Source organism: Alnus glutinosa, chromosome 7 (assembly GCF_958979055.1).
Source record: "Alnus glutinosa chromosome 7, dhAlnGlut1.1, whole genome shotgun sequence".
In the NCBI taxonomy this organism is placed as follows: domain Eukaryota; kingdom Viridiplantae; phylum Streptophyta; class Magnoliopsida; order Fagales; family Betulaceae; genus Alnus; species Alnus glutinosa.
The window spans coordinates 29239264-29383442 of NC_084892.1; the positions used below are offsets into that span (position 1 = coordinate 29239264).

At 35.4% G+C, this 144179-nt stretch overlaps 6 protein-coding genes and 6 long non-coding RNA genes across 15 annotated transcripts; 9 read left to right on the forward strand and 3 right to left on the reverse strand.

Moving 5' to 3' along the window:
• The first annotated feature begins 8444 nt into the window (after positions 1–8444).
• Positions 8445–23234, forward strand: LOC133872239 (uncharacterized). Its single transcript, XR_009900994.1, has 3 exons — positions 8445–8719; positions 16780–16889; positions 22405–23234. It is a non-coding gene; the product is annotated as an uncharacterized LOC133872239 (long non-coding RNA).
• Positions 23235–26190: 2956 nt separating this feature from the next.
• LOC133872414 (uncharacterized) lies at positions 26191–31136 on the forward strand. Its single transcript, XR_009901019.1, has 2 exons — positions 26191–26565; positions 30834–31136. It is a non-coding gene; the product is annotated as an uncharacterized LOC133872414 (long non-coding RNA).
• A 1814-nt stretch (positions 31137–32950) lies between these two features.
• Positions 32951–37903, forward strand: LOC133872440 (uncharacterized). Its single transcript, XR_009901030.1, has 2 exons — positions 32951–33325; positions 37601–37903. It is a non-coding gene; the product is annotated as an uncharacterized LOC133872440 (long non-coding RNA).
• A 1814-nt stretch (positions 37904–39717) lies between these two features.
• LOC133872455 (uncharacterized) lies at positions 39718–44687 on the forward strand. Its single transcript, XR_009901032.1, has 2 exons — positions 39718–40092; positions 44385–44687. It is a non-coding gene; the product is annotated as an uncharacterized LOC133872455 (long non-coding RNA).
• Positions 44688–46498: 1811 nt separating this feature from the next.
• LOC133873969 (uncharacterized) lies at positions 46499–54749 on the forward strand. Its single transcript, XR_009901188.1, has 2 exons — positions 46499–46875; positions 54573–54749. It is a non-coding gene; the product is annotated as an uncharacterized LOC133873969 (long non-coding RNA).
• A 14591-nt stretch (positions 54750–69340) lies between these two features.
• LOC133872459 (uncharacterized) lies at positions 69341–73395 on the reverse strand. 2 transcript variants are annotated; one of them, XR_009901034.1, is made up of 2 exons: positions 73050–73395; positions 69341–69604 (listed from the first exon to the last, which is right to left on the reverse strand). It is a non-coding gene; the product is annotated as an uncharacterized LOC133872459 (long non-coding RNA). The 2 variants fall into 2 exon arrangements; XR_009901035.1 differs by having other exon boundaries at positions 69341–69625.
• Positions 73396–75391: 1996 nt separating this feature from the next.
• On the reverse strand, positions 75392–79775 carry LOC133874011 (alanine--glyoxylate aminotransferase 2 homolog 3, mitochondrial-like). The gene is made up of 9 exons (XM_062311836.1): positions 79427–79775; positions 78982–79212; positions 77976–78146; positions 76772–76915; positions 76500–76679; positions 76168–76393; positions 75896–76009; positions 75735–75821; positions 75392–75571 (listed from the first exon to the last, which is right to left on the reverse strand). Exons 1-9 carry the CDS (start codon positions 79661–79663, stop codon positions 75528–75530), a joined length of 1434 nt encoding a protein of 477 aa, XP_062167820.1. The 5' UTR covers positions 79664–79775; the 3' UTR covers positions 75392–75527.
• A 5957-nt stretch (positions 79776–85732) lies between these two features.
• On the reverse strand, positions 85733–89084 carry LOC133873083 (uncharacterized). Its single transcript, XM_062310802.1, has 4 exons — positions 88534–89084; positions 87392–87709; positions 86842–87186; positions 85733–86173 (listed from the first exon to the last, which is right to left on the reverse strand). The coding sequence occupies exons 1-4, from the start codon at positions 88747–88749 to the stop codon at positions 85898–85900; spliced, it is 1155 nt and encodes a 384-aa protein (XP_062166786.1). The 5' UTR covers positions 88750–89084; the 3' UTR covers positions 85733–85897.
• Positions 89085–95202: 6118 nt separating this feature from the next.
• On the forward strand, positions 95203–97104 carry LOC133873760 (G-type lectin S-receptor-like serine/threonine-protein kinase SD2-5). The gene is made up of 2 exons (XM_062311516.1): positions 95203–95732; positions 95830–97104. Exons 1-2 carry the CDS (start codon positions 95349–95351, stop codon positions 96817–96819), a joined length of 1374 nt encoding a protein of 457 aa, XP_062167500.1. The 5' UTR covers positions 95203–95348; the 3' UTR covers positions 96820–97104.
• Positions 97105–112337: 15233 nt separating this feature from the next.
• On the forward strand, positions 112338–113679 carry LOC133873985 (uncharacterized). Of its 2 annotated transcripts, none has more exons than XM_062311803.1 (4): positions 112338–112570; positions 112712–112822; positions 112933–113103; positions 113315–113679. In XM_062311803.1, the coding sequence occupies exons 1-4, from the start codon at positions 112493–112495 to the stop codon at positions 113405–113407; spliced, it is 453 nt and encodes a 150-aa protein (XP_062167787.1). In that variant the 5' UTR covers positions 112338–112492; the 3' UTR covers positions 113408–113679. The 2 variants fall into 2 exon arrangements, with proteins under 2 accessions (XP_062167787.1, XP_062167786.1); XM_062311802.1 differs by having other exon boundaries at positions 112344–112570; positions 112930–113103.
• Positions 113680–121205: 7526 nt separating this feature from the next.
• LOC133874246 (cationic peroxidase 1-like) lies at positions 121206–124236 on the forward strand. Of its 2 annotated transcripts, XM_062312121.1 has the most exons (5): positions 121206–121225; positions 121259–121535; positions 122827–123009; positions 123105–123270; positions 123686–124236. In XM_062312121.1, exons 2-5 carry the CDS (start codon positions 121305–121307, stop codon positions 124072–124074), a joined length of 969 nt encoding a protein of 322 aa, XP_062168105.1. In that variant the 5' UTR covers positions 121206–121225; positions 121259–121304; the 3' UTR covers positions 124075–124236. The 2 variants fall into 2 exon arrangements, with proteins under 2 accessions (XP_062168105.1, XP_062168104.1); XM_062312120.1 differs by lacking the exon at positions 121206–121225 and having other exon boundaries at positions 121232–121535.
• A 17259-nt stretch (positions 124237–141495) lies between these two features.
• Positions 141496–144067, forward strand: LOC133873959 (cationic peroxidase 1-like). The gene is made up of 4 exons (XM_062311769.1): positions 141496–141811; positions 142554–142736; positions 142832–142997; positions 143426–144067. The coding sequence occupies exons 1-4, from the start codon at positions 141581–141583 to the stop codon at positions 143812–143814; spliced, it is 969 nt and encodes a 322-aa protein (XP_062167753.1). The 5' UTR covers positions 141496–141580; the 3' UTR covers positions 143815–144067.
• The last annotated feature ends 112 nt before the right edge of the window (positions 144068–144179 follow it).

Here is a 144179-nt window from a genome sequence, read left to right on the forward strand (position 1 = left end):
GCTGTTTGGTCTCTTAGGAAGTAAAAACTGGAAATTGTTTTTTTTTATAAGATTTGGTGTTCTCATATCTATTATATTTAGTCTTGTAAGATGATGTGTTAACTCTTTATTGGAAGCTGTAAAATATCACTTTTACAGCCCATCCTTATAGAAGGGCTCTCATAAAACAATATATAAACACGGTAAAACATCATCAGACAACACTGCAACAGGCGTCCTTTGGAATTAAATTACCAAAAAGACGTTGTTTCATTACTTCGTGAATCATAATATTGGGTTTCATTCTTATTTTAGTATTTCAGTATTTCAGTAATCATTATCTCATAAACAGTGCTGTGCCGTTGCCCTCTTTCCTGTCAACCTAGAAAGTTACACTGCATGTATCTCTCACCCTCTCTCGGTTACCATTTTAGGTATTTCTCAGCAAGTCCTCTTTCTTCAATCTTTGCTTTCCATGGATTTCTCAACATCTGATCTCTCAGTCTCTCGTCTCTCTCTCTTGTCTTAGCCAGCAGCCAGCGGCCCAACGGAAGTGTGGGTGTCGAAGCTTGTTAAGTGACAAGGCTTGCTTTGATTATTTCTATTTGCTAATCGATGGCCTTTGATTCTTCTTACTTGTGTAAATATCATTTTCATTTTGGATACTGTAAATGGTAGATGGGAAGGAAGAGAGATCAGAATCTCTATTTTGTGCTTCTCTTTGTACTCTTTTTGGACAAAATAAATATTTTATAACTTTTTGTATAGACTAAGAAGGTTTTCTTAGGGTTGTCAAAGAATTCTTTGAAAAATCACACACTTAGGGTTAGGGTTAGGGTTAGGGTTTATAGCTATATATAGCATATACACTTAGGGTTAGGGTTAGGGTTAGGGTTTATACCTATATATAGTATATATACTTAGGATTATGGTTTATCGATATATATAGTATATACACTTAGGGTTAGGGTTTTAGGGTTTATAGGTATATATAATATATACACTTAGGGCTATGGGTTATAATTTAATTGATTTTACATTTTATGAATAATAATGTCAATATATTTTTCACGTGTCATTATTGTACACTTTTAAATATATATATATTAAATCATGAACAGTTCAAAATTAGATTGTTCCGATATATATAGTATATACACTTTTAAACTTAGGATTTATAGCTATATATAGTATATATACTTAGGGTTAGGGTTTATCGATATATATAGTATATACACTTAGGGTTAGGGTTAGGGTTTATAGCTATATATAGTATATATACTTAAGGTTAGGGTTTATCGCTATATATAGTATATACACTTAGGGTTAGGGTTTTAGGATTTATAGGTATATATAATATATACACTTAAAGCTATGAGTTATAATTTAATTGATTTTACATTTTATGAATAATACTGTCAATATATTTTTCACGTGTCATTATTGTCCACTTTTAAATATATATATTAAATTATGAGCAGTTCAAAATTAGATTGTTCCGATATATATAGTACATATACTTAGGATTATGATTTATAGCTATATATATAGTACATATACTTAGGGTTATGGCTTATCGATATATATAGTATATACACTTAGAGTTAGGGTTTATAGCTATATATAGTATATATACTTAGGGTTAGGGTTTATCGCTATATATAGTATATATACTTAGGGTTAGGGTTTTAGGGTTTATAGGTACATATAATATATACACTTAGGGCTATGGGTTATAATTTAATTGATTTTACATTTTATGAATAATAATGTCGATATATTTTTCACGTGTTATTATTGTACACTTTTAAATATATATATTAAATCATGAGCAGTTCAAAATTAGATTGTTCCGATATATACAGTACATCTACTTAGGATTATGATTTATAGCTATATATATAGTACATATACTTAGGGTTTTGGTTTATAGATATATATATACTTTTGGACAGAGAATTAGGGTTAGGGTTTATGACTATATATAGTACGTACCCTTAGGATTATAGTTTATAGCTATATATAGTCTATGCACTTAGGGTTATGGTTTAATTTTATGGTTAGGTTTTAGTTTTTATTTTTTATTTAGGGTTTAATATAGTATAAATACTAAGTGTTAGAGTTTAATTTTAGGGTTAAGGTTTAGTTTTAAATTATAGTTTACGGTTTAGTTTTAGCGCTTAGGGTTTAGCTATATGTACGGTACATACATTTAGGGCTGCATGGGTTTGTATTTTTTTTTTTTTTTAATGTGGTTAAATTATATAAATATATATATAATTTTTTTTTAATTAAATACAAAAATACAATGCACGTCGCCCATTGGGGACGTGTATTTAAATACACGTCCCGGATTGGACACGTGTACTCAGTACACGTGCCCAATTGTTTGGCCAGGACAGCTGCGCGGGAGTTCTCCCGCGCGCCACCTGGCCAAATGCCGGCTAATATATATATAAAACTTTTAAAATTCAAATAATATAATCATATAATAATAACTTAAAATATATATATATATATATATATATCGGAAATGGGTAGCTTCCAGAGGAAGCTACCCATTTCTGATCACTATTCTCTCTCCCTCTCTCTCTCTCTCTCTCTCTCTCTCTCCCTCTCCGTCACAGCCGCACCGGCCAGCTCCCGGCCACCGCGCATCCGCCCTTCCCGCCGATGAGACGTCCTCTCTCCACCTCTCTCTGCTCGGTTCTCGGTCTCTCTCTCTCTAATATCTCGCTCCATCTCTCTCTCTCTCTCTCTCTCTCTCTCCCTATCTCTCTCTGCCTCTCTCTCTGTATCTCTATGTCTCTCTCTCTCTCTCTCTCTCTCTCTCTCTGTGTAATAATGTTAAGTTTTTTTTTGTATTTTTGTGTTTTTTATTTTTGCTGATAGTATTAATTTGTTCCTCCCAAAAAATGCAGGTACAAAAAATACAAGAATCATATATATTACAGCACAGAGTACAGGATTGTGAGTAATTTTCAAAATTTGATTCCTTCATTTTTTGGCTATAATAAATTTCATATATTTCACTGTATTTGTTTATATATTTTTCTTAATTGTTTATCATTCCAGTATTACCATATATTGTTGTGTCATTTTTTTGGTTTTTCTGTGGTTGGTTATTATGCATGGAAAATATGCATGCGTACAGTTGTATGTTTTTTGGTGATATATTTTACCATTTACAAATTTGTGTTGTTATTATCATTTTCGGCAATGATCATATTTTGGTTTTTGGGAATTCTATAAAACCGAAATATGGCAAAATGACTCAATAAAATGGTCCTCATATACAAAATCACTTTTTACAAATAAAATTATAGAATTGTTTAAAATAAAATTGAAAAAAGTATATCGTACTATTCCTTTTTGGTATTTGCTTAAAAAAACAATTTGAGAAACATAAAATGACCTTAAATAAATAATTTATGAACAAAAACCCTTTAAAAAAAAAAAACCAAGCTCCTTAACCCTAAATTCCTAAAATAAAACAAACACCCTAACCATAAACCCTAAATCCTAAACCCTTTACAAAAAGCAAAACCCTAACCATAAAGCCCAAACCCTATAACAAAACAAAAACTCTAACCCTAACCCTAAACCATTTTTTTTTAAAAAAAAACCCTAACACCCTAACCCTAAACACTAAATTCATAACCGTAAAACCCTAACCCTAAGCCCTAAACCCTAAACACGTAACAATAAACCCTTTTTTTTTTTTTTAAAAAAAAAAACCTAAACCCATATTTGTTTTTGTTTTTTTAAAAAAGAACCTTAAACTCTTAAAACAAAACAAAAACCCTAACCCTAAAAAAAAGACAAAAACACTAAACCCTTAAGAAAAAACTAAAACCCTAACCCTAAAAACAAAACAAAAACTCTAAACCCTTAAGAAAAAAACTAAATCCTAACCCTAAACCTTAAACCGTACACTGTAAACCCTAAAAAAATACGAAAACCCTAAACCTATAACAAAAAAAAAAACCCTTAACCCTAAACCCTAAACTTATAAGGAAAAAAAAAACACCCTAAACCCATATTTGTTTTTGTTTTTTAAAAAAGGAACCTTAAACCCTTAAAACAAAACAAAAACCCTAACCCTAAAAAAAAGACAAAAACTCTAAACCCTTAAGAAAAAAACTAAACCCTAACCCTAAACCTTAAACCGTAAACCCTAAAAAAATACGAAAACCCTAAACCCTAAACGGTTGGTATGTTGTCGCCTGTTGGACGACGGCTGAGCCAGCACTCCACTGTCGCTACACCTTCGCCCGCTACACCATTCCTTGCCCAGCAATCGCCGGTTGGCGAGAACACGCCTGGGACGGTACCTCGTGATTCGCAGGGACGCCCTTCAGATTTGTAGATATTTTGTGTAATTATTGTTTGTTCGTAAATATTTGCGTAGTTAACGAATACGTTATTAACTATTGGTTTGTGTAATATGATTTTGTGCTGTTTTTTGGTAAAATAAATATTGCGTTATTTGTGGTCGGAAATAATAAAACTTGAAAAAAAAAAAATATTTAATTAACCCAAATAATTTTTAAAAAACAATAACAAAATTAAATTGAAAAAAAATTCCAAATTGAATTTTTTATTTAATTATTTAATTGTATTTTTAATTTAATTTAAAAATACAATTAAATAATTAAATTAAAAATTTATTTAAATAAAAAATTCAATTTGGAATTTTTTTTTTAAAAAAATCGGTTTGACACGAATATTGCAAATATACATGTCAAACCGTTTGACACGTGTACCTCAATAGACGTGTCAAAACGGTTTGACACGTGTATGCAAATACACGTGTCAAAATGTACAGTTAATGACTTCCACATCTGACACGAGTCTCACGCGTGTCAAAATGCACGTGGCAAACTGTTTGACACGTGTACAGTGTCGTACACGTGTCAAAATGTACGTGGTAATTTGTAGTGGAATGAGCAGCAGATGGTTGGTTTGATCAATTTGTCTATGATTTGTTTTTAACTTTCTGGTTTTTGTTTGATTTACTTGGATTAATATTAAACTTTGTGAGTTCCCTTCGGTTGGTTAAAAAAGGTCCAAAAGCCCTTATTTTATTTTATTTTTAGAAAAAATAAAAACCAGCCCCAAAATTAACCTAAAAACCAGTCCAAAAGGTCTAAAAAGTAAAAACCCACATATAAAAAGTGGTTTTCAAACCACCGGTTAGAGGTTTTAATAACGGCTAATCGGCGGTTATTAAATAACCGCTAACTACCTAAGTGAAACAGTTGCGGTTGTTAAAATTCAATAACCTTCTTAGACGGTTGCGGTTGGCGGTTTTATCCAATAACAGCTAATCATAACCACTTGTATAAGCTTAATTAGCATAGTTGTGGCGTCTAATAGAATCTTTTAAAATTTTTAACGAAATTTGATTCGAGTGAGGGATTTGTAAATTAGGCAAACCATAAGAATTTATGAATTATTTTTGATACCAAAGGGAGCGATTTGTAATTTAAGCCAACCACATGAACTAATGATGCAATTTTCCCTTAATTTAGTTCTAAGTTTTTAAAAATGGAACGAGATTTAAAATTTAAGTTTGGAACTAAAACCAGAGACATGAATGAAGACATATATTTTACAAAGAGATATGCTATTTAGTATTCTCTTGTCATCCTCCTATTATTTTTCATTGACGGGACATTGTTTTTCTACATTCACTTAAGGGCATAGATATTGACTGAACGACGTACCATGCCTGCTTTCACGTTAAAAATAAATTCAAGTCATTTTGTGTTAATTTTTTCTTTTCCATTCACTTAAAGGGCATGGAGTTAAAAAAACATTTTCCCCTCCTGAAAAAGGAAGAATATATCGTCATCTTGGAACAAAGCAGAACCTTTTTTAGATTACAGAAATTGAACAGCTAAAATCAACTTATGAAGAAAGCTTTCATGATATTAATTACTACTTAATATATAATACAAAGTTAATTCTATATGTGAACATCACTACTGCAGATGATGGTAAATTCATATGAAAAATTGCATAGCAGCAAACTGTTTCAGATAGGCGGAGAAATAAACAAGATGTGATATGGGAATTGAATCAAAAACTATATATAGACTATAGAAACAAACTACAGTCTTTGAATAAAGCTGTCAAACATGAAGCCATGCAGTCCGAGGAGACCTATGATGCAGGTATGCGTGAGGTACGTGTTCAGGTGGCCGATTAAAAACTGCTCTGCATTTATTGATTACAGACGAATTATTAACCCCTAAACTCGGGCGGGCTGATACTATATCCGCTATCTGCACATATGTGAATGGATAGGGGAATGTATATATAATTGTCTTATTGAGACTTTATTTATGTGTGCTTAATTCATGCATTTAATTAGAATTGGCTAATTTGGCTTGGTTGTTTGAAATGTCGCTAAAACACTAAATTAACATTGGGTGTCCATGCCACCATCCGGATATGGAAATTATTACAAAGTAATTGTAGTAAATTCATACAAAGTATTTAGCACCATGTTCATGCCGACATCAACTGGCAGCTCCTCTCTTTTACAAGTTAGATTGCATTGAAAAACTCTAGATGTGCGAATTTCTGTGCACAATTACACCATATCGCTAAATAAGCTGCTTCAAACCATGTTATTCCCATTCTCCCATTCCTTCCTCTTTAAGATTTAGAAGTGGAAAAGACCCCATTAATCCCCCGGCCCTTTTCCTCCTTTGAGTAGGGGAAAAGAAAAAAAGAATGACAAATCTGGCCATTTTAACTACCTTGAAAACCATAAGACAAGAGAGAGATAAAGCTGACTTAGGGTTTAATAAGTTATCAAGGAGACTAATCTAATCGAAACGAAACGACATCGTTTTTGCATAAATGTAATAAAAGAAAAAAAAGGTAGTCTTACCAAGAAAGCTGATGGATGAAAAGACCCTTGTGAATTATTAAGAGGACGATCGCGTAATGGTTTCAATAGTCATATCCATAAATAAATAAAAAGTTTCGAGAAAAGGAGGCCACAACAATTATAATTTAGACACTGAAATGGCCGGTACTTGTAGATAGACATATAGGAATCAAGAAAGATCACCAACCATTGAGATTTTTTTTTTTTTTTTTTTCATTTAACTTGTCCATATTTCTTTTTGTGTTTTGGTTTAGAAGGGAAGGGTGGTTAATTTACTTATGTAGCTAGGGGTCATTAAATCATCAGCTTAAAAAAGGGTTAACCAGGTAGAATTAGGATCCTTTCTAGTTATACTTCAATGGGAGAGGAGCCAATCCTTTATGTTGAGGAGTATTTTGGTAATTTCACTAGAATTTATTGCACACCAAATACCCCTCAACATAAATGACTGGCTCCTCTCCGGTTCCTCTCAACCGGAGAGGATCCAAGTCCAACCAGGTGCCCCATGTTGCTTCTTTGTTTCCAAGAATGTTCTTTCTACTGTTCTACAAAGCAGCCTTCATTGTCTGAAGTGTGCACCAGTACTGTTGTTGGTTTATGCAGCTACTTGAGACAAGCTCTTAGTGACAGTACTACCGAAAGAAAAGCAACAATTCATGCGGTTGGCTGCCCTTTACCCTTAAAACTGTTCTTCATTGCAGGAAAAAGAGTTGCTTATATCATCTATATCACTTCAAAATTATTAGTTAAATTATAATTAAATTTTTTTAAAATTATTTATAAAGTTCAGTCTCATTTAATAATAATAAACTAATGCGAATATCATCTTCTAAATGTAGATGTGATATTCCAACTTGTCTTTTAATTATTCATTTTTTATTTTGGTCCGAGATTTTGAGATCCGCCAACAGACTACAATTAATAATGAGGGCCGAGGTCGAGAGCTAAATGTCGACATTTCTCAACGAAAGTTTTACAAATTTTTGGAGGTACGGATACCAACCATTAGCCGTTTAGCCACATCAGCTGAGGATGAGCCCATAATGTCGTCATTCTTATTCTGCTACCCCACAAGTCTGACATACTTTAACGTGATTACAATAATATCCCTGAGCTTCCATAAAAACAATACAACCCAACCGTCCGTAAATCTATTCAAAATATATGTAATTTTGATAAGCAATATTAAAAATACGTAGTTTATTAAAAAAAAAAAGTAATTTTTAAAAATATATATTAATTAAAATTACATGTATTTTATACATATATGAATTTAATAGATTGAACTAAAAAAAAAATTCAACTTAATTTAAAGGAAAAATTATTTCTTCTTAATTAAAATAACACACAGAGAATTCATGCATAGATGGTCGTGAAATCTAATTTCCATTTTTATAGCAAACAGAAAGAGCCCGATACTCCTTAAAAAAAAAGAAAAAAGAAAAAGAAGAAGCCCGATACGGCTTTTCGTGGACAGAGGGTTTTTAGACACAAAGGGATATTTTAGTAATTTGATATTTACATTTATATTTTCTTTAAGCCCTTGCCTACCGATCAGTTTTCATTTTTCAACGCCAAAAGATCGACAGGCAAAAAATGGCTAGTTTAATGGACCCAATTTCGATACTAATGAGTGTAATTCTAAGAAAGAGCATATATGTGTATCAGGAATCCGCTCTCTTGTTGATGCAATTCTTTCCAGTTTTTGTGTCAACAATCCGATTTTCCCGTTTCATTTTCAGTCGTAACTCCGCTGTTTCAGGCAGGTACTACTACTCTCCCAGGTCATCCATGGTGGCTCGACATGATCGGTAGTCCTACAAAATTCACGGTGAAGTAAGTGTTTGTTTGTCTTTCTGTTTTAGCTGTGCGCGCTGTGAGTTTACCTTGTTTGAATGCTATGATTTTCAAATAAATGTGTAATTAATGAACCCGGAAACAATTCATTTATATGCTGAATCTGGGTGTATACATAGTTTCTCGATCTTTGAGTTCGCTTGAAGTAATTTTTTGAACATTTGAGTACTCGCGTATATGTTATATATGTGCGTTTGCGCTTCATGCATGATTGATACGTTGTTCCTCATCAAATTAATTCCTGTGATGCAATCATACAAATGAAAGAAGATTAATGTTTCAGGCTATAATATTTGACATTTTGATTCTGATCTTCTGATCAAATATATACAGCATTAGCTGATGATTGATTTATTTACTATCAAATCATTGCTTCCGCCCATGAAAACCATTTTTAGTCTTCTAGTGCAAGTGAAAAGATCATGGGATGGATCTCATCTCCGGATATGACTCAACAGTACTCCATTTCTGTCGTGCAGTAGTGATCACGAAATTTCATTCGACTTTAATTCTGTATTTTTTTTTTTTCAAAGATCGATCACGCTTTTACTCTAGTCACATTATTCTACCACATTTCCCTTTTCTAATTGAAATGGATTTTTAGTTCATCCACGACAACATAGTACTGGAAGATGGATGTTTTCGGGTTCCATAGTGACATTTTGGGAGGTGAGGTTGATCCTTGACCTCAGACTTAGCAGCAACGTTCGGATAAGATTTTTTTTTTAAAAAAAACTGAAATTGGACTAGGAATAGTGAGTAGTAGAGTGGGGTAGGGATGTTTGAGGTAAACGTGAGAAACTAGAAGGGGCTTTGAAGGGCTGATTTGAAGGGCCTGAACAATATGAATCAAATATCTTTATGGCATGCATGTTTACCGTAACAAGATGCTATACTCATTGTGAAGAAGATCACTGGAGAGGAAATCAAAAGAAAGATGAAAATTGAGGATGTTAATTTTTCCGATAAATGAAAGAGAGAGATGAGTTACTCTTCATTGCATGTACTAGCAGAAAATGAAGAGATTGCAGTGAAAGTGACAAAATATGGGGTGATTTTTCTTCTTCTTCTTCTTCTTCTTGTGTAGGGTATCCATTCAAATTTTCAATCAAATTGAAGATCGAGGAAGAATTTGATTGTGTGGACCTGACAGTGGTTGGCAAAGAGGAGCTAGGGAGTTGTAGAAAATGGTGGGATAGCCATTGAGAAGAAAACATAATAGGAGATCATAGAAAAACAATAGTGGTGCCTTTAGAAGGCTTTGATACCATGTAAGAACACATAATCTAGAAAAGAGACGAGAACAAGAAAGAGAGAGAATTAAGGTGATTCTGCTTATGACCTACATCCATATATCAAATCTTTTTCTTGATTGTATATAAGACTCTATTTATAGAGAAATTGTCTGAACGTTACACGTCACTTTAACTTCTACATTAACAACAAATTAATTTACACAAACCATCTTATGACTCTTATCTCTTGAGTTCTTGTAACTCTTGTCTCTTGAGTTCTTATAACTCTTGTTTCAATAGAAACTATTTTGCATATCAAAGTTTCAATAAACAATAAGGGGATTAAGTTCATGGAATGCGAATTGTTCATATGTCAACTCTTCTAAAGCTAAGATGGAATTAATTTTTTGGAAGCTCGGGTGAAGCAAAATGTGAAAGAAATAAGGGAGAATGATTTTGGCTAACTTAACCAAAACACAAAGAGAGACATTTTATTTATAGTCATATACAAGAGATTTGCAGAAGTGGAAAATTGTATAATACAAGGGAAGATCTTGTAGCGACCCACCTCAACAACACAATATTATATGCTTTTGGTTCCCTTGAATCAGACTTCCTAGGAGGTCACCCATCCTGGTATTACTCTCATAGAAGCACGCTTAACTGCAGAATTTTGATAGGTTCATGACTATCACGGCTTTAAAACTCGTTGTGTCAAGAATGATGCGTTTATACATATAAGCATTTTCTCATTTCCAGGAGATGTGGGACGTCACAGATCTTCTATACACAAAGTAAATGATATTCAAGAAAGGTAAATTCTATGAAGTCAAGGACAACATAGTTGTCTAATGAGCACACTTGCGTAGCACACATCATTATCTAAGGAAAGTATTTGAGCTTGAGTGGCACGCATCATCATCTAAGGAAAGGATTTGATCTTGAGTAGCATGTATCATCATATACGGCAGGATTTGATTGTTATGCACAACTGGATTATATTGTCCAGCAATCTTCTTTGATTCCAATCCCATAATCACAACAGTATCTTCATTCTTGGTTGTTAATGGGAGATTTTCACAATTTTGCAGCAGAATCTTCATGATCATGGGATGGATCCTCTGTGGTTGTTACCTTAACATCCCCCCGCAAGCGAAGGAGGCCAGGAAGGACCATGAGCTTGGAGCCTAAGAGAGAGAATTGAGCTGATGAGAGACCTTTGGTGAAAATGTCAGCAAGTTGGTCAACAGTAGAGATGAATTTGATCAAAATATCACCATTTAGGACTTTCTCTTGGATGAAGTGGTAGTCAACTTCGATGTGTTTAATTCATGCATGAAAATTGGGATTGGAGGCTAAGATGAGAGCACTCACGTTATCACACCACAGTACAGGGCTAGAGATAGAGAGAGACGCAGTTTGCAGAACAACATCCGTAACCAGAACATTTCAATAGTAGTTATAGCCATGGAACATCATTTAGCTTCAGTGCTAGACTGAGATACCACAGATTGTTTCTTGTCACTCCAAGAAACAAGACAATTACCTAGAAAAATACCATATCCAGAAGTGGAGCGACGATCATCAGGATTCCTAGCCCAATTCATGTCGCAGAAGGCTTGAAGTTGGAGATGTCCCTTGGTATATAGAAGGCCATGAGTATATGTATGCTTTAAGTAGCGAAGGACACACTTAGCTGCAGACTAATGGGAAGAAGTGGGAGAATTCATGTGCTGCCAAAGCTGGTTAGCAAAGAAAGAGATGTCAAGACGAGTGAGAGTGCAATATTGAAGAGCATCTACCACCTGGTGATATTCAGTAGGATCAGCAAGGGATTCTCCATCAAAGTGAGACAGCTTGCACTAGAGAAATAGGGAGAGACCAACGGTTTGGCACCAAGCATGCATGTGTGGTGAAGCAGATCAGCAATGTACTTAGCTTGAGAGAGATACAGGTGAGCAGAGGAGCGAGCGACTTGTATGCCCAAGAAGAAGCCCTAGTCACCCAAGTCCTTCGAGGGAAATTGTTGTTGTAATTTGAGAATAAAAGACTGTACAACAGAGATTGTGTTCTTGGTAACTATAATATCATCAACATATACCAACATGAGGATAATGATTTGACCATGGAAGAAGAGAAGATGGAAGGATTAACCATGGAAACTGTGAAGCCAAATTCCAAAAGGGCAGTAGACAAGCAATGAAACCAGGCTCTTGGAGCCTTCTTAAGACCATAGATAGATTTGTGAAGATTGCATACAAAATTTGGTTGAGCTGCATCCACAAAATCTTGAGGTTGCTCTATGTAAACCTCCTCCAACATGGTACCATGGAAGAAAGCATTAGAGACATCTATTTGCTTAATAGGCTAGTCATAGTGTACAACCAAGGGTAAAATAATGCAAATGGTGGAAGGCTTGATGACTAGACTAAAGGTCTCGGTGTAATCCACTCCACTTTGCTGCTCAAAGCCTTTAGCAACCAAACGAGCTTTGAATTTGTCAATGGAACCATCAACTCGTTGTTCAATCTTATACGCCCAACGATTCTGAATCACATGCTGCTAGGATGGGTGAGGACAAAGTGTCCAAGTCTTGTTAGAGATCAAGGCCTTAAACTCTACTGTCATAGCAGCTCTCTAGCGAGAGTCAGTGGCTGCCTTTGTAAAACAGGTTGGTTCAACTTCAGTGAGCACAAAGTGAAGAGCTGAAAGTCAGGGAAGGATGTAGGTCAAAGAGAGCCAGTCCTAGACCAGGTGGTCATAGGATGCAAAGTAGGGGCAATGGTAGCTACGGGTGTGGCTGGAGATGGCTCAACCATGAGAGAAGCCAAAGAAGGAGAACTAAAGGAAGCATGATGATTAGTAGTGCCTAAGGGTTCAAAAGCAAGGATGGGAGAGGATGAGGCATCTGAGGGACTAGTAGTAGTGTTATGGTCATTGTTAGATTCTGTAGAGGCATGATGTGTGGAGTTAGTAGCCGCATGATGTGTGTGATGTGGTAAGAAAAAAGAGGAAGAAACAAGGATACTTATCGGGACTATGAAGGGAGCATCAAAAGAAGCATTGATCTTGGAAGGCAATTGCAAGAGATTATGACGTTCTTTGGCAGGAAGTGATTGTTCATAAAAAACTAGATGTCTTGACAAATAAACACGGTTGGTGACGGTATCCATACATCGCTAACCAGCATGACTATATCCAAGAAAAATGCAGACTTTATATCGAAATTCTAGTTTACGAGCTGTGTAAGGGCAAAGAGGGAGGAAGCATTTGCATCCAAACACTCTGAGAAGAGAATAATGAGGAGACTTTAGGAACAATTTCTCATAAGGAGAAACATGATTCAGGACATATGTGGACAGCCTATTGATGATGAAAATTGAAGTGAGAAATGCATCTACCCAATATCCGTTGGATAGGCCTGAGTGAGCAAGTAAGGCGAGTCCAATTTCAAGGATATGGCGTAGCTTCCTTTCAGTTAAACCATTTTGTTGTGAAGTATGATGACAACTTTTACGATGTTGAATACCATTATTGGTCAAAAAGGATTGGAAGCGGCATGAGGTGTATTCACCACCACCATTAGACTGCAATTATCTAATCTTGTAGGAGAATTGGGTTTCAACAAGCATTTTAAATTTAACAAGGCAATTGTGGGCATCAGATTTAAGGTGTAGGGGGTAAAACCAAGTGTATCGAGTGAAATAATCTATAAAGATGATGTAATATCTATAGCCACTAATGGAGGGAACTGGAGATGTCCATAGGTTTTTATGAATTAATTCAAGAACTGAAGTAGCACTACGTGTAGAAGCAGTGAAAGGCAATCTTTTACTCTTACCCAACTGATAGTAGTCACAAAAATGCTTTTTATTATAATCATTATTTGAAATAGGCAAAGAGTGTGCCTTTATTGCATGCTTAACCATGGAAAAGAAAGGGTGGCAAAGCCTAGAGTGTTACATTAGGGCAGAGGTTTTTAATCCTAAGAAAGCGGTAAAAACATGAGCATTTTTTAATGAATTTCTTCGCAACCTCAGAGGGTAAGGCTCATTGTCACGCTTGCCTTTTAGGAGCAACCCATGCGTCTGAAGATCCTTCACCAAGATATGAGAAGATGTAAGAATGAAGTAACAATTATTATTTTGGCAAAATTTTTGGATAGATAGTAGATTAGTTGTGGCAATAGGACAAAGTAATACATGCTTAAGGTAAAAGGAATAGAAGAAGAATGAAAAATTGTTGAACTAGTGTGCTCAATTGTCAAGCTTGCTCCATTGCCAACAGCCATAGACTCAGGTCCTTGAAATGGTTCAGGTTGAATAGACAAATTTTCCAGGTCACGTGTGATGTGAGCATTGGGGCCATTGTCTGTAAACCAAGGTTGATCTTCAAGGGTGCTATTTGTTCGGACCACCATAGCAGCTAACTGAGGTGGAGGATGGCGACCTTGATAGGCATAGTCCATCCTGTGGAGGTTGATTGGATTGGAAGTCATGGTCCTCGGTATTGTCCAGACCTTGGAGGAAAATGAAGTAGAGGTGCCTTACCTTTGCGATTGTAGTTTTGGAAACTTTGAAGGTTTGGCTTAGAGGATCCACCACCATGGCACTGCATGAAAATAGCAAAATTCTAAGTGTAAGTGTTGGCTGTCTGCTGCTATTGGTAGAGAAGCATATCATGATTCAAGAGCTTATCCCGAAATTCAAGGAATGAGAGATGATTGTCCCTAGTAGCAATGGAAATAGAGGCCACAAATGAGTTAAATATGAGATTGAGTCCACTGATGATGGAATTAATCAAATCCTTATCATCAGTGGGCTTTCCTATAGCAGCAAGTTGGTTTGCCCATCGTTTGGAAGAGGTTAGGAATTCATAGTAGGATTTGGATCCTTGATTGAGACTTTGAAGTAGGCGTTTCAAGTGGGAAACGCGAGAGCGGGAATGTGAGACAAACCTATTTGTCAAAGCATTCCATAATTCTTTGGAGGTTTGGAGGCCATAAACAGTAGCTAAAATAGGTTCAGCTAGATTGACATTTATCCAGTTTAGAAGGAATTGATCCTTGTTGATCCAGATTACATGGCCAAGATTAGGGACATCCTTATCAGTGTCATCAAGCACAGATTGAGGTCGGCATGGGTCTGAACCATCCACTATGCCCATCAACTCGTGACTTTTTTAGGTAGGAACCACTTGAGACAGCCACAATAGATAATTATTCTCATCAAATTTGAGAGAGGGAAATTGAGTGAAGCTAGGTAGGGTTAATGAAGTTGCCAGGAGAGTAGTTAAGGAGGAAGCCATTGAAAGGAGGATTGTGTTGGGGTTTATGCCTTTAATTCCAATGTACTGTTGATATATAAGTTTATTATGAATAAAGTTGTTATTCACTAATCTATTTTTGAGTATATGACATATAATTTTTTTTTTTTACATGTTTAATATTGATTGTTCTATGTATATTTTGCATGTGAGATGCCATTAGATTACATTGAATTCGTTCTATGGCGTGAGTAAAGAGTTTTCACACAAGATCCTAGTCCATAATCCTTATAGTTTTAAACTTATGGATAGTTTGCAGTCAGTAATGGAATTGAGCATTTCATTTGCAAAGAATATTACATATCGAATCTTTGTGATTTATATTAATCAGGCGAAGTTGAAGGGTTCGGGTTGATGCGTAAGTGTTATGCATTGAACTGACATTGGGAGTTGTTTTTCCATGAAAAATTGTCCAAAGGAAAAATTCATACTCCCAATATTACTTATGATGTTGATTTTAAATCCTGAGAGGAATATGTACTTAGATGTGAATTATAGATCACTTTGATGCATTTATGGGTGAGATCAAAATAATAGTCAAAATACTTGGTGCGTTGGGTGATCACAATTAACATTGTAAGAAAGTTTTTTTTAAGATGGAATCCAAGTCCTTTATTAAAAGGATAAGAAATTTTCCCTTGAGATTGATTTTATAGATTTGATTATTTTAAGTCTCTGGCTAAAGCATTTGGGTATGAGATACTGAAATACAATGTACATGTAATAAGTCTTTCATAAGTACGAGAATAATATATAAAATCAAGGGGCTCAAGGAAAAAGATGTAGAGAATTAAATGGTAGTATTTTAGCTTTAATTCTGCTACGGAAGATTTCATGGAGGAAACAAAAGTAAAAACTAAGCAAATTTAAAAGATTAATTGTTTTAATAAAAAATATAAACTATAGTGCAATTACAATTGTTTAGTGGAATCAATTGTAATTAAATAGTGACTGAAAGAGTCGGAACTATTTTGGCTAGTTTTTTTATTTTTCCTTTAGGTCCCTTACCAAACTGATTTAATTTAACCAGATCAGGCTTCTTATTTATTGGGCTAGTTGTTTTTATTTAAAAAAAAAATATGGGCTAAAGAGAAACTCTGCATATGATGCAAAAGGGAGATTGGACTTCGAGATAAAACCCAAGCCAGCGGGCACATGGGCTAGGGACTTAATCCCTGGCGACATGTGTCACTTACAAGTGGTGGAAGGCTAGGATCATTCCTAGCCCTAGCCATCCACCATTATAGGAGTTTTAGTTTATCTAGAACTTCAATTACAGCTTGTCTCACATTGCTTAAATTTCACAGTTTCCTAGTTTTTTGAGCCTATAAATAGACATGCCTGTAGCTCTTCAATGATAAGCTATTTTGTTACAGTTCTTTAGTTTATATTAAGAACTAATATTCTTGAGTTAACTTTCGAGAATAAGTTAAAATTTTGAAGAGCAAGTTGAGAGCTAACTCTCTTGGTTATCATCAGTCATTGGTGAGAAGATCTGAAGGTTCATCACACGTTCTTCGTCGAAGAGCAATGAGCTTAATCTTGCCCATATAGCCAATGAGTGGCCGTTTAATCTTAAACACGTTCAAGTAAGTGTTTCTAATTTTTAAAATAACATTGTTTTTCACTTGTTCTTCATAAAATTCGTTCCAAAATTTGGAAATTTTATTTCCGTTGCGCAATATTGTTTTTGCAAACCAATTCCCAATAGATTGGGGCGTTTGCCTAGATTGGCTCTGATACCATGAAAGAAATAAGGGAGAATGGTTTTAGCTAACTTAACCAAAACACACATAGAGACATTTTATTTATAGTCATATACAAGAGATTTGCATAATTGGAAAATTGTATTTGTAAGGAAAGTATTTGAGCTTGAGTGGTACACATCATCATCTAAGGAAAGGGTTTGATCTTGAGTAGCACACGTATCATCATATAAGCTATGATTTGATTGTTATGCACATTTGGATTATATTGTCTAGCAGTCTTCTTCGATTCCAATGCCACAATCAAAATAGTATCTTTCTTCTTAACTATCAATGGGATTTTCACAATTCTTGCAGCGGAATCTTCATGAGGTAGAAAAGTTGATGTGTCAGCTAGCCACATAGACTACATGAGATGGAGCTTATGTGGCTGCTACCTTAACAAAATGTTCAAAGCATAAATTACATACCGTTAATATTCTGTTATACTTTTGTCAAATAAGATTTTTTATTCATGTTAAATGTGGGTTTTTTGTTAGCTTGCGCCTTGCATGCATATTATGACAAGTTAGCAGAAATTATGTCAAAAATAGACATTTAACTACTTTTATAACCAACATTTAACCACATGTTCATGTTTCAAGTGGTACGGGAAATTCAATCATAAGAATGTCTACCATTTGGTGGGTTACTTGCCAAGCTTGTATTTCCTAGTTCTAATTATTAGACTCTAAAGTCTAATTTGCTGTAAAACGGCCATATAGTGTTTCTAACATAAATACTAGTGTAGTTTGTTACTTGTTTGGGGTTTTTGATTGGTCAATTATGTGTTAATTGATGTCATTATATATATATGTGGCATCCCATGTTCAACCAGGCTTTGCAGCTAGATTTGGCATTGCTCAAATTCCATGCCCATATTGACATCTTTTTTCTGTCAATTATTTTCAGAGATTGATTCGATCCATGCTTTTTGAAAGTTCATTTGATTCGTCTTTAGAAGTTGTTGTTGAAATTACAAAATTTAGATTGAAAATACGGGTTTTTGTTTATTTTCTAGTGCATACGTACGTTCAAATGTATAGTTTACATGTATTTTGTAGTTAGTAGTTCAAGTGATTTCTTTTTTCTTTTTTGATTGTGGAATAACATATTTTGCGGCATTATTCAGTTTGCACTTCGAATAAATGGTCTTGAAAAATTTAAATAAAAGATGTCATATATCTTTATTAACTTTCGTCTATTTCTGTATAACCAGGGATATATTCAAATAATGAGAAAACATAACAACCACCAAGGGTAGTGGTTCAATGGTCTAAAGAAAACCTCGAGTGGTTAGGTGCATATTAGGGCATAGGTTTGGGTCCTGTAATGAAAATCTTCGAATCTTCATGTTTTATTAGCCTAATTCAGTGGGTATATAGGTGCTACGTACTATGATTATGTCCAGTTAGAATAGCCATAGTTGGTCTCTTTTGCCTCTCTTTGTGAATAATAAAAAATAGAAAACATAACAACCTTCAAGGGTAGTGATTCAATGGCCCAAAGAAAACTCAAAGTGGTGAGGTGCATACTAGGGCATGGGTTTGGATCCCGCAATGGGAATCTTTGAATCTCCATGTCTTATTAGCCTAATTCAGTGGGAATGTAGGTGCTACATACTATGATTATGTCCGGCTAGAATAGTCATAGTTGGTGTCTCTCACCTCTCTTTTGAATAATAAAAAATAGAAAACATAACAAGGCAAGCATATAGGAATTAAGAAAGATCTCCAACGAATGAGGCTTTTTTTTTTTCCTTTTCATTTAACTTTTTATCCATAAAAAAAGAAAAGAAAAGAAAAAAAGAAAGTTGATCATTAGAACCTAATACGATAAATAGAAATACAAAGTTGTGTTTTTCCATTTGTATATAATAATTTATTATGCACTATTGTTGAACACTCCAAAATTACTCAAAGGGTAAGTATTAATCAGAAGCATTAAGCACTCGCATCATATGTTAATTAGTAGTGTTTGATATTAGTAAAGCAAGTTAAAAAGGCACAAGCTAGCAAAACCTTCTCAATACAAAATTGTTATAAACTTAATATTCATATTCATTTTTTTTTAAATATATATTTTTGGGTTTTCAGTTGATTTTTATATCTTTAATGGCGGCTAGCCAATGTAGCTTAATAGATTATAGCATTTACGTAAAAGAAAAAAAAATTAAATAAAACATGAAAGGAAAATAAAAGTCAGTTTTACCGAGGTTATTAAACTACACAAGCATACCTCACATAAGCCTGGCCACTTGCTTGGAGAGAGCTTTTGATATTTCTCCCCATACTGCCATACACTCATGCCAATGTATGCAGTAACATCCTCAGAAGGTAGTTATAATTAGGGGTGGATAGAACCTGCCCGTACCCCAATTCGTGCTATTCGAAGCTTAACGAATTGATCATTCACTATGTGAGTTGCGGCAAAGGCAGAGGGAGGCCAGAGGGGTCGAGAGGGGGCACATGTCCCCTCTGTGTGCCCCCTCTCAACCCCTCAAAATTTATCTAATCCCTAATAATTTTTTGTTTGAAAACTCTAAATGCCTCCTCTCAACTACTTGTCTGGGGCATCGACGTTGCCAGCGGCGGCAAACAATTCTCAAACTCTCAAGCTTTTAGTTTCAGAGTTAGAAATTAGGTCAGACTGCTGGTCAGTCACAAAGAAGACAATCCACAAACGCTTTGGTTTAATCATTTGCCTTTACTATATTACAAAAACACTCCGTTTCCATTAAACCCGCATGTTGCGTTTTTCTTTTTTAATGACAAATGCTCTGCAGAGTGCAGTCTGTACCTGAGAGCTGAGAATTTCATTGCATGAAGTGACAATTCAAGAGTTGAAAAAACACACTCGTTTAGCCCTTTGGTTTTCTTGTGAGTAAACGCTACGCTGCGTTTAGCCTTTACGTTTGGCATGACTTGAGACTTGAGAGAGTTGGAAACCCCAGTGACTAGTGTATATTGCATTGGGATTTGGGAACTAATTCATATGGCCGTCACTGACTCACTGCAGTACTTTAATCCCTTCAAAAGTATTGTTATAGCCAAATTCTTCTTCAAACTCGTTTAAAAATTTAATAGATCAATAAATCACAAAATGCAAGTAACAATTTTTTTTTTTGGCAGGTGTAGGTAAAAAGAAAAAGCGAAAAGTTACATTTTTTTTTTTTTTTAACGATTTCTCTCCCTTGAAAAATTTCGTGTATATTGTCAGATTTTTATACTGATTTGTTTTTAAATAAAAAAAATTGTCACTATAAGTTTTTATATTTAAATTTAAATATTGTTAAATATTTTAATTATGTGAAATATATAATTATAATTACTTAAAGAGAGCAACAATAATTTTATTGAGTTCCAATTAAATTATAAATTAGCTCGTGGCGCGGTTGATTTAGCAAATATGAAATATGAAAACTCGTGGAGAAAAATTGAATAAATTAATGTTAGGTGTGACAAAATAAATAGCAAGTTACACATATACGTTTTAAATAATAATTAAATTTTGTTGAATTATTTATTTATTTCTTTAGCTATATTTTTTAATATTTTTAATTAAATTTTGTTCCATTTTAATTTTTAATCTTGACCCCGGCCGCGAGCAAAAATCTTGACTCCACCATTGAGTTGCGGGTCCTGAATTTCAAACCCGTTCACTGTGGAACAGATTGTGGGAAAACATGTAGGATACCAACCAATATTAGCCACATTAGCTGAGGATGTGCATGTAGGTTAATGATTTTTTACATCATCTTGGTGTACATCAAGTGTACACCAAGACACATTGAATGCTGAACTCATGCATGTGAGTTTATGAAGAGTAATTCTACATATAAATTAAGTGTCCATCAAATGTCCATAAATAAAAGAGGTAGCTTTTAGAATCACCATTAGACGTGTAATTGATCAAATAATAATTTTAAAAATTATTTCATTTTTTAATGGACACTTAATGTACATTTAAAATTATTCGCACGTGAGTCCTCATTCTTAATTTCTAATTCTGCTACAGTACTACCATAAGTCTAGATAGCAGAGATCGAAGATCTGTGTAGAAGTCCTTGGACGACAGGTCCATTTAAACTTCCTCTTTCCGAAGATATTAATACAAAAAAATGCGAAAAAAAAATGTTTGTAAAATAGAGTTGGATTCACATCGCACAACAAGAAGTCAGACCAACCAACTTTTTTTTTTTTTTTTTAACAAAGAAATTCCCGGAAGCAAGAACCGTAAGAACCGCCGTCGGAGACTGCGCGTGTAGAACACGAATCATCTCCGGGAACCTCTCTTGCGCCGGACGACCTTCAGGAGTTCGGATCGTCACTGTCCGAGATCGGAGAAGCAAACGGTGACCCTCACGCGCAAGACCATGGACAAAAAACCTCGGCGCATGCTGGTCATGCGCTAAACAGGAGCGCACCACACGGACTCGCCGAATGACCACCATGATCGGAGAAGGCCGGCGACCGCAATAGAAAGGTCCTTGTCGACGATATTCCAGCCGAGTCTTGTAGATCTAGCTTTGACAACATCTCAGCCGGAACCACTAACACCCACCGTTCGTCACGGACTTGGACCAGAAAATCTTCTATTTGCACCAACTAACAACAACAAAACAAAGAAAAAACAACAACCACTACCGGATCTAACACCGGGGGGACAAAACCACCACTGAAAACTAGCCAGGGAGACAAAAACCACTCTAGCCGAAGGCTAGTGGAAGAACATTGCCAGGAGGGGGAGGTGTGAGGTCTGTTATCTCACCCTAGTAAACTTATTTGTCCAGACCAACCAACTTTGGCTGTAAAAGCTGTCAAAAAATTCATTTATTTTCTTCCCAAAAACAGAGTTTCTTTTGCGTCATCCGCTCTCATTATTAAAACCCAGAAGTTAAATGTAAAGAAAAATAAAAAGAGAAGTGGAAATAAGTAATATAATTGTTGGTTTGTAATAGAATATAATGTTAAAAAAATTGTTGGAATAGAGCCGGTAGATCGTAAATAGATATGCTTTACATGTTTATATTAAACTTTTGGATAAATGTATGATAAATCCCTGAATAAACACATAATTTGAATTCATATTCTTACTTTTTAATTTTGAAAATTAAATATGCTAGCATGAGTTTTTGATTATTCGCAATAGGTCCTCTATTAGTTTGTTATATATTTAATTAAGTTTATTGTAGACCGTTGGTGCCATGTCAACATTTTTACTTAAAAATAATATTTTTGTTATTTTATTAAAAACGAAAATCTAAAAAATATATTTTAAAAATAAAACTGAAAAAAAAATTGTTTCAAAAAAAATCTTTCTTCAACCTCTTCATCTTCTTCTTTAACTGCTGGCTCAGACCCATGGCAGAAAGCGTGAGAGGGCGACGCAGAGACGCACAGAGAGAGACAAACGGAAAGAGACCCTTTCTCAGCATATGATCTCTCGTCCCTCTCTCTCCTGTCTCAGCTAGCAGCCGGCGGCCCAACAGAAGTGTGGGTGTCGAAGCTTGTTAAGTGACAAATCTTGCTTTGATTATTTCTATAATTCTATTTGCTAATCGGTGGCCTTTGATTCTTCTGACCTGTGTAAAAATCATTTTCATTTTGTAAATGGTAGATGAGAAGGAAGAGAGATCAGAATCTCTGTTTTGTGATTCTCTTTATACTCTTTTCGAAAAAAATAAATATTTTGGAACTTTTTGTATAGACTAAGAAGGATTTCTTAGGGCTGCCGAAGAATGGGTAGCGGATGGTTGGTTTGATCAATTTGTCTATGATTTGTTTTTAACTTTCTGGTTTCTGTTTGATTTACTCGGATTAATATTAGTCTTTGTGAGTTTCCTTCAGTTTGTTAAAAGGTCCAAAAGCCCTTATTTTATTTTTTTTTACAAAAAATAAAAACCGGCCCCAAAATTATCCTAAAAACCAGTCCAAAAGGTCTAAAAACCAACATATAAAAAGCGGTTTTCAAACCGCCGATTATAAGTTTTAATAACTGCTAACCACCAAAGCGGAGCAGTTGCGATTGTTAAAATTCAATACCCTCCTTAGGCGGTTGCAGTTAGTGGTTTTAGCTAATAACTGCTAATCGTAACCGCTTGTACAAGTTTAATTAGCGCTGGCGTGACGTCTAACGGAATTTGTCAAAATTTTTAACGAAATTTGATTCGAGAGAGCAATTTGTAAATTAGGCTAACTATAGAAATTTTTGAATTAATTTTGATATAATAGGAAACGATTTGTAATTTAAGCCAACCACAAAGACTAATACTGTAATTTTTCCTTAATTTGGTTTGAAGTTTTTAAAGATGGAACAAGATTTAAAATTTAAGTTTGAAATTAAAACCAGAGACATGGATGAAGACATATATTTTATAAAGAGATATGCTATTTAGTATTCTCTTGTCGTTCTCCTATCATTTTTCACTTGCGTAACATAGTTCTTTTACATTCACTTTAAGGGCATACTATTTACTGAACGACCATGCCTATTTTCACGTTAAAAATAAATTCAAGCCATTTTGTGTTAAATTTTACATGGTATCAGAGCAGGTTTCTTTGACAATGATAGACATTTCCCTCCCGTTGTTGAATACGTGTTTGGCCAAAGATGCCACACGTGAGGGGGCGTGTTAAAGTGTCCCACATTGCTAAGAGATCCTTGTCTTGTAGACTTTATAAGCCATGAACACCCATCTTCTCTCAAAGCGTCTTTTGAAAATGAGTAAGGCCCATGAACTTTTACATAAAGGGCATGGAGTCAAAGAAACATTTTCCCCTCCTGAAAAAGGAAGAATATATCGTCATCTTGGAACAAAGCATAACCTTTTTCCGATTATTGGCTAATTTGACTTGGTTGTTTGAATTGTCGCTCAAACACTAAATTAACATTGTATGTCCACTATCTGGATATGGACATTATTTCAAAGTAATTAAAGTCAATTCATTTCCATTTTTTTTAAAGAATATAATTCAATTCAAATGTTTTTTTTACTATTAAATAATGGGACAAGGGTTACACTTACAGGGAAAAAAAATCTGGCCATATCACTTTGGGAGCTGTTCTCTTATTCTAGAAGGTGACTCGTTACAATCAACTCACCTCATCTTAATTACCTCAGAATGGGCTTCAGCCCCATGTTCATGTCGACATCAACTAGCAGCTCCTCTCTTTTACAACTTAGATTATATTGAAAAATTCTAGATATATATGTGAATTTCTGTGCACAATTACAGTACCATATCGCTAAATAGGCTGCTTCAAACCGTGTTATTCCCTGATGTAATCTTTTCTTAGAAGTTAAGTTAGAGACCAATAAAAACTAAATCTTCATTTATTTTGTAGTCTAGTCTAATAAGGATTAGATCTCTAATTCATAATCTTTTCTTACTAGAGTTGTCCTGCTCTTAGAAGTTAATATTTAATTGGTCTCTTATATAATCAGTAGTTTATTGTTTCTCTATTTAAATGAGAACTATCAATAACAAAGGGAGGAGTTGATCATCGTTTTAGAATATAATTTACTGTGTTTTGGAGGTTAAGACTCTCTCGAAAAATCTATTAAAGATTACAGCTCTCTCGAAGTAATTGATTTATCTTTTACTGTATTTGGTTGTTAGTGGATTCGCATCGTTCCCCATCATTCTCCCATTCCTTTCTCTTTAAGATTTAGAAGTGGAAAAGGCCCATTAATCCCCCTTTCAAATAGGGGAAAAGAAAAAAAAGAAAGACAAATCTGGCCATTCTAATTACCTAGAAAACCATAAGACAAGAGAGAAACAAAGCTGACTTAGGGTTTAATAAGTTAGTGAGACTAATCTATCAAGACGAAACGACATCGTTTTTGCATAAATGTAATAAAAGAAGAAAAAGGTAGCCTTACCAAGAAAACGGACGGATGAAAAGATCCTTGTGAATTATTAAGAGGACGCGAAATGATTTCAATAGTCATATCCATAAATAAATAAAAAAATAAAAAGTTTAGAGAAAAGGAGGCCATAATTATAATTTAGACATTGAAATGGTACTTGCAGATAGACATATAGGAATCAAGAAAGATCACCGACCTTTGAGATTTATTTTTTCTTTCATTTAATTTGTCCATATTTCTTTTTGTGTTTTGGTTTAGTTAAGGGAAGGGTGGTTAATTTACTGATGTAGGGATCATCAACTCATCAGCTTAGAAGAGGTTTAACCAACCCATGTTGCTTCTTTGTTTCCAAGCATGTTCCTTCTACTGTTCTACAAAGCAGCCTTCATTGTTTGAAGTCTGCACCACTACTGTTAGTTTATGCAGCTACTTGAGACCGGCTCTTAGTGACAGTACTACTGAAAGAAAAGCAACAATTCATGTTGTTGCATGTCCAGCATTTATTCCTCAACTTGTTCTTCATTGCCGGAAAAAGAGTTGGTTATTTCATTGTTATCACTTCAAAATTGTAAGCTAAATTGTAATTAAAACTCTCTAAAATCGTTTATAAAATTTGGTCTTATCTAATTATAATAAACTAATGTGATAATCGATCATCTTCTAAATGTAGATGTGATATTCCAACTTGTCTTTTAATTATTCATTTTTTATTTTGGCCCTAGATTTTGACAAAAACTCAGCCAAGCCTAGACTACACCAATTAATAATGAGGGCGAGGGCCGAGGTGGAGAGCTAATATGTCGACATTTCTCAACGAAAGTTTTTCAAATTTTTGGAGGTACGGATACCAACCATTAGCCATTTAGCCACATCAGCTGAGGATGAGCCCATAATGTCCTCATTCTTATTCTGCTACCCACAAGTCTGAGATACTTTAGCGTGATTACAATAATATCCCTGAGCTTCCATAAAAACAATACAAACCAACCGTAAATCTGTTCAAAATACATGTAATTTTGATATGCAATAGTAAAAATACATAATTTATTCAAAATAGATACATGTAATTTTTAAAAATATATATCACTAAAAATTACATTTATTTTAGAATATATCAATTTAATAGATTGAACTAAAAAAAAAATATCAAACTTAATTTAAAGGAAAAATTTCTTCTTATTTAAAATAACACAGAGAGAAATCTCAAGGCATATATGTTTCATGCATACATGATACTCATGATAGTAAAATCTAATTACCATTTTAATTTGTAGCAAACAATTGGTGGACAAGGGTTTTTAGACACAGGGATATTTTAGTAATTTGATATTTACATTTATATTTCTTTAAGCCCGTGCCTGCTGATCAGTTTTCATTTTTCAACGCCAAAAGATCGAGAAGCAAAAAATGGCGAGTTTAATGGACCCAATTTCGATACTGATGAATGTAATTCTAAGAAAGAGCATGTATGTGTATCGGGAATCCGCTCTCTTGTTTATGCAATTCTTTCCAGTTTTGGTGTCAACAATCCGATTTTCCCGTTTCATTTTCAGTCGTAATACCGCCGTTTCAGGCAGGTACTACCACTCTCCCAGGTCATCCATGGTGGCTCGACATGATCGGTAGTCCTACAAAATTCACGGTGAAGTAAGTGTTTGTTTGTCTTTCTGTTTTCGCTGTGCGCGCTGTGAGTTTACCTTGTTTGAATACTATGATTTTCAAATAAATGTGTAATTAATGAACCTGGAAACAATTCATTTATATGCTGAATCTGGGTGTATACATAGTTTCTCGATCTTTGAGTTCGCTTGAAGTAATTTTTTGAAGATTTGGCTACTCGTGTATATGTTATATATGTGCGTTTGCGCTTCATGCATGATTGATACGTGTTCCTCATCAAATTGATTCCTGTGATGCAATCATACAAATGAATGAAGATTAATGTTTCAGGCTATAATATTTGATATTTTGATTCGGATCTTCTGATCAAATATATACAGCATTAGCTGCTGATTGATTTATTTACCATCAAATCATTGCTTCCACCCATGAAAACCATTTTTAGTCTTCTAGTGCAAGTGAAAAGATCATGGGATGGATCTCATCTCCAGATATGACTCAACAGTACTCCATTTCTGTCGTGCAGTAGTGATCATGAAATTTCATTCGACATTAATTCTGTATTTTTTTTTTTCAAAGATCGATCACGCTTTTACTCAAGTCACATTATTCTACCTCATTTCCCTTTTCTAATTGAAATGGATTTTTAGTTCATCCACGACAACATAGTACTGGAAGATGGATGTTTTCGGGTTCCATAGTGACATTTTGGGAGGTGAGGTTGATCCTTGACCTCAGACTTAGCAGCAACGTTCGGATAAGATTTAAAAAAAAAAAAAAAGCCTGAAATTGGACTAGGAATAGTGAGTAGTAGAGTGGGGTAGGGATGTTTGAGGTAAACGTGAGAAACTAGAAGGGGCTTTGAAGGGCTGATTTGAAGGGCCTGAACAATATGAATCAAATATCTTTATGGCATGCATGTTTACCGTAACAAGATGCCATACTCATTGTGAAGAAGATCACTGGAGAGGAAATCAAAAGAAAGATGAAAATTGAGGATGTTAATTTTTCCGATAAATGAAAGAGAGAGATGAGTTACTCTTCATTGCATGTACTAGCAGAAAATGAAGAGATTGCAGTGAAAGTGACAAAATATGGGGTGATTTTGTGTAGGGTATCCATTCAATTTTTCAATCAAATTGAAGAGGAAGAATTTGATTGTGTGGACCTGACAGTGGTTGGCAAAGAGGAGGGAGTTGTAGAAAATGGTGGGATAGCCATTGAGAAGAAAACACAATAGGAGATCATAGAAAAACAACAGTGGTGCCTTTAGAAGGCTTTGATATTCAAGAAAGGTAAATTCTATGAAGTCAAGGACAACATAGTTGTTTGATGAGCACACTTGCGTAGCACACATCATTATCTAAGGAAAGTATTTGAGCTTGAGTGGCACGCATCATCATCTAAGGAAAGGATTTGATCTTGAGTAGCACGTATCATCATATAAGGCTGGATTTGATTGTTATGCACAACTGGATTATATTGTCCAGCAATCTTCTTTGATTCGAATCCCACAATCACAACAGTATCTTCATTCTTGGTTGTTAATGGGAGATTTTCACAATTTTGCAGCAGAATCTTGATGATCATGGGATGGAGCCTCTGTGGCTGTTACCTTAACATCCCCCCGCAAGCGAAGGAGGCCAGGAAGGACCATGAGCTTGGAGCCGGCCTAAGAGAGCAAATTGAGCTGATGAGAGACCTTTGGTGAAAATGTTAGCAAGTTGGTCAACAGTAGAGATGAATTTGATCAAAATATCACAATTTAGGACTTTCTCTCGGATGAAGTGGTAGTCAACTTTGATGTGTTTAATTCATGCATGAAAATTGGGATTGGAGGCTAAGGTGAGAGCACTCACATTATCACACCACAGTACAGGGGCTAGAGACAGAGAGATATGCAGTTTGCAAAACAACATCCGTAACCAGAACATTTCAATGGTAGTTATAGCCATGGAACATCATTCAGCTTCAGTGCTAGACTGAGATACCACAGATTGTTTCTTGTCACTCCAAGAAACAAGACAATTACCTAGAAAAATACCATATCCAGAAGTGGAGCGACGATCATCAGGATTCCTAGCCCAATTCATGTCGCAGAAGGCTTGAAGTTGGAGATGTCCCTTGGTATAGAGAAGGCCATGAGTATATGTATGCTTTAAGTAGCGAAGGACACGCTTAGCTGTAGACTAATGGGAAGAAGTGGGAGAATTCATGTGCTGGCAGAGCTGGTTAACAGAGAAAGAGATGTCAAGACGAGTGAGAGTGCAATATTGAAGAGCATCTACCACCTGGTGATATTCAGTAGGATCAGCAAGGGATTCTCCATCAAAGTGAGACAACTTGCACTAGAGAGATAGGGAGAGACCGACGGTTTGGCACCAAGCATGCATGTGTGGTGAAGCAGATCAGCAATGTACTTAGCTTGAGAGAGATGCAAGTGAGCAGGGGAGCGAGCGACTTGTATGCCCAAGAAGAAGCCCAAGTCACCCAAGTCCTTCAAGGGAAATTGTTGTTGTAATTTGAGAATAAAAGACTGTACAACAGAGATTGTGTTCTTGGTAACTATAATATCATCAACATATACCAACATGATGATAATGATTTGACCATGGAAGAAGAGAAGATGGAAGGATTAACCATGGAAACTGTGAAGCCAAATTCCAAAAGGGCAGTAGACAAGCAATGAAACCAGGCTCTTGGAGCCTTCTTAAGACCATAGATAGATTTGTGAAGATTGCATACAAAATCTGGTTGAGCTGCATCCACAAAACCTTAAGGTTGCTCTATGTAAACCTCCTCCAACATGGTACCATGGAAGAAAGCATTAGAGACATCTATTTGCTTAATAGGCTAGTCATAGTGTACAACCAAGGCTAAAATAATGCAAATGGTGGAAGGCTTGATGACTAGACTAAAGGTCTCAGTGTAATCCACTCCACTTTGCTGCTCAAAGCCTTTAGCAACCAAACGAGCTTTGAATTTGTCAATGGAACCATCAACTCGTTGTTCAATCTTATACGCCCAACGATTCCAAATCACATGCTGCTAGGATGGGTGTGGACAAAGTGTCCAAGTCTTGTTAGAGATCAAGGCCTTAAACTCTACTGTCATAGCAGCTCTCTAGCGAGAGCCAGTGGCTGCCTTTGTAAAATAGGTTCGTTCAACTTCAGTGAGCACAGAGTGAAGAGCTAAAAGTCAGGGAAGGATGTAGGTCAAAGAGACCTAGTCCTAGACCAGGTGGTCATAGGATGCAAAGTAGGGGCAATGGTAGCTACGGGTGTGGCTGGAGATGGCGCAACCATGAGAGAAGCCAAAGAAGGAGAACTAAAGGAAGCATGATGATCAATAGTGCCTAAGGGTTCAAAAGCAAGGATGGGAGATGATGAGGCATCTGAGGGACTAGTAGTAGTGATATGGTCATTGTCAGATTCAGTAGAGGTATGATGCGTGGAGTTAGTAGCCGCATGATGTGTGTGATGTGGTAAGGAAAAAGAGTAAGAAACAAGGATGCTTATCGGGACTATGAAGGGAGCCTCAAAAGAAGCATTGATCTTGAAAGGAAATTGCAAGAGATTATGACGTTCTTTGGCAGGAAGTGATTGTTCATAAAAAACCAGATGTCTTGACAAATAAACACGGTTGGTGACGGTATCCATACAGCGCTAACCAGCATGACTATATCCAAGAAAAATGCAGACTTTATATCGAAATTCTAGTTTACGAGTTGTGTAAGGGTGAAGAGGGGGGAAGCATTTGCATCCAAACACTCTGAGAAGAGAATAATGAGGAGACTTTAGGAACAATTTCTCATAAGGAGAAACATGATTCAGGACATATGTAGGGATCATCAAATCATCAGCTTAAAAATAATTCAAGCCCTTAAAATCATTATTTACTGAACGACCATGCCTATTTTCACGTTAAAAATAAATTCAAGCCATTTTGTGTTAAATTTTTCTTTTCCATTCACTTAAAGGGCATTGAGTTAAAGAAACATTTTCCCCTCTTGAAAAAGGAAGAATATGTCGTCATCTTGGAACAAAGCAGAACCTTTTTCCGAATTCCGATTATTGGCTAATTTGACTTGATTGTTTGAAATGTCGCTAAAACACTAAATTGACATTGTATGTCCACTATCTGGATATGGACATTATTTCAAAGTAATTAAAGTCAATTCATTTCTATTTTTTTAAAAGAATTTAATTCAATTCAAATGTATTTTATAGTTTTTTTTTTTTTTTTTTTTTTTTTCTTTTTTCTATTAAATAATGGGACAAGGGTTACACTTACAGGGAAAAAAATCTGGCCATATCACTTTGGGAGCTGTTCTCTTATTCTAGAAGGTGACTCCTTGCAATCAACTCACCTCATCTTACCTCAGAATGGGCTTCAGCCCCATGTTCATGAACGTGATCATGTCGACATCAACTAGCAGCTCCTCTCTTTTACAACTTAGATTGTATTGAAAAATTCTAGATATGTGAATTTCTGTGCACAATTACATTACCATATCGCTAAATAGGCTGCTTCAAACCGTGTTATTCCCTGATGTAATCTTTTCTTAGAAGTTAAGTTAGAGACCAATAAAGACTAAATCTCCATTTATTTTTTAGTCTAGTCTAATAAGGATTAGATCTCTAATTCAGAATCTTTTCTTACTAGAGTTGTCCTCTCTTAGAAGTCAATGCTTAATTGGTCTCTTATATAATCGGTAGTTTATTGTTTCTCTATTTAAACGAGAACTATCAATAACAAAGGGAGGAGTTGATCATCGTTTTAGAATATAGTTTACTGTGTTTTGGAGGTGAAGACTCTCTCGAAGAAGCTATTAAAGATTACGGCTCTCTCGAAGTAATTGATTTATCCTTTACTGTGTTTGGTTGTTAGTGGATTCGCATCGTTCCCCATCATTTCCCTATTCCTTTCTCTTTAAGATTTAGAAATGGAAAAGACCCTATTAATCCCCCTTTGAATAGGGGAAAAGTAAAAAAAGAATGACAAATCTGGCCATTCTAATTACTGGAAAACCATAAGACAAGAGAGAAACAAAGCTGACTTAGGGTTTAATAAGTTAGTGAGACTAATCTATCAAGACGAAACGACATCGTTTTTGCATAAATGTAATAAAAGAAGAAAAAGGTAGCCTTACCAAGAAAACGGACGGATGAAAAGATCCTTGTGAATTATTAAGAGGACGCGAAATGATTTCAATAGTCATATCCATAAATAAATAAAAAAATAAAAAGTTTAGAGAAAAGGAGGCCATAATTATAATTTAGACATTGAAATGGTACTTGCAGATAGACATATAGGAATCAAGAAAGATCACCGACCTTTGAGATTTATTTTTTCTTTCATTTAATTTGTCCATATTTCTTTTTGTGTTTTGGTTTAGTTAAGGGAAGGGTGGTTAATTTACTGATGTAGGGATCATCAACTCATCAGCTTAGAAGAGGTTTAACCAACCCATGTTGCTTCTTTGTTTCCAAGCATGTTCCTTCTACTGTTCTACAAAGCAGCCTTCATTGTTTGAAGTCTGCACCACTACTGTTAGTTTATGCAGCTACTTGAGACCGGCTCTTAGTGACAGTACTACTGAAAGAAAAGCAACAATTCATGTTGTTGCATGTCCAGCATTTATTCCTCAACTTGTTCTTCATTGCCGGAAAAAGAGTTGGTTATTTCATTGTTATCACTTCAAAATTGTAAGCTAAATTGTAATTAAAACTCTCTAAAATCGTTTATAAAATTTGGTCTTATCTAATTATAATAAACTAATGTGATAATCGATCATCTTCTAAATGTAGATGTGATATTCCAACTTGTCTTTTAATTATTCATTTTTTATTTTGGCCCTAGATTTTGACAAAAACTCAGCCAAGCCTAGACTACACCAATTAATAATGAGGGCGAGGGCCGAGGTGGAGAGCTAATATGTCGACATTTCTCAACGAAAGTTTTTCAAATTTTTGGAGGTACGGATACCAACCATTAGCCATTTAGCCACATCAGCTGAGGATGAGCCCATAATGTCCTCATTCTTATTCTGCTACCCACAAGTCTGAGATACTTTAGCGTGATTACAATAATATCCCTGAGCTTCCATAAAAACAATACAAACCAACCGTAAATCTGTTCAAAATACATGTAATTTTGATATGCAATAGTAAAAATACATAATTTATTCAAAATAGATACATGTAATTTTTAAAAATATATATCACTAAAAATTACATTTATTTTAGAATATATCAATTTAATAGATTGAACTAAAAAAAAAATATCAAACTTAATTTAAAGGAAAAATTTCTTCTTATTTAAAATAACACAGAGAGAAATCTCAAGGCATATATGTTTCATGCATACATGATACTCATGATAGTAAAATCTAATTACCATTTTAATTTGTAGCAAACAATTGGTGGACAAGGGTTTTTAGACACAGGGATATTTTAGTAATTTGATATTTACATTTATATTTCTTTAAGCCCGTGCCTGCTGATCAGTTTTCATTTTTCAACGCCAAAAGATCGAGAAGCAAAAAATGGCGAGTTTAATGGACCCAATTTCGATACTGATGAATGTAATTCTAAGAAAGAGCATGTATGTGTATCGGGAATCCGCTCTCTTGTTTATGCAATTCTTTCCAGTTTTGGTGTCAACAATCCGATTTTCCCGTTTCATTTTCAGTCGTAATACCGCCGTTTCAGGCAGGTACTACCACTCTCCCAGGTCATCCATGGTGGCTCGACATGATCGGTAGTCCTACAAAATTCACGGTGAAGTGTAAGTGTTTGTTTGTCTTTCTGTTTTAGCTGTGCGCGCTGTGAGTTTACCTTGTTTGAATACTATGATTTTCAAATAAATGTGTAATTAATGAACCCGGAAACGTACAATTCATTTATATGCTGAATCTGGGTGTATACATAGTTTCTCGATCTTTGAGTTCGCTTGAAGTAATTTTTTGAAGATTTGGCTACTCGTGTATATGTTATATATGTGCGTTTGAGCTTCATGCATGATTGATACGTGTTCCTCATCAAATTAATCCCTGTGATGCAATCATACAAATGAATGAAGATTAATGTTTCAGGCTATAATATTTGATATTTTGATTCGGATCTTCTGATCAAATATATACAGCATTAGCTGCTGATTGATTTATTTACCATCAAATCATTGCTTCCACCCATGAAAACCATTTTTAGTCTTCTAGTGCAAGTGAAAAGATCATGGGATGGATCTCATCTCCAGATATGACTCAACAGTACTCCATTTCTGTCGTGCAGTAGTGATCATGAAATTTCATTCGACATTAATTCTGTATTTTTTTTTTTCAAAGATCGATCACGCTTTTACTCAAGTCACATTATTCTACCTCATTTCCCTTTTCTAATTGAAATGGATTTTTAGTTCATCCACGACAACATAGTACTGGAAGATGGATGTTTTCGGGTTCCATAGTGACATTTTGGGAGGTGAGGTTGATCCTTGACCTCAGACTTAGCAGCAACGTTCGGATAAGATTTAAAAAAAAAAAAAAAGCCTGAAATTGGACTAGGAATAGTGAGTAGTAGAGTGGGGTAGGGATGTTTGAGGTAAACGTGAGAAACTAGAAGGGGCTTTGAAGGGCTGATTTGAAGGGCCTGAACAATATGAATCAAATATCTTTATGGCATGCATGTTTACCGTAACAAGATGCCATACTCATTGTGAAGAAGATCACTGGAGAGGAAATCAAAAGAAAGATGAAAATTGAGGATGTTAATTTTTCCGATAAATGAAAGAGAGAGATGAGTTACTCTTCATTGCATGTACTAGCAGAAAATGAAGAGATTGCAGTGAAAGTGACAAAATATGGGGTGATTTTGTGTAGGGTATCCATTCAATTTTTCAATCAAATTGAAGAGGAAGAATTTGATTGTGTGGACCTGACAGTGGTTGGCAAAGAGGAGGGAGTTGTAGAAAATGGTGGGATAGCCATTGAGAAGAAAACACAATAGGAGATCATAGAAAAACAACAGTGGTGCCTTTAGAAGGCTTTGATATTCAAGAAAGGTAAATTCTATGAAGTCAAGGACAACATAGTTGTTTGATGAGCACACTTGCGTAGCACACATCATTATCTAAGGAAAGTATTTGAGCTTGAGTGGCACGCATCATCATCTAAGGAAAGGATTTGATCTTGAGTAGCACGTATCATCATATAAGGCTGGATTTGATTGTTATGCACAACTGGATTATATTGTCCAGCAATCTTCTTTGATTCGAATCCCACAATCACAACAGTATCTTCATTCTTGGTTGTTAATGGGAGATTTTCACAATTTTGCAGCAGAATCTTGATGATCATGGGATGGAGCCTCTGTGGCTGTTACCTTAACATCCCCCCGCAAGCGAAGGAGGCCAGGAAGGACCATGAGCTTGGAGCCGGCCTAAGAGAGCAAATTGAGCTGATGAGAGACCTTTGGTGAAAATGTTAGCAAGTTGGTCAACAGTAGAGATGAATTTGATCAAAATATCACAATTTAGGACTTTCTCTCGGATGAAGTGGTAGTCAACTTTGATGTGTTTAATTCATGCATGAAAATTGGGATTGGAGGCTAAGGTGAGAGCACTCACATTATCACACCACAGTACAGGGGCTAGAGACAGAGAGATATGCAGTTTGCAAAACAACATCCGTAACCAGAACATTTCAATGGTAGTTATAGCCATGGAACATCATTCAGCTTCAGTGCTAGACTGAGATACCACAGATTGTTTCTTGTCACTCCAAGAAACAAGACAATTACCTAGAAAAATACCATATCCAGAAGTGGAGCGACGATCATCAGGATTCCTAGCCCAATTCATGTCGCAGAAGGCTTGAAGTTGGAGATGTCCCTTGGTATAGAGAAGGCCATGAGTATATGTATGCTTTAAGTAGCGAAGGACACGCTTAGCTGTAGACTAATGGGAAGAAGTGGGAGAATTCATGTGCTGGCAGAGCTGGTTAACAGAGAAAGAGATGTCAAGACGAGTGAGAGTGCAATATTGAAGAGCATCTACCACCTGGTGATATTCAGTAGGATCAGCAAGGGATTCTCCATCAAAGTGAGACAACTTGCACTAGAGAGATAGGGAGAGACCGACGGTTTGGCACCAAGCATGCATGTGTGGTGAAGCAGATCAGCAATGTACTTAGCTTGAGAGAGATGCAAGTGAGCAGGGGAGCGAGCGACTTGTATGCCCAAGAAGAAGCCCAAGTCACCCAAGTCCTTCAAGGGAAATTGTTGTTGTAATTTGAGAATAAAAGACTGTACAACAGAGATTGTGTTCTTGGTAACTATAATATCATCAACATATACCAACATGATGATAATGATTTGACCATGGAAGAAGAGAAGATGGAAGGATTAACCATGGAAACTGTGAAGCCAAATTCCAAAAGGGCAGTAGACAAGCAATGAAACCAGGCTCTTGGAGCCTTCTTAAGACCATAGATAGATTTGTGAAGATTGCATACAAAATCTGGTTGAGCTGCATCCACAAAACCTTAAGGTTGCTCTATGTAAACCTCCTCCAACATGGTACCATGGAAGAAAGCATTAGAGACATCTATTTGCTTAATAGGCTAGTCATAGTGTACAACCAAGGCTAAAATAATGCAAATGGTGGAAGGCTTGATGACTAGACTAAAGGTCTCAGTGTAATCCACTCCACTTTGCTGCTCAAAGCCTTTAGCAACCAAACGAGCTTTGAATTTGTCAATGGAACCATCAACTCGTTGTTCAATCTTATACGCCCAACGATTCCAAATCACATGCTGCTAGGATGGGTGTGGACAAAGTGTCCAAGTCTTGTTAGAGATCAAGGCCTTAAACTCTACTGTCATAGCAGCTCTCTAGCGAGAGCCAGTGGCTGCCTTTGTAAAATAGGTTCGTTCAACTTCAGTGAGCACAGAGTGAAGAGCTAAAAGTCAGGGAAGGATGTAGGTCAAAGAGACCTAGTCCTAGACCAGGTGGTCATAGGATGCAAAGTAGGGGCAATGGTAGCTACGGGTGTGGCTGGAGATGGCGCAACCATGAGAGAAGCCAAAGAAGGAGAACTAAAGGAAGCATGATGATCAATAGTGCCTAAGGGTTCAAAAGCAAGGATGGGAGATGATGAGGCATCTGAGGGACTAGTAGTAGTGATATGGTCATTGTCAGATTCAGTAGAGGTATGATGCGTGGAGTTAGTAGCCGCATGATGTGTGTGATGTGGTAAGGAAAAAGAGTAAGAAACAAGGATGCTTATCGGGACTATGAAGGGAGCCTCAAAAGAAGCATTGATCTTGAAAGGAAATTGCAAGAGATTATGACGTTCTTTGGCAGGAAGTGATTGTTCATAAAAAACCAGATGTCTTGACAAATAAACACGGTTGGTGACGGTATCCATACAGCGCTAACCAGCATGACTATATCCAAGAAAAATGCAGACTTTATATCGAAATTCTAGTTTACGAGTTGTGTAAGGGTGAAGAGGGGGGAAGCATTTGCATCCAAACACTCTGAGAAGAGAATAATGAGGAGACTTTAGGAACAATTTCTCATAAGGAGAAACATGATTCAGGACATATGTAGGGATCATCAAATCATCAGCTTAAAAATAATTCAAGCCCTTAAAATCATTATTTACTGAACGACCATGCCTATTTTCACGTTAAAAATAAATTCAAGCCATTTTGTGTTAAATTTTTCTTTTCCATTCACTTAAAGGGCATTGAGTTAAAGAAACATTTTCCCCTCTTGAAAAAGGAAGAATATGTCGTCATCTTGGAACAAAGCAGAACCTTTTTCCGAATTCCGATTATTGGCTAATTTGACTTGATTGTTTGAAATGTCGCTAAAACACTAAATTGACATTGTATGTCCACTATCTGGATATGGACATTATTTCAAAGTAATTAAAGTCAATTCATTTCTATTTTTTTAAAAGAATTTAATTCAATTCAAATGTATTTTATAGTTTTTTTTTTTTTTTTTTTTTTTTTTCTTTTTTCTATTAAATAATGGGACAAGGGTTACACTTACAGGGAAAAAAATCTGGCCATATCACTTTGGGAGCTGTTCTCTTATTCTAGAAGGTGACTCCTTGCAATCAACTCACCTCATCTTACCTCAGAATGGGCTTCAGCCCCATGTTCATGAACGTGATCATGTCGACATCAACTAGCAGCTCCTCTCTTTTACAACTTAGATTGTATTGAAAAATTCTAGATATGTGAATTTCTGTGCACAATTACATTACCATATCGCTAAATAGGCTGCTTCAAACCGTGTTATTCCCTGATGTAATCTTTTCTTAGAAGTTAAGTTAGAGACCAATAAAGACTAAATCTCCATTTATTTTTTAGTCTAGTCTAATAAGGATTAGATCTCTAATTCAGAATCTTTTCTTACTAGAGTTGTCCTCTCTTAGAAGTCAATGCTTAATTGGTCTCTTATATAATCGGTAGTTTATTGTTTCTCTATTTAAACGAGAACTATCAATAACAAAGGGAGGAGTTGATCATCGTTTTAGAATATAGTTTACTGTGTTTTGGAGGTGAAGACTCTCTCGAAGAAGCTATTAAAGATTACGGCTCTCTCGAAGTAATTGATTTATCCTTTACTGTGTTTGGTTGTTAGTGGATTCGCATCGTTCCCCATCATTTCCCTATTCCTTTCTCTTTAAGATTTAGAAATGGAAAAGACCCTATTAATCCCCCTTTGAATAGGGGAAAAGTAAAAAAAGAATGACAAATCTGGCCATTCTAATTACTGGAAAACCATAAGACAAGAGAGAAACAAAGCTGACTTAGGGTTTAATAAGTTAGTGAGACTAATCTATCAAGACGAAACGACATCGTTTTTGCATAAATGTAATAAAAGAAGAAAAAGGTAGCCTTACCAAGAAAACGGACGGATGAAAAGATCCTTGTGAATTATTAAGAGGACGCGAAATGATTTCAATAGTCATATCCATAAATAAATAAAAAAATAAAAAGTTTAGAGAAAAGGAGGCCATAATTATAATTTAGACATTGAAATGGTACTTGCAGATAGACATATAGGAATCAAGAAAGATCACCGACCTTTGAGATTTATTTTTTCTTTCATTTAATTTGTCCATATTTCTTTTTGTGTTTTGGTTTAGTTAAGGGAAGGGTGGTTAATTTACTGATGTAGGGATCATCAACTCATCAGCTTAGAAGAGGTTTAACCAACCCATGTTGCTTCTTTGTTTCCAAGCATGTTCCTTCTACTGTTCTACAAAGCAGCCTTCATTGTTTGAAGTCTGCACCACTACTGTTAGTTTATGCAGCTACTTGAGACCGGCTCTTAGTGACAGTACTACTGAAAGAAAAGCAACAATTCATGTTGTTGCATGTCCAGCATTTATTCCTCAACTTGTTCTTCATTGCCGGAAAAAGAGTTGGTTATTTCATTGTTATCACTTCAAAATTGTAAGCTAAATTGTAATTAAAACTCTCTAAAATCGTTTATAAAATTTGGTCTTATCTAATTATAATAAACTAATGTGATAATCGATCATCTTCTAAATGTAGATGTGATATTCCAACTTGTCTTTTAATTATTCATTTTTTATTTTGGCCCTAGATTTTGACAAAAACTCAGCCAAGCCTAGACTACACCAATTAATAATGAGGGCGAGGGCCGAGGTGGAGAGCTAATATGTCGACATTTCTCAACGAAAGTTTTTCAAATTTTTGGAGGTACGGATACCAACCATTAGCCATTTAGCCACATCAGCTGAGGATGAGCCCATAATGTCCTCATTCTTATTCTGCTACCCACAAGTCTGAGATACTTTAGCGTGATTACAATAATATCCCTGAGCTTCCATAAAAACAATACAAACCAACCGTAAATCTGTTCAAAATACATGTAATTTTGATATGCAATAGTAAAAATACATAATTTATTCAAAATAGATACATGTAATTTTTAAAAATATATATCACTAAAAATTACATTTATTTTAGAATATATCAATTTAATAGATTGAACTAAAAAAAAAATATCAAACTTAATTTAAAGGAAAAATTTCTTCTTATTTAAAATAACACAGAGAGAAATCTCAAGGCATATATGTTTCATGCATACATGATACTCATGATAGTAAAATCTAATTACCATTTTAATTTGTAGCAAACAATTGGTGGACAAGGGTTTTTAGACACAGGGATATTTTAGTAATTTGATATTTACATTTATATTTCTTTAAGCCCGTGCCTGCTGATCAGTTTTCATTTTTCAACGCCAAAAGATCGAGAAGCAAAAAATGGCGAGTTTAATGGACCCAATTTCGATACTGATGAATGTAATTCTAAGAAAGAGCATGTATGTGTATCGGGAATCCGCTCTCTTGTTTATGCAATTCTTTCCAGTTTTGGTGTCAACAATCCGATTTTCCCGTTTCATTTTCAGTCGTAATACCGCCGTTTCAGGCAGGTACTACCACTCTCCCAGGTCATCCATGGTGGCTCGACATGATCGGTAGTCCTACAAAATTCACGGTGAAGTGTAAGTGTTTGTTTGTCTTTCTGTTTTCGCTGTGCGCGCTGTGAGTTTACCTTGTTTGAATACTATGATTTTCAAATAAATGTGTAATTAATGAACCCGGAAACAATTCATTTATATGCTGAATCTGGGTGTATACATAGTTTCTCGATCTTTGAGTTCGCTTGAAGTAATTTTTTGAAGATTTGGCTACTCGTGTATATGTTATATATGTGCGTTTGCGCTTCATGCATGATTGATACGTGTTCCTCATCAAATTGAGTCCTGTGATGCAATCATACAAATGAATGAAGATTAATGTTTCAGGCTATAATATTTGATATTTTGATTCGGATCTTCTGATCAAATATATACAGCATTAGCTGCTGATTGATTTATTTACCATCAAATCATTGCTTCCACCCATGAAAACCATTTTTAGTCTTCTAGTGCAAGTGAAAAGATCATGGGATGGATCTCATCTCCAGATATGACTCAACAGTACTCCATTTCTGTCGTGCAGTAGTGATCATGAAATTTCATTCGACATTAATTCTGTATTTTTTTTTTTCAAAGATCGATCACGCTTTTACTCAAGTCACATTATTCTACCTCATTTCCCTTTTCTAATTGAAATGGATTTTTAGTTCATCCACGACAACATAGTACTGGAAGATGGATGTTTTCGGGTTCCATAGTGACATTTTGGGAGGTGAGGTTGATCCTTGACCTCAGACTTAGCAGCAACGTTCGGATAAGATTTAAAAAAAAAAAAAAAAGCCTGAAATTGGACTAGGAATAGTGAGTAGTAGAGTGGGGTAGGGATGTTTGAGGTAAACGTGAGAAACTAGAAGGGGCTTTGAAGGGCTGATTTGAAGGGCCTGAACAATATGAATCAAATATCTTTATGGCATGCATGTTTACCGTAACAAGATGCCATACTCATTGTGAAGAAGATCACTGGAGAGGAAATCAAAAGAAAGATGAAAATTGAGGATGTTAATTTTTCCGATAAATGAAAGAGAGAGATGAGTTACTCTTCATTGCATGTACTAGCAGAAAATGAAGAGATTGCAGTGAAAGTGACAAAATATGGGGTGATTTTGTGTAGGGTATCCATTCAATTTTTCAATCAAATTGAAGAGGAAGAATTTGATTGTGTGGACCTGACAGTGGTTGGCAAAGAGGAGGGAGTTGTAGAAAATGGTGGGATAGCCATTGAGAAGAAAACACAATAGGAGATCATAGAAAAACACAATAGGAGATCATAGAAAAACAACAGTGGTGCCTTTAGAAGGCTTTGATATTCAAGAAAGGTAAATTCTATGAAGTCAAGGACAACATAGTTGTTTGATGAGCACACTTGCGTAGCACACATCATTATCTAAGGAAAGTATTTGAGCTTGAGTGGCACGCATCATCATCTAAGGAAAGGATTTGATCTTGAGTAGCACGTATCATCATATAAGCTGGATTTGATTGTTATGCACAACTGGATTATATTGTCCAGCAATCTTCTTTGATTCGAATCCCACAATCACAACAGTATCTTCATTCTTGGTTGTTAATGGGAGATTTTCACAATTTTGCAGCAGAATCTTGATGATCATGGGATGGAGCCTCTGTGGCTGTTACCTTAACATCCCCCCGCAAGCGAAGGAGGCCAGGAAGGACCATGAGCTTGGAGCCGGCCTAAGAGAGCAAATTGAGCTGATGAGAGACCTTTGGTGAAAATGTTAGCAAGTTGGTCAACAGTAGAGATGAATTTGATCAAAATATCACAATTTAGGACTTTCTCTCGGATGAAGTGGTAGTCAACTTTGATGTGTTTAATTCATGCATGAAAATTGGGATTGGAGGCTAAGGTGAGAGCACTCACATTATCACACCACAGTACAGGGGCTAGAGACAGAGAGAGACGCAGTTTGCAAAACAACATCTGTAACCAGAACATTTCAATGGTAGTTATAGCCATGGAACATCATTCAGCTTCAGTGCTAGACTGAGATACCACAGATTGTTTCTTGTCACTCCAAGAAACAAGACAATTACCTAGAAAAATACCATATCCAGAAGTGGAGCGACGATCATCAGGATTCCTAGCCCAATTCATGTCGCAGAAGGCTTGAAGTTGGAGATGTCCCTTGGTATAGAGAAGGCCATGAGTATATGTATGCTTTAAGTAGCGAAGGACACGCTTAGCTGTAGACTAATGGGAAGAAGTGAGAGAATTCATGTGCTGGCAGAGCTGGTTAACAGAGAAAGAGATGTCAAGACGAGTGAGAGTGCAATATTGAAGAGCATCTACCACCTGGTGATATTCAGTAGGATCAGCAAGGGATTCTCCATCAAAGTGAGACAACTTGCACTAGAGAGATAGGGAGAGACCGACGGTTTGGCACCAAGCATGCATGTGTGGTGAAGCAGATCAGCAATGTACTTAGCTTGAGAGAGATGCAAGTGAGCAGGGGAGCGAGCGACTTGTATGCCCAAGAAGAAGCCCAAGTCACCCAAGTCCTTCAAGGGAAATTGTTGTTGTAATTTGAGAATAAAAGACTGTACAACAGAGATTGTGTTCTTGGTAACTATAATATCATCAACATATACCAACATGATGATAATGATTTGACCATGGAAGAAGAGAAGATGGAAGGATTAACCATGGAAACTGTGAAGCCAAATTCCAAAAGGGCAGTAGACAAGCAATGAAACCAGGCTCTTGGAGCCTTCTTAAGACCATAGATAGATTTGTGAAGATTGCATACAAAATCTGGTTGAGCTGCATCCACAAAACCTTAAGGTTGCTCTATGTAAACCTCCTCCAACATGGTACCATGGAAGAAAGCATTAGAGACATCTATTTGCTTAATAGGCTAGTCATAGTGTACAACCAAGGCTAAAATAATGCAAATGGTGGAAGGCTTGATGACTAGACTAAAGGTCTCAGTGTAATCCACTCCACTTTGCTGCTCAAAGCCTTGAGCAACCAAACGAGCTTTGAATTTGTCAATGGAACCATCAACTCGTTGTTCAATCTTATACGCCCAACGATTCCAAATCACATGCTGCTAGGATGGGTGAGGACAAAGTGTCCAAGTCTTGTTAGAGATCAAGGCCTTAAACTCTACTGTCATAGCAGCTCTCTAGCGAGAGCCAGTGGCTGCCTTTGTAAAACAGGTTCGTTCAACTTCAGTGAGCACAGAGTGAAGAGCTAAAAGTCAGGGAAGGATGTAGGTCAAAGAGACCTAGTCCTAGACCAGGTGGTCATAGGATGCAAAGTAGGGGCAATGGTAGCTACGGGTGTGGCTGGAGATGGCGCAACCATGAGAGAAGCCAAAGAAGGAGAACTAAAGGAAGCATGATGATCAATAGTGCCTAAGGGTTCAAAAGCAAGGATGGGAGAGGATGAGGCATCTGAGGGACTAGTAGTAGTGATATGGTCATTGTCAGATTCAGTAGAGGTATGATGTGTGGAGTTAGTAGCCGCATGATGTGTGTGATGTGGTAAGGAAAAAGAGTAAGAAACAAGGATGCTTATCGGGACTATGAAGGGAGCCTCAAAAGAAGCATTGATCTTGAAAGGAAATTGCAAGAGATTATGACGTTCTTTGGCAGGAAGTGATTGTTCATAAAAAACCAGATGTCTTGACAAATAAACACGGTTGGTGACGGTATCCATACAGCGCTAACCAGCATGACTATATCCAAGAAAAATGCAGATTTTATATCGAAATTCTAGTTTACGAGTTGTGTAAGGGTGAAGAGGGGGGAAGCATTTGCATCCAAACACTCTGAGAAGAGAATAATGAGGAGACTTTAGGAACAATTTCTCATAAGGAGAAACATGATTCAGGACATATGTAGGGATCATCAAATCATCAGCTTAAAAATAATTCAAGCCCTTAAAATCACTATTTACTGAACGACCATGCCTATTTTCACGTTAAAAATAAATTCAAGCCATTTTGTGTTAAATTTTTCTTTTCCATTCACTTAAAGGGCATTGAGTTAAAGAAACATTTTCCCCTCTTGAAAAAGGAAGAATATGTCGTCATCTTGGAACAAAGCAGAACCTTTTTCCGAATTCCGATTATTGGCTAATTTGACTTGATTGTTTGAAATGTCGCTAAAACACTAAATTGACATTGTATGTCCACTATCTGGATATGGACATTATTTCAAAGTAATTAAAGTCAATTCATTTCTATTTTTTTAAAAGAATTTAATTCAATTCAAATGTATTTTATAGTTTTTTTTTTTTTTTTTTTTTTTTCTTTTTTCTATTAAATAATGGGACAAGGGTTACACTTACAGGGAAAAAAATCTGGCCATATCACTTTGGGAGCTGTTCTCTTATTCTAGAAGGTGACTCCTTGCAATCAACTCACCTCATCTTACCTCAGAATGGGCTTCAGCCCCATGTTCATGAACGTGATCATGTCGACATCAACTAGCAGCTCCTCTCTTTTACAACTTAGATTGTATTGAAAAATTCTAGATATGTGAATTTCTGTGCACAATTACATTACCATATCGCTAAATAGGCTGCTTCAAACCGTGTTATTCCCTGATGTAATCTTTTCTTAGAAGTTAAGTTAGAGACCAATAAAGACTAAATCTCCATTTATTTTTTAGTCTAGTCTAATAAGGATTAGATCTCTAATTCAGAATCTTTTCTTACTAGAGTTGTCCTCTCTTAGAAGTCAATGCTTAATTGGTCTCTTATATAATCGGTAGTTTATTGTTTCTCTATTTAAACGAGAACTATCAATAACAAAGGGAGGAGTTGATCATCGTTTTAGAATATAGTTTACTGTGTTTTGGAGGTGAAGACTCTCTCGAAGAAGCTATTAAAGATTACGGCTCTCTCGAAGTAATTGATTTATCCTTTACTGTGTTTGGTTGTTAGTGGATTCGCATCGTTCCCCATCATTTCCCTATTCCTTTCTCTTTAAGATTTAGAAATGGAAAAGACCCTATTAATCCCCCTTTGAATAGGGGAAAAGTAAAAAAAGAATGACAAATCTGGCCATTCTAATTACTGGAAAACCATAAGACAAGAGAGAAACAAAGCTGACTTAGGGTTTAATAAGTTAGTGAGACTAATCTATCGAGACGAAACGACATCATTTTTGCATAAATGTAATAAAAGAAGAAAAAGGTAGTCTTACCAAGAAAACGGACGGATGAAAAGACCTTTGTGAATTATTAAGAGGACGCGAAATGATTTCAATAGTCATATCCATAAATAGATAAATAAAAAGTTTAGAGAAAAGGAGGCCATAATTATAATTTAGACATTGAAATGGTACTTGCAGATAGACATATAGGTATCAAAAAAGATCACCAACCTTTGAGATTTATTTTTTCTTTCATTTAACTTGTCCATATTTCTTTTTGTGTTTTGGTTTAGTTAAGGGAATGGTGGTTAATTTACTGATGTAGGGATCATCAAATCATCAGCTTAGAAGAGGTTTAACCAACCCATGTTGCTTCTTTGTTTCCAAGCATGTTCCTTCTACTGTTCTACATGCAAAGCAGCCTTCATTGTTTGAAGTCTGCACCACTACTGTTAGTTTATGCAGCTAATTGAGACCAGCTCTTAGTGACAGTACTACCGAAAGAAAAGCAACAATTCATGTTGTTGCATGTCTAGCATATATTCCTCAACTTGTTCTTCATTGTCGGAAAAAGAGATGGTTATATCATCGTTATCACTTCAAAATTGTTAGTTAAATTGTAATTAAAACTCCCTAAAATCATTTATAAAATTTGGTTTTATCTTATAATAATAAACTAATGTGATATTCATCTTCTAAATGTAGATGTGATATTCCAACTTGTCTTTTAATTATTCATTTTTTATTTTGGCCCTAGATTTTGACAAAAACTCAGCCAAGCCTAGACTACAACCAACTAATAATGAGGGCGAGGGCCGAGGTAGAGAGCTAATATGTCGACATTTCTCAACGAAAGTTTTCCAAATTTTTGGAGGTACGGATACCAACCATTAGCCATTTAGCCACATCAGCTGAGGATGAGCCCATAATGTCCTCATTCTTATTCTGCTACCCACAAGTCTGAGATACTTTAGCGTGATTACAATAATATCCCTGAGCTTCCATAAAAACAATACAAACCAACCGTAAATCTGTTCAAAATACATGTAATTTTGATATGCAATAGTAAAAATACATAATTTATTCAAAATAGATACATGTAATTTTTAAAAATATATATCACTAAAAATTACATTTATTTTAGAATATATCAATTTAATAGATTGAACTAAAAAAAAAATATCAAACTTAATTTAAAGGAAAAATTTCTTCTTATTTAAAATAACACAGAGAGAAATCTCAAGGCATATATGTTTCATGCATACATGATACTCATGATAGTAAAATCTAATTACCATTTTAATTTGTAGCAAACAATTGGTGGACAAGGGTTTTTAGACACAGGGATATTTTAGTAATTTGATATTTACATTTATATTTCTTTAAGCCCGTGCCTGCTGATCAGTTTTCATTTTTCAACGCCAAAAGATCGAGAAGCAAAAAATGGCTAGTTTAATGGACCCAATTTCGATACTGATGAGTGTAATTCTAAGAAAGAGCATATATGTGTATCAGGAATCCGCTCTCTTGTTTATGCAATTCTTTCCAGTTTTGGTGTCAACAATCCGATTTTCCCGTTTCATTTTCAGTCGTAATACCGCCGTTTCAGGCAGGTACTACCACTCTCCCAGGTCATCCATGGTGGCTCGACATGATCGGTAGTCCTACAAAATTCACGGTGAAGTGTAAGTGTTTGTTTGTCTTTCTGTTTTAGCTGTGCGCGCTGTGAGTTTACCTTGTTTGAATACTATGATTTTCAAATAAATGTGTAATTAATGAACCCGGAAACGTACAATTCATTTATATGCTGAATCTGGGTGTATACATAGTTTCTCGATCTTTGAGTTCGCTTGAAGTAATTTTTTGAAGATTTGGCTACTCGTGTATATGTTATATATGTGCGTTTGAGCTTCATGCATGATTGATACGTGTTCCTCATCAAATTAATCCCTGTGATGCAATCATACAAATGAATGAAGATTAATGTTTCAGGCTATAATATTTGATATTTTGATTCGGATCTTCTGATCAAATATATACAGCATTAGCTGCTGATTGATTTATTTACTATCAAATCAGTGCTTCCACCCATGAAAACCATTTTTAGTCTTCTAGTGCAAGTGAAAAGATCATGGGATCGATCTCATCTCCAGGTATGACTCAACAGTGCACTCCATTTCTGTCGTGCGCGCAGTAGTGATCATGAAATTTCATTCGACTTTAATTCTATATTTTTTTTTCAAAGATTGATCACGCTTTTACTCAAGTCACATTATTCTACCACATTTCCCATTTTCTAATTGAAATGGATTTTTAGTTCATCCACGACAACATAGTACTGGAAGATGGATGTTTTCGGGTTCCATAGTGACATTTTGGGAGGTGAGGTTGACCCTTGACCTCAGACTTAGCAGCAACATTCGGATAAGATTTAGAAAAAAAGAAAGAAAGGGAAATTGGACTAGGAGTATGTGAGTAGTAGAGGGGGGGTAGGGATGTTTGAGGTAAACATGAGAAACTAAAAGGGGCTTTGAAGAGATGTAAAGCTGATTTGAAGGGCCTGAACAATATGAATCAGATATCTTTATGGCATGTTTACCGTAAGAAGATGCTATACTCATTGTGAAGAAGATCACTGGAGAGGAAATCAAAAGAAAGATGAAAATTGAGGATGTTTTTCCGATATATGAAAGAGAGATGAGTTACTCTTCATTGCATGAACTAGAAGAAAATGAAGAGATCGCAGTGAAAGTGACAAAATATGGGGTGATTTTTCTTCTTCTTCTTCTTGTGTAGGGTATCTATTCAATTTTTCAATCAAATTGAAGAGGAAGAATTTGATTGTGTGGACCCGACAGTGGTTGGCAAAGAGAAGAAAGTTGTAGAAGATGGTGGGATAACCATTGAGAAGAAAATATAATAGGAGATCGTAGAAAAACAGCAGTGGTGCCTTTAGACGGCTTTGATATCATGTAAGAACATATAATCTATTTAAGAGATGAGAACAAAAAAGATAAACAGATAATTAAGGTAGTCCAGCATATGTCTTACGTGCACGTGTCAAAGCCTTTTCTTGATTGTATATAAGATTCTATTTATAAAGAAAGAGTCTAAACGTCACACATTACTTTAACTTCTACATTAACAACAATAAATTAATTTATACAAACCATCTTGTAACTCTTATCTCTTGAGTTCTTGTAACTCTTGTATCCTGAGTTCTTATAACTCTTGTTTCAATATAAACTATTTTGCACATCAAAGTTTCAATAAACGATAAGGGGATTAAGTTCATGGAATGCGAATTGTTCATATACCAACTCTTCTAAAGCGAAGATTGAATTAATTTTTTTGAAGCTCGAGTGAAGCAAAATGTGAAAGAAATAAGAGAGAATGATTTTGCTAACTTAACCAAAACAAACACATAGGCATTTTATTTATAGTCATATACAAGGGATTTGCAAAATTGGAAAATTGTACAATCCAAGGGAAGATCTTCTATACACAAAGTAAATGATATTCAAGAAAGATAAATTCTATGAAGTCAAGGACAATATAGTTGTCTGATGAGCACACTTGCATACCATACATCATTACCTAAGGAAAGTATTTGAGCTTGATTGGCATGGATCATCATCTAAGGAAATGGTTTGATTTTGAGTAGCACGTATCATCATATAAGGCAGGATTTGATTGTTATGCACAATTGGATTATATTGTCCAGCAGTCTTATTTCATTCGAATCCCATAATCACAGCAGTATCTTCCTTCTTGGCTGTCAATGGGATTTTCACAATTCTTGCGGCAGAATCTTCATGAGGTGGATTAGGTGATGTGGCAGCCATAGAGACTGCATGGGATGGAGCCTCTATGGCTGCTACCTTAACATCCTCCCGCAAGCTAAGGGGGCCAGGAAGGACTGTGAGCTTGGAGCATAAGAGAGCAAATTGAGCTGAGGAGGTTCCTTTGGTGAAAATGTTAGCAAGTTGGTCAACAGTAGAGATGATTTTGATCAAAATATCACCATTCAGGACTTTCTCTCAAATGAAGTGGTAGTCAACTTCGATGTGTTTAGTTCGTGCATGAAAAATGGGATTAGAGGCCAAGGCGAGAGCACTCCCATTATCACACCACAACACGGGGGCCAAAGACAGAGAGACGAAGTTCGCGGAACAACATCCAAAACCAAAACATTTCAGTAGTAGTCATAGCCATGGAATGGTATTCAGCTTCAGTGCTAGACCGAGACACCACAGATTGTTTCTTGTCACTCCAAGAAACAAGACAATTCCCCAGAAAAATACCATATCAAGAAGTTGAACGACTATCGTTAGGATTCCCAGTCCAATTCGAGTCGCAGAAGGCTTGATGTTGGAGATGTCCCTTGGTATAGAGAAGGCCATGTGTAGATGTATGCTTTAAGTAGTGAATGACACGCTTAGCTGCAGACCAATGGGAAGAAGTGGGAGAATGCATGTGCTGACAGAGCTGGTTAACAGAGAAAGAGATGTCAAGACGAGTGAGAGTGCAATATTGATGAGCACCTACCACCTGGCGATATTCAGTAGGATTAGCAAGGGATTCTCCATCAAAGTGAGACAACTTGGCACTGGAGGAACAGGGAGAGACCGACAGTTTGGCACCAAGCATGCATGTGCCGTGAAACAGATTAGCAATGTACTTGGTTTGAGAGAGATGCGGGCGAGCAACTTGTATACCCAGGAAAAAGCCCAAGTCACTCAAGTCCTTCAAGGGAAATTGTTGTTGTAATTTGAGAATAAGAGATTGTACAACAGAGATTGCGTTCCCGATAACCATGATGTCATCAACATATACTAACATGAAGATAATGATTTGACCATGGAAGAAGAGAAACAAGGAAGGATCAACCATGGAAGCTGTGAAGCCCAATTCCAAGAGGGTAGTAGACAAGCAGTGAAACCAGGCTCTTAGAGCCTGCTTAAGACCATAGATAGATTTGTGAAGCTTGCATACATAATCTGGTTGAGTTGCATCCACAAAACCTTGACGTTGCTCCATGTAAACCTCCTCCAGCAAGGTACCATGCAAGAAAGCATTAGAGACATCTAATTGCTTAATAGGCCAGTCAAAGTGTACAACCAAGGCTAAAATAATGCGAATGGTGGAAGGCTTGATGATTGGACTAAAGCTCTCAGTGTAATCTACTCCACTTTGCTGCTTAAAGCCTTTAGCAACCAAACAAGCTTTGAATCTGCAATGGAACTATTAGCTCGTTGTTTAATCTTATACACCCAACGATTGCGAACGACATACTGCTGGGATGGGCGAGGACAAAGTTTCCAAGTCTTGTTGGAGATCAAGGCCTCAAACTCTACCACCATAATAGCTCTCCAACGTGAGTCAATGGCTGCCTTTTTTAAACAGGTTGGTTAAACCTCAATGAGCACAGAGTGAAGAGCAGTGGGTGGAGTGTGTTTGGTAGCAGAGTAGAGATGGAAGTCAGGGAAGGACGTAGGTCGGAGAGAGCCAGTCCTATACTGAGTGGTCATAGGATATAAAGCAAGGGCAATGGTAGCTACGAGTGCGGCTGGAGGTGGCACAACAATGGGAGAAGCCAGAGAAGGAGAACTAAAGGAAGCATGATGGTCGACAATGTCTAAGGGTTCAAAGGTAAGGATGAGAGAGGATGAAGCATCTGAGGGACTAGTAGTAGTGATATGGTCATGGTTAGATTCAGTAGCAGCATGATGTGTGGAGTTAGTAGCCGCATGATGTGTGTAATGTGGTAAGGAAAAGATGTGCAAACAAGGATGCTTACTGGGAGCATCAAAAGCAGCATTGATCTTGGAAGGCAATTGCAAGAAATCATGTTCTTTGGCAAGAAATGATTGTTCATAAATAACCACATGTCTTGACAAATAAACATGGTTGGTGACAGGATCCAGACGACGATAACCAGCATGACTATATCCAAGAAAAATGCAGACCTTAGATTGAAATTCTAGTTTATGAGTTGTGTAAGGGTGAAGAAGGGGGAAGCATTTGCATCCAAAAACTCTGAGGAGAGAATAATCAAGAGACTTTAGGAATAATTTCTCATGAGGGGAAGCATGATTCATGACAGATGTGGGTAGCCTATTGATGATGAAAACTGAAGTGAGAAATGCATCTACCCAATATCGATTGGATAGGTCCGAGTGAGCAAGTAAAGTGAGTCCAGTTTCAAGGATATGGTGTAGCTTCCTTTTAGCTAAGCCATTTCGTTGTGAAGTGAGGAAAACTCTTGCGATGTTGAATACCATTATTGGTTAAAAAGGATTGGAAGTGTCGTGAGGTGTATTCACTACCACCAGTGAACTGGGATTGCAATTATCTAATCTTGTAGGAGAATTTGTTTTCAACAAACATTTTGAACTTAACAAAGCAATTATAGACATCAGATTTAAGGTGTAGGGGTAAAACCAAGTGTACTGAGTGAAATCATCTATAAAGATGATGTAATATCTACAGCCACTGTGGAGGGGGCTGGAGATGTCCATAGGTATGTATGAATTAATTTAAGGAATGAAGTAGTACTACGTGTAGAAGCAGTGAAATGCAATCTTTTACTCTTACCCAATTGACATTAATAACAAAAATGCTCTTTATTATAATCATTATATTTGAAATAGGAAAAGACTATGCCTTTTTTACATGCTTAACAATGGAAAAGGAAGGGTGGCAAAGCCTAGAGTGCCACATTAGGGTAGAGGTTTTTAATCCTAAGATAGCGTAAAAACATGAGCATTTTTGGATGAATTTCTTCGCAGCCTCAAAGGGTAAAGCGCGTTCTCACTCTTGCCTTCCAGGAGCAACGTATGCGGTCAAAAATCATTCACAAAGAAATGAGAAGATGTAAGAATGAAGTACCAATTATTATCTTGGCAAAATTTTTGGTTAGACAATAGATTAGTTGTGGCAGTAGGACAATGTAATAAATGCTTAAGGCAAAAAGGAATAGAAGAAGGGTGAAAAATTGTTGAACCAGTGTGCTCAATTGTCAAGCCTGCTCCATTGCCAACAACTACAAACTCAAGTCCCTGAAATGGTTGAGGTTGAATAGACAGATTTTTCAGGTCATGTGTGATGTGATCATTGGTGCCACCATCAGCAAACCAAGGCTGATCTTCAAGTGTGCTGTTGGTTTGGGCCACCATAGCAGCTAACTGAGGTGGAGGATGGCGACCTTGATAGGCATAGTCCATCATGTGGAAATAGTCGAGAGCACCATGGTTGGACTTGCCGCAAATCTGGCAGGGAGCACATAGAGGTTGATTGGATGGGAAGTCATCGTTGCTGGATTGAGAACCTTGGCGTTGAAGTTGCAGATTGGTATTTCCAGATGGAGAGAACTAGCGTGCATGGCCATTGGCGCTAGAGTTGGGAGGTCCTCGGTATTGTCCAGACCTGGGAGGAAAATGATGGAATAGAGGTGCCTTACCTTTACGATTGTAGTTTTGGAAACTTTGAAGGTTTGGTTTAGAGGATCCACCACCATGGCGCTGCATGAAAATAGCGAAGTTCTAAGTATCAGTTAGGGGTGTACAAGCGGGGCAGTTATTAACCACTAATAACCGTCAACAGCTGCTAACCAGATAGCTAGAAAACGGAAAAACCAGAAATAACCGCAACTGGATAACCGGGTACCCCGGTTACGGTTGCTGGTTATAGGGTTTTAGAAAACTGGTTAATAACTAGGTAACCGGTAACCAGTAACCGATTTATATATATATATATATATATATATATATATATATATATATATATACATACAAATAATTGTATTTATTGTAGATGTGCCTCAAACTCAACCTTTAATATCAAGAAATGAATCATCTTTAGTTTTCTAATATGAAGGTTTGGTATTTTTTTGAATTGTCATCATAGTTTAATTACAATACAATTGTCATTATATTTTATAATATTTGTTTGTTTGATTTTCTTTGCAATCATTTTATTTAATATATGGACTTGATTGTGAGCTCATTGAGATGAATGAATGGTGACTGATAAATGAAATTATGCACGTCCAATAGTATTGACTATTTATCATTGAATATTGAATAATTGGATATTGAATTTAAAAAAAAAAAAAAAAACTGAAAAAATCAACAATGTTTGAAAACCGGTTACTCGGTTAATAACCCGATAACCGGAGGTTGCGGTTGCGGTTGCGATTATTTCCTCATAACTGCAACTGCAACCAATTGTACACCCCTAATATCAGTGTTGGCTGCCTGCTGCTGTTAGTTCAAAAGCATCTCATGATTCAAGAGCTCATCCCGAAATTCAAGGAATGAGAGAGGATTGTCCCTGGTAGCAATGGAAATAGAGGTCACAAATGAGTTAAACATGGGATTGAGTCCACTAATGATGGAATTAATCAAATCCTAATCATCAGTGGACTTTCCTATAGCATCAAGTTGGTCTGCCTATCGGAGGAGGTAAGGAATTTATAGCAGGATTTGGATTCTTGATTGAGACTAAAGTTGGCGTTTCAGGTGGGAAACACGAGAGCGTGCGGGAGTGTGAGGCAAACCTATTTGCCAGAGCATCCCATACTTCCTTGGAGGTTTGGAGTCCATAAACAGTAGCCAACATAAGTTCAGCCAGATTGAGATTTATCCAGGTTAGTAGGAATTGACCATTCTTGATCCAGATTGCATAGCCCAGATTAGGGACAACCTTATTAGTGTCATCGAGCACAGATTGAGGTGGGTATGGGTCTGATTCTGAACCATCCACTATGCCCATCAACTCATGACTTTTCAAGGTAGGAACCACTTGAGATAGCCACAACAGATAATTATTCTCATCAAGTTTGAGAGGAAAATTGAGTGAAGCTAGGTAGGGTGAATGAAGTTGCCAAGGGAGTAGTTGAGGAGGAAGCCATTAAAAGGAGGATTGGGGTGTTTACATAGATTGGCTCTGATACTATGAAAGAAATAAGGGAGAATGGTTTTAGCTAACGTAACCAAAACACACACATTTTATTTATAGTCATATGCAAGAGATTTGCAGAATTGGAAAATTGTACAATACAAGGGAAGATCTTCTATACACAAAGTAAATGATATTCAAGAAAGGTAAATTCTATGAAGTCAATGACAATCTAGTTGTCTGATGAGCACACTTGCATAGCATACATCATTATCTAAAGAAAGTATTTGAGCTTGAGTGGCACGCATCATCATCTAAAGAAAGGGTTTGATCTTGAGTAGCATGTATCATCATGTAAGGCAGGATTTGATTGTTATGCACAACTGGATATATTGTCCTGTAGTCTTCTTTGATTCCAATCCCACAATCACATCAATATCTTCCTCCTTGACTGTTAATGGGATTTCCACAATTCTTGCAGCAGAATCTTCATGAGGTGGAACAAGTGATGTGTCAGCCACAGAGACTGCATGAGATGGAGCCTATGTGGCTACTACCTTAACAAAATGTTCAAAGCTTAAATTACATACCATTAATATTCTGTTATACTTTTGTCAAATAAGATTTTTTATTCATGTTAAATGTGGGTTTTTTGTTAGCTTGCGCCTTGCAGACATATTATGACAGGTTGACAGAAATTATGTCAAAAATCGACATTCAACTACTTTTATAACCAACATTTAACCAGATGTTCATGCATGTTTCAAGTGGTACGGAAGTTCAATCATATTTAAGAATGTCTATCATTTGGTGGGTTACTTGCCAAGCTTGTATTTCCTAGTTCTAATTATTAGACTCTAAAGTCTAATTTGCTGTAAAAGGCCCATATAGTGTTTCTAACATAAATACTAGTGTAGTTGGTTACTTGTTTGGGGTTTTTGATTGGTCAATTATGTGTTAATTGATGTCGTTATATATATATATGTGGTATCCCATGTTCAACCAGGCTTTGCAGCTAGATTTGGGCCATTTGGCATTGCTCAAATTCCATGCCCATATATATTGACATCTTTTTTCTGTCAGTTATTTTCAGCTAGAGATTGATTTGATCCATGCTTTTTGAAAGTTCATTTGATTCGTCTTTAGGAGTTGTTGAAATTACAAAATTTAGATTGAAAATATGGGTTTTTGTTTATTTTCTAGTGCATACATACGTTCAAATGTATAGTTCAAATGTATTTTGTAGTTAGTAGTTCAAGTGATTTTTTTTTTCTTTTCTTTTTTAGATTGTGGAATAACATATTTTGCAGCATTATTCAGTTTGCACTTCGAATACATGTTTTTGAAAAATTTAAATAAAAGATCTCACACACACACACATATATATGACATCTTTAATTATCTTTCGTCTATTTCTGTATAACCATGGATATATTCAAATAATGAGGAAACATAACAACCATCGAGAGTAGTGGTTCAATGGTCCAAAGATAATTCAAAGTGGCCGGTTAGGTGCATAGTAGGACATAGGTTTGAATCCTACAATAGGAATCTTTGAATCTCCATGCTTGATTAGCCTAATCCAACGAGTAGCTAAGTACTACTATAATCATGTCCAGTCAAAATAGTTACGTTACATAGTTGGTCTCTCTTGCCTGTCTTTTTGAATAATAATAATAATAAATATAGGAAACATATCAAGGCAAGTCTATGTGAAAGAACGTTTAATGATGGCCGTCATCAACGACTATAATCAAACTAGTACTTGTAGGTATATAGGAATTAATTAAGAAAGATCTTCAACCAATGAGATTTTTTTTTATTCATAAAAAAAAAAAGGTTGTGTTCATTAATTAGAACCTAATACGTACGATAAATAGAATTACAAAGTTGTGTTTTTCCATTTGTAGTAATTTATTATGCACTATTATTGAACACTCCAAAATTACTCAAAGGGTAAGCATTAATCAGAAGCATTAAGCACTCGCATCATATGTTAATTAGTAGTGTTTGATAGTAAAGCAAGTTATATAGGCACAAGCTAGCAAAACCTTCTCAATACAAAATTATTATAAACATAATATTCATATTCAATTTTTTTTTTTTTTTTTTTTTTTTTACTTTATATTTTTGGGGTTTCAGTCGATTTTTATATCTTTAATGGCGGCTAGCCAATGTAGCTTAATAGCTTATAGCATTTACGTATAAAAAAAGAAAAAAGAAAAAAAGAAAAAAGAAAAGTCAGTTTTACCGAGGCTGTTAAACTAAGTACACAAGCCTGCCATTTGCTTTGAGAGAGCTTTTGATATTTCTCCCCATGCACTCAGGCGAATGCATGCAGTAACATCCTCGATCAGAAGGTAGTCATAATTGAGACCGGAGATGTGATGGACGCCTAGCTGTGTCAAGGTTCTCGCCATTAAGGCCGGAGATGTGATGGAATTGTAGTGGAAGGCCAATGTGAAGTTGATGAAAAGCCTAACTATTAACTATTTAACATCCCCTCGAGTAGGCTTTCTCGGATGATTAATACGTATATAATATTAACAATTTATTTTATTTTTAATCTAAAAGTTTTTTTGTTGTTTTCAGGTTATATTAGTGTTAAAACCACGTCTTAGGTACTATTAATATCCAAATTCCAACTACTAGACTCTTAAAGTCTAATTTGTTCTTAAAGGGCCTTAAAGTGTTTAAAGTGTTAATTTGTTCGACAACACACATAAATCTTAATCTGTTGAAAATATGAACCATGAAATAATTCTCTAATCCATCAAACTAGTACCTTGCAGACAGAAATTAAGGAATAAAGATTCCTTACAATTGACTACCCATGCAATTTGGGTAGCCTTCTTAGAGGGGATTGCGCAGCTCACTTGCCCTAGGCAACTCAAGGTTTGGGGTCCACCTATGCCAAACATGTAGGCCCTACAACCATCATTATTGTGGAATTTTCCAAATTAATCAATTGTAAGAGATTCTAATTCAAATAAAGAAACGTCTCTGACCTTTCTTTATACACTACTTGATGCCGGTTCCCAAATATGTTTCAAATTGTATTAGTGTAGCTTCAACGTTTTTCCATGATAGGTGGAGCAATCCAAAGATAAAATTATATATGCATTTTTATCTTCAAGGATCCGATCCGAATCCTTACTCTTGCATGAACATAATTCAAGCGATGATTATCATTGTTATAAACAATATAGAATAATAGTAAGATAAAAGTGTGGTTTCTAACATTAATTTAAAATATAGATTCAAGGTAATTATCGATACAGTACTCCAGGATTATAAATTGTACCAATTAACAATGAAGGTCGAGGATGGATAAACCAATTTATATTGAATGAGAGCTAATGTTGGCATTTTTGAAGTAAAGTTTTAGAATTTGGAGGTGCGGATACCAACCATTAGCCACATCAGTTGAGGATGTTCCCGTAGGCTAATGATTTTTTTACATCATCTTGATGTACATCAAGTGTACACCAAGATGCATTGGGTGTTGGATCGATACATATAAGTCCTCATTCTAAATTTCTAATTCTGCTACAGGACTACCCATAAGTCTGATTAATGCTTACCCTTTGAGTAATTATTAGTAATTTACATTTACAAAATTTACCCTTTGGGATTTGGGGGGGCAAAATTGAAAAAAAAAAATTTGGGAGGGCAAAACTAAAAAAATAAAATAAAATTTAGAGGTAATTTTTTTTTTTTTTTTTTTGGAAAACCTAGGGGCTCCGCCACCCCCCCCACCCCCCCAAAGCTTGGCCAAGCTTGGGGCTAGCTCCGCCCCTGCTTAAAAAGCTTAGGTGATTGTTTCTCCCAAGCCTCCCCTCTCTCTGAAAAGCCTCACAGCTCAAAATCCATGGGAGCAGGGAAGCTTTGAGCTTCCCTCCCCCTCCTCACCCTCTTCTTCCTCTTCTCCTCCCCTCTTCCTCCATTCCCCCTCTGCTATTGCCTCTTTTGAGGCCTCTATTTTGCTAGAGTTTTCTCTTGCCCTAACTACCTCTATGAAGGCATTTTATCTGCTTTTTCTACCAACATCATAGCTCACACTGGCCACCATCTTCATCCATCGTGTCTTTCGCTAAGTTTGGATAGGATCTCGGGTCGAGTTTTTCGAAGCTAGATTTACGCTTCTCAGCCAGATTCGGCATGACACACGCCTCTCCATCATGCTCCCTGTTGTATTCCGCCTCCGTCGACACCAGCCACAATCCTTTCGAACCTCCACGCAACGGAGTGTAGCTTGCACGCACCAACGAGTGAATCTCACTCGCTGATGCATGGTGGCTACTCCTCCCCCCATCCTTCCCCCGCCTGTACTCTTGGCGGATTGTGGTAGTTCATGGTGTCTCAGCAGGAGAGAGGTCGTCCAATGCTAACGCGTGGTCTTCCGCCTAGTTTGGATAGGATCTCGGGTCGAGCTTTTCGAAGCTAGATTTACGCTTCTCGGCCAGATTCGACACGACACACGCCTCTCCATCGTGCTCCCCGTCGTATTCCACCTTCGTCGACACCAGCTGCAATCCTTCCGGACCTCCTTGTAATGGAGCGTAGCTTGCACGCGCCAGCGAGTGAATCTCACTTGCCGACACGTGGTGGCTACATTCCTCCCCCATCCTTCCCCCACCTCTGCTCTTGGCGATTGTGGTAGTTCACGGCATCACGACCGGAGAGAGGTCATCCACGCGCCATCATCAGCGACTCCCAACTCACTAGTGCTATGTTTTACCTTTTTTGTATTTTTGGGCTTTTTGTTTTATGTATCTTTTCTGTGTATCTCTGTAATTGTTACGCACCTAGTGTTTGAGTTCTCTAGACTCTATATACACCTTTAACAACATTTATTGGTGGCTTGGGTTCTTGGCATCCGTGCCAAGAATCAAAAGGTCACTACAAAAAAATCAGGAATTCTGGACGGATTGAAACTGTCCAGAAATTGGAAAAAACCGTCTGGAAAACGTTCCAGAGGGTTTTTTTTGGACTGTTTGACAATGGGTCACTAATCCTGATTATGGACGGTTTAGGCCAAACCGTCCGCAATTCCAAACGGTTTGGCACAAACCGTCCATAAAAATTATGGACGGTTTTGCCCAAAACCGTCCAGAATTAATAATATACATATATACATATATATTTTATCCATGCCATTAATTTCTTTTTCTGTCTCGATTTTCCTGTCCAGATAAGGAAACGTCGACGGCCAGCGGAGATGACGGCGTGTCCTTAGGGGTACCAAGCGTGTTGATTGAATCGTTCAATCTAAGGTTTTCGAAGTCCGATGGGACCGTCGATTTCTTGTCCCTGGCCGTCGGATCGGTGGCTAGGGTCCGCCAAGTCGCCGACCTCGCTTGCCATTACTCTCGCTGCTACTGGGAGCTCTCCAAGGCTTGGCTCAGGTACTAATTCCTCAAAGTTTTCCATTTTTTGGTTTCCTCAAGGTTCGGCGACAGAGAGGACGACGTCGACGACCAGCGGAGCGAGGAGAGTAGAGTATTGACTGACAACCTTGCTGTTGAGAGAGGTGCTGGCAGACTTGACGAGAGAGTCACGGTTGGAGAGCTCGACGGGGACGGCCATGGTCGTGAGGACCTTGACGGCCTTGTGGAGGTGCCGTCGCCTACGGCAGATTCCTGGGACTTGGAGAGCTCGACGAACATCTTGGCGGCCGGCTAGATCGAGGACCTTCGTCTTGTTGTGCAAATGGACCTCCATGTATATTCCATTTAATTAATTTTGGCTGGGAAATTTTTTTGGCTGTCAAAAGAAATGGACGGTTGTGATTTTGGCTAGGGAAAAAACCTGATGGATTTGGTGAAATTTGGGGGCATCACGCAGATTGATGATATGGTGTCACGCCCCCGTTTAGGAAAATAAGGGAAACGCGAACTAAAAGATAAGTAAATAAGTAAATAAAGACAGAGAGTTTCAAAACACAAGTAGTATTACTATTTATACCAACTATGATAGCAGTATCAAAATTTTACACTGGGGCTCGAGGTTATTTACAGCTCAAAAGTGAAGTGGTAAAGCAAAAGCTAGCAATCAACATTGCTAGAAAAACCACCACATAAGTTAAAAGACTGAAATGAGTACAGTTTCCATCAACAAAATATGACTGTAATATCATGATCTATCAGCTCTACAGTCTATGTCCACGACGGAGTCCCCAGGTACTATAACTGCTACTATCTACATCTTTTTCTAGTCCACTGTACAGTAAGTCCAAGTTGCCCACGGATGGGGCCAGATCTGGGGGTCACTGACTACCAGGAGTCCTACAGGCACTCCTCCCCTCAAGACTATGATATACACCTTCATCTGAAAATGGTTATAAGGGAAAGGGGTGAGTTCGACAACTCAGTAAGGAAATATCAACACCAGGAAAATAAAACATGCTATAAAATCATTAATTATGCATAATGACAAAAATATCAAAATGAGCAATTAAGACAGAATTTATAAGTATAATTAACAGAACTTAAAAATAGATGAACAAGAAACATGAATAATGGCATGAATAATCAAATCAATTCTTTTTATTTTCTCTTTTATCCTTTAACTGTGGTTTAACCCTTTATAGACTCTACACCGCCAGTTCCCGTGAGCGGCGCACGTTGGCTTTGTCCGAAGGACCTATAGACTCAGCCTGTCGTCACAGAGAAGAGTCGCCGGGTTGGGGATCTTCCCTAGGTAAAGGCCAACCCCGGCCGGTAGCACACACAGTATTTTGGTATGCTTGCCTTGCTACCCTGTATGGTACCGATCTTAACTATAGTAGTGCCTCAGGATTTAAACAATTACTACACATGAACGTTTTCTGTAATACTATAGGCTCTACAATAACTGTATACTATACTTTAAAACTGTAAGAGCCGTTTTTATAACTATAGTCATGTGCAAACTTTAAACTTTAGATTCTCTTTTTCATTCAAAACTATATAAATCATAAACTTTAGAATTCTCTGTAATCATATCTTTGAAATGCTCTTATCACAACTTTGAAATACTCTTATGCATAATTCCATAACTTAAAAAAAATGCTCTTAATCATAATTGTAAAAATGCATAAAATAGCATGAACGAAACATATTAGAAATAACAGCTTGGCATTTAAAATTTCACATAATAATGCTTTGTAAAATTCCCCAACATTTTTTTCAAAAGATTTATAGTAAAATCTTGTTGGGAGATTTTTAGGTGTTGTATCCCCTTACCTGGATTTGCTCCTAACGACAAGATTGAGCTTTTACCTAAATAATACACAAGGGTAAATTTTATTAATACTTTTTCTAAAAAAAATTATTCTATCTAATTAACCAAAAATAACCCACTAAAAACCAAAATCTACACGGCATAGAGCCACCAAAACCACAGGGAAAACCAAAAACTCAAACCGGTTAGTACAACAAACCGGTTAGCACAACAAACCAAACTCAAAGGCAACAACACGGAACCGGCCAAAATGATAACTCAAAACAGGACACACACACAGCCAGATTCTTCACCAAAACCCAGTGGCCGTAAAGCTCAAAGAACCACAAAACAAAACACCCATTCAGTTGAAACACTGCACACACAAAATCTGCCAAAATCACCAACATCCCAACACACTTGGCCAGCCCTTCAACTGAATAGAAAATCACAAACGAACCCACTGTTCTCTCCAACCAACCGGCCGAAACCCACAGCCAACCTCCTTCCAACCAACCGAACCCACAAAGCCAACCCAAAAAAAAATAGACAGAGAAGAGTCTTCGCAGGTTATACCCATCTGAAAAAAAAAAAACAATTCTGTTCAAAACCCATTCAGCCTACCCAACGAATCTTGCTCTAAATTCTTCTCAAAACTCAACTAAAAATTGATAAAGACTAAGATTTTCACTTACCCAAGGAGAAAATTGGTTTCCAAAGGTATGGGTACCGGCAAAGTCGCCGGAAAAAGGCACCAGGAGACGTCGCCGGCGCGGGACCGTGGTCTGCCGGTCCGGCGGCGTCGTCCGCCCAGTCCGGTGGCCCACCCACCGGCTGGGTCCTCTTCCTTCCTCCCCTCCCTCTCACGGTCACACACACACAACTCTCCCTCATCTCCACTCTCGTCTCCCTCTCAAACTGTGTAGAAGAAGAAAGAAAAAAAAGAAAAGCAAAAAGAAACAGAGGCGGAAGTGGAAAGAAGAAGGAGAAGAAGAAAAAAAAAAAGGATGGGTCTGGTACACGCACGGCATGGAGAGAATGAAAAGGAAATTGAAAAAGAGATGAATAAATAGTAATGGATATAAGCCAAAATTATTAAAGAGCTAATGAACAAAGAAAGTGCACTAATTCTTTAGAGAAATTACCTGCAGAGTTTTCTCTGATAAGAGCTTCTTAGCTGAACTAAAGTATGATGTTCAGAAAAAATAACTCAGCCCTTATAAACTGATGACCGGTAGAAATTGATTGGTGAAGAAGAAACCACTTACCTGAAGAATACGCAGTTCAACCCCATCCATAAAAAAAAGAAGCTACAAACTTGCCACGTAGCCCTTTAATCAGCCAGAATTTTAATATTTTAATATTTCTTTTAGTTATTATTACTGATTCGATTTCATCACTTTTTTTTTTTTTTTTGCAACTAATTATCAAATCTTAAAATATTTTAATAATAATTATTATTATTATTAGGGTGTTATATATGGCGTGGGGAAAAAATTTCCAAACGGTTTCAAAAGAAACCATCTGAAACTGAAATTTTATGGACAATTTGGTAAAAACCGTCCATAAAATTACTGACGATTTTTATAAAATCTTCTGGAAATGTAAATTTCCTGACGGTTTAGTTAAAACCGTCTGGAATTTTATGGACGGTTTAATCAAACTGTCTATAATAAATTTTTTATAGACGATTTTGAAAAAACTGTCTGCAAAAGTTTTTTTCTAGACGGTTTTAGAAACCGTCCATAAATGCCTTTTATTTTTTGTAGTGGGTCCACGTCTTAATTTGATGCATTGCTTCCGCGTACTTGCATTCTTAGTGTTTACTTTTGGGTCGCCCAGCCCTTGTTTGATGTAATTTCGTTTTCATGTATCTGTAAAAAAGTAAAAGAAAAGCAAAAAAAAAAAAAAAAAAAATGACTAGTTTTATGGAGTCAATTTCGGTATTGATGAGTGTACGTAATTCTAAGAAAGAGCATATATGTATTTCAGGAATATAATTTGTTGTCTTTCCATTTTTGGTGTCGGCAATCCGATTTTCCCAGTTCATTTTCTCTCACACTACCGCCGCTTCAGGCAGATACTCCTACTCTCCCATGTCATCCATGGTGGCTCAACATGATCGGTAGTCCTACAAAATTCACAGTGTACGTAGATAGTTATCTGGTAATTAGTGTTGGTCAATCTTTGAATTAATACAGTGATTTCCAATTTAATAAACCCGATGACAATTCCTTTCTGCTGAATCTGTCTCTCTTTCAATTCGTTTAATTTGAAGTAATTTTTTGAGGATTTGACTACTCGTGTATATGTTATATATGTGCGTTTGTGCTTTATGCATGATTGATTGATACGTGTTCCTCATCAAATCCTTGTGATGCAATCATGCAATCATGCAGTAGTCATGAAATTTCATTATGTATGTCTCCCCTATATCGATCACACTTTTAGTCAAGTCACATTATCCTAACACGTACATTTCTCATTTATATTGAAACTATTTGTGCACACCTAGGTTTCAATAAGCAATAAGCGGATTAAGTTGGTGGATTAATACAAAGTATACATATGTCAATTATTGGAAAGCTGAGATCGAATTAATTTTTTCTAAGTTGGCCGGGGAGATGCAAAATGTTCAAAGTTGTGTTTATTGGCTAACCGTGAGATGTTGGAGGAAATCAAAGTTGTTGGGAGAGTGGAAGCCAAAACATGTAAGAAGAGGGTGAAATTTCTGTTATGCTTTCGGAAAATAAGATTTGTATTCATGTTAAATGTCATTTTTGGTTAATTTTCGCATGCAAGTTAATAGAAACTATGCTAAAAATAGACATTTAACTACTTTTTTCTCTTCTTATGTACCACCTAACATCTAACTACGTGCTTATGTGCAAACCTTGCTAGTTGCAATGTTCCAAGTGGGACGGACATTAGAATGTCTAACCATTGGTGGGTTACCTGACACTTGCATTTACTAATGCCAATTATTAGAATCTAAAGTCTAATTTTCTCTAAAAATGTCCATAAAATATCTCTAACGCAAGAGAAATGATTTTTCCACATCACTTGTACATCAGTTTTCTAAATCAACCATTGGATTTGTAGGACCCACAAAGATTCACATGTGGGTCCTACAGATCCAATGGTTAATTTAAAAAACTGATGTACATATAATGTGCATGTAACATGTCTCCTAACGCAAACATTAATTTGGGAATATTTTGCGGAACTAAATATGATATCAATGTATTCCACAACAATCACCAAAAAGGGAGACACTTTGACCAAATGAGGTGGTCAAGTTATTAATGTTAATTAGCCAATAAGAAGAGACTTCACAACAACAGTTGCCCACTACCATGATTCAAGTGTGGGTTTTTTTTTACTCTCCGATTAGCTTCTTTTTTTTTCACTAGCTCTCTCACTCTGAGAATAACATCTTGGTAGATTTTGATAAAAATTATCAAGAAAAGAGGTTGAAGAGAAGGTATGTGACAATTTGCTCCATAGATTTCTCATGGTTCAGAAGCGCAGAGCCGAGACCTAGACCAAGCTCAAAAGGTTCGTCTTTTGATTGGAAGTCTCTATGAGTTTGAGAAATAGGATATTTTCTTTTTCTTTTTCTTTTTCTTTTTAAAAGTCAATTGATTTTTATTTTTCTGTTGGCACTTTTGCTTTGGTTGTTTCTTAGAAAATTTTAGGGAAAATTATATTTTACCCCCCTGATGTATCCACCTATTAGCAATATGACTCCCAATGTTCAATTTTTGGTAAATGATTCCCCTGATGTTGTCAACTTGTTCCACCGTAGACCTTCCATCCACTTAATCCGTCTAAAGAGACTGAAAGACGGTCACATGTCATGCACATGACCTTTTAAAGGCCAAAGTTTCAAAATTATCCATGTTCAAAACGGTGAGTTTCACCGGGATGCAACACGGTCACTTTTATAGATTTTATATATTTATTCATTCTCTAATTTTTCTGTTTCGCGTTTGGTTTCGTGGAAACTGAAAGAATAAAAAAGATGTAACTCGATGTTCGCCCCATCCATTGACTTCCCAAGAAACAGAGTCTGCATCCTAGGTTCACCATTGTTTCCGGCACAAACACTGTTTCTTTTTCCGGAAACCTGTCCATCAACCCAACTGCCATATGCACCACCCCTCCCTCCACCCACTGCCTAACGCTCTCCCTTTCTGCCACCAAATTCACAATTGCAGCTAGTGTGTCCTTCATGGAGCTCATGGGTCCGGTTTTGACCAACTCCATCAATTCTTTGGAATTTCTTGGTCGTTACCATGAGGACCCGAGAGGACGTGGAGATGTACTAGCGGAAGAAAGGGCTCACAGCAGGTAGCACTGTTACTTGCCGTTGATGGTGCGTGGTTGTTCAACTTGTAGCTTCCCGTTGATTGAGTTGACGTGCAAGAAGGCCATGCAGGAAATTACGTATTCGTTGGTGATGGAGGTTCCTCTGTTTCCAGACTACAAAACAAGGGAGAACATAGGGTTCTTCATGCAAAGCTAAAAACAACAATGACGCAGTAAATTAAAACACAAAAATTTTGACACAGTTTTGCAGAGAAGTTGGGATCCAGTTGACTAAAAAAGCATGAAAAGGGACATCAGACATACACAACATTGGTTCACAGAATCACAATCATTTGCTAAGGGCTTTCATTATTATTATTAGGCACCATATTATAATCATTTGATAACCTGAATATCCGGTTCTTTGTACAGTAGGCTACAGACTTACAGGTACATGTCTACATGACAAAAATGAATACAAGTTTTTCTTAGCTTTGTTTTACCTTGTACAGGGCTAACCACTTCAAGGGACACTTCGTTATAGCGTAACTGCAATCAGGGGTGGAGCTAGGATTTAGGATTTGGGGGACCAAATTGAAAAAAAAAAAAAATTTGGGGGGCTAAAACTAAAAAAATAAAAAAAAAAATTTAGGAGTAAAATTTATTTATTTATTTATTTATTAAGATTTATTTTTTTTTGGGGGGGGAAACCCAGCTCCGTCCCTGACTGCAATGTCTTGAGCACATAATGCATCTATACAAAAAAGTTTCTTTCTTTAAAGTAAGTTTCAAGAGGTAAACTGTTCTCTGAAACTGTGTTTAGATTTAATGAGAATTTCTGAAACTTTCTGTTTATTTACTGTAGATTTCTCTTCAAAGAATGTTGGTTGACTTTCTTAGATTTTTTAGCCTTGTAGCTGGTTTGCATGTGCCTTGGATTAAGTTTCCACACCTTGTCTATATACTTGCAGCATTAACATACTCCAAGATTTTCAAGTGAAATGAGAGAAAAAAAAAAAAAAAATCAGAAGAATATATAGATTTTCTGTTTATTTATGGCACAGTTTTATAAGTGCCACAGTAGTTCCATAGAAACCGATTGAACTGATTATTATTCTCGGTATGGTAATCTACTAATTTCCAACGCTACTCCCTCCCAATAAGGCAAGTTCTAGATTGACCGGCGCACATATACTTCTTTGTGTCATTTTCTCTTTGTATGGTATAACACCTCATTGATTTTCTCTGTCCACTTCTTCGGTCTTTTCTCCAAGAGAAAAAGTGAGATACGGCAAGGTTGTTGGAACTTCCTAATGCATCTACGCTATATTGAAGATGTATATGGCGGGTTCAGCGCTGCAGACATGGATGTAAACAAATGGCACGTGACCCTCTTTCTGGCTCTTTGGACGGACTAAGTGGACGGAAGGTTTACGGTGGAACAAGTAGACAACGTAAAGGGGTCATCTACCAAAAATTGAACATTGGGCGACATATCGTCAATAGATGGATACATAAGGGGGATAAAGTGTAATTTTTTCAAAATTTTATTGAGAACACAGTATGTGTTTTCAGTTTCTCTTGCTTTTTCTATTTTTTATAAAATTTTCTTGATTAGTTTGTTTATTTTCTATTTTTATTGGATGAATTCTAGATCAGAGATAGAGAATCTAATAACTGTACATCAAAATGTACTTGGAATATCCTATCATACCCATCATACCTATGGACTATTTTCAGAATTTAAGACTAAACTGGCAAGAAAAAAGACTCCACACCGGTTCGTGATGCAGCACCCCAACCAACCATAGGTATGTTTTTTTTTTTTTTTTAAAATAATTTTTCTATTATGACTTCATTATTTTATTTTATGCAGAATTTTCATGATATGTTAAATTACTTAGACGGCATATATGGACTCAGCAACGAAAAGAACCTTGTCGTCAATGTTAATTAGCCAATAAGAAGAGACTTTCCAACAACAGCTGCCCGGCCACTACCATGATTCAAGCTCTATATATGTTTCGGTGACAGTACTCATTGACCGTCTCTTTCATTTTCAACACAATACTTGTTCCAAGATTTAAGGAATGGCCGGATACATCTCATGGCAGTCGTAAATGCATGTCTTCTCATTTCCATTTTTGTTTTGCCTTGTTTCTTGCACATGTAAAACTTTCCATTTGTATCTCATAGTTTGTACACTGCTTGTAACCTTTTGAGAAATGCTAGATATCCCAACACTTTTTTCCAAAATTTAGTTCCAAACTAATGTGTCACAATTCTATGAGATAAATAAAGTTACTTATCTGTTTTTGGTCAAGCAACGAAATCAGAGATCTTCAAACTCTTTCAATTAATTTTCTGCCTACTTCATTTGATATCTCATCTCACTTTTACCATACTAAAAAATATAAAAATAAAAATAAATAAAGCCATATGCATTGATTAAGTCCATTTTATTGCATTAGGATAAAAGCTTATTTGTTCGTCGTTTTTGTGCTTTAATTAGATGATGTGTTATTTGTAAACACATTGGGTGTACACACACTCATTTCTTGTGTGGCATTCATGCATGTGGGATGAGTCCCACATACATAGGTCCCACATCAAATGCAAGTTTGTGTACAATATGTATACAAATATCATTTGCCTAATTAAATTACGCGAAGTGAATGAGCTAGGAGGGTTTGAGTCAAATTTAGTTTCCATCTCTTTTGAATGAAAACCGGCATAATTATCATCCTCAATTGTTGAGTTTCATAAAATAATAATAAAAACAAATTGTTGAGTTCTATATTGGGCTTAGAAATCAACTGTATAATTAGAGAAGAGAAGATTATATTCTTTCCTATAATGTACTCATGAGTGTTGTTAGAGTTATTAGTGTTTAGGACATGACAGTTTAATGTTGATTCTTACATAGAGATGTAAATTTAGTCGTTTAAAGCGTCGGTAAAGAATAAAAACAGGGAGGGGGAAATACAGAAATGGTGGAATTGGATTTGTACCAGGGAGGCAATTGGCTTGGAAAAAAATAGTGGCAAAGGGCTTTTGTCTGGAGTTACTGTTATATCGAGGACGATGGCCGGCCTTGAAATTTCTGGCTGCTTGGGAAAGAAAATGCCATATTTGGTATAAGATCTTCAGAAATTAACAGCAATTTGTGCTCTGTTTGTTTCGACGTAAAATGATTTTCGTTGTAAAATATTTTCGACGAAATCATTTTTCCCGAAAATATTTTTTAATGTTTGGCCTGTACGAAAAAATTACGAATAGCGAAAAAATGGAATCCGACAATCGCTGCCAAAATTCGGCAACGCCCGGTCACCTTTGCTGGATTCCGGCAATCAGTTTGACCGGACTCCGGCTGAAATCCACCAGATCCAGCCAGATCAATGGCCGGATATGGTCAGATCTGGCTGAATTTCAACCATGTTGGATCTTATCAGATCAGATCAATGGTCGGATCTGGTCAAATCTAGCCGAATTCCGGCAAATTCAGCCAGATCAGGCCGGATTCCGGCGCCGGCAGTGGACCATTGCTGGAATCAAGCGAGCGCCCTGGATTTCGGCAACCGGATATCAAAATTTGAGACTTTGAGCGATACATTCGAGCTACCAATAAACTCCAATTGTGACGACCCAAGCCAACATATGGTACATACCGCATGATATATACTTGATAATCAGAGTAACATACCTAATAACATCTATGCAGCGGAAAACGTAATCTGAATAGCAGAAGTCACATCTATAAACATAAACTGATATTTACACAAAAAGAGTCATAATGTCTATCTATTTAAGGCTTATCCAAATAATTATTGCATCAAAGAATGGCTTTACAAATAATATGTGACACAAGCGTCACAAGACATATACCAAACCTATAAAATAGAGGACGCCCATAGTCCCACAATTATGACCGTCGCGGTGGGCTTCAGTCATAATATTCAAAGTACACTTCTACAACACCATCAACTACGACTGAAATACCTGCAACCAAAGGAACATCATCTATATGGTTGTGGGGATTTGCCACATCCGTATAGGTGGAATTATGAGCCCACCATCTTAGCATAAATAAATACAATAAGACCTCAGATGTATACTATTCACTGAGTTTTCGCAAAGAACCAACTTTTCATTTTTAGTCATGCGTGTACTATAACAGCCACCAATTTTATAAATTTTTGTTTGAAAACTCCCATAGCTGATATAGCAAACACCGACTAATAAAAAACATTTAAAACATACTACGCAGCTGAGCTTGTACGTAGAAGTTCCATTGTTGGAAACAACTACATACATCCTCACCTACTATAATATTTTTGATTTAGTGATACTTAGAAAACTATAGCATTTAAATCATGCAACCATCCGATAGAAATATACATAAGTTCTTTTCCATTGAGACTCTTATGCATACTTATACGTCTAACAAAACTACTCATAGTATAAAAACATCACACTCATGAAAACAATGCTATATATGCTCATGTAAGTTTCTGTTGTATTCCTATGGGGCGTTGGTCCCCCAATACTAGTTCATACGTATGTTCCTAAGAGGCGTAAATCTCCCAATACTAGTTCATGTGTACGTTCGTATGGGGCGTAGATCCACCTTTAGTTCATGCGTGTATTCGTATGGGGCGTATGTCCCCCACTAGTTCATGCGTATGGGGCGTAGATCCCCCTGGGGCATATGTCCCCCACTAGTTCATGCGTTTGGGGCGTAGATCCCCCTGGGGCGTATGTCCCCCTCTAGTTCATGCGTTTGGGGCGTAGATCCCCCTGGGGCGTATGTCCCCCAACTAGTTCATGCCTATGGGGCATAGATCCCCCTAATAGTTTGTTTATACGTTCATGTTTCATGCTCAATGCTCATGCTTAAATACTATACATTAAATTTCATAATCATGTCTTTAACACATGCTTTCTTCATAAATCATAAACAGTCTTACATGTCATTTCTTAAACAATTTGCATAACTTAAATCTCCAACTTATACTCGCTCTAAAATCACATATCATATTCATACTTCAAAACATCGTCATAATTTCAATATACTCAAAAGTACTTAAATCATCCAAAACAGATCATAATCAACATACAGTTGGTTCAGGTTTGTAAAACAATATATATTTTGCAATTCATCATATATGAAAATAATACTTCTCAGTGAGTAGAATACTTCTCAGTGAGTAGAATCACCTGGCTGCATAGGACTCAAGACTCGAACACTCCCCGTGTTCTATTTACTTGAACTCTCCATCAGAGAATAAGTTAAAGTCTACAATCATGACACGTGCATGCAAACATTTATGACGTTAGACTAACTATTGAATCTCATACCCTTATGACACATAAACTACCCATGTGCTCATACGTCGCGTTACCCGTTTCTAAAGCTAGTTAGATACCTTCGACTATTATTAGGTTAATTATTGGTTCTATGTTCGTGTTTATTTATTTATCATCAATAAGATGTATTTACTATTTTCATTAATTTATATATTGTTGTTGTATCATGTTATTATTGTTAACCCTATTTATAGCTGGTTATTTATTTACTAAATTAACAACATATATACTTAAGCCATATGCATGTATATGTATACGTATATACATATGCATATACAACACTTAATCATAATCCATTGATGCACATAAATACCAAGTATGCATGAATAGATGAATTAGTTACTAAGTTACCTCATTATCATTATTAGCTATTAAACCTTATAGTTTGTTTATCCACTTAGGCTAACTAAGTGTATTCGATCCATATGCATATATATACACATATATGTATAAAAGGCTTATTAAGCTAAATATAGCCTCCTAAAGCACTTAAGTATTTCATTTTACCTAGGTGACCACATTAATCCTTTTATTGCATTTACCAAATGACTCCGGAGTCAATTATTTATTCCTATCACTTATATATGTATATTTATTGAATTAAGATTATTTGAATGATTTACAACTCTTGTTCTTCTAATCTTAACCACTACATTCAACACTTTTACTCATTTTAGTTTCTAACCCTTCAAGTAGTTTAGGTTTAGGACTTTAATCTTATCTAACATACTAATTTAATAACTCCTATGAAATTGAGTTATAATCACATATTGTAATATATTGGTTTATTAAAGCTTGAAGCATATACATGAACCTCAAAGCTAAGAATTATACTTAGAATCAATTCATTATTAGTTCATAACTCATTTGAATTCTATTACGTCTATTTCGATATTTAATTGGTTGTCTATGTTTATTTGACTTACTGATTCTTGTATTTCCTTTATATCAATTTGTAATTATTCACTTATGACACTATCCATTTACTTGTTTATCATTACTACCCATTTATCTTGATCTTAATCCAACCCTTGTACATATACGAATTCACCTTTTCCTTTTAGAAAAAAGGGACCTAAACACACTAACTCCAATCATCAAAATATCAATTCTTCTCTAACAAACCAACCTACATAGCCTTTCATTCCCTATTTCAACCACCCTTGTTATTTACATCAAAGGATTACACATTAACTTCAACATCAAATATCTACTTCTGAAGAAAACAACCAAGCAATAACACTTTCCAAATCACCAATTTAAGCCCAAAAACCCCATAAATCCAATTTTCACCAAGGCCTAACACCACAAAACCTAACAAGACTAACATAGGCAATAACCCCTCAAGGTGAATACAACACAATATGCCCAAACAAGAGGATAACCTCAACAAGAAATCAACAACCACATAAATACATCATCCGGCCATCACTAGGAACTCCCCTACAACACCATTCAGCTACCATAAAACTACACCATGAAAGCCGAACCAAAAATCCAACAATTCCATTTTAGAATACTAAACACAAGCTAACATTACCAAGCAAAGCCCTAAAATAAACATCAACCTTAATAGACTAAGTTATCAATACTCAAGAGATTTCAACAACCAAAAAGAAACATGAACTCATTCGGCTTAATCCACATAAAAGCCCTTCCCAATCCAGAATTCACGCTCAACTTAATCAACAGGGAGTCAGAATTTTCTACACTAATATCCAATCGAAAACTTCCCATAGACAACACTTTAACTCATTCAGCCATCAAGACAATTTTGTAACACGTTTTCTCTCAACAAAATACCACCCAAATCAAAACTTCTCTTGAAACCCAATTGGCTTGTTACAAAAAAACCCCAAAGAGGAAGACCCATTCGGCCAACCCCCATGGAACCCAACCAAACCATATCAACCGGAACCTAAAATTATTGAGAACCAACACAAATTTCTACTCTATTACCCATTCGAAATTTGCAACCAAAGTCCTAAGCAAATCGGTCCAATCAACCGAGAATCATCAAAGCAACAACCTATATTTAAAAATCCAAACTCAAAAGCTAAAGAAAATATGTTTTTACCTTTTTGTTACCCATCACCGGAAACCCGCCGGAAATCGCTCTCTGGTTCTACCTCCGTCGACCCGCCGAAGACCCACTCCAAAAATCGCACCTCTCGGCGCCGATCTCTCCCATGGTAGCTCTCTCTCTCTCTCTCTCTCTCTCTCTCACGGTTTGTTATGGGTAGAAGAAGAAATGAGAAAGGGAGAAATGGGAGAGAGGTGCTGCGTGAGGAAGGGGAAAAGAGAGGAAAATGAAAGAAAGGAAGAGGAAAAGAGAAGGTGGCATGCGTGAGGGAAAGGAGGAAGAAAAGAGAAAAGGAAAAGAAAAATGGAAAGGAGAAAGTGATCGTGCAAGAGGGGAAAAGGGTGAGAAAAGAAGGAAAGGAAAGAAGAAAGAGAAAAAGGGAAAGGGAAAGGACATGTGTAATTGTGTAAGTGGTTGGGAGAAGACAAGACAATCTTATTCCAGCTAACCGTGTGATGCCACGTGGCAAAGAGAAATTTTTTTTTTTAATTAAAGCCTCCGACTATTACAAATTACAGTAAGACCCCATCTTATTTTATTTCTATTATTTATTAATTAACATCTAACTCCACATTTATTTATTTACATTCAATTAATTATTTATTCTATTAGGACCTATTATTACTATTACTCTAGTTTCTCTTATTTTAACCTAGACTTATTTTATTTTCTTAATATTAATATTATTATTACCTAAAATATAATTATTTGCCCCATCTATTTAATAAATGTAATTTATTAATTGCTAAACTCCCTATTTAATTTTCTCGGTCTTTACACCAATGCCTGGCGATGGCGGATTCCCACAAACGTGCGTGCAAGTACAAAGAGTTTAAATTCGGAAAACGATTTACGGTTCAAAACAATAAATCGTTTTCCAAAAATTAAGTAGGTTTTTACGGTCAAATTGAAAATGATTTTCGTTGACCATTATTTTTGCTCCTACCAAACATCGTAAAATATAGAAATCATTTTACGCCGAAACAAATGGAGCATTGGACACCAGTTTGAGATAGTCCTTATGAGACGTATACTTATTTAAATAGGTAAATCTAATATAAGCTTTCTCACAATTTGCTAACAGAAATAAATGGCTGAAAATTTGAATCCCCATATTTGACTGTGAATAAGATTGGTCTAGATTGAAGGAGGTGGCCAGAGGAGAACAGTGGTGAGTGTTAAGTGGTGGATTTGGGAAGAACAATTGATGTTCCCAATTTTTTTTTTTTTGTTAAACTGAACTCATATTTGTTCAAAATAAAACCCATCTTTTTTCTTCTTTTTTGTTAAAGAATTGAGTTTTTTTTTTGGACATTATTTATTGACAGCTTTCCTTCAAACTTAGTTGGAAAAAATTCCTCTAACTATGTCTATTCAAAATACATTTATTTTTGTTACGATGTTAAAAGTATTCCATGCACATTGGTAAAATACAATTTTAATCATGTGTATAGAAGCTTTTGGATACCCTCTTCTTTACAAGCTAATTTTATGGGTGAGTTCTACATAAAGTTTGTATAATTTGATATTAGAACCACCGCTACGTCGAGTATGAGACCAGATGCAATCGTCGAATATGAGATCGAATGAGTTGCGACTTTGTGGCCTAGTCCTAGAGGTAGTAACCTATAGGTTGGATTAAAATGTCTTGATACTATGTTGAACGTAGTGTTAAACCATTTAATACTGATAGGTAAATAAAGTCACCAAAAGAAAAATTTTTATCATCAGGTCATTATTGTCGATAGAGTGAGTAGTCGTGGACATCGGTTGCAGAGCGTGGTCTTAGATTATTTCAATCAAATAAGTTTTTCAAACAATCATTTTTTTAACGGTCAATAACTATTATTTCAACCGTTAAAAAATGCTCTTATAATTCTACATGAAAGGATAATTTCAAAAATTCGAACTAGTGCTTCTCTTTTTCTTCTTCTTTCTTTGGGTGTTACAACTTTCTTGTGCATGATAGTGTTGTGTTCCATTTGCAGAACTTATTATACAAGTGAAAGACAATATTTGTCTAAGAGATAGATTAAAACTCAGCTAACGGTTCAAATTTCAGCTATTCCCATACAGTATTCTGAACTACTTTCTTCTAAGTCCGAATATCTCACATTCTATTTCCAACACGTCGTGGTATGTTACGATTTTAAGTGTCCCACGTTGGTTAAATGTACTCTTAACATAATGCAACCTTTTCCTCAAGAATATAAAAAATTATTCAGATGCAATTTTGGAGAAAGAGCGATTATCAAACTGTTAGAATACGAAAAAGAAGACATAGATTAATCGAGTCAACGAGGTGTTGACTCATCGATTTTTAGGACCATGGAAACTTATTCAAGCAGAAAACTGGTATATTTATTTATATATAAAAATCTTAGTTATCTTACTCACAGAGACTTGAAAGTATAACTTATGACAGATTATATATAAAGATGGAGGGGCTTCGGTCAGAAAAGATGGAGGGCTTCACAGCTTAGACATTGCGTGATCCATTGCATCTACAAGGAAATCTGCAACCAAAAGATAAGCATATTTAGCCCAAAGACTAGTGGCAATGAAAGAAGGCCATCACAATAGTTCAGGTCCCTCCAAACTACCATTGGGGTTGAAATGTCCTTCTTTCAAGCAAAAAATATGACAAAAATACTCTTGATAAAAGGAGTGGAGATGTACCTGCATCTTCCTTGGTGAAGCAGAGTGGAGGTGTGATTCTAAATACATTTCCATAGAATCCGCCTTTCCCAATCAGTACTCCCAATTCTATAGCAGCAACAGAGTTGTATTAGTAGCCAGAGAAATAAGCTTAAGGTATAGCTGAAGAGAGAAATTCAGACCTTTCATCTGGTCCATTAAGTGCAGAGTTTCAGCCTTTGCAGGAGTTTTCTGCTGGCGATCAGTGACAAGTTCAACTCCTAGCATAAGTCCTCTTCCCCTCACGTCCCCAATAACTGCAGATTTCGACATATTACAACAGAAGTGATGATAAACTGTATGCATATACTGTTAAATCACCATTATTCCAAAAGTTTAAGCTGATAGGAAAAGGTAAATTTAATCACTTAATCAATATTTTAACATATACAAAAATAAATGAGGAATAGTTTACTTTCATATTTATCCTTGAGTGAAGTTAGTCTATCTTTCAGGTATGAACCAACAACAAGTGCATTCTCCTGAAGATTTTCTTTCTCAATTACTCTCAAAACTGCCAATCCCGCAGCAGTACACACTGGATTCCCACCAAAGGTGTTGAAGTAACAGCTACGAGTCAAGACCTCTGCAATCTCAGGAGTGGTTACCACCGCCCCAAGGGGAATGCCATTTCCAATGCCCTGCAGAATAAGAGAAGAAAATCAGTCAAGATAGGTTTTATGGACATCGATCTCCAGAACCAAAATAAAGAAAGAAAGAGGGAAAGAGAAGAAGAGAAAAAAGAACCTTTGCCATTGTCACAATGTCAGGCACGACACCTTGGGTCTCAAACCCCCAAAAGTGGCTCCCTGTGCGGCCAAACCCAGCCTGAACCTCATCAGCAATACAAAGACCTCCTGCTTTCTTTATACTGCTATAAACAGCGGGCAAGTAACCAGGGGCCAATTCTATAATTCCCCCCACTCCCTGTAATACATGAGAAAGATGTGTAAAGAAGAATTGCGTGTCATGTCAATAGGAGAGGGAATAAACAGATTCGAGATAAATGATGTGCATGCCTGAATTGATTCAGATAAAAAAGCAGCAACATTGCCAGAAGTTCCAAAGTCAATAAGATCCTGCAAATCTTTTGCATACTTCTCTCCATCTGAACCAAAAACCCCTCTGTATGGGTCTGGATTCAAGGCATGATGAACTCCACTCTGTTGGACAAAGCGATAAGAATTGAGTATTAAACCGCATCTTAGAAGTACAAAAGCTTTGGGTTATTTGGTTCCACATGCAAGAAATAAAAGAGATATTGCATGCCTTAGTATAACCCATGCAGAACTACTGCATAATATTTTAAGAAAGACAGTTTTTTTTTTCTTCTCTAAATTGGATTGAACTAATTTTCCTCCAACTCTTTTAATGCTATTAAAAAAGTACATGTTTCTCACATGCTCAAGGGACACGTAACATTTTTATAGATTGGATTGAGGAAACTCCTCCACCCAAGTTTGGATGAATACTCTGTCATTTAAAGAGCATTATTAGTCACTTTCCAAAAAAAAAAAAGTAGAAGAGCATTATTAGACGTCATTGATTAAGTCTTAATGCTCCTCATAAAGTTCTGATTTTACTGGCTTACATGTATGAATTGATTGATGTCAAACCAGTGACCTACTTTTTTTTGTTTTCTAGTCTCTCTAAAATTCTAATTCCTTCACTCCAATGAAAAGCATTTGATCCCCCTTCACAGTCAAACAAAAAATTGCGATGGAGACATCACAAGCTAGCGCTGATTTGACATCATCATTTAAGGTGAACTTCATTTGAATGCTACCACATTGATCATGATGACAAATTCACCATTGTTATCATGCTTGCCTCAACAGCTTCATTGCCCAATTGGACTGAGTTTTTAGGATTGTTGGTAGTTAACGTCAAGGTTAACGTCAAGTGGGACGGCCTTGCCCCAAAAGCTAGCTATAATATGTCTCCTCACCCTCCACGATATGATCTCTTCACAAGCCAGCTAACAACTCAAGATCCTTCCACTAACAAAAAAAATCCCTTATCCCTTTTGATCCGGTCCACTCATGGGCCAGTCACATAGTGGACGATGAGTCATATGAAAGCTGATCCGAATAATGTTAAAAATGACATTTTTATTTAATCACTATCTTATCTTTCTGATGTGACAGTATCGATCAATATTTATCATGATAGATAGCAGCTAATTGACGCTATGCGCATTATATGAAGGTTGGGGAATTTTACCTGCACAACATTAAATTTCCAAATGCTCTGACCAGTGGCCCCCATAGTCCCAGCTGCGTTTCCATGATACCCATTTCTCAGCGATATTATGTCTTGGCACCCTGTATACAACCTGGCGATCAGCATCGCCAACTCGTTTGCCTCCGTCCCAGAATTCGTAAAAAACACCACCTACGAATATGGTCATGAATTCTTTAATATAAACATCATTTTGCCAGAAAGTAATCTAAAAAGAATTCGAATAATTAGCTGTTTATCAGCACGAAACATAACGTAAAAAGCAATTCCAAAATATATCTGGACTGTTAACTTTTTTGTTTTTTAAAAAAAATTATTGGGATTGATTTTTTTGTAAGTAAAATAATTGCATTACAAACAGCAAGGCACACCACCATCCAAATACACAATAATTCAATAAATATACAAGAAAAAACACCTAATTAAAAAAAAAAAAAAATTGAAAATTTATTTGGTAAATTATTCCAAAACTATTTTTGAAAACTAAAAACACGAAAAAGTGTTGGAATGTAATGGTGAAAAATCATTTGATTGTGTTTTTAAAAAAACTAAAAAATGTTCTAAAAAAAGGAAATCACATACCCGTTTGTCTTGATATAAAATTATAAAGTAATTTAAGAAATTATATTTTTATTTTACGATACTAATGTGGCACGTGTCATGTCAGCATTAAGAGATAGTAATTTGATAAAAATATGATTTTTAACGTTACTCAAAATTATATGAATATTTATCATATTTATTTCACACTACTTTTCATATTAGCCACTTTTTTTTTATAATAATAATAATAATACTTCAAATATGTCAAAATATATGAAATCGGTGCGATAAATAGTTAGAGGAGTAGTATTACTTAAATTATATACGTGTCCCCGCGAAAGGGAATGTTAAGGAATCACGAAACTTTGACGTACTCCTTTGACCTCTGAAACTACAAAGTTTACGCTAGCTATGGGCGGGACACGCATAAGGAACATTAACGCACCTTGAGGTCACCGGGCAACTTGGAGGCGAGGGCCTCAGCGAAATCGGTGATGGCGGAGTTGAGGTAGAGGACAGTGGAGTGTTGCAAGCGCTTGGTTTGGTTGACAATGGCCTCAACCACATCGGGGTGGCAGTGCCCGCAGCACACCGTAGCGATCCCCCCAGAGGCGTCCAAATATCTGCGCCCCTCCTCGTCGAACAAGTACTGCCTCTTTCCATCCACCACGTTCACCTGCACATACAAAATCATGCGTATATATATTCTCATGGACCCCACTCTAACCAATCACACGGTCTGAATTTTTTCCTCAAATTTAAAAAAAAATAATTCACCCAAAAAAACGTGAGCCGCAAGATCTTTGATAATCAAGAATTATACTGGTGATTAATTCACGGAAAACGACAAAAATGAGGATGAGAAATGATCGAGTGCGACGCGGACTCACGGCTTTGTTGTAGAAGTGGAGCAAAGCAGGGTTGAGATACGCCTTGCGCTTGGCCAAGATCTCGCCGGCGGAGGGCCCGTTGTAAGGCGGAGGAGAGTAATCGAAGGGGGGCATTTTGGGAAGAGAAAGGTCATTCTCTTGGAGAGGGTCCTCCTTCTGGGCTACCTGAGAGAACCAGCGCTGCGCGATCAGAGAATTTCTCCCCGATAATACCCTCCGCGCTGTGAGTCCCTGCATATTTGTTTCTTCCTCGCTGCTCCCCTCTCTCTAAAATCGCTTCCTCCTTTCTCGTTATTTGGTTTTCGAGTTAGATTCCGAAAATGCAGGAGTGTAATGGAGCTAAACGGAAGACAAGCCGGGAAGGTATTTATATAGGGAGTAGGAGGGAGATACTGATTACTGATCATTGCTGACGTGTACGAGGTTGATTGCATTCGTTAAGTTATATAAACAACATATATATATATATATATAAGCGAGGTTGATTGCATTGGTTAAGTTATAGAAACAACATATATATATATATATATGATTCGGCTAGCATGCTCTAGTGAAAATTACAGTACTGTTTTCTATTACGGCATGCCTTCTTAATAATAAAAAATTTTTTAAAACTTAAAAATTATAAAAATATAATAATAATAATTAAAAAGCAAAAATTATTAAAGCAACGTTTTCTAAGTGGTACCATTTTCTACTGCAGCATGCTCTACTGCATGCATGCCAAATCCATATATATATATATATATATAAATAAATGAGTAATATTTTTTACACAACTCTAATTATTAGGGAGATGCTGATCATTGCAGACGTGTACGAGGTTGAATGCATTGGTTAAGTTATAGAAACAACATATATATATATATATATATATATATATATATATGATTCGGCTAGTATGCTGCAATTAAAGTTACGGTACCGTTTTTTATTACGGCATGCCTTCTTAATAATAAAAAATTTATTAAAACTTTAAAATTATAAAAAAAATAATAATAATAATAATTAAAAAGTAAAAATTATTAAAGCAACGTTTTCTAAGTGGTACCATTTTCCACTACAGCATGCTCTACTGCATGCATGCCAAATCCATATATATATATATATATATATATATATATATATATATATATATATATATATATATATATATATATATATATATAAATGAGTAATATTTCTTACACAACTCTAATTATTATTATTTTTTTATGATCAACTATTGGATTTGTTTTTCTACACATGTAAGCCTTAAATATTCAATAGTTGATCTTAAAAAAAAATTGTTAAAGTTATATAAAAGTTGTGCAAGAAACATTATATATATATATATATATATATATACATATATACACACACACTATTACGTTACACTTCTCATCCATTTGTCACGTCTATTTTACATTGGTTCAATGTGACATATTTTAAGTGAGTTACATGAAAAGTCACTTAAAATATGTCATATAAACTAATATAAGATGAATATGAAAAATAACAGTAATGCAAACACAAAATACTTAAAAACTATTTTTGCTTTTATATTATTCAAAATAATTTTTTTCAAACAAAAAATTAAAAACACAATTAATAAACATTAACAATGAAACGCCGACCATTCTTCGATACGAAAATTACAAAGAATGGTGAGCAATATTGTTAGGGTGCGTTTGAGATTGCGATTTCATAGACAGTAAATGCGATTTTAAACTAAATCGCAAAACATAAATCGTTTGGAAATTGCGTTTTTAAAAATTACGATTTGAAAACACAAAAAATTTGATTTTTCAAATCGCATATCAGATGATGTTTTTTTGAAAACGCAAAATTTTAAAGGCTAGTTTGTGATTTTAAAGGTTAACTAAACTATGATTTTGCCAAACGCTTAACTGTGTTTTTAAAAATCACTTTTTTCAAATTGTACATTTTAAAATTGTTATTTAAAATCGCAAACACAAACGGACCCTTAATAGATGTTCCAAATATGGTAATATTGGTTTGGTGGATGAGTTCATGGGATTGAGTCTCACTAACGTTTTGAATTTGATTGAATCTAATCTTAGTATAAACTTGAACTAGACTCAAACCAAACCCGTCTAACCTAACGTTGTTATAAAATTGAAGGAATGTAGTGCTTGAGCTTTTGAGAAGCCAAGATGAGTTAGATGAGTGTCATTTGTTAAGCTTTTTTTTCTTCTATGGATTTTTTAAGCAATTGATGTGAAATGTCCTTATAATATTATGTAAGTTATAAGCTTTTTTGTTGTAATAAAATTTATATGGACCCCATGCTTTGAAAAGAAGAATTTATAATTCTTGTGATTTTTTTATGTTTACCCTCTAAATTTTTCTTAGGTTGTGTCGCCACGTAGGGATAAGTTAAACTATTTGTTCTGAAAGGGCAAGCATATTTATATTACTTTCTTTTACAAGTAACAATTTGAATTATTAAATCATTGTTTGTTCTACAACTTAAGTTAATAAGAAACAACCAATTTAATTATTTAACAAATATTCTAATACTTTCCCTCGTGTGTAGGACCAGAAAGAGTGAATTCAATTATTTAATTAATATGCTAAGTGAAAATATTAAACTGTAAAGCCAATGTTCAAACTAAAAACTTCTGCTTTTAAAAGATTATCCCAAAGAGTAATATTATATATTACACCCTCATCCCACTGGGTTGATGTAGTAGTGCCCATCTGCCTTGAGATTAGCTTTTGTTAAAAAATAAAATAAAAAAAACGCACACACACACTAATAGCTGGTGGACACTGCCAAATTAACTCAGTAAAATAAAGGGTAATAGAGGTGTAATATATAGAATTATTCTATCCCAAATGCCAAGTAGGGAGATGAATAACTTGAATTTTAACAAGAGTAATACTAGAAACTATATATTTATCTCATAACAATTTTAAAGTGCAGGCATGACAGTTCTAACTAATCATTGGATCAATCCTTATAAAAAATCCAAAAATTAGTTGGAGCTAAGATAATTATAAAATAAAAATGCAGTTTATAGCATTACCCTTCTATCAGTATATCTTGATCGATAAAAGAAAGTGGAAAAGGCTTGTTGCCAAACTGTTACTTAAAAAGGGGTTGCTAGTTTCGTGAGATCGAAAGGAACCTAATAAATAAGTTTATGCATATATCCACCAGCTATCTTCATTCGTTTTTTTTATTTTGATTTTATTTTATTTGCTTTACACGACGTGGATTATTGTCTTCTTTGGATTAAAACGATGTCATTAATTGGCTGGTGTGCATGGCGTGTACCCTGATTCCTTCTCGCTTAGGTGTTATAGAATATGGAGTATTAAAATTGAATTACCCAAATAAAAATTGAATTACCCAACTATTTATCTGGCCAAATGAATTCGATCCATAACTGATCTCTTACAATCATCTGCCTGAATTCTCTTAAATTCGAGCAGATAATTTGAAAGGCTCCTAATCCATTAAAATATGAGTGCTGGAGTAAACTCTACGATAGCTTCTCTTATCATTTTCCCATAACATTTAAATATTCTTTAAATTAAATGTTAAGAAAAAGGTAGAGGAAAGAAAAACCATTTAAGGGTCCGTTTGGGTTTGTGATTTCAAAAAGTGCGATTTAAAATAACGATTTTAAAATGTGCGATTTGAAAAAAGTGATTTTTAAAAACGCAGTTAAGCGTTTGGCAAAATCACAGTTTAGCCTTTAAAATCGCGAATTTACCTTTTAAAATTCTGCGTTTTCAAAAAAGCATCATCTTATCTGCAATTTGAAAAAGCAGATTTTCTGCGTTTTCAAATAGCAATTTTTAAAAACGCAGTTCCCAAACGATCTATGTTCTGCGATTTGGTTTAAAATCGTACTTATTGCCTACGAAATCGCAATCCCAAACGCACCCTAAATATTGTTTCAGATAAATGATAAAAGAAAGATAAAGCTTTTATTTATATTAAAATAATGCTAGGAGAACTACTTTTGCTTCCATAGTACAATTTTTGGTTCACTTGTTGTTTTCTTAGTTTATGGAACAACAAGAGAATCTGTTTTGAGGGATTTTTAGGAGTTTTCCCTACATCTAGAAAAGAGAATGAATTTTAAGAAAGTTGTTGTTAATTAGTGCTTTAAGGGTACTACAAGTCCCATACAATCTGACGTAACAATTCACGCCACTAAAATGTAGACCGTCACGTGACATTTCACATTATACTTTTTACTTTTAAAAACTAACACAACAATTCACGTTATAGTTACCCCACTAACCACTCACATTGTCTATCCAAATCACACTTTTTGGGAAAAACAATGGAAAGAAAGAACTTGCACCCTAAAATCCCGTCAGTGATGACACTGCTTGACCTCATGAACATGTGGTCGTGTTTTAAGTTTTTAGCTTTTAGCTATAAAAATTAAGTATGGATGGCGACCATAAAAGGAAGAACTCGTGGCTCATCAAGTCTAGTAGTGGTTATAGCCTTTTGGCTAAATGTGGAATTATGGGTCTCCTCCAATAATTCCACATAGGAGATTAGCCAATAACCGAAACCCTAATAATATAGATTTAAAACTGATGATGATGTACCTGGTTGATAATATGGGGTAGATGAAAACTACATAATGGCATCTAATGTACCTAACCATTTTTTCGAACCAGTTCGAGGTGGGTTTTCAAGGTGATCGATCAGCTAAAGACACCTTTAACGGGACACGTAAAGTTTGTTTTTGCTGGTTAACTATTAGCCATAAACTATTAAAAAAAAAAAAAAAAACCTATTCAAATGGAAAACAAATCAACTAGAAGCCCTGGACACCGTCAATTAGGGTGACCATGGCAATAATGCAACAAAACTATAATCATTCCAAAAGATGATCACGAATATAATGACCTGCAAGTGGAAACTTATGACATAATTCAGCTTGGGAACTGGACCCATTGATGGGACTGACACGTGGACCTTGTGTCGTGTTATAAGATATGTGTCTCAATCTCAACGGATCCAATTGAAACTGAAATTATCCTCGAACCAAACACCACAAAAATAATATAACTTTCGACATCTCGAATTAGTCAGATGACACCTTAATTTATGTGTTTTCCACGTAGGATTCCCCATTCCTCTCCCTCGTGATTTTGTTTTGAAATATTAAAGGGGAGAGAGGAGGGAGGGAGGATACTAATGAAACATTGGAAATTAAGATAGAGATCAATGTTAAAGCTAATCATCCACATCGTTTCCACCAATGCAAACCTAGATAATAATCAATCAGATGGTCAGAAAATTTAACGTTTTGGATAAGCTAATAGCATACAGACGACCACGTGGATTGGCAAACGACAGCTTCTGCCTACCTATGATACAAGAGCCGATATTACAATTAAAGTATCTTATCTTCCTCACCCAGTTTTCTGGTTGCATATCCTGCTTTCTGACGTGTTAAACAATATAAATATGTTGCCATAATGTGGTACACTAATTAAGATGCCCACTGGGAGCACAGGCAAGTGAGAGAGCCTACTAAATTGTTCTTCTTGGGAGCATCAAAAAACTTCATATATTAAATTGCAGAAACAGAACTAAGAGGGGCAATCAAACAGTTGCAGCACCATCCGAAGCATCTAGATTTTAATGTCAGAACATCTCCAGCAATAATAGTCAAAATAACTATTGAAAAAGTATAACTCTCCACTTAATTAGCTACTCATTTTTCTATACACACTCCAACAGATTTTCTTTTCTACTCTTTATTTTCTTTAAATATTATTGTGTGGGAAAAAGTGTGAAAGAAAGAGGGGGAGAGAGAGAGGGAGTAAAAGAAGGAAAGGGATAAAGAAAATAATAAAAATCTCTATGTAATGTGGTTGCCTATTCACTATTCACTATTCACACTAAAAGAAAAAGAAAAAAAAAAAAAAAAAAACTATTCTGCAGGAGACGAAAAATCACTCATAATAATCAAATTTAACTATTTTGAAGCATTTGACTAGCCTGCTGGAGATGCTCTCAACAAGCAAAAATGACATAAAATTTAGAAATAGGATGATTATTGCCTTGATGTTGAAATAATGATTTGTAGACACTTCATTATTTGAGAAAGTTTTGTATGGCAGTCAAGAGAAGCTGATGATAGGGTTTGGTAGGTTGTGGATTATATTTCTGCAATTACTCACTCTGATCTGGACAAATTTGGCTTTGTCGTGTAAATGAGCACAGTGCAGCTTTACTACATTCATTGTATCTATTCTACATAAAGTTCATAATTTGGACACTAAAAGCAGATGGGCTCCATTAGCTCTATAATAATGAACTCGAAGAATAAATAAATGGGAAGTCTAACGATTCATAGTGACATCAATGGGTCAAAATAGTAATCAAGTATAATATAATTCTGCTGGACTGTGATGGTAAAATACCTAACAAGGATTGATGCAATTCTAGCAAATGCCTGACCTGTGGTATGATTGAAAGGTTCTTCAAGACTGTCTGAAGGTAAGGTTGAGACGGCCTTGACAAAGACCACTTTCTTCCAGCAAGGCCTTAGGAGCTGACTTTTGTATAATGGATGGCACACCATGAAATATATGTCTAGATTTACCACCAAAAATCAAAACATCTCCTGATTCCAGAACAATTCTCTCTGCCTCGTCCACATTCCTCTGATCTCCATACAGGAATTCCGCTGAATCACCTACAGATAAGGAGACAACGGGCAATCCCATAGAGAGACTCTCATTGCTTTCATCACGATCCTATATATAAACATATTATTCAAGATAAGTACATCTAACTTCTTTAAACAATTTACAACAAAAAGTATAGCACTCATCATGATAGTTCTCAAGGAGATAATGCATACTAATTAAAAAAGCCAGAAGCTGTAAAAGCAAATTCCTACAGTATACATGAACATTCACTCCAAAACCGTTCTTTCTTCCTAAGATGTGATAAGTAGAACCTAATATCCACTAAAGCCTAATAGTTTTTCAAACAATTCTTTTAGTAAATTAATCCAATAGCTATTTTAATAAGCCTAATCCATAAGTTTACACAAGAAAGTCCAGAACTATGAGCCCACACACTGTTTTCAACACAGGACACTTTTTACAGGTGGAAGTTCTGATAGATAGAGAGAGAAATGCTATACTTACCTCCAAGTGTTTCCTCTCTGATGTGTAGTGAATCAATGATGATTTTCACTGACACATCAACAAGTAAGTCTTGAAAATATATGTAGCATTTTTCATAGATAGATGGATGGATGGATGCTTATCTTCGTGAATTTTTTTTCTTTAAATATCATGTAATGCTTTGATGTATAAGAAAGTCCAGCCTTTTCAAGGTACCCACATCAACTAGTAAAAAGGAAGTATATTTCAAATAATGAGTTAAGTCTCACACATGGTAGCTCAGTAATGACCTGGTGGAGACCAAGTTTTCCGCTGGTAGTATAGAAGTTGACAATGCATATGTTTGGAGACATTGAAGGTAGTATGTCTTCTACATTGCTTACTCTGCACTCTTTCTTTACAAGGGCATGTGCATCTAGAATTGCCCTTTTAACCAACAGACTAAATTCATGTGGAATGCGAGGTGGCTCACAACCATCAAAATGCCGTCGATCTTCATATTTTCTCGTCTGAGGATCCCAGTTCAGACCAAGACACATCATCTGCAGATGAAGTTTTCCTCCACCTTGGAAACCAGGCTGATAAAATCCGCCTGGGCCAAGACCAAGATCTCGACAATTCTTTACTATTTCAACCTGAAACAAGAGTGGTACAGGTACAAGTATCTCAACTTTACAGGAATTAGGAATACCAAGCAACAAACGTTTCCCAAAGAAATACAAAAAGCACAATATGCTAGCTAGCTGCCATGTCAGCTTAAACCTGATTTGTTTGACTAGTATTTGCAACATTCAGGAATACATGTAATACTTCAATTTTAAGGCATTTGGCATTAAGAACCTGTTCGCTGAGGGTCATGTATTGTTTAAGCAGAACCATCCCAGGCCTCAGTACTCTCTGTTTTGTCCCTTCCACTTTAATGTGCCCCATTGTATTCAAGTTCCCACTGTTCTTCCCATTCAAAGAACCTGTGTGTTTGACACAACTTCTACTTCCAGATAGGCATATATCAAATGGTTTGGTCGAAGGCAAACCCTTTAAACTATCTGAAAACTTGTTTCTTCCATGTTGGAGTCCTTCACCATCACCATGTTTGTGCTTCTTCCCAAAATGACCAGGCACAAATGACCTATCCTCCTGACTTGTCAAATTCGCTTCCTGTGTAGATGAGGAATTGAGCAATTATTAATAATGTGTAACAATCACATTATGGAATTGGATAGGTGATTGTAGTTTTTTATTTGCATTTTTTAAAAAAATATTTTACTCCTATATGAAACAAAGAAAGCCAAACTATCACCCAGTTTCGTTCTAATTCAAGAAAAATTATTGATTTAGTCCATGGCGTTTGCAGTTATACATCTTAAAATCTCCGAGATAAGCTGTGTCCAAAATGCGAACCGTTAGATATACACGTGGATCAAAGTCATAATCAATTGCCGATTGACACGTGACATGGCAGATGTCGGAATTATTACAGTTTTACTCCTAAATTAAAAAAAATAATAATAATAATAACAATAAATGTGAAGGTTGAACCACACATCGAATAATAACTATAGAGAACTTTTATATGCCACACTAATATCCCACTTTTATCTTACTATGTTAACATGGCAGGGTGTAGTACCCTTTGGACCGATCAACCATAATTTTATTTTTTTCTTTTAGAATAAAAAAAGAAAGAAAGAAACAAATGATTACTAGACCCTATCACATAGCATAATTAGATAAAAGTGGGATGTATATCATTACTGATAACTATAATAACTAAACATTGATATGGCAATATAATTGGACCTGAAAATACAAGCAATGCCTTTTGATTAAAGACCTTCAATTATTTATCTCCCAACAATTGCAAATTCTATTGAATAAAAATTTAATTAATTGATCTACTTGTTTGACATTACAGACTAGAACTAAAACAACCTAGTTTACAAGAAACATCTTCAAATTTATTTTACAATAAGCGTACTCACATGGTCATAAAGAGGAATTGCGGAATTGCCACTAGGGCTTGAATCTCGACCTCGCGAACAATTCGCGCCGCTGTTTCCCCATTCCACGTTGTCTCCCAGCGACGAGAACCGCAGTGAAACTTGGCGGGGAACGAACTGCTCCATATTGAACGGACACCAACGACAAAGATGATTGTGATACCTCGACGACACGATGGTTATACGGTTGACAAGCATCCTCTGGCGATGCGACACCGTTTTAGCACACGAACCAAGTATGATAATCGGGACGCGTTCTTGTCACCATACTGCCCATTCGTAAAAGCGACAGGCGATTTGTTCGTGTCTCGGTTTCGGATGCGGCGACTAAAGTGCGCCGTTGCCCGTTGGTGATGTCTCGGCTCAACGAGGAAGAAGGTAAGGAGGCTGAGACCGGAACCGGCGCAAAAGTAATAACATTTTGCGCCAGTTGAAGGACCGCCTTCTTTAATTAATGAAGGTTTCTGAGTACTGAGAAGTGGGCGCCGGGCGGTCAATATTTGAAGCGATTTGCGAATTTGTCACGCACTATCTATAATTAAACAAATCTTACACGACCGATACCCAATATTAGAGGGTAAAGGCATATGATTAACCCGTTTAATTAAATTAGTTAAAATATTTTAATTTATATAATTTTCTAATTATGCTTTAACACCATTTAATTAATTTGAACACGAATTGTCATTCTTATTAAAAAATAAGTTATAAAATAAGAGTAATGTTATATATTATATATTTATTTCATAATTATTTCACAATGCTGACGTAACAGTTCTTCTAGCTGGTGTCTATTGCCAATGACTCACTTGAATCTTTCCTCTTAGAACAACAGCGTGCAACCACACGTGAGGGTCCACGAACACAACCGGATACTGTCTGGATCAAGCCTCCACCGAAAATTTTGAAAATAAATTGGGATGCGGTGGTGGATGATAAGGCAAAAATGATGGGGGTTGGAATGGTGGTACGAGATAGCCAAGGGGAAGTTTGGGCAACGAAGTGCATGAGGGTCCCTTTAATAGTAGACCAACCTACAGCGAAGGTAGTGGCGGCCTGGCATGCAGCAAAATTTTGTTGCGAGCATGGTTATCCTAGGGCCATTTTTGAAGGCGATTCCTTGAAGGTAGTCTCAACATTGCAAAAGGCAGAGCCTTGTCTGAGTAGCTACGGACAGGTGATTGATGACACAATGACCCGAGTATCGGGGCTCCAATGTTACGATTTTTCCCACATTCTTAGGAATGCAAATAAAACAGCTCATTATCTTGCCAAAGTTGCTCTTTTATATTCTTTAGATAATATATGGATAAACGAATGTCTCTCTCATATTCAGAATATTATACTTGATGATCGATTTTTATCTCAATGAAAAGCTATATCTTTTTTTCTCAAAAGAAGAAAGAAGAAGAAGAAATCTCCTTTTTTTTTTTTTTTTTTTTTTTTTTTTTAAGAAATAACTGATCGGTTGGTACTACAACATCAACATTGTTGATAATTGTAGATTAAAAAAGTAGTTTCTAACATTACTCACTAAGACAATGAACAAAGATTTTAAATTAAATTTTAGGGTTAAATACTACATTAGTACCTGAGTTTTAAGTATTTTTAAATTTAGTACTTCAGTTTTATTTTGTATCATAAGTGATACCTGAATTAGAGGTAAAAACTCATTTTGTAATTAGGCTGGCCGACCGGCCTGGAACCACCTCTTAGGGCTAGGGGGTGGTTCGGCCACCCCTAAGGGCCAAAAGCCTCAAAAAAAATTTGAAAGTTTGCTCATGTGGTCTGGGGGTGGCCAAACCACCCTCGTGGCCCACCCCCACCCCCAATGGACAAAACCTATATTTTTTTTTTTCCTACCATGGGGTGGCTCAACCACCCGCTTGGCCAAAATGGGGGTGGCTACTTCTTTCTCTCTCTCTCTCTCTCTCTCTCTCTTTTCAATTTTTTTTTAATTTTTAATTATTTTTTAAAGATTTTTATTTTTAATTTTTAATTTTTTTTTTATATAGTGCTATACGTCAACCTCAGCAGTTGACACGTGGCGAGCCATTAAAATTTGGATGAAAAATCTAACAGATGTACCAAATGAGTTTTTACTCCTAATTCAGGTACTACATATGATACAAAATAAAACTGATGTACTAAATTTAAAAACACTTAAAACTCAAGTACCAATAGGGTATTTAACCCTAAATTTTAACCATTACTTTTAATAATAATCACTAAGTTGATGAATATGGTAAATGTTCATATCGTAAGATGACAAATTTAGAACTAATTATTGAAATCTAAGAAAATCTACCTACTAAAATAATATAAGAATTTAAAAGGATCTACATTTAACACCACGTGGTTGGCTTAAGTAGTAAGGACCTTTAGTCTTTGTGGTATTCTTATCAGGTCTAAAGTTCGAATTACCTTAAATGTAAATAATTCATTTGGGCCAACCCGTTGGTGAAATTGGAGTATTTCCTGATTCATGTAGAGGGGATGCTTTACACATGTCTAAGATTTACTTGACAAAGGTAGATACACTAAGTGACCTGCCATAGAAGAGTTCATTGTATTCAATATGAACTTAATCGCTTACATACATGTACTATTTATTTTACTACAAATTAACGTGGTAGTTTATAATTTGTGAAATAATTAAGTAAAAAAATTGAATGTGTCAATTTAATTAGTTAGCGGCTGACTTGTCAATATACACTTTTAATCATTTAATCAAACTAATTATAGATTGTCATATCAGTTTGTTGAAAGATTGTAATAAAAAATGTAATACCCCGATTATTTTCCTATTCTAATAATTTCTCTATCACCTATGAGTGTACCATCACATTAACTACATTCTTCATCAAATTCAATGTACCTCCATTAAAAGTCTAATGTTGCCTAATATTTACAAAGAAATCATTAGAGCCGCCATCATTCAATAATTAATTTCGCGCTTAATGTTCTATTGAATTGTCCTATTATGAGTCCTTTTTCTTTAAATCAATTATGTGGATTTTATTGACCTTATGAGCTTTCCATGAGATGTGATGGAATTGGGCCTTCTGTTCTTACTTTGCTTTGCCCATCACAAGCCTCTCATTAGGGGGACCCTAACTCAGCCGAGTCTGTCAAGAGAAAAATTGCAAAACGTGATCAGTGCTTTAATCGTATTATTTATGGATAGGATCCCTACAATTGTACGAGAGGTTAATAATTTAGACAATAAATATCAGAGAATTTTTATGAAGGCCACCTATTTAAATAAATTTTTGACAGTTTGCTCCCTTGTTGGGATATTTAGGCCCCATAAAAGCTCATATTGGATATTTACGGACTCGACATGTACAAGGGAGATTTTATTGAAGCATGTATACTACGAACAAGGTGAGTGATTCTCCATCCTTGGTCAGTTCTAATCACCTCTATTGTCTCATATTTAATTATTTGAAATAATTGCACTGTTGGTCCCTGTGATATGTCATAATTATTTTTCACTCCCTATAGTTTAAAAAGTGCATAGGAGGTCCCTGTGATATGCAATAATTACGTTTTACTTCTTGAGTCAATTTTTCGTCCACCATTTTAACAGAATCTGTTAGCCTTACACGTCAGCGACACGTATCGCCAATAAGATGGCGACACGTGTCAATCTTTATAAAAAATATAAATTTATTAATAAATAAATAAATTTATTTATTTATTTATTTTTTTAAAAAAAAAGAAGAAGAAAAAAAAACTGGCAGGCAAGGGGTGGCTGGGCCACCCCCAATGGCCTGTGGGTGGCCCCGCGCCACCCCCGGCGGCCTCTGGGGGTGGCGCGCGGCCACCCCCTTGCCACCTTTTTCCTTTTTTTGTTTTTTTTTTTTTTGAATTTTAATTTTAATTTTTTTTTTAAAAAAAAGTATTTTTATTTATTTTTTAATAAATTTATATTATTTTATTAAGATAGACACGTCAGCGCCACGTGTTGCCAATAAGATGGCGACACGTGGCCATGACGTGGCATTTGACGGAATCTGTTAAAATTTTTAACGGAATTTGACTGTAGGGATCGATTTGTAATTATTGCATATCACAGAGACCTCTTATGCACTTTTTAAACCATAGAAAGTGAAAAATAATTATAGCATACCACAGGGACCAACGGTGCAATTATCCCTAATTATTTCTAGGTGAAAAAGTAATTAAGGCTCTTTAATTGCTCGCTCATTAATAATCAGTTTAATGAGGCCCATAAATAAAATAAAATTAAAAAAAATGTCAAATATCATACTCAAGTACATATCCGATACTGCCACTTTCCATCGTCAGCTTAATATCTAATTAATAATGTCGACCTTACAGTTCACTTTTACTTGGTAAAATGGACATAACTTTTGCTAAGAGTCTTAAAATTATGTATGTGACCCTAATTCAGAATTTTCTTTTCAAAACGCATGTTTGTTTTCACTTGAATGAATGTAAAAGAATGTGTACATGTGTTTTGGTTGAATACTTAAGTATAAACTTAACGTATGAAAAAGTTGGATAAGGATTTCGAAATGGGATTGAGGAGAGCTGTTTAGCTAGAAAATAAAATTTTAGACAACGTACTGTTTTCTTAATTTCTGAAAATTTTAAATTAAAAACCTTTCTAAACATGTTGTATGATAATTGTAAAGTTTCGTGTAAAAGGGTACATTTCCACGTGTCAATATCTAGGTAAGTAAACACCATTAAAAGCCTCTCACAATATGGAGAGATTGCATAAAATCTCCATCCACAAATTAAAAGATGTAATATATGAAAGAGCCGCAAACTGGTGTGATAGAGAGGCCCGAAGCAAACAGACAACAACCTCTATGGCAGCCTCCACCTCCAGGTGTGGTCAACGTGAACTGTGATGCTGCGATGAATAAGAAGAATGGATGCATCGACATTAGGATTATTACTCGTGATAGTGATAGCTATTTTCTAGGAGCACGCTGTACTCACCAAAAGCTTGAGGTGGATCCAATGGTTGTTGAAGTAATTGTAGCCCTCTCAGCGGTAATGTTTAGTACGGATGTGGTGTTTTTAATGTTATATTTGAAGGGACGCATTGCAGATCGTAAAAAGTGGTTAGCTCAAACTTTTCACACATGAACATAATTGGCTACTGGGTTATTTTTTATCCTCGTGTTAATCGTGTTAGGAGAGAAGTAAATTCTGCTGCCCATACACTTGCAAGGAAGTTAACTACTCATGTTTTAGACTCTGACTAGTTGAAAGATATTCGAAGCAACATCTACAGAACTAATAGAAGTGTAAGTAGAGAACGAGTTGTTCTTATATCCTGATTTTTGACTAGTTTTGTTATTCTTAATAAGAATGAATCTTGTTAAAAATAAAAAATAAAATAAGACTTGCATGAAATCCATGTTCATGCTGTCCAAGGCCCAGCATTGGAAAACCACAAAAAAAAATGTCACGCTGACAGCTGACCTGGAATGAGACACGTCATCCAATCGTGAGCAGGAGTGTCAGCAATGTCATGCTAACACGTGGCTAAAAGTGGTTGCATACACGTGGCATCCACCACAATTTCCTTCATAATAATCACACTTCAAAAGCATGCCTGCCCACTAGTAACAACAGCACTCAATTAATGGCCCAACCAAATTAGACGGACAGGCCCCACATGAAAATTTTCTCATTTTCATTAATCTAGTATATGATTATATACTCACACCCCAAGCTTCTGAAATTTAAGGACTATTAAAACAACTAAAAGACCATCACATGGACAGGTTGGGACAGGTTGGGACAGCTTGTATGCCACTTTACATTTACATTCCGAGTAAACAAAAATTAATGATCCCTTCGGCCGTTCAGACATACTTTTCTTTGGGTCGAATTTTCTTTAATTTAGTCTATAAAATTATCATTTATTTTTAATTATATGAAGAATTAGTTTAATGGTATCTGCAAAGACAAGAAATGTCAAGCTTATAGTGTCTTGTCAAAAATTCAGAGAAAGTCATTCTAATGCTCAAGCCATAATTTGTTTTGGAAAAAGAACAGAGTTCAAAGACAGTAGAATTTGTAGAAAAAAGGAAAATGTTTGGTTAAAATTAAACATTTCTTTAAATGATCCAATTTCATTATCCTTAAAGGAGTGTTTTTCCTTGCGTTGTTAATTTGGAAAGATGTTCATAGGCTAATGAATTTGATTATGTGGCTCCATTCCATTGGACACACATTCTTGAACTCCTGAGAATAACGGAATGTCACTAATTAATCCAGGTGCATGCCTAGTGCGCCATCCTTTTCTATCAGGATGGATTCGGCTAGCCTACAAGGCTTTGTTGAGAATGGGGTTGCTTGAAGTATTAAACTGGTTAACCGACTGAAAAAGTCAATTCCTAAGGATTTATTATGTGTTACTCCAAGAAATATATTCTTTTAACATAATTTTTTCTAATTATGTTAATGCTATTTTTTTTAAAAAAAAACATCTATTTCTCACCTAATAATGACAATTTTATAAACAGAAATAGGAAATTCTGCTGACGCAATTTGGATAAAATTATATACCCCACTTAATGCCCCCACTAATTATTACGCTTTGTATATAACAAAGCAAAATGAAAGTTCGGAAGCTTTTTGGGAGTTGGGTGGTCTTGTAAAGTTGTCACACTCGTGCCTACCTTTTCTTCTTCATCACTCTCATCAATTCTCATTGGGAAAATCCTATAATGAAATGGCAAACCCACCACCTGCCAGAAACATCGAAGAATAGTAGGAAAGGTGAAAATTGAGATTGCAATTCACTCATGAAGCTCTATTCCTTCATTTTTCTCATTCTTTTGTTAACTAATGGCTATTGTAAATCGGATTTTCGCACTGGTTCTCCACTCATGCTCGCCGTCCCTGTGGAATATAGTGCGGGATTCATTGGGAGAGCTTTTATAATGGAGACTAGCCAAAGGGCACCCGCCTTTAAAGTTGCATTGAGCGTTGAAGCCTTCAATGGAAAATACTCGTGCTCACTAGACGTTTTCCTTGGCGATGTGAAGGTCTGGAATTCTGGCCATTACACCAGGTTTTACACATGGGATAAATGCGTGCTAGAGCTCACTGATGATGGAGATTTAAGGTTGAAGGGTCCAAAAGAGCAGGTGGGATGGCGGACAGGGACTTCCGGACAAGGTGTGGAGGTAAAACACTATGCAAAATCATTTCTATCAGTAAGCCAACAGATTCTAATGGGTATTTTTTTCTTCTTTCTTTTTTGCCCCCTTCATTTTGATGCAGAGATTACAGATAATGGACTCCGGGAATCTGGTTCTAGTTGACACCTTGAACCGGATAAAATGGCAGAGTTTCAATTTTCCGACCAACGTAATGCTCTGGGGCCAAAGACTCAACGTGGCCACTCGCTTGACTTCTTTCCCAAGCAACTCAGATTCTTTCTACTCCTTAGAAATTCATTACAACAAGATTGCTCTGTACCTGAATTCGGGTAAGTGGAACTACTCATACTGGGAATTTAAGCCTTCCAAAAATAGGAACATCACATTTGTCAAAGTGGCTTCAACGGGATTACAGTTATTCAGTGATCAATATAAAAAAATCGCGCAGATTCTATCACAAGCACCTCAGCCTCTAAGATTCTTAGCACTGGGAAATTCAACAGGAAATCTGGGGCTCTACTTTTATTCACCCAGCGAAGGAAAATTTGAGGCGTCTTTTCAGGCACTCAACACTACATGTGATCTTCCTCTGGCTTGTAAACCTTATGGCATTTGTACATTCTCCAATTCTTGTTCATGCATGCGGGGTCTAATAGAGGAAAACACAATGAATTCTAATTGCAGTGAGGGAATTTCTGGAGGAATATGTGGCAGTGGAAAGGCAGAGATGCTTGAATTAAAGGGTGTTAGCAGTGTTCTGAAGGATGCTGCTAAAAAGGTTAATGTCAGCAAAGAAGCATGTGAAAATTTGTGCTTAGATGACTGTAACTGTGTTGCTGCATTATATTCCTCTGGGAAAGGAGAGACAGAGCTACGAGAATGCCGTCATTACGGGCTCATAATGGGAGTTAAACAGGTTGAAAGGGGAACTGGATTGAGTTATATGGTTAAGGTTCCAAAGGGAACTCGTGGGAGTCATGGTAAATCTAATGTCAAGAAATGGGTCTTGATCATGGTAGGAGTGGTTGATGGATTGATTATTCTGCTTGTTTTGGGAGGACTTGGGTACTACTTCATACAAAAGAGAAGGAAAAACTCAACCCAACACTGACAACAACACTTGACTTCATATGATTAGTTCCAGGTTTTTGTGGGAATTCAAAGCACCATTACAATTCTTTTGTATTCTGTTTACAGAAAAGAAAAAACAATTTGGCTTGTTTCTGATAGACTAAGGGTCATAGAGAGAAGTAATGCAACTCTCTATTCACATAGTTTGAAAATCCTTTTAGCTGAAACCAATTTGTGTCTACGGGCAACAATGATTTTTTGACATTACCCGTAAACCGGACACGAACCTGGCACAAATAACAGATTTGCTAAACGACCATTGATACATCAAGATATCTCAATCTTATTCACTGGATATGAGATCTCTTTCTAGTCTAATCGTGTTAGTTTAGACATGGCAAGAGCATATGAGATTGACAGCAAGCATCAAGCAGGGGATATAACATCATCAATAATGTACAATCATCAGGCCCTACTTGTATCCTTGGTGGTGTGTGCGTATGTGCGGATGTTTCTGTTTTTAGGTCACCTAAATTTTCAATTTGATAAATTTAAAACATCAGTTTGGATCAATTCTAAATTGGACACCTCTGTCAGTTTTTTTATCAATTTGATTATAGAAATGATTGTGAATTAAAGACAATTATACTCCTCAAATCGAAAAATTAGAACAAAAAAAGCCAACCCAACTATGGCGGTGGTGGGTGGCCACCCCCTCTTATCAGAGCAGCCATGAGCCAACCCTTCTGAGTAGAGAAGCTAGTTGTGGGTGGCTAGGAGATGACCCAGCCATAATTGGGTTGGGTGAGCTAACCTAGCCCATTTTTCAAGTCTTAGAAGTCAAAATGACAAAAGGTACAAAGAATTTTTTACCTGCTTTCCCTCTAACATTACAATTGCCTCCAATCCAGCCCATAGACTAGATTCCTTTTCAAAACCTAGCCTCTCTTTGAGGAGGGACAACCGGACAAGAAGTGTTATTCAGCCCACTAGGTCGTAGTAATGGCTAAGCAGATCCTCTATTCTTTCTTTCATTGGATAAGAAGCGGGAAATATTTTTCAACCTATTTCACATATTTAATTAAAAAAAAATTGCTAGACAAGAAGAATATATTAGAATATTAATTAATGATTAAATTCATTTTTTATAATCAATTTAAATTTTTGAAATAAATTTTAATTTAACGAATCATAATTAACAATGTCATAAGTTTGAACTTGAATTCACAATTCATCTTCTATTTCAATTATATATTTTACGGAAGAGTTTAAGCTCATTAGTTCACGCATGTTGCGTGCACACACATGCAAGTTCAAGTGGCAAATTAATAATGAAGAATGTGTGACACTCTTATATAAATAGAAATTTTTTACAAGTTGCTTTTTAAGAAATTTCATAAAAATCAACTTCTAATAGTAATATATTTTCTTGAAAGCTGTTAAAAAAATCATGTGAGAAGCTCGTGCAAATAAAAATTCAATTTGTAAAAAATTTCTATCCCTTTCATATTGTGTTCTATATACATAAATACAGAGCACAAACCAAATCAGTAATTAATGACTGTTAGAATATTCATTAACTAAACAAATTCACAATTTTATTTTATTTTTATATATTTATTAAACTTACATTTAAATAAGTTTTGGCAATGATTTTACGAGAGCTACGTTGGGGGGTTGGAAATTCATGTTGCTTCGACAAATCTGAACATTATATGTGTTATCAAATCAGTTTCTCAGTTTTCTACATTCCCAACATTCAATAAATTCTCAATATTCAATATATAAGAGCATTAGTAGCAAATGCCTTATAAATTTATAAATTTTTTTTCTTAAAATAAGAAAAATTTGAAAATAAATTACCAAAAACCAAGCGACTGTGGTTACCTATTTTAGATAGTCACCCATGTATTGGGTAGCACCGTAAGTTCCAAACAGGTTATTCTAACAAAAAATAAACACGGTCTCTCTACTCTTTCCTCTCACGATTCCCAATCACCTCCCTTCTTCTTCCTCCTCGCGCATCTCTCTCTCTCTCTCTCTCTCTCTCTCTCTCTCTCTCTCTCTCTCTCATGTTCTCTACTCTCTCATTCTCCGGTAGTTCAATCGCCTCCCTTATTCTTCCTCCTCGCGCATCTCTCTCTCTCTCATGTTCTCTACTCTCTCATTCTCCGGTAGAACTACCGGAGAACAACATAAATATAATCAAACCAAACAAATTAATTAGAACTCCATATACAAACAACAACAATCCTCAATCTTATGAGAAGGGCTAAAAACCAAACAAAATCACAACAACTCAAACAAATAAATAAACTCAGCCGGATCTCGACCACCTGCCGCCCTGCGCTTCCTCTCCAACCTCTCCGTCGCCGCCAACCAGCTCTCCAGGCCCATCCCAGGCCAGCTCTCGTCCCTCTCCGTCCTTCGATTCCTTTATTTAATCTCTACAACACAAGTTGCCGGAACTCGCTGAGGTTCTTGATTTTGTGTCGGAGATTTCGACGCTCCCCGAGCTTTGGATCGATTTGGGAGGTGGGCTGTGCGTGGAGGGAGAGAGATCAGGTGGAGAAGAGAGGGGGTGAGTTGGGGGATCATTAAATGAGACAATCTGACAGAGAATCGGAAGAGAAAAAAAAAAGTCTTAGAGAGAAAAAGAAAGAAGAAAAAGAAGAGGAGGAGGAAGAAAATGGAATCTGGAATATGAGCGGATGGACGAATGCTTCTGGAATCGGGAACTAAGTTTAAAAAGGATTAAAAAAAAAAATAAAAAAAATTACTTTAATGTATAAAAAAAAGATAAAAAGAAGCTGCCGTAGAGTGTTTTTATATAGAAAATAAAAAGGTAATTTAATTCCCTAAATCTTTCCTAAAATAGAAAAATTGGTTGAAAATCTGCTGCTTACATGTCTTGTTGTTAACGCATACTCCCCCAATATTTTTATTTTATTTTATTGCATTTAATTGTATATATAATTTTACATTATTTAAAAAACTTACAAACCATTAAATCTTTAAAATCTAATTTAAACTATCAACAAAATCCTAATGATCTGTGCAGTAAAATAAAAAATAAAAAATAAAAAATTATGACGATTATAACAAAGCACGAATTAAGGAACAGCCGATAAGGTTAGTAGTTCTTTCCAAAATCTTAAATTTATGTATAAATTTGAAATTTGCACTGAAAACAAATCCGCTTCCAATAATAATTAGGGATTTTTTATTTTTATTTTTTAAAAAAATATTACACAAACTTTCAAGTTTATACTCCAAAATGCTTACTCCAAGTTGTCGCAATAAAAATTACTATCAAATTTTAGATGAATCATTATTGGATCGATTTTTGGATAAATCATCATTGGATCGATCTAATGTTGATTTAGATCAGAGAGTAAGCATGTGAGAGTTTAAATTTCTGAGTTTTTTGTAGTATTTTTAAAACTTTTTTTTTTTTTTTTTTTTTTTATTAAAAAAAAGGAGTGGGTTGGGCCGTATTGGGGAACTCTGGGGGCATTTCTTCTATAAGAGGGGATTTATATTCGCCCTTCTAACAGGGGCTGGGCTTATGTTTTTTTTTTTTTTTTGAGAGCTTTCTCCTCCTGAGCCCCCTGGCTCTGCCGGTCTGCCCTGCCGATAACATGTTATAGAACCCAGATCACAACATTTCTTCAACACCCTCTTTATGTTTGACTTGAAAATTCCCTTCATAAAATACCAACCAGTCATTCAAGCTAGCAAGAAAAAATGCAAGTTCAAGAACAAATTGTGTGATGTGTGATGTTGCTAGCTAGAGTAATTAATTAATATGGAGACATTCGGCTTGGCCAATCAATATTGATGTTTTTAATATATATAATTTAATTCTCAATCTCTCATTAGATCAAAGTCATTCTAGATCCATCCCCATAAACATCTTTCTATTCCAAAAAAGGAAGTCTTGACATAAAAGAAGTTTTGAAGTCTTTTCCCATCTGGCAGGTTAGGCATACTAAAAGAGAGGAGGTAATGCTGTTGCTCATAAGCTTGCTAAATTTGGGATACAGCATGGTTTTGATAGAATTTGGTTGGATTGCCTTCCGGAGTGTATTAGGGAGGTAGTACTCTCAGGGTTAACAACTCTGTCTATGTAGAGCTTTGATGCTCTTGATGGTTTTTATCATTCATGAATGAAATCAGATATATTTTTTCAAAAAAGAAGAAAAAAGGGAGAAGTCTTAGATTTCAATTTTTTGTTGCTGCTGTTTTGGACTTGATATGGTTTACTAGGAACCAAGTGGTTCACAATTCAATTAAATTTGATATTGGAAATTGTTAGTGTATATTTGGATTAATTACCTGAAGTTAATTAGGAATTTGATGAAGATTGTATTGTCTTTGATGAAGATTAGATTACCTTGAATTTAATGATTTGATGATATTGAATCACCTCAGGGGCGGAGCTACTCTTTGGCTTGGGGGGGCCGCCCCCCCCCCAAGCCAAAGGGTTTCCCCCCCCCCCAAAAAAATTTAAATTTAAATTTAAATTTTACCCTTTATTTTTTTTATTTTCTTAGTTTTGGCCCCTCCAAAGTTTTTTTTTCTCAATTTGGCCCCCCAATGTTTAAAACCTGGCTCCACCCCTAAATCACCCTAAATTAAGGGATTTGATTAAGAATTATTTTATTTGTAAGCGCTAGCTATAAATAGAGTATTTTGTATTGTAAACTCATCGAGAGAAATAAGAGTATAATATTGCCTTTTGAGCTTAGCCATGTGGACGTAAGTCATAGACCGAACCACATAAAATCTCTTGTATTTATTTTATTATTCCACACTTTATACAAAATTTCTTTTAGGTTTATAATGTTTTCTTTCATAAATCTTCTCAAAAGTTTAAACATTACTTTGAAGTCTCATTTGGTTGGGTCAGAGAACTTAGATTTCTTGAGAGACTCTTGGAAGGGAAATGGTAGGCAGGGGACACTCATCCGTCCCCTGTCCTACTTTTAATAATATAATAATATATTATATAAGCAAAAAGTGATAAAATCAAAGAAAATAAATGAAAAAGTAATATAATATATTATTATATTATTAAAAGTAGGACAGGGGACGGATGAGTGTCCCCTGCCTATCATAGCTCCTCTTGGAAACCTCCTCCACTGGGATTCCTTAAAGCCAACTTTGACATAGCATGCAATTAGATGTGGATTATCGGTGGCTGCAGCTTTTCAGCTAGCCTTTTCTTAGCGATGAAAATGGGCAAGTCTCGGCAGCTTGTACTTCCAAGCTCAAATCTATGATCTATCAATGTTAAAGAAGGAGAAGTGAAGCATATATATATATACGCTGCTTTATTGGCTACAAGATTAGCCAATTACTTTGGTGTCAAATCTTTCCACTTAGAAGGGGATCGACTCTCTCAGTGTTATTGAAGCCATAATTAATATGCCCAACTCTTTTGCAGATTGAAGAATTAAAGCCTATGTCAGAGATACTGCTTATCTGCTCAATTTTATGTCCAAATGGTCTGCTTCTAAAGTCTCAAGGAAAAACAAATAGTACGTACGTAGAGCTCATTTGGCTGCAAAATGGGTTGCGTCCCACAATTCTTTTGGCATTGTTTCTAGTTCTCCTCTTTTTGTTTTATTAAAACGTTTTACTCTTGTTTGTAGAGTCCCCTTTCCTTTTACCTCATGGCTTAGAAAAAAAAAAAAAAAAAAAGAGAACAAATTATTAAATTACAACATGCAACAATGCCAACAACAACAACCCAAAAAGAAGGTAACAAGATAATCAACATCATGCAACTTTTTCGGCAGCGTTAATTAAGTGACTTCCAGCACAAATGTGAAACATACACTGAATATGAACCCTATTAATTTGTTTGGTAGCGGAGAGAAATTAGCACAAGTAAATTGAGCGTAATTGCTACAATTAATTCCATTAAATTGTCAATTATTTCAAAAGCTAGCGTATGCTTATATATATAAGAAACAGTAAATTTAATAATTCAATTGATACTTTAATAAGCTCCTCACGACTAGGATCAAGCTCCCTCTTAATAAATAAGACCCAACACGTGGGCCATTTGGCTAAAATGTGGATAAATTGTATATGGAGTTAAGGTTAAAACTCAAAACTTCTACTCGATCTTATACTATATTAAGTTATCACTTATCAAAAAAATGGTAAATTTAATTATTTAGACGTGGGAGTGATAAATGCCCAAACTGAAAATCTAGAAAATTACCTCAAATTTTCTGGCTTAATTTATTTGATAACATTTTTTTCTTCTCCATTTTGTTCTCTTTTGAAAATAAAAACATTAATAAACAACACAAAATACTCATAAAAACACACTCCCAAACATTTACGTGACATCATAACACTTTCATAAAAAAATAAAAATAAATAAATAAAAAACGGCCTAAAAAACATTGTAGTACTGTGACTCCTCCGTGTCTCTCCAGTGTCTCTTGCATGCCATTGGGATTTTCCAATGGATTCGGTCTGTGTCATGTTTCTGTACGTGCAAACAAGACATAACCGCGGACACATAATAGTTATAAAAGATGTGGTTCAACTTAGTTACCGTGGAACCCACCGGAAGTCAGATGCCTTCGAGGGACTAGTCTCTTTCACCTCCTTATTATGGTCAAGGTCTTCATCATTCATTCGTTTATTTGAAACCCTTTTACTTTTTCCCTTTTTCTTTTTCTTTTGGGTCGTATAATATCTACTGATATATATTCAATGGTTAATTTCCATATATAACCATATATATATATATATATATATATATATATATATATAGAAGACCTGAAACACCTCGACCACGAAGGAAAGGAAGAAGAGGTTCCAATTTTTGCCGATGTTTCAGGAGTTTCTGGCCTATCGTTTCACAAGTTCATAGGTTTACATTGGATCATCATGCACGCTTTGAAGAGTTGCTGTCACTTTTTCCTTTAACTCCGAGAGATCAAAAGACTCCTATTTTGTGGGGGACTTCAAACATCTAATCCAAAGTTAAAAATCTTAGCTGTCCGCTGGTCCCATGTCGGAAATGTCTTGTACATGCAGATGATCTTGATCCTTTTGCTATCATGCAATTTGGTTGTTTTCGTCTGTGGATGTTACTGCCTATCCAACATGTGAGGAGAAGGGACAAACTCCCTCCATGCACTTCGTACGACAAGCACCATGAGTTTTTCCTATCACGTTTTCTTTCTCTTCACACAAATTTAGAGGCAAAAATTGTTGTGTTTCGTAATTTGAACCTAGCTAGCCCGTGAACCTTAATGTCACTAGTCGCATGTCACAACAGCGGCGTGGCATCTCCACTCCGGACCCTCTCTGGACCTAAACATCACTTGTCATAGACTCAAGGAGACCCCTCGATTCCAACAACTCCTAATCAATTCCAAAAATATTGCCTACCCTAATAATTGTTGTTACTCACAAATTTGGCTGCTAATACAAAAAAGTTGGATTCTCTTTGTTCGTGGGGGCTAGCTAACTCAATATATGTTGCGCATAAAAATAAAAATAAACTCCCGCCGAGTTCCTATTTCTTGAAGGAATGAGCTATACTACACTCGTTTTGAAGTTATGCGTTGTTGTTAGAATAGAACATTAATTAAATAAATTGAATCTTGTCTTTGTCATTCACCTCTCATTTTAATTAAAGAATAATACTATATACTTCACCTCTTCTCATTAGGTTAATGAGGTAGTACTCATCAGTCTTTATTAAAAAAAAAAAAAAAAAAGTTCAAAGGTTGATGGACACTGTCACATTAGCCCTGCCCAGTACGTAGGATTGGAGGAAGATGAAGGTGCATGTAGTATATAGCATTTCTCTTCATTAAATATTCGACTCCTACACGTGAGGAGGAGTGTTAGAATATTATAAGTCAAATGATTAAATCAATCACCTATTTTAATTAAATATTCAACGTGTCGGATCCCACTTATTAAAAGAGAGTTTGAGCTTACAAGAAAGCAAAAGTGTTAAAATATTAGTTAAATAATTTTTTTAATGAGCTTAATTAAGCTTTTAGAACAAGTACTACTGCAGGGACGGAGGGAAGGGGGGGGGGGGGGGGCGGCGCCCCAATTCCCTAAAAAATAAAAAAATTATAAGGTGGGAATTTTTTATTTTTCTTTCTAAAAACTAAAAAATATAAGATAAAAATAAAAATTTAGCTTACTGGCCCTACTAATTTTTATATTTTTTTTTTTCATTGGCACTTGTTCATAAGAATTTTTGGCTCCATCCCTGATTACTAGTTTAACATATGTTCAAAAACACTACCGAAGAAATGATTTTAAACAACAATCTTTGCTTAAAGGGTGATATATAGTTCGTAGTACTTAATCATCCGTTCGAAATTTTCTTTGTGAACGTGGAAACATATAGTATATGCACGCAGATATATCCTATCAGGTGGATATCTTTATTTGTGTTATTGTATATTATTTCTTAATTTTATTATAATTAATATAATATTACTGATTTAATCATTTAGCTAGGTTAAGAAGCATGCATGATCGATCTCAACGTTTTCCTAACCTCTCAATTAAAATGGCGATAACTTTGAGTGCCAATGTATATATAGCTGTCAGAGTTGCATACAACATTGAGAAAAATGTATAGCTGTCAAAGGAGATTGTGACGCTTGTTTGCCACCATAGTTGTGCTTCTTCGATTCTTGTCTGCATGCTACGAGCCTATGAGTGCTAGTTTCGAGAAACTTTTCCAGTTGATAGGAACTTTAGGGCACTTTAGCAATAGTGACCTTTTTTTTTTTTTTTTTTCTTTTTTTTTTTCTTTTTTTCTTTTTTTTGTTCAAAGGGTAACGTTATTTTTCAAAGTTGATAGGAATTTTAAATGACTTTTTAGGTCAACTATTTAAAAAAATATATATATAAAATATACTAGGTTAATCAATATGAAATTAATGAGTATGAAAAATAATATTTCTCTTTATCTAAACTTGTTGGGAGTGAGAGTTTTGTGTATGCCTTAATACTCACTTCTCAGGATTTTGGTTCCGGTACCATTAAATCAACACTAACATTAAAAGGGTTAAAATGATAAGTGTTAAGGAAATAATCAACTCCAAAGACATGTAGGCCTAAAGTAGTAACGGGGCCCGAGCCCATTGGGTTGATCCGTCCAAACCATCCTTAAGTACATAACCCATCGTTATCTCCAAAAAGACTTTTATCCCATCGAATATCCCATCAAATATGGGATAAGGTATCTAATAGCATAGCATCATGTGAAGAAGTAGTGTCCTATTCAGTTTGGACTCTACTACCCAATTCAAATTCTAAAGCTTATGAAGATAAGATGAAAGACTATGTGATGTAGGACTCAGACTCCTAATCAGATTATGCTCCAAGCACTCCAGCAGTTTTACAACTGTGGACTATAAGCCTATAAAAAGCGTAGCTACGCCAGGTATTTGACACATTTATGTTCTTTAAGTTCTGAGATTTTAAGTACTTCTGAAAAGTCAATAAGTTTGTAATTGACTTAGGCATCGGAGTGGGGGTATAGTCGGCACCCCCGACGAATCACAAGGCGACACGTCATCGTGCCAGAAACTGTACCAACAATAAGAAATGATAAATTTAATAATTTAATTAATATTTTAACAAAATACATTGTATAAAATCATAACATAATTTTTTTTTTATAATTTTACCTCTAGTACAAAGGGAAAAAGAAAAAAAAAATGAGGATGATATTTGGATTAGAAAAAGGAAACACCCTGTTGTTGGAGGAATTTAAACAGCTCAACATGGAATAGAGCACTCTAGTACTATTAATGATCTTTTTTTTTTTTTTTTTTTTTTTTTTTTTTTTTTTGGGAGCAAGTCTTTCCACATGATTACTTGCAATGGAATTTTTGTCCATTGATGATTTAATTTTGGGGGATTGGAATCTCATATATAGGAAAAGTATGTCTAGAGTAAAAATAGGGGATTGTCACGAGACACATTTCCAAATTTGGCACTATTTGTATTAATATCCGTACGTATTGTATGATTGGACATTTAATCATGCTCTCGATCTCTCTACAATATTCTTAATTAATTTCTACTGTTGAATTACTAATATTAGCAGACAAACCAGTAGTAGTGTGGTTAAGGTGAATAGCTAGCATTCTTATATAAGTACAAGTCGTCGTCGGCTATATATAAATAAAAAATTATATTTTTTCAGGACATTCTAGGAGTCAGGAGAACAATCAAATCCGATCCTAGCTAGAAAGAATAAACGGGAACTTGCAGTAATTAGTTTGAAAAATTAAACCCAGGTTTGGTGTTATTTAATGCTAGCTAGCTAATTAAGCACTTTGAAATGGAGACCAAAAACTTCCATATATATATATATATATATATATCCATCTTAATTAATTCTTAGCTATAAAAAAAAGTGAGGAATGGGTGAGTAGCAAGTAATAAAATATTAAGGAAGCCGATGATAACTGGGATCTCTTCAATCTTTTCTAGTTATTGTGTTGGGTCATGCATGCCAGTTTTATAGGCCATGTCAAAAATTATCCATCCTAAATATTGGTGTCAGGTTCTGATTGTGTCGAGGCATAGGTATAATAAGACTATATATATAGGTCAACTCTAACCTAATTCATTTACTTAAACAGTCAAATCCTTCCACCCTAACCCGTTAATTTCATGTTGGACTCGTGTAGAATTTGTGAATCGTGTCACATTAATTTTCTCTAATTCTTACAAAAAACAAATATTTTTTTTATAAAAAAAATAACAATTCATTTTAATTAAGTTGCTTATTATAAGTGAACTAAATCATTAACCTTTAATACCGAACATGAAAAGATGGTCTTATGTTTTCTCTATGCATGCACCAATAATTTTCTTTTGATTGTTTGCCAATTTTCAAATATAGTCCGACATGCATCATCATATCATCATACCAATCGCGATAAGCACCAAGTCACCCTCAATTGTGACTGCAGTCGATCGAAATTTTTAAACCAATATTAAATATTATTGTTGTCCAATTATTGATTTCTTCGTCCAGGATAGCATGACGTGGAAAAATAAATCAAGTTTGTTACAACCATGCATAGCACTTCATTATATATATATATAACAACTAGCCATGATCCATCAAGGGAAAGAGAAAAGGCACGTGTTGCTTAATATTCTTCATATACTTCAAACACATAATCCATCAGATGGGGCCATCTCACTCGCTTGCAAATGTGGGAATTAAGTAAGTTTTGATTATCTATGAAATTTTCCTATAATCACGCTTATGTTCAATCCAAGAATGATTATCTGTCATCTCAAGAACATTCACTGCATGTATGTAATTAGTACCGACCGCTAATAAGGATATTACAATTTTTACTACAAACTTTCTTATATAGTCCGTAATCCAAATAATAGTTAAAATTTATATTTGTAGGTTTAGCTAGTTAGTGGCTGATTTGTCAATTACAGGTACTAGCTATTAATTGTTTTGTCAATTATGGGTTATCACGTCATTTTGTAAATATTATAAATGTAATAAGGAGTACTATATATTCTTTTCTTTTCTTTTCTTTTCTTTTTTTTTTTTTTTTTTTTAACGTCCACACAAGAGGGGGGAATGATGATTTGAACTAGTGACCTCTGTTTTATGAGGCGTGATCCCCAGCCGATTGAACTACCCAATGGACAGGAGTACTATATATTCATGCATGTTATAAAGCAAGTGCGAGGAAAATTGATTGAACTTATGCTTCGTTTGTTTCAGCGTAAAATAATTTCTAGAAAATGATTTGGGTATTTTCCGGTGTTTAGTAGGGGTGAAAATAATAGTCAACCGAAAAATGATTTTAGCTTGACCAAAATTGCTTAGTAAATTTCGGAAAATGATTGAGAATAACTTCTATTCGGTAGTGGCAAAAACCACCACCTTTTTGCCCACCAATAGCAAGTTGACATATCAGCATGAAACAAAAAAAACACAAAAATGCAAGTGTAGGCAAAAACACCGGATCATTCTCCTTCCTTCACTCTTTTAGTCTTTAGAAAAAAAAAAAAAAAAAAAAAAAACCAAAAATCCTCCTCCTAACCACTGCCCCACGCGGCCACGTCGGACCTTGAGCTCGGCGGCAACTCCACGGCCGGATCGGCGACTCCACGACATCAGAACTCAAAGGAGAAGACAAACGTGGTGGGTAGTCCCTGTATGGGAAGGAGAAGACGAACGGATCGGCAACTTCTTGGACCCAAAGTTGGTCGGGGGTGGCCGTGTGGCTACCCCCGGTCCATGGGGCGGCCGCGCGGCCATCCCCAGGGTCTGGGGGTGGCCTTCGGGCCAACCTAGGCCTTGCGCGGCCACCCCCGACCACTGGGGGGTGGCCGTGCGGCTACCCCCGGTCCGAACCTGGGGTTGGCCTTCGGGCCAACCATTCCGTCGGCCGGGTGGACATCGATCCGTAGGAGGAGCAGCTTTCGGTGGCGTGTTCTGACTCGGGAGTTGGCGGCGTGTTCCGGCCTGGGCGGTGCCGGCAGCATCTAGACCCACGTAGGAGGAGCAACGTTTGGTGCCGTTGGTTTTGGCTTGGTTGGTGTTCCGACCCGGTCGGTGGCAGCGGGTCCATTACGGGCGTTGGGGACATGGTCTGGCCTGGGCGGTGCTGGCGTGGTCTGGCTTGGGCGGTGCCGACGGCGTCCGGCCTGGCTGTGGCGGAATGTCTGCTTGGGCAGGGAAGAGCAATTGAAATTTTTGAGGTGTTTTTTTTAGATGACGTGTCAAAATGTACTTGGTGGGCAGAAAACCCTTGTTTTCTGCCTTGGCCTGATAGAAGGGGCTCTCAAAATGATTTACGTTTTTTAAAAGCGTAAATCATTTTTCGAAGACGCCAGACGCATTCAACCCCTATTAAACGACACAGTCGACCTTCACTTCAAGCAGTCGACCATCACCGAAATCTTGCTGGTACCGAAATTTGACAGCATCAGATCAATGTCGTTGGAATCCGGCGACGGAATCCGGTTAGACCGTATTTCGGCCATCTAGCCAGAACGGCCGGATCCCTGCCGACTGGCCGGGATCCGGCTAGTATTTCGGAGTCCGGGCGTTCTGTGTCGGAATCTGGTAGTTTTGGCCGGAATCCGGCGAAAGTGGCCGGATTTCGGTCAACCCAGATTCCGACGAAATTGTTCGGATTTCGGCCTTTATCTTGGATTTTGGTTATAGTAGCCGGAATGGCGGAATCCGGTAAAAGTGGCCAGAATCCTATCGGTCAATGACGGAATGTCGTTTACGGTAATTTTTATATTATTTTACTTTAATATTTATATGTTTTGAATAAAAATTGATTTTTATAGGTTAATATGATTGAATAAAAATATTAAAAATATTTGTGATTTTCCGTACGCGCCAAACACCGAAAAATACTTTCGACGAAAAATATTTTCCAGAAAAATGACTTTCCTGAAATCATTTTACGACGGAAACCATTTTACGTCGAAACAAACGGAGCATTAATTGAAAATTGGAGTGTCTCATCTTTCTATATACATGACACATATATTTGATAATAGTAAAATGTTTTTTTAATATATATATATATATATATATATATATATATATATATATATATATATATATATATATATTATTCTTTCTTGTCTTATACCAAATTGTATAACGAATAAAGGCATCATAGCAGCGGGAAACCCTAACACCCTAGGAAGAATAAAATTCAAACTAGGGCAGGAGACAAGCTCGGAGCAGCTGGTTATGTGTGTGGTGGATTGTTTTGTTGTGATGATTAATGGGCACACATGTGAATAGGTGGGTACACTGTGGTTTGTTTGTATACAATGTAGACAATGTTAGAGGAATGCAATTGACATATTTAATGCTCTTTATGAATCCCTCTCGTGCGCTCTTCTACTGTTTTTAGATCTCCGATCCCATGCATAATTCATCTCCTAATGAGTAATGACGTATATATTATATATATATCACCCATATCACCGGCCTTCCTCCTTATCAACCTAACATCAATGTGAAGATTAATTTGATGTAGCCAATCTCACAGCGCTTTTTTTTTTTTTTTTTAATTATTAGTATTTAATTATTTTTTTTTATGGGAGTTATGACGTACACTTCTGCATATATTCATTGAATATATAATCTTAAGGCACATAGGTCAGTAACATTACTATAGATAAAATATTCCTGTACGTGTGGTAAACTTTTTTTTTTTTTATCGCATTTTCTTAAATGTAGATTTATTAAACCAAACTAGCATGCCAAATTAACAGAGGCAAAGAGCTAGACATTGTTCGGGAAGAATATATAGATGAGTACGTAGAAGTCACGTGGAGAGAGATGTGGAGGATTGATTAATGGTGGGATTAACGCGTTTAGGGAAGGAATCTGCACGTGATGAGAGATATGGGAGCTATGGGGTTCGAGGGAACAGAGACATCGAAAGTAGCGAAGGAAGCGTCAAAGGTAGTTTAGCTGTCAATCCCTCCAAACACTTCTCACGGGGCTGATCTCGCACACGCACTCTCTCTCTCTCTCTCTTGCCGTCATCCTTTTGTCGCACTCTCTCATGCAAGATTGAGTTTTTTTTTTTTTTTTTTTTTTTGGCCTTTTCACTCCAATGCGTAATATTTTAAATGGAAATGATTAAAGAGACAATGATGCGGCAGATGAAGAAAACTACAGGATTGCAGCTAAGTACGATTACGTAACATATGCTTTGATGGGCTCGATCAGGTTTTTGTGCCCGATCGATGCACATAAATTATAAAATTAACATGCAGAATCGAAAAAGTTCGAGCACACTGTTTCTTTGCTACTGTACTTGGTATCTCAGGACATAAATATATTCGAACATATATCTCTGTGTGTGTTTGTACGTGTTTTTGAGGCATGTACCTCAAAGTTTCCAGTGAATAGTTTACTCGATTTTGACTGATTATATGGATATTCTTGTTGTACAAGGTTCAAAATCTAGTTAATTAGGTTAGCTCCTCGTTTCTTAATTCTTATATTAGTGCTGGTATTAATCAAGGTCAACTTATTACTCCATAGGAGAGAAAAGAGAAACGGTTTCGAGTTTGCTATAGTACAAGCTAGAGACGGAAAAAAAAAAAAAAAAAGTTTAACCCCGTGATTGTCGTTCTTTTAACGATGAAAATCTGGGATCACCTCAGAGAGAGAGAGAGAGAGAGAGAGAGAGAGTTTGTTTATATTCCTAACATATATACACTCGTGAAATTTAATAAAAAAAAATGGAATATATGTAGAACTTTTACTGAAAATATGAAAGAGAAAGATTTTCTTGGTTGGCTTGAACTCCGACCTTCTAATTAATATGATGTTACTCAAGAAGCAGCTTCCAATATGTTTCTTATATACTTTGGTATACATTTTCCTATAATGGCATCATCAGCTTAACAAAATTTTGAAGTAAAGAAAAAGGGTCAATTTCGTAAATATTTAATACATACAATGAAGAATACTTTTCTTGTGGGGAAATGCAGGCACTCATGTAGGAAACAAACAAGAGCTAGCGATTATAGGTTGGAGAGCTCTCATTCCTGGCGTCTTTAAAAAGCCCCAATGCCCACGGCAAATAAAAGATGCCAAGAGAAAAATAAGAAAGAGAGAGAGAGAGAATATTATTAGACATAAAGATAAGAGGCAGATCAGAAGCATGGCTTCTAGGGAGCATAAAAGAGCAGCGCTGAATGAGAAGTTGCAACAGCTTCGTGCTGCCACCAACTCTAGCGCTGTAATTACCATCTACCAATTAATATATACTTAAACACTTACTTAATTTGGCTTTCGATCAATATATATCTCTGATTATATATATATATATATATTCATATATTGTTTCTTTTGTCTTTCCTGAATTTTGTGTGCTTGGCAGATGAACAAAGCCTCAGTTATAGTAGATGCATCCAAATATATAAAGGAGTTGAAGCAAAAAGTGGAAAGACTGAATCAAGATATTGGAGCTTCAACAAATCCATTGCCTGCGGTGCATATTAATTTCAATTAATTGTATCCATATATCTTACTTTCTTGATTAATCCTGCAGTTTCACCAAATAAAATGACTCTTCTATTACTCTATTCTACTTTCCAGCAGGTTACCGTGGAAGCCCTAGAAAGGGGTTTCCTTATAAATGTTTTTTCAGGAAAAAATTGCCCCGGTTTGCTAGTCTCAATACTAGAAGCCTTCGAGTTGCTGGCTCTGGATGTGCTCGATGCTAGGGTTTCTTGTTCAGACGTTTTCCAGTTAGAAGCAGTTGGAGGAGAAGTAAGGATCGAAGAATAATGTCTTTTTCATCCTTAAATGGGAAAACAAAAAAAATAGAAAGATGATCAGTACGTGTGGATTACACAAATATGGTTTGAGTCACAGATTAAATTCAGGGTTTCAATGAAATTTATTCTGTGATTGCATTCCTTTCGTCTTTCTCAGTTAATGAATAAGAAATATCTATATATATATATACTTGATTTTGCAGAATACAGAACACATTGAAAGCTTAGATGCTCAAGTGGTGAAGCAAGCAGTGGTGGAAGCAATCAAGAACTGGAGTGAAAGTAGTGAGCAATAATTAATAACCCGTCGATCATCCTATTAATTAAATCCACTTTTTCCCTTTCCGTGTGGTACTGAAAAAACACTGTCCACCCAGGGGAACTTTTAGGATCTTTTTCCTGTGCATCGTTGATCATGAGTTCTCAACTAGTGTCAAGACACTAGCAAATTCGAAAGCCAGAAAGTTTGTAGTACTTTCATCCAAAAAAGCACAATCGGGCATTGCTGGTGAAGAAACCTAGTATGCCTTTTTTTAATAATAAAATAAAGTTAGTTGATTTCTGTCCAGTTATTTGATTAACACCTCGCATTATGTTTCATATAGACTTTTGGATTTCTTTCATCCATACCTAAATTAGATAACCATTATAATTGTAGCTTAGTGTAACAGGATTCTCTTCATTTCTGATTCATTTTGAAGCCAAAATTTTATTTTGTTACATCTAATAATTAATATATATATATAGTGTCACTTCATTTAAATGGAGAGGATCTTGTACACATGAATACTAGTCTTTAACTATATATTGGGTTTCAACTTTAAACAAAAGAATGTTTTTTTTTGTATTTTTGTTCGACAGTTATTAAATTAAATACCGTACATTAACTTGTAACTGAAAATGTAATAACTTTGTAAGAATTCGTACGTTTAAATATTAAACGTGATGTCGTCCACGAACTATGGTCTAGACTCTATATATACTACTAGTTTTGTGTGAGATTCAGCGGGCACCAGTGATGTCAACATAATACTTAAACTATATATATAGACATATTAATGTCAATTTAAATGGCAATCGACGGTGGTTTTATGCATTTGTGTTTTTCCCTACTTAGGCTAGTGACATCGTGCGCGAGCTCAAATTGGCCTAACCAAAATTGAAACTCAAGCCAATCAATCAGTTGAACCAAACCGTAGATGGGCGTTAAGTACTTAATAATTAATAAGCTAAAAATTGTAAAACTAATAAATAAAATGCCAAATCTAACACTCATACCCCAAATTAGACCTGATCACCATGATCATAACAATCCACCATGCTTCCGTGCCGACGCCTATGGTGGTCCATTCTATCTCAGCAGCTTTCACTCAAGATATGATAGCCATTTCCAGTTTTTTGGAGGCTTCACTCAGGCACCGAATTAACCTTTTTCATAGGTCACTCCCTCCGAGATTCAAACATGTGATGTGATAGGTTCTTTGATACCAATATTATTAAATACCTAATTGATAGGCCAAAAGCCCCAGAGTTAAGTTGATGGAGCAAGAAAAGTTAAACCCTTAATTAAACTTATCTGTTACAGGTTGGCCTAATCTAGCGCCCATAATATCCCACATTAAGCCTCACCAAAATCATAATAACAAGGTTTTCAATGATCGACAGACACTTTTGAATAATACACAACATCATTTCAATATGGTTGAATGGAAATTGTCACTCATAATCAATAACCGATCACCCTTATATATTGATAAGGTAGCAATTTATACTTTTGTTTTTTTTTTAAAAAAAACAAAACAAAAAACAAACTGACATCGAGTGATTGAAATATATGATGTATGAGCCATGGGCTATCTATTATCTACTGTATGTTGCCCTTTACGATAGATCAAGCCCACATCAAGCAATGGGCCAATGGTTGAAATTGAACAACTCTTGCCTAGCTGATCTCTATCGTCCGTCCTGTAGTGGAGCCGAATAATTATTAGGTTGGGTAATGGATCCGTACGTTAGGACTTGGTCTCTATCTTTCTTAAGCATGGTCCAGATTCTCCCTGTCCAGCCCAACAGAATCAGGCTGTCCCAACAGTTTGTTCCCTCAGCAATTGAAAAAGTCGCAAAGCCCAACAGTTACAGAGTCTAATCTCTGTCAGGTATATTTGCAAAGTCCATTGCAGTAGTAATTAGCGTGCATATATATAACCTAATTGAAAAAATATTTTTGCACAACACAAGACATACGGGTGGAACACATGTGAGTGAAACCCACCATAATAGTTATAGTTTTTATTATTGATCTTAACGTACCCCTCAAATCTATTTGTATAGTCCATGCACCCCAGTAGTACTAATTAGCCCTGAATTAGATGGCCACCTCTACTAATCTAGGTGGATACATTCTCAGTTCATCACTTCCCCTGAAAATTGAGTGATCTTAACTCCCAAGCCTATTTGACCCCTGGCTTTTTCTCTTTTTTTTTTAGCGGTAGTAGTTTGATTTTGTTGTGTTTTATTTGCCCAAAAAAAAAAAATAATAATAATAATCATAGGCCGCCAAATAATGCACTACCAAAAGGAAAAAAAGCGAAATCTCAACTCTGTTTGATATTGCGTTCTAAAAGCTTCTTTTTCTTTTTCTTTTTTATCATTTGAAATTGTGTTTAAATGTGACATGGTTTGAGTGTTTTGCGTGTTTAAATTATTTATTAATGTCTTTATTTTGAAGAAAGAAAAAAAAATAGAAGAAAAATTTTATCAAACAAAGCTGAGATCTTTATGAATGTGAGAATCTCATTCATTAGGATTTTTTTTTTTTTTTTTTTTTCCAGTTATTACGTTTTAAATTTTTTTTTATTTTTATTTTTTTTGTTGTTGTTCAAAAGTAAATAAACTTAATGAATTAATTATTTAGTCGGTGCAAAAAGAAAAAAGTACACTGCCAATCATTTGTTTGAAACCTTGAAGTCATTTTTCCTTTGCAATAATAATTAAAATTTAGAAAAATTTTGGGGACCAATAATCTTGTAAACCAATGAAATTTCTCGTGATAACTGATAAGATAATAGCGACTCCATTGGTCGTCACTAAATCCTAGATTGACTTTATGACTACCACACAAAAAAAAGTTTCAATTATTATTATTTTTTTTTTTTAAAAAAATTAAAATAAAATCACATAATAACTTGATCGTCAACTCAAATTGAATATAAATAAAAGAAGAGTGTTGATAGGACTATTTGTAGTCACTTCATAGTTTACATAACATTTATTACATTTATAAATCTACATAATATTTATTATGCCGGTCATTAAAATATAAACTGATACATAATAGTTCACAACACTTAACATTTATCACGTTAGTCATTTAAGTATAAAGTATAAACTGTCACGTAAAACTTAATTTTATAAAGTATAATTATTATGCAAATTTATAATAAAAATTATATAATACCTTAAATAGAAAAAAAAGAGCAGAGTGCATAAGTGATGGACAGTACCTTTTATTTTGTTTCAACTTTCCTTTTCGGCTTTGGAGAAAAAGTTAAGGCATTGTGCCTTTCGTGGCCCGTGAGGATGTAAAACTCGAACAATAAGTCGTCTACTCGTTAAAAATAATTGGAAGCTTAGGGAGTGACAAATAGGGACGTTTTTGTTATTTTCAATCTTTTCAATTTGTAATGCTTCCTCGTCTATATATATATATATATATATATATATATATATATATATATTATATTTCAACTCAAGAAAAAATAAATGTTCAATCACATTTATTTTGTCTTAATACTTTGGTATGTGGGAAAATAAACATTTTAATATTTTATGGATGACCAACTTGTCCAACATAACACCAAGAGTGGTTCGACGGCAACTGTCTTTAGTGTCATTGTCATTAGAGGTGACTAAGGTAATAAAATTCTCTCAATACTCATTGAGAGTGACCTGATTATCTTCGATGAGGGTCGACGTCAAGGGTGACAACGACCACCCATATGGCCAAGAAGTGGTTACGGCCACCCCTAAATAATACACTCAAAAAGTGCTTGAAGTCAATTAGGTCTCGCTTGAGCAGTCGACTCCGTGTTGACTCAAAACAAAAAAAAATATTTAATATACGCTAACTAAATTGAAAGAAATTTACAAATTGGATAATAGATTAAAAGAAATAAATGTACGTAGTTGTGTTGACAAAAAGACCAGATCGAGTTTGATGGCTGTGCCTAAAACCCTCCGCATCTACAGCTTAGCTTTGCTGTGCCGCCGAACTTCAACTACGTATCCACATGCGTTACCGTGTTGACTGAAAGTGAAGTCAAACAACAATACGACACCGCTTGGAATCTTGTTGTCAACATCATGTTTTAATAAAAACTGGATGTCTGGATGACTGGATCACATGCTCCGACTCCAAAACGAGAGACGTGCGTGAAAATCATCCTAGAAAGAACAGTGCAGCTTCGCGCTTCAAACCCATCAGAAAGAATATTACAGGGTTTTTTTTTTCTTTTATAAATTGATATGAGAATTAAGCTTAACTTTTTTATTTAAAAATATTTCTGCATAAATTTATAAGAAAAGTTATAATATCTCAAACATTTTTCTTATTTATCTATAGTCTATTATATTTTTTTAATGGAAAAGATTGTTAGAGTGTTAATTAAATAACTAAATTTATCATTTTCTATTTGCTTAAATTTTTAAAATAAGTAATAATTCAACATGATACTATAACAGATTTTTTGAGTTCGAATTTTATTTCCATCATTTATCATTTATTTCAATTAAATAAGAAGAATATTAAACTATCAATTAAATAATTTAAATTAATTTACATAACTTTTAAGATAAATGGTAATTTAACAAAATCAAAATAAAAGATCATTGGAAACCTCATTTCAATTTCAATCGATTTTCTTTCCCACCCATGTTTACCTTTTCGTATAATTGGATGCCCTTGCTGACTATTGAAAATGTTGTTTGTTACTTTCACAAAATTACATCGTTTTTAAATTTAATTCGCAAGCTACAAACGACTCATCTTTTGATTTGACAAAACATAAAATTAAATAAATTTAGGTTGTTAAGCCGGCCCTTATATATTTTTCGTAGTGTTTATAAATGCAAGGAGGTCAAGATACATTAAGATTGTTGAAGCAATTTTTCCGACGGCTGGACCAGTGACGGCTACTTTCAATATATAGAAAATAGTCACTAAAAATTTATCGGTTCCCAAGGGATATATTGGAGATGCTTTGATGCTTAAGTCAGTACATAATGTTGACAAAATAATTTAATGGAAAAAGTTTAGAGAGAGTATCGGGGCCTTTTTATTTTTTAATCTTTGGAGAGAGTTGCGTTTTAATGTGAGAGGCTCCTGAATATGGCTCCTGAATGCTTACTACGTGGCATGCTGAAGTTGTATGATGAATGGTGCAGTTATTTACCATGATAGTGAGAGTTATTCTTTATATGACAAGCTTAATTGTGCAGTTATATTCAAGTAGTGAGGTGTTTGAGTGATTTATTTTCCCAACAAAGATGCTATCAATACTTCTCTTAATGTAACCATCAGTAGTTACACATTCACAATTAAGCTTTTGGAATCATCTTCTGGCACCAAACCCTGTCAAATTCAAGAACAAATTAGTGATAATTCAGTCCAGTTTTTTGTATTTATTATCTGGCTGCTATACATATATATGTTGATTTGAAGAATGGCACCCAACGTACTGACAAACCCAAAAGGCAAGATTCTGGGTTTTAAATATTATTTATCGTCCATTTTTTATTGGCCTTTCGTTCATGATCAGTAATTGCAGAGGCTTTGGCTTTTTGGAGACATATGGACAGCTCCAAATTACGACATGCTTAACGATGATTTAACGTTTTTGGAAGCAATGAATTGGAAGGATAGAAAATGGTTGGAATCTAAAAAAGAAAGAATGAGTCATGATAGTGATCGATCAGAGCGCAACCAGGAAATTGGAGAGGATGTGATGGTGGTAGTAGGTGCATGGTGGTGTGCTTAAGGTCAATCGTTAATGGGTGCACAGGGCAAGAGAGTGAATCCTTGCCTACCTCTTGCTAGGATTAATTGGTTGTTTATTGGGGTTTCTTTTTGTTGTGCATATATGGGCGGTGAAATGGTGCAGGTCCGACCATCCTCGAAAGTCTAGTACTGATCAAGAGATTGTCAAACTAATTTTCAGCATGAAAGGGAAATTAGTGCTACCTTCAAATGCTTAGTAAGAGATCAATGATCCAAATATCTCAATCCTACAACCTCTTTATTATCAGGGTCCAACTAATCTCATGCAAGTGAAGTGAGATAAGGTGGCCGATTGGGCAACTTCAAAAGTTAATTATGAAAAGGTGGCTGACCATCCTTTTAGGATGATAGAAAGCTTTTGGAAGTGATTCGACCATCCTCTAAATGAGATATATCATTTATTAAGCTTAAGATAAGAGGTATTATGTAGGTTTTAACATAACTTTTTCTTTATTCTTTTTTTTTTTGAAAAAAAAAAGAAAAGAAGAAGAAGAAGAAGAAAAGAACAGGTACATTTAAAACAGATTCCATACGAAGCTAAAGTTATGTCTAACAATTTTTTATACGATCTGCAAATTTGACTTAAATTTTACACAAAATTAGCTGGTTATGATTGAAAGATAAGTCAAATTAAGGTTGATTTATATAACGTTATATGTACTAGTCATGTTTCGTCACAATCCAAACCCAACACACAAACAAGAATTTTCATCTTTACTTATAACTAAAATACAAACATTGGGCCGTTGTGATTTAATTCGGAGTACAGCATGCATGCAATATTATTCTTGTTCTCCAGCTCATGAATTTGATTAATCATAATCAATTATTGGCATTTTCGCTTTTTGGTTGAACGCGTCTCACTCTTTTCCAATCATATATATGTGGTCCCTGCAGGCACGTAACACAATTATGGCATAATAACATCCTTGATTGACACTATTAAAAAAAAAAAAAAAAAAAAAATCCTTGATTGACAAATGCGAACATAATTGAATAGTTAAAGCCTAAAAGCGTACCTTTCTGTAATGATAATCAAAAGTTTAAGTGGTCTTAAATTCTTAATCTCATGCCAAACAAATACTACTACTTTAACCAATCACAGCTGGTGGGTAGTGGAAACTCAGCAATGTGGGGTCATATTCAACCAGCTCATGCATTTTGGTTTCTACCTCCATTATACTTCCATTAAGATTTTCTCATAAATCTTAAAGAAACAAAAATAACAAAAATACTCTTCCTAAAATAAGAAATTCTGAAAAATCAATAATAATAATAAAATACTCATGCGTGGTTGTTTTTCCCCTGCTTTCTTGGTACATCGATCTAAATCTTTTGCTTTCCAAATGAATACTTGGATAATTTTCGTGTGAACAGATTTAAACCATTTAGAAGATAGCGCTGGAGGTCCTGTTGTCATTTTTCATTTTTTTTTTTTTTTTTCAATACTTTACTCTAAACCGATCATTGAATTGAGTCTCTTTTTCTTTCTTTCAAGAAAATACTAATCAAGCTAGTCTGAGCACCAGTGCCCGTAGGACACTGCCAACCCACTCGATCGATCTACACGTACTCATGAACCTTTCTATCGACCCACTAACTTAAACAACCTAAAGATCGAAGACACGTACATATATATTTATTGTATTTTGTATTCTTCAGTTCACAAAGTTGACTCAGTGGATGAGACAAATGCATACAAGTCAATGGTAGAGCACATTTATAAGGATCCGGTTTGGGTGCTACAGTACCGTGCCGTAAAAAAAATGAGAGGCAGAGAATTAATCAAGCTTTTTCTATAAAACGTCGTTTCTTAAAAGTTCAGTTATGTGAAGCAAACGTATATTAACGTTTCTGTTTTACGACTTCGCAAAGGTTGAAGGCAAACGTTCAAGAGAGCCAAACGTTTGCTTCACATAACTTTTAAGAAACGGCGTTTGGTTTTATAAAAAAGACTTGATTAATTCTCAGCCTCTCATTTTTTTACAGCACCCAAGCCGGATCCCATTTATAAATACATGACAACTCTAGTGCCTTAACCACACGGCAAGCGAAAAGCCTTCTTCTTCTTCTTCTTCTTCTTCTTCTTCTTCTTCTTCTTCTTCTTCTTCTTCTTTCACATGATGCCATAACTAGTCATGGCTTCCCATCGTTCTGCCCCCTCCATTCACACAACCACAAAAGTGTGCCTTTTATTCTCAGTACTTCTTGTGGGAATGGCCTCTGCCCAGTTATCCTCGACTTTCTACGATACATCCTGCCCCAATGCCCTTTCTACCATTAAAACAGCTGTTAATGCTGCTGTGAGCAAAAAGGCACGCATGGGCGCATCGTTGCTCCGTCTTCATTTTCATGACTGTTTCGTTCAAGCAAGTCATCTCATCTCTCACTTCCTCCTTAATTTTTTTTCCTGAATTCCTCAATATCTTACCTGCAAATGTCTGCATGTATTGAGTTGTGTGTGTGTACGTAGTTTCATAGTGAGTAGCAAAGTAGACAGGTGGATGATTTGGGATCCTTTTTATTTTTTATTTTGGCAAAAAAGTTTTTAATGTGACATAAAAATGAAAATAATTTCAAGTGTTTTATGTCTGGTGTGGTTTATTAATGCTTTCACTTTTCTTTTCTATCTCTTTTTTTTGCTAAAAAAACAAAACATTATCTAAAAAAACATTATCTAAAAAAACATTATCAAAAGAAGCCAGAAACCTCCCAAGCTAGATTAGTACTACTTTGAGTCTTTATGACTAAATTAAGAGGGGGAGGGAGCCAAGTAATAAATAATAGTGTGCCGCCTTAGTTTGGGTTATTTTAACTGTACAACTTTTACACAATAATTGCACAACAATACTTACGTGTAAATTAGTTTTAATTTTTTATTTTTTTTTAAAAAAAAATGCTGAATAACATTAAGAGAGGGCAAAATTCATTTACACGTAAACATTGTTGTGTAATTATTATATAAAAGTTGTGCAGCTAACATATATATCTATATTTACTTTTCCTTTTGACTCCTATTTTTCAAGGCACGAGTGAAAAGAAAGGAAAATATAAAATCCTTGCAACTCTTCCTTTTTTCGATTTTATATAAATTCTCTTTTCAATTTTCCTCCCCAAAATTTAAACGGAGATAAATTTAATCTTAGAGAATACCCAAGAGTCTATTTCTTTCCGCGAAACGGGGGAACAAATAGAAGAAAAACAGACCTATAATTTACACGACCTTTATACTTTGACTGTTGAATTGTTTCGAACACTATAAGATCTCTTGAAAGGGTTTGCACACACTATAAAAAATAAATATATATATATACATATAAGAGATTGTGTTAGTCAGTACTTGTGGCCAGCCTGCTTGCTAAAATGTTTCACATGCCATAGGGCATAGGCATTAATTAAATTGCTTCACGACCCATATAAAATCATGAAATTGTTTACCCAGAAGAAATTCACATGCATTGTAAAGCATAAAGTGTGGAAGCATTTAAGTTTTGTTTGTTAATGTATTTGAGATTTTTTTTTTTTTTTAATACAAAAAATGTGTTCTAATACAATATATATATAGGAGAAACCTGTTTTTATATTTTCATTAGTGAGATAGATATATATATAATTGGCTTCTTGGAAAGAAAGAAAATAACAAGTTTGATTGTGTAACAGGGATGCGATGCATCTGTACTGTTGGATGGCAGCCATGGAGAGAAAACAGCTGGGCCCAACGCTCATTCACTGAGGGGGTTCAAAGTAATAGACACAATCAAATCTCAAGTGGATACCGCATGCGCTGGTATTGTGTCATGTGCTGACATCTTAGCCGTTGCTGCGAGAGACTCTGTTGTCGCTGTAAGAAAAAAGAAAATATTCAATTTCCTCGTTATATAAATCATGTTCTTTAATTTGGTATAATTTTCCTCATAATATTGAATTGGTCAATTCAGCTGGGAGGACCTAGTTGGACAGTTCAATTGGGCAGAAGAGACTCTACCACCTCATGTAAAAGTGGTGCTAATTCCGACCTCCCTGCCCCAACATTGGATCTTAGTGGCCTTATCGATGCCTTCTCAAAGAAGGGTTTCACTACCAAAGAAATGGTGGCTTTATCAGGTGTCTTAAATTAATTACTACTTATTCTAAAATTTTAAATTGAGATTCGGATTCTTAGTAATTTGTTTTTTGAATTACTAGTAATTTAGATAACAAAATTGCTAAGAATTTTTATCCGTTAAATTGATAGAAAATAATAAATTTAATTATATTCAACTTATATTAAAACATTATCCCTTATTTGTGGGCTCAAATTTCAAAATGAGTCATTTTGAAATGAAAGATAAAATAACAAATACATAACATTTTAGTCTTATACTAAGTTAAATAATCACTTATCGTAAAAACTTAATAAGAATAAAAAGGATGAATTTAATCATATTTAACTAATATTCTAACCAGGTGGATCGAAATCTCAATAAATTCCGTGGTAGTTTATAAGAGACAGCATAACCCCATTGTTAAATTTCTTCAGGATCTCACACAATAGGCAATGCCAAGTGTGCAGCCTTCCGGTTCAGGGCACACAACGAAACCAACATAGACTCCTCGCACCAAAAATCACTACAATCGAAATGTCCAAGCACTGGAGGAGACAACAATATTTCCCCTCTTGATGTCACTACTCCGACAACCTTTGACAATGCTTACTTCACGAACTTGATAAATAAAAAGGGTCTACTGCACTCTGATCAGGAGCTCTTTAATGGAGGTTCCACAGACGATCAAGTCAATACTTACAGCGCAAACGCGGCAACTTTCCGAACAGACTTCGCGAACGCCATGGTGAAGATGGGGAACCTTAGCCCACTCACCGGCACGAGCGGCCAGATCAGAAAAAACTGCAGGAGAGTCAACAGCTGAGTCAACGTACTCAGGGTATGCTTGTGCGTGTTCAAGAATGACGGCGCCATTCGTTAATTATATGAAAAAAATAATGAAGGTCACAGATTGACAATGATTATATTATATACATCCCCGCATCTTCGTTCAAATGGAATGATGAATTATAATATTATATTCAAATCTTGCTAATTAAGTGCATGTCCTTCGTATTTGAAACGTGCTAAGTGCTTACGCTTGACATCGTTATTGACGATTCCTCTTCCAATTTTTGCACTTCTTTTTCAATGATTGCGTTAATTATAATTTAATTATATATATATATATATATATTTGCGAAAATGTCTGAGCAAAGAATAACAAAACATATAAATAGTAATAATAATTAAAAAGAAAAAAAAAATTAAAAGATATGTTTAGAAGAATTCATTAAATTCAAACAATTTTTGATTTCTTCATATGGCTGGGTGGATCGAATTAAATCAACATTAAACAACAAAAAATAGTCATAAAGTGCTACCTAGTTTTAGTCACATGCACTAAAACCATTTTATATATTATATTTAGGTTATTTTTAAACTTACTTTTTATTAAAAGGAAACTTTCTTAAAGTGTCCCACATTGGTTAATTTACATTCACCTGGCCTCTTTATAAGCCATGGTGTCCTATCTTTTTTTAAGGTGTCTTTTGAGAGTGAATTGAGTCCATGGACTTTAACTTGGTATTAGAGCCAGTTCCTTTCAATTGTTGAACTTTCTCCCTTTCCCCGTTGGGCTTTCCCCTCGCTCTGTTCACGTGTTTTGGCCAATAGTGCCACACATGAGGGGGTGTCTTAAAGTATCACACACTGGTTAGTTTACATTCACTTGGCCTTTCTATAAGCAATGGTGTCCCCTCCTGTCTCAAGGCGTCTTTTGAGAGTGAATTGGGCCCATGGACTTTAACAAACTTCACTTGTCAATTTTGTTTATTATTTCTCTCTTTAATGAAGAAGTATTCCAGATGGTTCAAAAAAAAAAACCTCCCCCACACATCCTGAAGTGACAGATTTTGCAATGTTAACCTTGAATTATCAAAATTTGTAATGTTAATTTTTCATGTTTCAGCCCTTTTTTTTTTTTTTTTTTTTTTAACAATGTTGGAACTTCTTCATTGATAGAAAACAACTGATCCTCAAAAAAGGGTCTAGGGACAAGAACTGTCCCTAAGTAGTGTATGCAAAATACAATGAGGTATATCCTCAAACCAAACTAAATCAACAACCTTACTAGATGCCTCTTTTGCTAAACAATATTGGGCCACATTATTAACCTCTCTACCCACATAAACCAAAGTTGCATACCTGAATCCTTACATTTCTGAAATGATTCCCTCAATAAAATGGCCAGCCGTTGACAGGTTTAGAAAACCATGATTAACATCATTTACCACTTGCTTAACATCCCCTTCAAGGAGAACATTGAAGAAACCAGCCTGCTTACAAAATAAAATAGCTTCTAGAGCTGCCATAGCTTCAACCACATGTGATGTAGTCACAACCTTTTTTGTGATAGCCCTTGCACCTAAAAAATTTCCATGTTCATCTCTAGCCACAATCCCAATACCAATATGACGCTCCTTAACTAGCAAAGAAGCATCACAATTCACCTTTATAATTTCTGCAGGCGGAGGTTGTCACCCCTTGAGTAATAAAAGAGAATTAGATTCCCCCTCAGAAATCACAAAAGCCTCCTCTTTTATATTGTACCTACGGAAATCATCAAGAGATTCCATTGATGTTTCAGCCCATTTTAATTTCACTCATATATATGTTAGAATTTTTCTTTAAATCCCAACTTAAGATGCCAAAATGCACAATAACCCCCTTTTTTATTGGGAAAAAAAAAAAAAAAACAAGTGACCCACGTTATTGGTCACATTTAGTTTTTTTTTTTGGTATATACTCGTGTGTGTGTGTGTGTGGGTGAGAGAGAGAGAGAGAGATTTGGTAATAAAATCCAATGAGGGAGAGATATTTGTTAATAAAAATCCCACTTATTTGAAAGATTCTTATCTTTGGAGTCTCAGCAAAGAGGTTGTCGATCACTCTCAAAAACTTCAATATGAAACTTGTGGTTCTTTTAATTTTTATGAGTACATCAACTTTGTGGGACTAAAAATGTTTTTTAGATGCTACAAGTCAATTATCTATTCTCTACTTGCAAAAAATAAAAAAAATAAATTAAAAAAAAAAAGCTAAATAAATAAATAAAATAAAAAACCATATTCTCTCAAAACCAATCATTGAATTGAATCTCTTTTTCTTTAATTCTTTTAAGAAAATGTCCAAAATTGACACATCCTTTACGTACCAACTCTGGACGGTGACAGTGGCTTAATTACGGGTGAAATGTTTAATGAAAATAACTAGACAATTGTCGAGCAAATTACAGCCAACCACTCGATCTACACGTACACCCACGAAGCCTTCCATCGACCATTAACTTAAACAAACACAAGAAGACACCGCCTCACCAGTCACCAGCTCATGAGAAAAATGCATACAAGTAGTCAATGGTAGTAGAACTCATATATAAATACATGACAACTCTCGGGCCTTCTTCTTCTTCTTCTTCTTCGATCTTCATACGAAATCAATTAGTCATGGCTTCCCATCGTTTTACAAAAGTCTGCCCTTTATTCTCATTACTTCTTGTGGGAATGGCCTCTGGCAAGTTATCTTCTACTTTCTATGATAAATCCAGCCCTAAAGCCCTTTCCACCATTAAATCAGCTGGTTTTATGCATGTGTATTTGTAGGTGTTTGTGTGATGATCGAATCGGTGGCAACTGGCAAATGATTGGGAACGAGAGGATCTTGAGAAGGAGGGATTATTTGAAGGATTGGAGGCTGAGGAGGAAGATCGAGATATCAAATCGAAGTTGAAGAACTCGATGAAAGGTAAATAAATAGCTAGCTATATAACATCTGTGTTTTTCTCTACTTAGGCTAGTGATATGGCGAGCACAAATTGGCCTAACCAAAATTGAAACTCAAGCCAATCATTCAATTGATCCAAACCGTAGAATGGTATTGTTTGGTACTTATGCTCCGTTTGTTTCGACGTAAAATGGTTTCAGAGAAGTCATTTTTCAGGAAACCATTTTCCGTCGAAAGTATTTTTCGGTGTTTGGCGCGTACGGAAAATCGCAAATATTTTTTTATATTTTTATTTAATCATATTAACTTATAAAAATCAATTTTTATTCACAACATAAAAATATTAATGTAAAATAATATAAAAATCATCGATGACAAGATTCGGTCACTGACCGACAAGATTCTGACTATTTTTACCTTATTCCGGCTAATATAGCCAGAATTCGAGATAAAGGCCGGAATCCGGACAGTTTCGTCGGAATCTGGGATAGCCGAATTCTGGCAGTTTCGCTGGATTCCGGCACAAAAGGCCGGATTCAAGCCATCTGGCCGGATTTGGCAAGAGAGGCCGGATCTGGCCAGATCCATCCGGCCTCTCTGGCCAGGGCCGGCCGGGATCCGGCCTCTCTGGCCAGGGCCGGCCGGGATCCGGCCTCTCTGGCCAGATCCGGCCGGAATCTGGCTCTCTGGCCAGATCCGGCCAGATGGCCGGATTCCAGTCAGATTGGTCGCCGGAATCTGGCTGACCGGATTCCGGCGAAGGTGGCCAGATTTCGGCGACATTAACCGGATGTTGGATTCCGATACCGGCAATATTTCGATGGTGGTCGGCTGCTTGAACGTGAAGGTCGACTGTGCCGTTTAAAATAGATCGACTGCGTCTGGCGTCTTCGGAAAATGATTTACACTTTTAAAAAGCGTAAATAATTTTCCGAAATTTACTAAGCATTTTTGGTCAAACAGAAATCATTTTCCGGTTGACTATTATTTTCGCCCCTACCAAACACCGGAAAATGCCGAAATCATTTTCCAGAAATCATTTTACGCCGAAACAAACGGAGCATTAATTAATACGCTAAAAATTGTAGAACTGATAAAAGTTACGCCATTAAACCTCTCCTAATTTTAATATAAAATGCCAAATGTAACACTTACACTCTAAATTGGATCTCACCAGCACCGTAACAATCCACCATGCTTCCGTGCCGACGTTTACGATGATCTACTCTAGCTATCCCGACAGCTTTAACTCAAGATCTGGTAGTCCTTTCCAATTTTTTGGAGGCTTCACTGAGGCACCAAGTAACTCTTTCATAGGTTGCTCCCTCCGAGATTCGAACATGTGACGTGATATCTTCTCTGAGGTCAATGTTAAATACCTAACTGATACGCCAAAAGCTCCAGAACTGATGGAGCACGAAAAAGTTAGGCCCTTAAACTTATCTGTTACTAGGTTGGCCTAACCTAGTGCCCATAATATCCCACATTAAGCCTCACTAGAATCATAATAAGATATTTAATGACCGACGGACACCTTTGAATAATCCACAAACATCAGTTCAATTGTTGGAATCCATTGAAAACCAGCTATACCGATAGTAAGGCCGGCAAATTTTGACACGACCTACGAACTCTACACGAAATTAACGGGTTATAATTGATAAGTCTAACCTGTTTCATTAAATTAATCGAGTTAAGAATGACATATATAATCTTATATCTATACTTTGATATGAAACATTTAAGGATAACAAATTTTGACACAACCTGCAAAATCAAACATGAACCCAACACAAACTGAGCGGGTTAGGGTTGAATTCTCTAATCCGTTTAATTAATGAATCCTATATATGGTTGACTTATATAGTTTTTTATATACATACATGATCCGAACTCAACACGCAAACATGAATTTGTCACTCATGATCAATAGCGGATCACCCATATCAACCGACCTTTTTCTTTTTTTTTAAAAAAGAAAAAAAGAAAAAAGAAAAAAAACCAAACAAACCAACAGACATCGAGTGATCGAAATATATGACGTAGGAGCTATGGGCTATCTATTATCTACTGCATGTTGCCCTTTAAGATTGATCAAGCCCACATTAAGCAATGGCCCAATGGTTGAAATTGAACAACTCTTGCCGAGTTGATCTCTATCGTCCGTCCCGTAGTGGAGCCGAATAATTATTAGGTTGGGTAATGGATATGTACGTTAGGACTTGGTCTCTATCATTCTTAAGCATGGTCCAGATTGTCCCTGTCCAGCCCAACAGTTACAGAGTCTAATCTCTGTCTGGTCTGTTTGCAAAGTCCATCGCAGTAGTAATTAATTAGCGTGCACATAACCTAATTAGATGAGTCACCGGCCTCTATCTAATCTTAATTAAGTAGATACATTCCCGTTTCATCACTTTCCCTAATTGTTATAATTTATATTAGGATCTTAACCCCACAAGTCTATTTGCAAAGTCCATGGCATGCAGTAGTAATTAGGCAATTAGCCCTGAATTAGATGGTCACCTCTACTAATCTAGGTGGGCGGATACATTCTAATTTCACCACTTTCCCGGAAAATTTTAGTTTTTATTAGTGATCTTAACTCCCAAGTCTAGTTCCCCCTTGGTTTTTTTTTTTTTTTGATAGTAGTTGTTTGATTTTGTTGTGTTTTATTTACCAAAAAAAAAAAGAAAAAGTCATCGGCCGCCAAATAATGCACAACCAAAAGGAAAAAAAGCAAAATCTCAACTCTGTTTGACATTGCACGCGTTCTAAAAGGTTTTTTTTTTTTTTTTTTATTTCTTTTTTCTTTTTTGTTTATGTTTGAAATAGTGTTCAAATGTGATATAATAGTTAAAATAATTTTGAGTGTTTTGTGTTTTAAATTATTTTATTAATGTTTTTATTTTGAAGAAAGAAAACAAAAATAGAAGAAAAAAGTTTTATCAAACAAAGCTGAGATGTTTATGTGGGATTCTCTAGCTCATTCATTAGTATTCCTTTATTTTTATTTATTTTTTTAGTGATTACATTTTAATTTTTTTTGTTTAAAAGTAAATAAACTTAATGAATTAATTATTTAGTCGATGCAAAAAGAAAAAAGTATACTACCAATCATTAGTACAGCATAGGTGCTGTAATTTTTCAAAGATCAAGATCTAACTTCATTTTATCTTTTATTCTTATAAAACGCTTCAAACTAGATTTTGACCATTGAAAAAATTATAGCACGTATGTTGTAGCGTTTTTTTAGGGCACCTTTAAGCCAAATCCTAGTTTGAAACCTTGAATTCATGAGCACTACTAAAAAAAAGACATTTATGGACGGTTTTTTTCTAGACGGTTTCTAAAACCGTCTAGAAAATAAAATTTGCAGACGGTTTTTTTGAAACCGTCTAGAAAAAATTAATTATGGACGGTTTAATTAAACCGTCTATAAAATTCGAGACGGTTTAGTTAAAACCGTCTAAAAATTTTCATTTCCAGACGGTTTTATAAAAACCGTCTATAAATTTATAGACGGTTTTTTTTAAAACCGTCGTTAAATTTTATTTCCAGACGGTTTAGTTAAAACCGTCTGGAATTTATAGACGGTTTTTACCAAACCGTCTGGAATTTTTTTCCCCCATGCCATGTCATCAATCCGTGTAATACACCTCTTATTTCACCACGTCCGTCAGATTCATTTCCCAAACAAAATCAAAACCATCGATCTCTCTCTCTCTCCCTTGCTCTCTCTGATCTCTCAGTCTTCTTCTTCCCCAGAAAACTCTCTTCTCCCCAAATCTCTCTTCTCTCTCTCGTCTCTCTGATCCTTCTCACTAGGTGGCGATCTCGCCCGACCCAGATACGCGTCCACGGTCTTGGCGACTCTCTGCATCGTAGTGGAGCAGTGCTCTCCGAAATCGCCGGCGACCTCGTTGTCCATGGTATCGATGTTCTCGTCATCCTCGTTGACGGGGATGGACGTGACGTAGGCGTCGCGGTCGTTGCCGCCGTATAGGTCGGTGTCGAAGGTGACGGAGGTCAACCCAAAGCCAGTTGCTGCTCCATACGCCTCCGCTCTTCCTGGGTCTTCGCGATCTCCGGGTCCATGGCGAAATGGTCGAACGATTTGGGGTTTCCGGCCAGATCCGGCCGAAACCGGCTTTGGGTTGTTTTGGGTTGGTATAGTTTTTGGTTGATTTGTGAAAGGGGGGTGTTTATCCGTGGCTGTGGTTGTTGGGTTGTGCAATGAGGGAGCAGATCCGGCCGAAACGGCTTTGGGTTGTTTTGTGGGTATATTTTTTGGTTGATTCTCCGGTGGATTTTCCGGTAGAACGCGCGTAGAAGCTTAAGAGACCACTGGAAAAAATAAAAAAATAACAAATATATTTTTTTTTTTTTTTATAAAAAAATAACAAATTGTGGACGGTTTTGGGCAAAACCGTCCATAATTTTTCTGGACGGTTTTGCCCAAACCGTCTAGAACTGATTCTGGACGGTTTCGCCAAAACCGTCTAGAATTACGGACGGTTTTGTCCAAACCGTCTAGAAATTCAATTAGCGACGATATATCCTAGACGGTTTAAAACCGTCCAGAATTTGCTTTTTTTTTTTGTAGTGGAGTAATGCTACATATAATTCATTTATCTTCTTTTTGTCCCCTCAAAATTGATGTGGCTCTTTAAATCACCATTAGATTTATGATAGATCATTATAGGATTTTGATCCAATGGTGATTTTAAGAGCCACATCAATTTTGGGGGATAAAAGGAGGACAAAGGGATAATACGTAGCATTACTCTGAATTCATTTATTCCTTATGCTCTGAATTCATTTATTCCTTTTGCAATATTAACTAAAATTGAGAGAAAATTTAGGGACCAATCATCTAGTAAACCAATGAAATTTCTCGTGATAAGATAATAGCAACTCCGCTGGCTGTCAATTGTCAGTCAATCCTAGCCGACTGCCACACAAAAAGATGTTTCAATTATTATTATTATTTTTTTTTTGAAAAAAAAAAACTAATCACGTAATAACTCTATCGTAACGTCAATTTAAATTGAATATACAAATAAAAGAAGAGTACGGGGAGTAATGCAACATACCATCCTCTTGTCTTCATTTTATCCTCCCAAAATTGATGTGGCTCTTAAAATCACTATTGAATTTATGATAGATCATTATTGGATTTTGATCCAATAGTAATTTTAAGAGTCACATCAATTTTGAAAGGATAAAATAAAGACAGATGGATGATATGTAGTATTAATCCAGTTTATACGACACTTAATATATTTATAAACCAACACAGTGTTTGTAACGTCAATCATTGAAGTATGAACTGTCAAGTAATTATAGTTGATCACGTTAAACTTATCTTTATAAAATATAATTATTATATAAATTTATAATAAAAATTATAATACCTTAAATATTTTTCATAAAAAGAAGACACATCCGTAACAAACAAATTAATCTGCGTAGTCGAAGACAAGAAGGAAAAACAAGCAGAGAGTGCATAAGCGATGGAAATGAGTAATTTTTGATGGAATATCAATGTTTTTTTTTTTTTTTTTTTTTTTTTTTTTGTATTCATCTAAAAATGAAATAATTTTTAAAATTATTGTTAGATTTGTAATTGATCAAAATAAAATTTTAAAAGTCACATTACTTTTAGAATGGTAAAATAAAAAAAGAATATAACATTTAAAATTACTCTATAAAAATCTTTTATTTTGTTTCAACTTTCCTTTTCGGCTTTAGACAAAAAGTCAAGCATTGGGACTTTCGTGGCCCATGAGGATGTAAAACTCGAACAAAAAGTCGTCTATTTGTTTAAAATAATTGGAAGCTTTGGGAGTCATGACAAATAGGGATGTTTTGTTATTTTCAATCTTTTCAATTTGTGATGCTTCGTAGTGGGCCACCATATATATATATATTTTGTCTTAATACTTGGGTACGTGGGACAATAAACTTTTTAATATTTTATAGATGGCCAACCGGTCCAAAGTAACAGTAATAATAATTCACTCCTAATGTTATTGCCATTAGAGGTGGTTAAGACCATAAAATTACTCTCAATACTCATGGAAGACGATCCAATCTTTCCCGATGAGAGTTAGGGGTGGCTATGACTACCCACATGGCCAAAAAGTGGTCGTAGCCACCCATCAAACAGTCCACTCAAAGAGCGCTTGAAATCACTTGAGCAGTCGACTCACAATACCGATTCAAAACAACAAAAACAACTTGCATAAGATAAAAAAAATTATTTATTTATTTTATGCAAGCTATTTTCATAATTTTAGAGACATATTAGTAATATAAGTTAACTAAATTGAAAGATTGAACGAACTTTACAAATTGAGTAATAGATTTAAAGAAATAAATGTAGTAGTGTTAACAAAAAGACTAGAGTTGATTACGGTATTAAATTATCATTTATTCTAAAAATTTAACACTCTTTCTCACGTGTGGGCTTAGATTTTCTTTTAATAGGTGATGCTCAACACGTAAAATATTTAATTGAAATGAGAAGTAAATGACAGAGTTAAGGTTTGAATTCAAGACTTTTAGCTCTAATACCATAAAAAAATTGGTGAGCCCATTGATACTTTCAAAAGACACATTAAAAGAAGAAAAGACATCATAACTTATAAAAAGCTTAAATAAAAATAATTTTAACGATGTGAAACACTTTTAACCGGCTGCGCCTAAAACCCTCCCCATCAACCGCTAGCATTGTTAGGCCGCCCAACTGCAACTTCGTATCCACGTGCGTTACCGTGTTGAATGAATGGGAAGTCAAACGACAATACGACACCGCTTGGGATCTTGTTGTCAACAACATGTTTTTATGAAAACTGGATCACATGCTCCGAGTCCAAAACGAGAGACGTGCGTGAAAATCATTCCTAGAAAGAAAAGTGCTTCACGCTTCAAACCCACCAGAAAAGTACACACATTCGTGTTTTTTGTTTTGGCCTTTTTATTTTATTCTTCTTTTTATTTTCTTTTATTTTATTTTTTTACTGCTAGTAGAATATTACTTTTTTTTTTTTTTTTTTTATAATTAATTGATATGATAATTAATCTGATACTTATTAGGTTAAGAATTAAATAATTGAAATTATCTTTTCAAATTTTGTGGCTTAACATTTTTACTTTTAAAATATTTCTGCATAAATTTATAAGAAAAATTGTAATATCTCAAACATTTTTCTTATTTATCTATAGTCTAAAATTATTTTTTAATGGAAAAGATTGTTAGAGTATTAATTAAATAACTAAATTTATTATTTTCTATTTGTTTAAACTTTTAAAATAAGTAGTGATTTAACATGATATAATAACAAAGTTTTTGAGTTCGAATCTTATCTTTGTCATTTATCATTTATTTCAATTAAATGAGAAGAATATTAAACTATCAATTAAATAATTTAAATTTACATAACTTTTGAGATAAATGATAATTTAACAAAGGTGAAATGAAAGAACATTGGAAACATCATTTCAATTTCAATCGATTTCTTTGCTGGCATCCACATTTACCTTTTCAAATAATTGGATGCCCTTGCTGACCATTGAAAATGTTGTTCGTTACTTTTACAAAATTACATCGTTTTTAAATTTAATTCGCAAGCTACAACTCATATTTTGATTTAACAAAACATAAAATTAAAGAAATTTACGTTGTTAATTAAGCTGGTCCCTTATATGTTTTCGTAGTGTTTATAAATGCAAGGAGGTCAAGAAACATGAAGATTGCTGAAGCAATTTTTCCAACGGCTAAACTGGCAACGGGCTACTTTCAAAATATAGAAAATAGTCACTAAAAATTTATCAGCTCCTGAGGGATTGGAGATATTTGATGCTTATGTCAATAAATTATATTAACAAAATAATCTAATAGAAAAAGTTTAGGGAGAGAGTATCCAGGCCTTTTTCTTTTTTAATCATTGGAAAGAATCGCATTTTAATGTGAGAGGCTCCTGAACATGGCTTCTAGATGCTTACCACGTGGCAGGCTGAAGTTGTCTGATAAATAGTGCAGTTATTTGAGTGATTTATTTCCCCAACAAAGATGCTATCAATACTTCTCTTAATATAATCATTAGGAGTTAAACCAGTATATATATTTACATTTTACACATCACAAGCTTTTGGAATCATCTTCTGGCCTGGCACCAAACCCTGTCAAATTCAAGAACGAATTAGTGATAATTAAGTCCAGTTTCTTTATTTATTATCTGGCTGCTATATATACTCATGTTGATTTGAAGAATGGCACTCAACGTAACCGACAAACCCAAAAGGCAATAATCTGGGTTTTTAATATTATTTATCGTCCATTTTTGATTGGTCTTTAGTTCATGAGTAATTGCAGAGGATTTAGCTTTTTGGATACATATATAGGTACAGCTCCAAAGGTATATACTCCAAATTACAATATGCTTTATCAAGATTTAATGTTTTTGGAAGCAATGAATTTGGAAGCATATACACGGAATTAGTGAATTTGGAAGCATAGAAAATGGTTGGAATCTACAAAAGAAAAAATGAGTCATTATAGTGATCGAGAGCGCAATCAGCCAATCAGGAAATTGTAGAGGATGTGATGGTGGTAGCTAGTGGCGTCGTGGTGTGCTTAAGGTCAATCGTTAATTAATGGGTGCACAGGACAAGAGAGTGAATCCCGGCCCAATTCTCGTTAGGATTGGTCGTTCATTGGGGTTTCTTTTTTCTGTGTACTGTGAACTGGTGCTCCGACTATACTTGAATGTCTACTGAAGAGATATTTGTCATACTAATTTTCAGCATGAAAGGGAAATTAGTCTACCCTCAAATGCTCGTAAGAGAATGATCCAATTATCTCAATCCTACAACCTCTTCAATATATATCATGGTACAACTAATCTCATGCAAGTGATAAGGTGGTCGGGACAATTTCAAAAGTTAATGAAAAGGTGGCTGACCATCCTTTAATTTTAGGGTGAGAGAAAGCTTTTGAAAGTGATTCGATCATCCTTTAAATGAGATATATCATTTATTAAGCTTAAGATAGGAGGTATTATGTAAGTTTTAACATGCCTGCTTAAATGATAATTTTTTTTTAAGAAAAGAACATGTACATTTAAAATAGATTCCATACGTACAAAACTAAAGTTATGACCCACAATTTTTTATACAATCCGTGAATTTGACTTAAATTTAATACGAAATTAGCAGATTAAGATTGAGATGCCTGATCAGTTTAATTAAGTAAATTAGATTAAGGTTAACTTATATAAGATTATACTCATATTTCGTCGCCTTTCAAACCCAATACATAAACACGGATTTTCACCTCCAACTAAAATACAAACATTGGGTCGTTGTGATTGAATTCGGATTGCATGCATGCAATATTATTCTTGTTCTCCAGCATGCACTTTAATTGTCCGGTGTGTATGGTCTATATTTTCGGCACATGAATTTGATTAATTCATAATAAATTATTGGCATTTTCGCTTTTTAGTTGAACGTGTCTCACGCTTTTCCAATTATATGTAGTCCCTGCAGGTAACACAATTATGACATAATAACGTCCTTGATTGACAAATGCGAATATAGTTGAATAATTAAAGGCCTAAAAGCGTATCTTTCTGTAATGATAATCAAAAGTTTAATTAAGTGGTCTTAATCGCATGCCAAACAAATACTACTACATTAACCCGTCACAGCTGGTGGGCAGTAGAAAGTCAGCATGAAACACGAATAATAACGTATTAAATAGATACATTACGTGTTGGATATTGCTTCTTAAAAAAGAGATTTAACGGTGATCTAACAAAAAAAACTGTGCAAATCGAACTTGAATATGACACTTATTAACTGCATGTGATTATGAGAATTTTTTATTTATTTTTTTATTTTATCGAAAGATCTATATATTTCATTGATATAAGATCATGAATTTTTACATTATAAAATATAAAATTTTGTAAAATTATAGGAACATGTTATGAGGTTACATAATTATAGATACAAGTAATATTCTTATAATAAAGTGTTATTTAAGACTTTCATCTTCTACTAACTCATGTAAAAAAATAGTTAAAAAGTATATCTGCTATGAGTAGACTAGATCTAAGATAATGGTAACTAAATATCCTAGAAAAATTTATTTAAACCGATCGTAAGAGATAATCGCTCACACTGAACTATCTAGGCCGTGAGAAATAATTTAACTAATCTTCATCCCATAGATCGTCTATGAAATAGATCAAAAAAGAATAAAATTCTTATTTAAAGCAAAAACACAACTAACAAATAGCAGTAGTTGCCAGGAAAGAGATAAACGGCACAGCATGACGGATGCATAGCAGAGAAGTTAAAATTATTGATCTGGTTGAAGAACACTTACAAACAAAAGAAAAAAAAATCAAAATAAGAGGGGGAGGGTACGTAGGAAAAGAAAATAAAAAGATTAAGGTAGAGGAAGAAGAAGCATATCATATCTTTTTTATGAGTACGGAAGTCTAGGGCCGGCATGTAATGATGTTAATTGGTATCGATCACTATGTTAATTATGTACTCTTCTATCAAGTTAAAAAAAAAAAAAATGAAAAAAAGAAGAAGAAGCTGGTAACCATCTGTCCGGGATCGTAGATTATTAAAATATATATATATATATATATATATATATATATATATATATATATATATATATATATATATATATACATTTATTATATTGCATGTGTGTTTGACCATTATCCATATCAACTAGATGACACGATCGAACACACAGTACACTGAGATAAGCGTTGTTCTAAAAAAAAAAAAAAAGAAAAAAGAAAAAAAGCTAAGCGATTTGACCATTAAACAGTTTCAAACAGCTAACAAAACTAGAAAGATCGATGTTACAAACAATGAATTACAGATAAGTTCACGATCTTTTTCATTTCGTTTTCAATATTCGTTGAACCTACTGTTGGTAATCTGAACCATAATAGGAATTACCTAATTTCGAAGTAATTACCATATGCACTTGAATCAGATCAAAGCTAGCAGATAGAAGTCATTGTTTTCAATCTCCTTCTTTATTAAACACAATCAGATATAAAATTCAGCCAAAGTACTCTTGAATTGTTCAAGTCGATCGATGTAGTTGATACACAGTGTCATAATTGATGATTTATGTTTCGTTTGTTTCGACGTAAAATGGTTTTTATCGTAAAATAATTTTTGAAAAATTATTTTTCAAAAAAATATTTTTCGTCGTAAACATTTTTCGGTATTTGACACGTAATCACAAATAGTTTTTTATATTTTCATTAAATTATATTAATTTATAAAAATCAATTTTATTCACAACATATAAATATTAATGTAAAATAATATAAAAATTATCAGTGATGAGATTCTGTCACTGACCGGCAGGATTCTAGCAACTTTCACCGGATTCCTACTAGTGTTACCGGAATCCGAAAAATTTCGTTGGAATCTGAGTTGACTGGATACAGGCGAAAGTGGCTTGAATCTGGCTATTTTTTGCCGAAATCCAACCATTCTGGTTGGAATCCAACTGCCGAAATCTGGGCTAACCGGATTCCGTCGAAGGTGGCCGGAATCCGACAATAGTGGCCGAACGTTGTCGGATTTTGACACCAGCCAGATTCCAGTGGTGGTCAATTGCTTGAACATGAAGATCGACTATATCGTTTAAAAGATGGTCGAATGCGTCTGTCCTATGAGGAAATTGATTCTCATTTTCTGAAATTTACTAAGTTTTTTTGGTCAAACGAAAATCATTTTTCGATTGACTATTATTTTCGTCCCCGTCAAACACTAGAAAATGCCAAAATTATTTTCCAAAAACCATTTTACGTTGAAACGAACGAAGTATTAGAAGAAACTAATTAAAGAAATTATTGACCTTTATTATTTTTTTTCCCTGCAAAATATAATAAAAAAAATAACCAAAAAATTTCCTTTCATAATTAAAAATTTCTATAATACAGCAGCACAAGTCAAATCAAGGTCATCTTCGAATATTTTTATGATCAAGATTTTATTTAATTACATCTAATAATGTACATGGTACACAACATTCAAAAAATGAGACATGATATTTGGTACACTTGGGTTCTTCTCCCATCTTTCCATTTTAAAAATTAATCATTTGATCTAAAAATTTACATAGGATCTACATGTAAGTCTTACAAATTTAATAATTAATTTTTTAAAAAATAAAATAAAATAAGAGAATGATAGAAAAATTAAAAATACAAAAATACATTTCTTTTTCTCAATATTTTGGCAATATCATCTGAATTCATTGATTTGGTGTAAGCAGTGGCTTAGAAGGGAAGTCTTTTATGCAATTGAAACCTTTGCTTAGGGGTGGGCAAATTATCCGATTACTGAAAACCCATTGACCGCCATCCAAAAAATAAAATAAAATTCAATAATCGGAATAAAATGTAATTTCGAATTTACTGTCTAGTCGGTGACTATATATTCATATTTTTCGAAAACCCTGGATTCACAACTTCATCCTTCACAAATCACGCAGCACCCTAACCCTTCTGTTGTCGCCTACTTAAAAAAACACCCTAGAATCACTCTCAGTCGCCCACGCCACGCCCGGCCTTTCTCTCTCTCTCTCTCTAGTGTACGTTCCAGCATTCATATGAAAATATTAATTGATCGAGGTAACATCGACGTTTTCTTGTCAAAGTTTTGATAACATTTGGATTTTTTCTTTCTTCTTTTTGTTGATGAGGTAAACTAACTTGTTTTTGCCATTGTTTTGTTTAAATTGTTTTCATAGTTGAAGAAGTTGAACTGTGATCCACTTCAAAGCTTAGGCATGTCCGGTTCTTTTAAGCAAGAAGATTTATCTCGTTGGAGGTAATTTGCACGCCCTTCACCGGAAAAACCCATATGGTCAGGGGCGGAGCCAGCCCCCCAAGTTGGGGCGCCCAAATGGAAAAAAAAAAATTTGGGAGGGGCCAAAATTAGAAAAAATAATAAATTTTGAGGTAAAATTTTAATTTTTTTTTAATTTTTTTTTAATTTTTAATTTTTTTTTTTTTTTTGAGGGGAGAACCTTGGGGCTTGGGGGGCTGGCCCCCCAAGCCTTAAGGTGGCTCTGCCCCTGCATATGGTACCGATTTAACAGACTGAAAATCACTGACTTTTCCAAATTATCCGCTTTTTTTGAAAAATAATTTTAGGCGGAATAAAGCCGGATAATTACCCGACTTTACATGCAAGTATGGTCGGAAGTCGAAAATACCAATTCCAACACCAACTTATCCGACGGTCACCCCTACCTTTCTTACCGAATTAGAATAGTTACGAAACTAAGACCGATGTGGAAAATAATAATATAGTACAATGGCCGGCCCCAGTGGTGCCTGAATTCGTGAACACATGAACTTGTCTTTTTGGCGCCGACACGTTTTTCCCTAAAGCATATGGATCTGCTTGCTTCGATAATACTTTTCTACTAATAATTGAATTCGTAAAGCAGATCAACGCCATGAAAGGGATTACCACCTAAGTTAAATTGACTAATCTTTTTAATTAGGGTAACAGTAGTGCATACGGTGTGGCTTACACTTTTCTTGATTCGTTATATTAACAGTTTTTCAAATACATTTTTACCCTTTTTTTTTTAATTTTAATTAATTAATTTATTTATTTATTTATTTTTTTTTGATAAAAGTCAATACTCTATTCTAAACCAATCATTCAATTGAATCTCTTTTTCATTCTTTCAAGAAAGAGTAATGAAAGTTAATTTTTTTATCCATCAAAAAATGAGTTGGTTTTTAAAATCACCATCGGACGTACGATTAGAGTAATTCTAAATGTGCATTAACTGTCTATCAAGTGTCCATAAAAAAATGAAGTTGCTTTTAAAATAACAATTGTGCGTGTGATTGATCAAATGATGATTTTAAAAGTCACCTCATTTTTTTATGGACACTTGATGAAAAGTTAATGTATATTTAAAATTACTCGTGTGATTGATCACTATTGAATTTTGATCAAATTGTAAATATTTAGAATTACCCTAAAACATTAATTAAGTCTGATCGAGCACTAGTGCCCGTAGCTTCCAGGTGAAATGTTTAATGACAATGATCGTGAGCAGTCAATTTTCGAGCAAATTACAGCCAACCCACTCGATCTACACCCATGAACCCTTATATATATATAAGGAATGCTAGAACTCATTTTAGTGTTTTTTTGGAGTCTTTCTATGCTGGCATGACAACCTGTTTTTAATAGAAAAATACTACAACTTGATTTCTCTCTCCAATTTTTATCAAAAAAAAAAAAAAAAAGTGTCATATCAACATTAAAAAACTCCAAAAAAATACTAGAAATAACTCTAACATTTATCATATATATATATACGCGCACATTTTTATTGTATTTTGTATTCGATCTTCAGTTCACAACGTTGACTCAGTGGATGAGAAAAATGCATACAAGTGAATGGTAGAGCACATTTATAAATACATGGCTACTCTCCTGCCTCAACCACACACCAAGGAAAAAGCTTTTTCTTCTTCTTTCTCCTTCTTCTTCTTCTTTCCACGAAGTCATAATTAGTCATGGCTTCCCACCGTTCTGCCCCCTCCATTCACACAACCACAAAAGTGTGCCTTTTATTCTCAGTACTTTTCGTGGGAATGGCCTCTGCCCAGTTATCCTCTACTTTCTACGATACATCCTGCCCTAATGCCCTCTCCACCATTAAATCAGCTATTGACTCTGCTGTGAGTACAGAGGCACGCATGGGCGCATCGCTGCTCCGTCTTCATTTTCATGACTGTTTTGTTCAAGCAAGTCATCTCATCTCTCACTTCCTCCTAAATTTTTTTTCCTGAATTCGTCAATCTCTTACCTGCAAATGTCTGCATGCGTTGTGTATGTGTGTGTGAGTGCATGTAGTTACATAGTGAATGGCAACGTAGACAGGTGGATGATTTGGAATCCTTTTTATTTTGGTAAAAAAGTTTTTATTTATTAATGCTTTCACTTTTCTTTTCTTTTTTTCTTTTTGCAAAAAAAGAAAACACTAATATCCAAAAAAACATTGTCAAATTAAAAGAGGCCAGAATCCTCCCAAGAATAGTACTACTTTGAGTCTTCATGAGTCATGACTAAAGAGGGGGTGGGAGCTAATTAAGTCATAAATAACAGTGTGCCGCCTTAGAATGGTTTATTTCTCATCTATTTTTACTTTTCCTTTTGACTCCTATTTTTCAAAGCACGAGTGAAAAGAAAGGAAAATGTAAAATCCTTGCAACGTAACGCTTTCCTTTTTCAATTTTCTAAATTGTACGTTTCACGACCCATATATATAAAATCATAAAATTGTTTACCCAAAAGAAATTCACATTGTAAAGCATAAAGCCATAAAGTGTGGAAGCATTAAGTTGGTTTGTTAATGTATTTGAGATATATATATTTAAAGTGTTATGATATAATGTAAAGGAGAAACCTGTTTTTATATTTTTATTAGTGAGATAGACAATAGGCTTCTTGGAAACAAAGAAAATAACAAGTTTGATTATGTAACAGGGATGCGATGCATCTGTACTGTTGGATGGTAGTGATGGAGAGAAAGTAGCTGGGCCCAACAATAATTCACTAAGGGGATTCGAAGTAATAGACACCGTCAAATCTCAAGTGGAGACCGCATGCGCTGGTATTGTGTCATGTGCTGACATTTTAGCCGTTGCTGCGAGAGACTCTGTTGTCGCTGTAAGAAAAAAGAAAGTTTTCAATTTCCATGTTATATAAATCATGTTCTTTAATTTGGTGTAATTTTCCCCATAATATTGAATTGGTCAATTCAGCTGGGAGGACCTAGTTGGACTGTTCAGTTGGGCAGAAGAGACTCCACCACCTCAAGTCAAAGCGGTGCTAATACTGACCTCCCTGCTCCAACATTGGATCTTAGTGGCCTTATCAGTGCCTTCTCAAACAAGGGTTTCACTGCCAATGAATTGGTGGCTTTATCAGGTGCGTTAAAATATTACTTATTCTAAAAAGGTTAAATTATGATTCAAATTCTTAGCAATTTGTCTTTCGAATTGCTAATAATCTGAACAACAAAATTGTTAAGGATCTTTATCTGTTAAACTGATCGATAAGAAATAATGAATTTAATTACATCCAACTTATATTATAACATTCTCCTTTGTTAGTTGGCTCAAATTTTAAATTGAGCTATTGAAATGAAAAGTAAATGACAAATATATATAACATTTTGCTTTCATATATATTACGTTAAATAATCATTTGATTCATTTGTTCCGAAAACTTAAATTGATAAAAAAAGATGAACTTAATCATACTTAACTAATATTCTAACCAGGTGGATCTAAATGTCAATAAATTCTGCGGTAGTCAATAAGAGACTGAATAACCCCATTGTTTAATTTCTTCAGGATCTCACACAATAGGCCAAGCCAGGTGCGTAAGCTTCCGGCGCAGGGCATACAACGAAACCAACATAGACTCCTCGTACCAAACATCACTACAATCGCAATGTCCAAGCACCGGAGGAGACGACAATCTTTCCCCTCTTGACGTCACTACTCCGACAACCTTTGACAATACTTACTTCACGAACTTGATAAATAAAAAGGGTCTACTGCACTCGGATCAAGTGCTTTTTAATGGAGGTTCCACAGACGCTCAAGTCAATAATTACAGCGCAAACTCGGCAACTTTCGGTACAGACTTCGCGAACGCCATGGTGAAGATGGGGAACCTTAGCCCACTCACTGGCACGAGCGGCCAGATCAGAAAAAACTGCAGGACAGTCAACAGCTGAGTCAAGGTACTTAGGGTATGCTTTGTGCGTGTTCAAGAATGACGGCGCCGTTCGTTATTATATGAAAGACACGGATTGCTTAGAGGAAAAAAAATAATGAAGGTCACATATTATATTCAAATCTATATAATATCATCTTCAAATCTTGCTAATTAAGTGCATGTCCTCCTTATTTGAAACGAGCCAAATAGTAAGTGCTTACGCTTGTCATTGTTATTGACTATTTCTCTTCCTATTTTTGCACTTTTTTCAATGATTGCATTATAATTTTTTTTTTTTTTTTGCGAAAACGTCTTAGCAAAGAATACCAAAAAAACATAAATAGTAATAATAAGGGGTAATTACCTTTTCCCCCATGAACTACC

What these genes read in the sequence shown, in the direction of transcription:
- LOC133874011 (XM_062311836.1), bottom strand. Translation starts at nt 79,663, where the DNA reads ATGCAGGGACTCACAGCGCGGAGGGTATTATCGGGGAGAAATTCTCTG. An exon ending in GGAAATTTAATGTTGTGCAG is followed by an intron (nt 76,916 to 77,975) that starts GTAAAATTCCCC and finishes TTTGTCCAACAG; the next exon opens with AGTGGAGTTCATCATGCCTT. An exon ending in ACATTGTGACAATGGCAAAG is followed by an intron (nt 76,394 to 76,499) that starts GTTCTTTTTTCT and finishes CTTATTCTGCAG; the next exon opens with GGCATTGGAAATGGCATTCC.
- LOC133873083 (XM_062310802.1), bottom strand. Translation starts at nt 88,749, where the DNA reads ATGCTTGTCAACCGTATAACCATCGTGTCGTCGAGGTATCACAATCAT. An exon ending in CAATTCCTCTTTATGACCAT is followed by an intron (nt 87,710 to 88,533) that starts GTGAGTACGCTT and finishes TCATCTACACAG; the next exon opens with GAAGCGAATTTGACAAGTCA. An exon ending in ACATGACCCTCAGCGAACAG is followed by an intron (nt 87,187 to 87,391) that starts GTTCTTAATGCC and finishes CTCTTGTTTCAG; the next exon opens with GTTGAAATAGTAAAGAATTG.
- LOC133873760 (XM_062311516.1), top strand. Translation starts at nt 95,349, where the DNA reads ATGAAGCTCTATTCCTTCATTTTTCTCATTCTTTTGTTAACTAATGGC. An exon ending in CTTCCGGACAAGGTGTGGAG is followed by an intron (nt 95,733 to 95,829) that starts GTAAAACACTAT and finishes ATTTTGATGCAG; the next exon opens with AGATTACAGATAATGGACTC.
- LOC133873985 (XM_062311802.1), top strand. Translation starts at nt 112,493, where the DNA reads ATGGCTTCTAGGGAGCATAAAAGAGCAGCGCTGAATGAGAAGTTGCAA. An exon ending in CAACAAATCCATTGCCTGCG is followed by an intron (nt 112,823 to 112,929) that starts GTGCATATTAAT and finishes TCTACTTTCCAG; the next exon opens with CAGGTTACCGTGGAAGCCCT. An exon ending in TAGAAGCAGTTGGAGGAGAA is followed by an intron (nt 113,104 to 113,314) that starts GTAAGGATCGAA and finishes TTGATTTTGCAG; the next exon opens with AATACAGAACACATTGAAAG.
- LOC133874246 (XM_062312121.1), top strand. Translation starts at nt 121,305, where the DNA reads ATGGCTTCCCATCGTTCTGCCCCCTCCATTCACACAACCACAAAAGTG. An exon ending in TTCATGACTGTTTCGTTCAA is followed by an intron (nt 121,536 to 122,826) that starts GCAAGTCATCTC and finishes ATTGTGTAACAG; the next exon opens with GGATGCGATGCATCTGTACT. An exon ending in CGAGAGACTCTGTTGTCGCT is followed by an intron (nt 123,010 to 123,104) that starts GTAAGAAAAAAG and finishes TGGTCAATTCAG; the next exon opens with CTGGGAGGACCTAGTTGGAC.
- LOC133873959 (XM_062311769.1), top strand. Translation starts at nt 141,581, where the DNA reads ATGGCTTCCCACCGTTCTGCCCCCTCCATTCACACAACCACAAAAGTG. An exon ending in CGAGAGACTCTGTTGTCGCT is followed by an intron (nt 142,737 to 142,831) that starts GTAAGAAAAAAG and finishes TGGTCAATTCAG; the next exon opens with CTGGGAGGACCTAGTTGGAC. An exon ending in TGAATTGGTGGCTTTATCAG is followed by an intron (nt 142,998 to 143,425) that starts GTGCGTTAAAAT and finishes TAATTTCTTCAG; the next exon opens with GATCTCACACAATAGGCCAA.